The sequence below is a fragment of the Lampris incognitus genome, chromosome 19 (assembly GCF_029633865.1).
Source record: "Lampris incognitus isolate fLamInc1 chromosome 19, fLamInc1.hap2, whole genome shotgun sequence".
In the NCBI taxonomy this organism is placed as follows: Eukaryota; Metazoa; Chordata; class Actinopteri; order Lampriformes; family Lampridae; genus Lampris; species Lampris incognitus.
In genome coordinates, this window is record NC_079229.1 from 14,705,136 (window position 1) to 14,849,314 (window position 144,179).

A 144,179-nucleotide genomic window follows, 5' to 3' on the forward strand; every position below is an offset into this window, starting at 1 on the left:
CCTTTGGTATTTCTATCTATAGTATCAAATTATTTATGCACCACCCACTGGCGTATTGCTTAAAGTGTGCAGTTCTCTGAAGTTTTTTTTTTACAGCAAATAATTTCAATTGCAAAGGCAGGACATTTATTGTTTTCTAAATTATAGTATGGATTTGAATTTCTTGATGCCTGACCAAGGAAGATAGTCAATTTGAGGGCTTATCAAAGATTGGTGCCTTCTCTGGGTTTTGACAGACTAAACATGGGTTTGCAATAGTTGCACAAAGTCCCACGTGCTGTGGAGTGGGATTGAATGGTCGATTGGACATGAACTCCAATTTGAGGTACTGTCGGCATACTCTTAATTTCTCAGTTACATGAGTTTTGTTTGTAAGCGATTTCTACTGAGGTCTGTTGGGGAAAAATGTCAAGTCAAGTTTTCAGATGATTTTGTATTGATTCTTTTGTTTTTGTAATGCAAATGGTCTTAATGTGTGTGTAGACATAATGACCTATTTATGTATCTTGACAGAATTATTGTGTCTTCAGAGGGGAGGCGATCCGTAAAACAGGGACATTTTTATGTAAATGCTAAATCATAACTCTAATTCTGCTGGATGTTTAGATATTTCACAAAAAAACTGCTGTAGCAAATTTACTACTCCTGAAACGATTATTCGATTGATCAATTAGTCAATGAGCAGAAAACTGATTATAATTTCGGAAATATATTTATCATTTAGCCATTTATCAAATTAAAAATACCAAACCATTGCTGAATACAGCTTCACAAATGCTAGTATTTACTTGCCACTAACCCATATCATAAAACGATACCTTGGGGTTTTGTTTTGTTTTTTTGGCTGCTGCTCAGACTGAGTAAACACGTTTAAGAACTTACTGCGGACTCTGGAAACTTGTGATGGGCCTTTGCTGTTATTTTTGACATTTCATAGGCTAAACCATTGATCAATTTATTGGGGAAAAAATCATGGATAAATTAATAAACCATGAAAGCAATCATTACCTGCAGCCCTGAAATTAAAGGGATCTGTTGTGGAGATGTGGTGATGGGCCAAGTAGCCCAACGGTTAGACTGTTGGAGAGGAAAGGAACGAGTTCGTGTCCAGCAGCAGTTTGACATTTTTTTCAATCTCCGCTCTGTTGGAATAGTGAGCACGGTTTAGCTCCGCCCATCCTAAAACCAGAGGTTATGGGGCGCCCACGAGCAAGATATCTGTCCTTGCGCTGACCGAACCCACGATATGAAATGATAATTTATAGAGCCTTTACAGAGTACAAAGCTACTTTCGCGACATTTTAAGTCAAAACAAGTAGGGAACCCTGATTAGCTTGCAAAGAAAATACGGAAATTCTGAGGAAAATTCTCAAGACATTCCTCCCAAAACACTACAACCAACTGCTCACGAAACGAAGATGTTAACATGGTTGGAAATGTTCTGTTTCTACATTTTAAGGGCTCAAGATGACAACTCGACTCATCTTAAAACTCAAAATAACTTACAATAATCTTGTGTTGAGTTTCATTTTCAGTATTTTGTTTCGTTTGAGTTTTTACATTTACCAAATTACAGGTGGCATTTTGGAGTGAAGCTGAAATGGCAGCGCTGGTTCTGTGTGGCTGAAATGGGGGCTAATCGGTCAGTGACTCGGTGGTTTCTACTGTATTTCTGACTCTTGCACATCTGTTGGTTTCTTGTAACGTTGGCAGTCCTGAAATTTAAGTTTAACGTTTCTGTCTTTGTGAATGTCTGCTAACAAACTACTTAATCCATTTTCAAAATCGTATCGCTTCCAAAGACATACTGGTCCACAATCAGCGGCTAAGTCACATGACCCGATATTCTCCTCCCGGACCACCACGCGAGCAAACAGGAGTCAGACCTTACTTCCGTTACTGTACTTTTGAACGGAGCAGTGGTTTACGATAGAGCGGAGCAAATGGCAGTTTCATATGCGTTCATTATTTGGAAAACAAAGTGTTGAGTGCTTGATTAATTACAGATTGTAAAGAATGTCCTTTGAATCTGTTCAAAGTGCCCGAGAGGTTAAACCAAATGCGCCACACTTATTTAGTGAAATTAAACCAATTGTGTCTGCTGATGATCCTTCGCAGCATACCCCTGGGGACCTGCTGCACACATTATTCCTTCACTCTCCCCTCAGTTGTTGTCAATCATGCACAGTTCACAAGGACTTAATGGAAGCATATAACGAGCATATAACTAACATTTCTCTGATTTTTGTGCCCTGCAGTACAAGATGATAATGCTGTATTTTTGTACATTTCCCTTGGTTTCAGTGTATTTTTGATCAACTCAACACAAATTGTGAGCCCACCTGAATATTTTGCAATAAATATATTCTATTATGACAGAGTATGCATGCGTGTGGTCGGCACGGGGTTGTGTTTTACCATTTCCCTATCACTGGTAACTCGTTCATTGTTTATCTTACCACAAAAGGGAGCAGATGTTTGCTGTGGTTAAGTGAAATGAAATATCTTAATGTTCCAACTGAGAATTTGCCCCCTTTGTGAAACAAGTCAACCTATGCCTTCCCTTTTACATTATGACCTCTGTTCATCATCATCTGACTTTCACTGTGCACTCCAAACCTCCTCCCAGCCGCATGTCACAATTATGTGTTAAAAGCCAAATAATGGGAAAGACTTGAAAATAGATCAGGCTTTTGGTCCTTTACTGTTCGAGCTCGTAAAGATAAGAAATTAGCAGTTGCAGGACATACGTTACCTTAGTTTAATGACGTGTTGTGAATCTTGGATTGCGTTGATATCTCTGCAGGTGTATCAGTCTGTCCCTTCGACATCCACAAGAACTCCCATGCACACACACTTCTGTCATAATACTGCGGGGACATGTTGGATGTGGCCTTGGCAACACTTGCCTTGAACAGTTTGAGCGGGTGGGGTGGGGTGATAAAAATGGAGATTGACAAAGGTCAGACATATTTTGATCATCTATATCAGGGACACTGGCATATCTACTTTGTACAGCTGGCTGTCTTGAAATATTGTCTAGCATGTGACATCGACGGGTTCATTTAAAACGGAACTTCAGCCGAGGTAAGAGTAAGCCATGTCGAGTGACGTGTGAACGTCATAGGAGGGGGGTCATGCGCATATTCGCCCTCCACTCGAGGCGGGGATCAAATGTCTTTAGCCAAGACCTCTCCGAGACTTATATGAGGCTGGATGCCTGTCACATGCATATGCATGCTGCGCATCAAGCTGAGGCTCTCTGTCCTTAGTCCGTTCCCTGGTCACTTTAATTTAATTTTGAATCAAATCACTGGGTAAATAAGTTCAAGTCAAAGAATGGCAGCGGAGCACGTCAAACGGTTGGCAGCTTGTTTTGAAATGCAGCCCGGTTCCTTCCTACTCCCGTAACCAGCTGCTCAATCTGCACTCTGCACTAACAGGTGGCTCATAAAGGGTAGACAAAGGCCAGCTTTAAGTGACCCCCCCCCCCCACACACACACACACACACACACACACACTTACCCAGTCAACCCACTTTCTCTAGAAGGGCAAGCATGGACGGCAGGGGGCGGGCTTACGGAGTGACGTCACCTCACACCAACACTGTTGTGTTGTTTTCTGACTGCTGCTCAGACTTGACAGCGAAGACGGAGCTGCCGTGGACCGGGTCACGGACTCGGAGGAGTCTGTTCTGAATCTGAGGTGAGTCGGTTTACAGCGGTTCAACTCAAAGGGATCTCACAGGAGGAGGTCTCCTTTCAATGCTCCCTACATACTTTTGTGATATGTTGTAATATTTGTCGTACTGTTGGAGCTTTAGTCCCCATATGGTCCAACTTGGATTGGGTTGTATTTATTTGCCATAAAAAAGGGGGAGTTGGCAAACTCATTAGGTGGCGAAAGTCTGTTTTATCTTGTTTTTAAACTAAAAAAAAACTGCAGATGAGCGCAGACAATGTCAGAAAACTGTCAGAACTTGAAGAAATAAATTTGGGTGTCCTGTTGAGTCCCCCCCACCTCTGGAGCCTCATATATGCCACAGGTCCAGAACCTGCAATGAACAACACAAGATGTGAGAACAGCCTGATTCCCATTTAAGAAAGCAAACATAGAAGACTATATCTGGCTATGTGAACATCAGGGGCAGCACAGAGGTCATGCATTTCTAGTCCTCAATGGAAATCAAGGTGCATGATCAGCCAGTGATGTAACACCAGAAATACAGACAGGGAGAGCCGGAAATTAATGTTGCATACACCAACTTAGCAGCAGGCGTGAATATTTTTCCTCGCCTTTTTCTCTCAAAAGCGGTACGCCACAAACGTCTCTTTTTTTTATAACTATTATCACAGCTTTTAACACAGCTTCCTTGCGCCTGTCCTATCAGAAACATGGCCTCATTTAGACTGTTCTGACATTTTATTAGTGGCACTGCAGAGGGGTGAATTTAAGGAAATAAGTGCAGACATTCATGAACTCCAGTCTTGTGTAGCAATGGAACGCTAACATACAGTCTGTATAGTTTGTTAGCGATATTATTTTATTTTTGGCCATTTCATTGAACCACAGATGAATGTTCAGATTTTTAATAACAATGCATGACTGTAAACTGCTCAGGTGGTTCTTCAGTATGGATGAAATATCAGTTGAATTTGAAGTTTTAATACTCAAGCAGAGGTATTCTCATTTGCAATATATGGACAAATATGTAGCCTATACATTTGCATTTGGTGTAATGGGGGGTTGGCTTGTTCGACGTGGTCCCCTGGAACTGGTCCTTGACCCCTGTGTAAATTTGGCTGGTGTAAAGTTTCAGCACTATAACCGCGGTGGGGGGGGGGTGTTTGAATCACAAAATGTACAATGCTAACTGAAAACAATTTTGGACCCATTTGGGATTGTAAGAAATTCCAGTAGCAAGACAAGCAGGCTTTACTCTCTAATTTGACCTGCTTTCGCGTGGCTGTTACACCTCCAGTGTCACATGCTCCAGCTAAAGTTAACAAAACCACATGTTTCAGCTGAATTGTTGCAACACCGTTGAGACGCATTTCTGATCTCCATGTTTAAAGTGACAGCGGAAGATGATGCAATTATTTAAACGTATTGATGCAAGAGTGTGCGCCTAATAAGAAAGGTAAGATGTGCGTTGCTGATAAAACGACTAATTTTGGTTAAACTGTTAGGGTGGTTCTATCAAAGAAACGGGCGACGGTCAGGTTATTAAGCACCACCCACTCAAAAAAAACCCCGATGTGTCCAATCGATTTGCTATGGGAGGTTCCTCAGTGGGTGGGGATTTTGCCTTTGACGGCACATCATTCATGTGCGTCGAGCCAATCAAATGCCTTTGCGAGCGAAGGCGTGGCAGTCTGCGGGGAATGTGAAAGTTGAGTAAAGTGGCTCTGTGCACAGGAGTCAGACGGCACCGAGTGGAGGGAAAGATCAACACGGAACGTTCAACAGGGACAGTTGTGTTCAGACTTCTGCTATTGGAAGGACGCTTATCTCGCCGCAGAGTACAGGTGGTGTCAGCCCAGCTGAACTGGTAAGAGAAGATAAGAAAACGTAGACTTGTGTGCGCTGGCCGTGCGGATACGTCAAACTGAGGAAGGGCTTTCATCATTATGTCATGCCTCCTTAATATCTTTTTCAGGATCAGCGAGGGACATCGGCAGAAAGTGGTGAGCTCCTAAAACAAGCAAACAAACGGAAAAAAGATGTCACAGAACGGATCTCGTTGCCGGGGGAAGGTATTGACTCTGGACAACATGAACCCGTACGTGAAGCGGGTCGAATACGCCGTCCGCGGTCCGATCGTCCAGCGCGCCGTGGAAATTGAAAAGGAGCTGAAAGAGGTAAAAGTTTTTAAATGCTGCAGTCTGCACGAAACCCAACGCACAGACTCATGGTGAATGCAAATGTAGGTAAAGCCTACTGTCTTTATGCATGCTCATAGTAGACCCTAATATGTCAGTGGATTAAAAGCCAGGAAACAACGCACAAACATCTTTTAAGATAGGTGTGTGTGTGTGTGTGTGTGTGTGTGTGTGTGTGCGCGCGCGCGCGCGCTTGACTGGAACGGCAAGATGTTTTATTATACTGCTATATCGACAGGTAACCCATTCATCATTGTTTGCAAGTGCTATCCTAGAAATCATTCTAGTTTGTTCATTAAAGTGGTAGAAAATGCATAGCTTATGATTAGGAAACTTGGAATTAGTTGTCCCGCGACCCTAAGAGCAATATAAGCGGTTAAGATAATGAATGAATGAGTTGTAGACGTTTACTTTTTTTACACATTTGTAGACAAATGTCTTACTTCCTAAACGTCATAAGTTTTTGCTGATCGTGTGTGTGTGTGTGTGTGTGTGTGTGTGTGTGTGGTTTCAGGTCACAGACAACATATCAGCTGTTATTTAAACATATTTTTTTCTCCAAGGAATCCTCAGAACGGTTAGTGTGTCAGAAGCAGCAGGCCTGCTGTGACCTGCCTCTGCTCACAGTGCTTTGTTGTATCATTTAAATATGACGCATTCTTCTGTGGTAAAACTTTATTTGTTAATTTTCTAAAGAGGAGCCAACCACAGCATGAGCTATCTTGAAAGCTGTGTTGCAATCAACGCTGGACAGTGTTCCCTTCAAAGTTCTTGTTGGGGATGGACCCTAAGACGTGTATCTAATGGAGTTAAAGTCTTTTCACCAGCAAGGCGGTTTGGTCAACTGGAAGGGTTATTTCTACCCAGCTAGTATATTTGTCACTCATGCTGGTAGCCCAAGGAGGCTGCAGCAATACACTGGTGTTGTTACATAAGAGAGGATGCATTCTCTCCTCTCTTTTGTGTCTTTGAGTTTGTGCCTCCCCCCATTATACACACACACACACACACACACACACACACACACTTTATATACTCCACTCAGAAAGGGAAAAGTTCACCAGTCCAGCTCCCAGTCCCAGCCATGGGGCCCCGTAAAGTCGGAGCCCTTTCTCTGTTGGAATAGGTCATTGCAACTCCAGTTCCACACAAGGTACTGAAGTTCTTGGAAGTACATCTGCTTTTCTTCCATCTGTGATAACAAACTGGGAGCTTTCGGATTGAGGCAGAATGATAGCAGTACTACTAGATGATAAAGAATTTTATTGCATTTTACAGTACAATTTTATGGTCTTTCCATCATAATGGAAAATGAAAATTGAAAGCAACCATGGTTTAATATTTGACACATCTGCCATTACTATTCAACCCAGCACATGCTACTAAAGTGAACATGAACTTTATTCTTTAAGAATATGCTTTTAAGCAATCTCCTGATCGCATGGCTCATAAATGCAGCTTGTTGTGAAAGCCATTTTATTATCTTCACAATAAGCCTCAGATTTAACTCACTTCTCAGGGTAAACATAGTGAGCCAGAACAGCCCCCAGACATTTAATGAGTGGTTGGAGGTGCTGTAAGACCCTGGTTAGCTGAGAGAGGTTTGCCTGTCAGGTCTGTGTCAGTAGGGACTCAGTAAATTGTGTGTGTGTGTGTGTGCGAGAGTGCATGTGTGTGAGAGAGTGTGTGTGTATGCGTGCATGCGAGAGTGAGTGTGTGTGCATGCATGCAAGAGTGTGTGTGTGTGCGTGTGTGCTTGCATGCATGCATGCATGCGAGAGAGTGAGTGTGCATGCATGCATGCGAGAGAGTGAGTGTGCATGTGTGTGTGTGACAGTGTGAGTGTGAGAGAGAGGGTGTGTGAGTGTGTGTGCCCACTTTTACAATGATGGCCCTTATAAAGCCTTACCTCAGACATCTGGAATGACAGTGAGTGCTGCAGCAAGCTACATCAGGCTTAGATCTCAACCGCTGGCAACTTGACATTGTGGACTTTGACAACAAAGTTTGAAAAGAAAAACAGAAGAGCTTGGAAAAAAAAGTTTTTTTTGCGTTTGTTTTTTTTCCCCGCAAGATCACAGGAAAAAAGCATTATATTGCCTGAGAAGGCTAGAAAATTACTTAACTATTTATTTCACCTGTGCACTTGCGTTAATCATCTACTTATTAATGATGTCTGTAGATGATCCTTGGACATTAATATTTAATCTAATTACTTTTTGCACAGGGGATCAAAAGAGTTAAATTCTGACAGGAATTTATCTGATAAATCAATGCGGGCAAAGCAGAACATGGTATTTTTCACCTCCTCTCCGGTTATCTAGGACTGATCATTGCTGAATTGGTATGACGGCCTCTGTTTTTTGGATTACTGAAAAACTTATGGGGTTAAACAGTTCCAGGTTTAACCATGAACCTGAGTGACATGTATGTATATGAGCTGACTCCAGCTCTGGCAAACAACAGGATGTCCAGCCGAGTTCATGTGTCGGGGTCAGGCTGTCAGTGTCTGGTGCTGACTGAGCAGAAGATTGGGGGGGGGGGGGTGACACGGGGCCGCTCTCACACAGATAATAAAGCAGGCTCTTTGTTTTTCCGATCAGAACACGGCAGGGGTGTAACCTGGAGAGGAACTGCGCTGTATCCACCGAGTTCGACCTCACACAGACTTGCACAAACTCACACTAGTCCAAAACCCTTGACCTTGGGCCTTAATGTCAAAACACACGCACCCACATAAAAGCAAATATTGACTTGGTCCAAACTCTAGTGTGTTATGCCTGATAAAGTGGCTCCCAGAACAAGCTGAATTAAGGACGGGAGCGGGCAAACAGGACATCAGCAGAGTTTGCCGGACTTTTCACCAACAACACACACACACACGCGCGGATATTATCTGTTGCGAATTGGGGGAAGGAGATGCCTGTGATTTAGCTGTGGCAGGTTAAAACACCTTCCTGGAGAAGAGGTGGTTGAATGTGAGAAGGAAAAAGACTTGTGGACTTGGAACAAAAAGCCGGTGTGGCTGGTTAGCTGTGCGGCCCTTATCATTATCAGATTCATCCATCTGTACAAGACATACATGACCCACTTTGTGATTGCTTATCCACCATCTCCTTGTGTGAGATTGTTTTGCAGCCCTTGATAATGATAATAGGCAGCTGCTGGGAAATGGGACCACATGGCCAAGCTATAAAGCAGTCAAACTGTTATGTGATCACAGGCAACTCCTCTACCAGGCGACTTGTGTCACAGTTGATTAAGCCTGGTTGTTTGAAACCACCCGGATTGTTTTTCTTGGCAAGAGCTGCAAAACAAACAGGACTAGCATAGTTGAGTAATCTCTATAATAATTAAGTCAGATTTTTGTGAATTGCTGTTTTTTTGTTTGTTTGTTTTTTAACCACCTCATCGTTATCGAGCGGCTACAGCTGCAGCCGGGATACAAACATAAAACCGACGTGAAGTAGGGAAAGGTTGTGAAGGTTATTCATGAAGGTGTTATGTGCAGATTGTTCTCTACAAGGTGTCCTAGACTGACCTGAAAATGTAGATTTGATGAGTCAGACGCTACGCTTCCTCTTTCCTCCAAAGCCAACTATGCAGCGGGCTGGAAGCACCGTCAGGAGGACATCGGTACACAGGAGAGGAACACGAGTGACGCCTAAGCACAGCTGATATTTGCCAGGGAGAACAAGTGCATGGAGGAGAAAGGAGATCAGTTGAGATGAATAGTCAGTGGATAGATGGAGGAAAATACGGAAGGTGTGTTTTTTTTATTTGGCGGAGAAACAACTAGAATCGGACTGAGTCATCTTCACCATACGCTGTGGTTAAGTCAGTAGTGTGGCTTTGCTCTTACCGAAAAACAACAGAGCTTCTGTCTCTGTGAACCCTCCAACGTCATCCTCTGTTGTCCGCCTAAGCCTTTCTGTTCTAGTCAACCCAGTGCCAAGCTGACTCTGTGCCAGTATAATTGCAAAACACATGCTTACTAATGAGGGGGCAAGTGTGTGTGTGTGTGTGTGTGTGTGTGTGTGTGTGTGTGTGTGTGTGTGTGTGTGTGTGTGTGTGTGTGTGTTTCTGTGTTGAGAAAGTAAGGGGTTGATTTGCATGCTGACCCATCAGGTATCAGAATACCAGATGAGATGAAATGCAAGGTGAGTTGAGTTTAGCGAGTTGTCCTCCTTCAAAATGGCTGAAAAGTCATGCTTATGCATCTGAGCATCTCTGTCATGCAAGAGAACAGGCGGTCAAGGTTTGAATTGGACTGGCTGAAAAGATTTTCCCAGCAGTTTAGATGGAATGAGTCCTGGGTAGTATTTTAAAACTGGCAAGTGCTACACAACGCTACGTTATACGCTCCCCAGTTGCAAATATGTGAGTTGGTTGGAAGAAATTTGATAGTTTATTGCAGCTGTCAGGATTTATGATTTGGAATCTGGTTCATTGTGGTTGTGGTTGTAGACCATCTGTGTTTACTACTTGGTTGTCTCTTTGGAAACTGAAGATCACTTAATGCAGCTTCATAAGCTATCTCTCTCGCTGTCTCTCTCTGTGTTTTGACACAACTTTAGACTATAGTTTCTTTGTTGCTGAAATGCAAATAGCTTTAGGACCTACGCCCTCTCCCCTACGCCCTAATCCCCTACACCCTACTCCCCTACATCATCAGCTGGGTAATGATCTAAACGTCAATACAAGAGATTTTTACTCTTAATATATGCAACATTAGACAATTTATTGAAGTCTTTGTTTTTGCATGAAGTGCATTACATATGCATACATAGTTTCTCGTTGAACTTTGCTAAGTATTTTCCATGCATTTTGAGTTTGTATTGTATTATGGTAAAACCAAAAAAACTTCAGAGAGAGAGAGAGAGAGAGAGAGAGAGAGAGAGAGAGAGAGAGAGAGAGAGAGAGAGAGAGAGAGAGAGAGAGAGAGAGAGAGAGAGAGAGAGAGAGAGAGAGAGAGAGAGAGAGAGAGAGAGAGAGAGAGAGAGAGAGAGAGAGAGAGAGAGAGAGAGAGAGAGAGAGAGAGAGAGAGAGAGAGAGAGAGAGAGAGAGAGAGAGATTATGGGAAAAACAGACAGCCCAACTGTTGAAACAGATGAGGGAATTTTTTATTTGTTTTGCCACAGATCGGTTTTTCTGTGCAGTTTCAGAGGGAAACAGCTGTCTCTTCGCTCATATGCATCCCTCTCATACTCGCACAAATGAATGGGTGTTCAGACACCAGCTGACATCCTGTTTCATTAAAGCAGTGCACACAACCTTCTTTTTACGTCGTTCGCTGTGAACAGGAATCACTCAGAGCCAAAGACGGTCATTCTTCATCAAAGTATGAGATAACTTACTCTGTTTCCATCTCGTTTTTCCATTTCTCTCTCATCTCTTTTATCACTCTGTCTCCGTCTCTCTAGGGAGTCAAGAAGCCTTTCACAGAAGTCATCAAAGCGAACATTGGTGACGCCCACGCCATGGGTCAGAGACCGATCACATTTCTCAGACAGGTTGGGTCACAGCCGTTTCGCTTCTAATCAGCTTTGAATGCTTTTATTGCTTTATGACTGTTAAAAACACTCATCCAGTGCAGACGGCATCGAATTTCAGCATGATCTGCACTTGACAGGGCGCCAAGCATAGCTTCAACATAGCACATCGATGTTACGTGTGTGTAATGTTGGCTCTGTCTTCCTCCCTCAGGTCTTGGCCCTGTGCTGTTATCCGGAACTCCTCAAAGACGACAGGTTTCCAGAGGACGCTAAAAAAAGAGCACAACGCATTCTTGATGCATGCGGGGGACACAGTATAGGTCCGACGACACTCTTTCACCTTGTCACCCATGTCTTCCTAGCTGTCCTGGAAATTTGTTGTCTCACTGTCCAGGTGCCATGATGGCAAAACCACATCATTTCTTGTTCACGGTCAATTAATCCATGTCTAGTTAAAAAGAGTTGTGTTGTGCTTCACTCTCACCTCTTAATGAAACAGGCTGTTTAGGGGTTCATAAATATAATATTATTCATGTGCCGCTATTCTGATTGGCTGACGGTATTGCTGGCCCTACCCGCTTCCCTTGATTCACACAATGGCTGCTCAACCAGAGGCTACCTTGCTCTCTGCATGGTTTATGCAGAATCTGGGGGATTTTGGGCGGCATGGTGGCGCAGTGGTTTGTGTGGTCGCCTCACAGTAAGAAGGTCCTGGGTTCGAGCCCCGGGGTAGTCCAACCTTGGGGGTCATCCCAGGTCATCCTCTGTGTGGAGTTTGCATGTTCTCCCCGTGTCTGCATGGGCTTCCTCTGGGTGCTCCGGTTTCCTCTCACGGTCCAAAGACATGAAGTTCAGGTGAATCAGCCGTACTTAATTGTCCCTAGGTGTGAACGTGTGTGTGTGTGTGTGTGTGTGTGTGTGTGTGTGTGTGTGTGTGTGTGTGTGTGTGTGTGTGTGTGTGTGTGCTGTGATGGCCTGGCGGCTTGTCCAGGGTGTCTCTCTTCCTGCCGCCCAATGATTGCTGGGATAGGCTCCAGCATCCCCACAACCCTGAGTAAGGTTAGGCGGTTTGGATAATGAATTAATGATAATATATCGTTCATGAGCCGCTACTCTGATTGGCTGACGGTATTGCTTGCCCTGCCCCCTCCCTTGACTGACACAATGGTTGCTCAACCAGAGGCTACCTTGCTCTCTGCATGGTTTATGCAGAATCTGGGTTTAGTGTTCCCGGTGTGACATCACCTCAAGTGGCAATTCTGAATTCCGTGTTCAGTTGGGGCAATTTAGTCACATAAAAAAGCAGATGAAACAGAAGTGTTATTGAAAGTATAATTCTGGGGGTTTTTTTGTTTTGTTTTTTTTTACATCCTGTTTTGTTATTTGTGTTGTTTTTGCCATCATACATATCAGTTACAATATCATTTTACCATTGGCTTATATGGGACCACCGATGGACACAGCTTTACAACAGAGTCTGATGGCTGTCAGATATGTTTCAACAAGTATGATTCAACCCAACTGTCCAAACCACATATCTGGAAGTATAAACGAAAATTAAAGTTAAACTTCGTTAAATTTGAAAGGACCAATATTATCAATGGTTCATCAAATTGCTGAGCTGCCTCCTAGTTGTTTCCTGGTTCAAATTTCAGGAATGGCCAGCCTGTACTTACCATAGGTAGTAGTAATCATTGATAAACCACCCGGCCAGGGCAATTGAGAAGTCATAAATGATGGAAAGTCATGTTATGCAGTCGAACTAAGAGACTTGGGTTGTTGTTGAAAGGACAGGTTTACGGATCGTATAACATGGCCCCTTAAGACACCATTGTAAAATGGTTCCCAGTGATGGTCCCGTAACCGAGATCTCTATAATGAAGCCAGTGAGTAAAATATCAACTGATTTGTACGATGGCGAAATCTATGAAAATACAGAATTATGTTTTAAGTACTGCAAGAGCCTGCAAATAGTACTGCTCACTGATAGTAAAATTCAACCTCAAGAGCAGACATATCTTGTTTTCCATAGTACCCCCCGTTTAAATAACAAAGTCAGGGGGTAGATGGGGCAAATCCTATTTGAGTGTGTTTGCTGATGTTTTCCAGGGGCCTACAGTGCTAGCCAGGGCATCGAGTGCATCCGTCAGGATGTGGCTCACTACATAGAGAAGAGAGACGGTGGAATCCCCTCCAACCCTGACAACATCTACCTCTCCACAGGCGCCAGCGACGCCATAGTGGTATGAGTGCATTAGTACCTAGGGTCAGTAGTCATTTTTAGTGTAACCGATGGTGTCTTGCGTCCGTTGTGTTTAATGAACTGGCCTAGATCCAGGATATCTTTGGAGGCAATCTCTGTTTATTCTCTGACAAAGTTAAAAAAAAAAAAGAACCAAAATCCTCCGGTCAATAGCGACATATACTCTTGAACCCCAACACAAATTAAGTGACACAGGAATGTTAGCATGCTATATGGTAAGTTTAAGCTAGCAAGTAATTTACAGAAATACAGTGTCGCTTACCTCTCATGTACAACACAAAAGGTGCGAGATGAAGGCGGGAGGCATAGTTTATTGAGGGGGACCCACTGAAGTGACCATGGGGAAACAGGAATTGAACAAACGTTCCGCATGTCAGGTTAACAACAGCTAAGTAACTATACACAGATTTTGTGTAATTATAATACCACATATTACGATGGTATAAATGACTCTGTTACACGCACCCCCTAGAACTGCAAAAAATTCTGGGTTGTAAAGCAATCCACATTTCAAATACACTAGCTCTAAAGAAAACACAAACACAACAAAGTGGAATGAACCAGCTATATGAGCTTCCTTTCTAAAGGATAAGAGAATTAGAGACTTGCTTGGTGCCTAGCAAGAACTCTTCATACTCCATAGACAAAACAAAGTGGCTTATACACTACATACTCACGCCAAACAATGTGGGTAAATTGAAAAAAAAATTGGGCTTCACACAGCAGCATATACCATGACAACATAAAGAGTGGCCTAAGAACACACCCTAAAAATGTCAAATGACCCTGTCATTAGTACCGACTTAGGTTTGGCCTCTTGACTCAGTCTTCAGATGAGGGCACTTTCTGTCCTTCTCATTGGTGGCTAATTGGGAAATCACCTTCTAAACTGGATGTCTCAAACAACATTCTGTCAAGTTACACTAAAACAGCCCACAGTTTTTCCAAGGCGACACGTCTCCCTGTGTAATACATTCTTATCTCTCTCTCGTTTACCTCGGTTGTTTTTTTTTTACCAACTCCATCACTTCCTCCTCCCCGCTTCCTTTTTTCACATCTTTCTTTTCTTCAACTTCTTCAGTTCACTTAATACCTTTTTTTGCACCCCAATTTGACACGTCTAGTTCCTTATTCCCTTAAATCCAAACCATAAATAGGAGAGGGTGTAGTAGACTACCACGTGCAACCGTCCTCTGATACACACAGAGCCAGTCGGCCACTGGCGTATTAGTTCATGGCGCCACCAAAGCGTCCTCATTTAATACCTGTTCCCCTCTTTCTACTAGACCATGCTGAAGCTGCTGGTTACAGGTGAAGGCCCGACCCGCACAGGCATGATGATCTCCATCCCCCAGTACCCTCTGTACTCTGCAGCGCTGGCTGACCTGGGCGCCGTGCAGATCAATTACTACCTGGATGAAGACAAGTGCTGGAGTCTGGACGTGACAGAGCTCAGGAGAGCCCTCGCTGAAGCCAGGAAACACTGCAACCCGCGTGCCCTCTGCATCATTAACCCGGGAAACCCTACTGGTGCGTGTGGTGGTGGTGGTGGTGGGGGGGGTGTCTTTATGTTACATGAAATTGGTGGGTTCACAGTGTTTTAAAGTGCGAGGCTGGTATAGTGTGTGTGGGTGTGTGTGTTTGTGTCTGATTTTTGCATTATGATTTAAATGATCATGTTGATTGCCTCACCCTAATATTGTGATCAGGGTTATTAATCACCATCACTGGTCTAGTTTTGCAAATTTAGGCGGGTACAGTGAACAGTTTGGTCATATTAGGTGCAGCAACACTGTGATGGACTGGCGGCGTGCCCAGGGTGTCTCCCCAACTGCCACCCAATGACTGCTGGGATAGGCTCCAGCATCCCTGCGACCCGACTTTGGATAAGCGGTTTGGATAATGGATGGATGGATGGTGCAGCAACAACTGTGCAGCAAGGTTTAATAATTAGTTAATGTGACGGTGTCGCTGAGAGGACTAACCTCATCAGTTAACCGCCATCGGTGTATTTTCTTTCTTTTTTTTTATACCTGTTAAGGAAAGTGAGACTGCTCACTTGAGTGAGGCTGAGCTCAGGTTGGACGGTTTGGAGACAAAACAAGAGAGGCAAGATTGAGATGGTTTAGACATGTGTGGAGGAGAGATGCTGGGTATATTGGGAGAAGGATGCTGAATATGGAGCTGCCAGGGAAGAGGAAAAGAGGAAGGCCAAAGAGGAGGTTAATGGATGTGGTGAGGGAGGACATGCAGGTGGCTGGTGTGACAGAGGAAGATGCAGAGGACAGGAAGAGATGGAAATGGATGATCCGCTGTGGATGATCCCAGATGATCTGCTCCTAACGGGAGCAGCTGAAAGTAGTAGTAGTGGTCGTAGATGGAAAGTGAGAAAATTTTCTTCCAGCTTTGTTTGTTCAGTGCTGTAAGTCAAACTAGACCACTCATATTTCCACCAACACTGAGATACATTGGCTTTCATATCCTGAAGTCACATGGAGCAGTGGACGTAAATGGGCACATTTGTCCTGTGTGATGGTGAATGATCAAAAAGTGCCATTAGTTTGCATTGAGAAAAGCCATTAAAGATAGAAGTCTTGATAAAGGATTATAAGAAGCTGTACAACCCTAGTGTCCACAAGTACATGTGGAGCAATACCAGGTTTGATGAATGGATTAAATTCATTTTATCTTTTCTCAGAAGTAAAATTTGGACAGCACACTTAAAGATGTTGGGACTATGTTGGGATTTTTTGTATTTTATTTTTCATCAATTGCCTGCCTACCATTTGTTATTCTGATCCCAACAGCTGTGGTTGTTGTGTGTGACAGGTCAGGTCCAGAGCCGACGGTGCATTGAAGATGTGATCCGGTTTGCTAAAGAGGAGCGCCTCTTCCTCATGGCTGATGAGGTAAATTACCATCATTCCCACTTTTTAACAGCGTATTTTCCCCATCTCAATACTTTTCTCACTGTGGTTTTGGGGTGTTTTACACATCACCATAATGCGACAATATATCCCCACAATTCATATATAGATTGAATTAAGCAGAACAGACATTGATGCTTTCTATTGTCGGTTCACTTTTTTCCTTGTAGGGGAGGCTGTAAAAGTACTTATTTATGAAAGGTTAAGGGAAACAAGCTTGCCTACCTCCCATCCCCAATAGCGACTCTGAACAAACCAGTTGCTGTTCTTGAGCATCAGAATCAATTTAGATCCTAATAAATGGTTTCCAACACATGTTCTTCAGTATCTCCTTTCATTACAGACTCTGAGATCTGTCTTTCATCAAACTGTGATGTATCTTGATTTGTTTTCATTTCCAGTGCATAATGACATCGTCTTAGTAAGGTCTTGTGGTGATGTTGCCTTCCCGTTTCAGGTTTACCAGGATAATGTGTATGCAAAGGACTGTGAGTTTCACTCCTTTAAGAAGGTGCTGTTCGAGATGGGACCAGAGTACTGTGAGACTGTGGAGCTAGCCTCCTTCCATTCCACCTCCAAATGCTTCATGGGAGAGTGAGTTGCTGAGTTTCAGTGCACAAATACACGCACACGTAACACAGTGTGGGATATGAATGACATGCACACTCACATACAAATACGTGTACGCAAAACACAAGCAAAATGGAGGCTATGCAGGCCACTGAAAATTGCATAAGGTTTATGCCATAACAATGAATTTATGGGGCGTCCAGGTAGCGTAACAGTCTATTCCGTTGCCTACCAACGTGGGGCTCGCCGGTTCGAATCCCTGTTACCGCCGGCTTGGTTGGGCGTCCCTACAGACACAATTGGCCGTGTCTGCAGGTGGGAAGCCGGATGTGGGTATGTGTCCTATTCGCTGCACTAGCACCTCCTCTGGTTGGTCGGGGCGCCTGATCGGGGGGAAGGGGGAACTGGGGGGGAATAGTGTGATCCTCCCATGCGCTAAATTCCCCTGGTGAAACTCCTCACTGACAGGTGAAAAGAAGCAGCTGGCGACTCCACATGTATCGGAGGAAGCATGTGGTAGTCTGCAGCCCTCCCCGGATTGGCAGAGGGATTGGAGCAGCGACTGGTACACCTCGGAAGAGTGGGGTAATTGGCCAAGTACAATTGGGAAGATAAAGGGGGAAAATTCCGAGAAAAAAAAAAGAATTTATGTTAAGTGGCAACACACATTTGTGTTTACATGTGTATGTTTTAACTGTCAAATGAAGGGGAGAGGGGGCTATACTCCCTTGCCATCTCATAACCATCTGCATGTATTAGGTGTGGTTTCCGTGGGGGTTACATGGAGGTCATTAACCTGGACCCTGATGTGAAGGCCCAGCTCACAAAGCTGGTGTCTGTGCGACTGTGTCCCCCAGTCACTGGACAGGCCCTTTTGGACGTGATTGTTAACCACCCCCAGCCTGATGAACCCTCGTACGCTTCATTTATGGAGGTTTGAACACAACAAGCATGCAAACACCAAAACAAAGCATGTGTGCAAAAGTACTGATGCAGAAACAGAATCACTGCACATCAGGCATGCATTCATAGTCTCACATCATACACGTACACATTTCCGTAGCTGCAAGCCCTGACGCCATCTGCTCTCAATTGCTGGTAGTGACAGTTCAGAATCCAGGAAATTTGTCTTCTTCCAAAAGAACATTTTTATAGATTTTTTTACTTGGGTTCTTGTTGCATCTTTTTAATGACTTATAAAAATGTGACGCACTGAATTTTACTATCCTAGCCTTGTTTCATTATTGCATATATTTATTAGTGTTTTTTTTTTTAAAAAGGTGGGCAGCTTACTGCATTTGTTGACCACTTATTTTGACATTGACACAAGTGAACAAAAAGGGGGTAAACGGCTCACTGTGTATCAGCGGCTGTCCATACACCCTGCACAGCCCCTGCTGTCCTGCAGTATCAGTGAATATCTTGGGCAAGCAGATAGTGTAGTGTAGGAGCCATGTAGCACCTGAATTTGCTTGAGGTAAATGTAGGATGTGGTGACCTAAGCTACCGGTTATAAAATGAAGGTGTCATCATAACTTTGCCAAGGATGAGTGTGGTTAAAAACTGAATAAAGTCATAAAGTTTGTCTTGTTGTAGATTTGCGCTTTACAATGTGTATTACATGGCTTATGCATGGTGTTGTAACCCTTATCCCCCTTTGAATCCATTTCAACTAAATGTAGTGGATGGACTCTTCAGATTCTTATTTTTTCTCCGTTTTTTCTTTTTTATGGAGTTGTTCCTTATCCGATGAGATAAGGACAGGATGTTGTGTTGTTAAGCCCACTGAGGCAAATTTTTTAATTTGTGATATTTGGCTATACAAATAAAGTTGATTTAATTTTGATTCAGAAATTCGCTGAGCAGGCAGTCTTGCTTCTGAAGCCACATACTGCTCAGTTTCTTTCCAGTTCAAGGATGTCCTCAGGAATTAAGATTCTTACCTTGGTTTTGTCAGTAATTGGTCTCAGAGAAGCTACAAACATTTGAATTCTGTTTGTCCGCCTGCTTGTTTCCAGGAACACAACATAAACAGTTGTCAAATGCGTTTATAATTTTTCTCGCCCCCGTATAATGGTCAGGGCCATTCACTCACAATCCTGACTTGGTACCAGCACTGGTTTCAGACCATGTCAACCTAAAATGCCCCCCCCCCCCCCCATCATCTTCTTGCATCCTTAAGTCAGAAATGGTCTTGGGAGAGAGATCCCTCCTGTTGCTCTCCCTGAGGTTTCTTCCTATTTTTTCTCCCCGTTTAAGTGTTTGTTTTTTAGGGAGTTGTTCCTTATCCGATGTGAGGGTCTAAGGACAGGATGTTGTGTTGCTGTAAAGCCGCTTGAGGCAAATTTGTGATATTGGACTATACAAATAAAATTGAATTGACTTCCCATTTTCACCTCCTTTGGCAGAGGCGTTTCCCTCTTACACCAGAGGAGGGCGCTATCCCCACAGAAAGGTCTGCCACCGCAAACTTTGTGGGAAAGTGTCCCATGGTGTAGTTATTTACCGTAATTTAAATGATTGCTTTTTTTCCTATCCCTCACTTCTCCCCATTATATCACAATTATGGACTACCCATTCTTTTTACATTTGACACAAGTCATGCAGACATCTTGTTGCAGCATTGCTGATTGGAGCTCATCTGGCACTTTGAACTTTGTGTCCCTTGTATCCCCAGGAGCGTATGGCGGTGTTGGCAGCCTTGGCAGAGAAGGCCAAGTTAACAGAGCAAACCTTCAACACAGTGCCTGGGATCAGTTGTAACCCTGTCCAGGGGGCTATGTACACCTTTCCCCGCATCACCCTACCACAGAAGGCCATTGATCAGGCCAAGGTCCGGACTACGCATATTACTTTTCCATAAACCAGATTTATATTTTTCCTATTTAAAAAAAACGCAAAAACGGGGAGTCTTTGATGTTACCAAATGCCGAGGCCTTGGCTTCCTGTTGTGTCCACAGGAGAAAGGCCAAGCCCCAGACATGCTCTACTGTATGAAGCTGCTGGAAGAGACTGGCATCTGTCTGGTCCCAGGGAGTGGCTTTGGCCAGAGAGAAGGAACCTACCATTTCAGGTTAGCCCATGGTTCACCTTTCCTTTTATATACCTTGCCAAAATACAACCTGAAACTACAGGTGATAGTTATGAAACTTTGCACCCATCATAAAATCTGTACCCTCAAGTTTCACATTACCTACCGAACATCAATTCCTATGGGTAACTGGGTTTCTTGTACATTTTGATGAGAAATAGCTGCCTCCGTTACCAATATCTGATTGTTTGCATTAATGTTTTCTGCAAGTGATCAATGTATGGACGTTAGCAAACCAGTCCTTGGTGTTTGAACTGGGCCTGTTGTTGCACAAGCTTCCCACAAGACCCTGTGTAACAGCATAACCAACGCTTTCTCATCTCTTCATCTTTCTGCCTTTACCCAGGATGACCATCCTGCCTCCCACGGAGAAGCTGAAGGTCGTGTTGCAGAAGATCAAGGAGTTCCACCAACGGTTCACAGTGGAGTTTTCATAACACCTCCCCTTCCTTAAACCCTCAGTTCCACCTCTGATAGCCCATACCTCAGCTCTATAGTAAAGACTGAAATGTGCAACTTGCTACTCAGTGAGTGGCAACCTAATTTACAAAAGGGCCTTTCTGTGACTTTAACAGCAATTATGACCCATCTCACTTCCCAGGGGGCCAAGTCTGTAGATTTGAGTTTTTGATAACTGTGCAATCATTGCCACTTTGTGATCCAAAAAAAAAATAATCAAAGGGTTCATTTTCCTATCAAAATGTGATCTGTACCACTAAGTTAGAATCTGATTTTCTGTTCATGTGTGAATGAGATTGAGGGCTAATGGAAATGCACTTTATAGCGCTGGTACTACTTTACAGAATATACTATGTCAATATATCTAGCAGTGAAGGTGTCAATGTTTTAACCTTATGCGTCATAAACCGTGCCATTGTGGGGATTGTCTGCTCACCTGCCCACAGATCAACAGCTTAAAAAAGGACCATACCCGTGTTTTTGCACATTTACTACAAATGGCACATTTTAAATTATTTCCAACCATAGCATAGTGGGGGGGGGGGTTTTAATGCATTTTCCTACCTTTCAGTCAGCCATTGGTTTCCTTTCATTTCAGTGTGGCATAAAAATCAATTTGTAGACTTAAACCTGCTTGATATAGGCAGTCAGTGAAGATTTAGTCACCTTCATTTGTCAAAAAGTACGTTCTCATTGCAGAATAATGTACACTACCGTTCAAAAGTTTGGGATCACCCAAACAATTTTGTGTTTTCCATGAAAAGTCACACTTATTCACCACCATATGTTGTGAAATGAATAGAAAATAGAGTCAAGACATTGACAAGGTTAGAAATAATGATTTGTATTTGAAATAAGATTTTTTTTACATCAAACTTTGCTTTCGTCAAAGAATCCTCCATTTGCAGCAATTACAGCATTGCAGACCTTTGGCATTCTAACTGTTAATTTGTTGAGGTAATCTGGAGAAATTGCACCCCACGCTTCCAGAAGCAGCTCCCACAAGTTGGATTGGTTGGATGGGCACTTCTTTGAGCAGATTGAGTTTCTGGAGCATCACATTTGTGAGGTCAATTAAACGCTCAAAATGGCCAGAAAAAGAGAACTTTCATCTGAAACTCGACAGTCTATTCTTGTTCTTAGAAATGGCTATTCCATGCGAGAAATTGCAGATTTCCTACACCGGTGTGTACTACTCCCTTCAGAGGACAGCACAAACAGGCTCTAACCAGAGTAGAAAAAGAAGTGGGAGGCCGCGTTGCACAACTGAGCAAGAAGATAAGTACATTAGAGTCTCTAGTTTGAGAAACAGACGCCTCACAGGTCCCCAACTGGCATCTTCATTAAATAGTACCTGTTAGAGCCTGTTTGTGCTGTCCTCTGAAGGGAGTAGTACACACCGGTGTAGGAAATCTTCAATTTCTTAGCAATTTCTCGCATGGAATAGCCTTCATTTCTAAGAACAAGAATAGACTGTCGAGTTTCAGATGAAAGTTCTCTTTTTCTGGCCATTTTGAGCGTTTAATTGACCCCACAAATGTGATGCTCCAGAAACTCAATCTGCTCAAAGAAGTGCCCATCCAACCAATCCAACTTGTGGGAGCTGCTTCTGGAAGCGTGGGGTGCAATTTCTCCAGATTACCTCAACAAATTAACAGCTAGAATGCCAAAGGTCTGCAATGCTGTAATTGCTGCAAATGGAGGATTCTTTAACGAAAGCAAAGTTTGATGTAAAAAAAATCTTATTTCAAATAAAAATCATTATTTCTAACCTTGTCAATGTCTTGACTCTATTTTCTATTCATTTCACAACATATGGTGGTGAATAAGTGTGACTTTTCATGGAAAACACGAAATTGTTTGGGTGATCCCAAACTTTTGAACGGTAGTGTAGATGAAGGCCACGTAAGACTTGAAGTCAACCCGAATTTTGATCCAACTGCATAATCCTGCAAAGATAAATTGACTCACAAAATAAATTTATTGACCTCAAGCAAGTCGTCTCTGCAAGTTGGTTTTCATACCACTCTGAATGAATAGAAACCAATGGCTACCAAAAAGGTAGGAAAAATGTTTTGAGAATGGTTGGTTGGGAGTAATCTATACGCGATTTGTAGCGAATGGGTTAAAACATACCGTCCTTTAACTATCCATCCATTATCCAAGCTGCTTATCCCAATTGGGGTCACAGGATGCTGGAGCCTATCCCAGCAGTCATTGGGCAACAGGCGGGGAGACACCCTTTAACTACAGTTAGAATATTAACACCGTCCATAGTGGATAAGTGTCTGTCAGTAACATATCAGCTTACCAAAATAAGTACTGGTTGGGTAAACTTGTATCGTAGTTTGTAGCCATTTTAACTTTGTAATTTCTAATGTGAAAATAAAGTTTATTTTCACAGAAAATAATGTGCTGCTTATTCCATTATAAAGGGATTGTGCAAATAACTTTGGTCTTTATCCACTATCAAAAAAGTTCCTTTTCTAATTATTATCAAGCATAGTTTACCTTGGGGACATATTTGCCATTTTACAAAAGCATCAGCCTTGAATTTTAGTGCTGGCCTGAAAGGCCACCACCATTTTTAATGGTTTATTTAAAAAGACCTTCAATCAGTGCTTACATGCTTTTTAGAAATGCAAGAGAGCAGATTCCCTTGGTATCAACAGAAACTACAAAAAAAATGGACTGAACATTGTAATCGCTGTAACTCAGTAACGCTCTCATCCTTGCCTGTCTTACCTCGCAGCTTCCCAGCACACACTGCTACAATAAGAGTTATTGGTTCTAAGTTGAGAAAAGAAATTCTCAGAGTTCATCTTTCTTCTGTGATAGCTTTGTGGCGTGCTGTTCAACAAACTTACTTAAACCTTCTATTGTTCGGTCCCCACCCTCCAGTTTGATTGGCTTCTGCTTGCCGTTGCTGGGCGCAAAGTATATTGTGGGGAAACCCTCCACCTTGTAGCCGTCGTGAGGCACGTCGTTTGCAGTGGCGTCCATCTTGGCAATCACCAGGTTCTTCTCTCCCTTGTATTTCTTACCCAAAGCCAGGTAGTCTGGCTCCAGCTTCTTGCAGTGGCCACACCATGGGGCATAAAACTCGATCAGGACGTCATTTGTGGCATCCATCACAATATCGTCAAAGGTTTTCCCAACAACCACCTTCACTGGTCCTTTGTTGTTCTTGGGCACAGGCTGGGACTTGATAATTGGTTGGAGTTTGCCTGTAGATGGCCATGTATGACAAATTTACAAAAATTAGTTCATATTTAGAGTGATTGTGATAAAGAAAACCAAGCAAAAAAGTTGATGTTTACTAAAGAGAATTTTCATTTGAGTTCCTGCTCAGACATTTTTTTGGGGGGAGGGGATTTCCACCCCCCCCTTTCCTCCCCTATTGTATCCAGTCTTCTGAGCCATCTCTGTTGCTGCTCCACCTCCTCTGCTGATCTGGGGAGGGCTGCAAACTACCACGTCTCCTCTGATACATGTGGAGTCACTAGTTGCTTCTTTTCACCTGACAGCGAGGAGTTTCACCAGGTGGACATAGTGTGTGGGAGGATCACGCTATTGCCCCGACCGACTAGAGGACGCGCTAATGCAGCGACCAGGACACATACCCACATCCAGCTTCCCACCCGTAGACACAGTCAATTGTGTCTGTAGGGATGCCCAACCAAGCCGGAGGTAACACAGGGATTCGAACTGGCGATCCCCGTGTTCGTAGGCAAAGGACTAGACCGCCACACCATCTGGACACCCTGCTCAGGCACTTCGATTCAAAATTTACCTCACTAAACTGCCAAAAAAACAAAAACCTTACCTTTCTTGAAGGCCATGACAAAGTCTCTCAGCACCTCAGCATCCAACTCCTCCGGCTCCATGGCATACTTTTTGCCTCCATCATCAAAAATTCCCACATTGACCTCCTCGCCACTCTCACTCAAGCCCAGGCTCTTCAGCTCATCAGAGTAATCTTCCTCATCAGCAATGGCAAAGGTGTACTCTGGGAAGTCTTTGGCCACCTCTAGCACCTTGGACCTCCAGAACTGAGTAGCTACAAGTCAGACACAGGAGTGAAAAGATCTGTTAGGATGTAGACGAGGTGTTACTGGTTGTCAGAGGATCTGTAGAATTTGCATCGCAACACAATGTGAAGGTACTCATAGCTCAGAAATCTAAACGTTTTACCCCCCCCCCCAATCTTTCTTGCAAGGGAGTCCACAATTGAGATTAACAAATCTTTCTGAAGAGACCCAAACTAGGCAGCATTAACAAACAAGCGGTGAACAAGTTATGCGATAATTAAAAAGAAAAATGACAGAACCAGATATGGCTGTGTGCCAAGTCCAAATTCAATATAGCGAGAAATATCTTTGCAGCAGTCAGGAAAAACCCTCACCTTTCCTGTAGTCAAAGCTGAAATCGACTCCGTAATACACAACCACCAGTGGTCTTTTAGTATAGCGCTTGGCATCATTGCTCTGTTTCCTGTGGCCCACCAGAGGTACCACATGTTTTTTAAAGAAGTCTTGAACATCTGACACCAGTGTGGATTCCTTTGAAATTAATTAATGAATACAAGATTGTTGGAATCCATTTTTTCCAAGTAACTAGGCAAGAATACAATTTGAAACCATGAGCATCATTTGTTAGGCAAACGCATCAACAGTTTCAGAACTCTGCTTTCACATCAAATCCTTGTCACTCTTATTTGAATCATTTAGTTAAATCAATGGTTTATTACTCCTATTAAAAACAAGTACAATGGGGGGGGGGGGGCAATGAGACTTTTCATAAGATGCATGGATTTCATCCAGTGAGACTAATGTTGGGCAAAGCAATTACAAATCCCTTTACTAGGATTTAAGCTTTCACGATATACTGAAATAGTTAACTGATCAGGCTGAGCACCTGGCTACCGTAAGAAGAAAAAAAAAAAGTACCTTCAAAGTGAGTGTGTGTGATGCTGGCTCATACTTAGAGTGAAACTTCTCAGGCTGAACCATGACAAGCTGCCCAGGGGACGCCTTGAGCAGTTTGACCACGTCAGAGGTAAAGGAGTGAAGGAATTTGAAATCTTCCCTCAGCGAGTTACCTGCAAAACCCCAAGTAAGCAGTTGGTAAGTACATTGTTAGATCCAGCTGTTTGAAATTTGCAATATTTAATGAATTTTTTGAGGTCTCAATATTTCACTACCTATATGATTACAACTGTACTGAAAATTACCATGTGACAATTTGTTTCCCAAAATGACAACTTCTACAGTTGTTCCCTTCATTACTGCTACCTTGTGATCATCTCTAAAATGGTGTATAAATCAAGGGCAAAGTTAACATGCTTACTGAAATGCTTTTGAGCAACCCAGGTCAGAGTTGTACTTACAGGCCTCCATGTAGATCTCAAGGGCTGCATCCTGCTCACTGGAGAACAAGCCCACAATGATGGAGTCATCACCATCTTTGATGAGCTCCTGCACTTGTTTCACAGTCTGGACCTGCTTGGAGGGAGGCCCCGCCTGCTCAGTCATGAAGTCAACAATGCCTACAGAAAGAGACAGAATGATCAGGTTAAAAAATAAAAAGTAGAAATTGAACACACAAACATGTAAATGTTGCACACACACAAGAGCAGATTTTGTATGCATAAAATAACAGTGCTACTCCTAACACTTCCTGGTAGCCACCTCATGCATCCATAATAATACTGAAAAGACCTCTTCCAACAGGGCATGAGACGATAAGCAACCTACCATAATTTTCTCTGGGCCCATTGTATTCAAAAGCCTTGCCCTTCCTGAAGATCTTGAGGGAAGGATAGCCGGAAACCTCGAAACGTGTGGCGAGCTCAGTCTCCACTGTGGCGTCCACCTTAGCCAAAGGAATGGGAGGAGAGCGCTGGCTGAGCTCCTTAGCTGCCTTCTCATATTCTGGAGCCAAGCGTTTACAGTGTCCGCACCTGAAAGGGCAAACAGAGAAAACAGATGACAACACATTCAAGCAATCAAATTTGATTTATTTTAAGTACAGCCTCACCGACTAAGCCCAGCTAATGTCATATTATCATGAATATATGAATGATTTTATTAGTTGCCCTCGAGTCATCCACTTTCCATCCCCTGGAGCTGGGACTTATTTTAAGTGTAACCTTGTCAATGTCAGGTAATTTAAAAGAAAAACATTTCCATTTACCTGCCACTTAGTTAAACCCTACTCTACTTTAACAGTGTCTACTGCAGCTACCGGTACAATTATCATTCATTATACATTTCATCATGGAACTAACCATGGAGCGTAGAACTCCACCAGAATTATGTCCGCATTGTTAACAGTTTCATCGAAGTTGTCCTTGGTTAAAACCAGCGTGGCCTCCGGAGGGGGCTTCCAATCTGGCTGAGCCACTTCTTTCACTCGAGCCACAATGGCTGAAACAAGCAGTAAACACATTTTATATTGGGATTTATAACAGGTTGATTAACTGACTATCAAACTTATACATTATTAAAACTTCCTAGACATTCAGATTGGTTGCTGTAGCCCACACAAACTTAACAAAAAGCAACACAATAATTCATCTATGACAAAAAAGGGATGTCTTCTGTAGGAATTCCATCACTAGATATTCCACTAGTTGTTTTGCTTTGCTTGTGAAAGAACTGTAGGTTGTATGATTATAATGAAAGAACATGGGCCCTGTTTTATGGAGGTTTCTCCTACCTTTCTCCGTCCTCTCTCCATCATACTCCACAGGTTCTCCCTTTTTCAGGATCTTGATGGTGGGATAACCTGACACATCAAACCTGCTCCCCAGATTGCTAGCCTTGGTTGCATCCACCTTGGCCACAGGTATTGGGGGATCATTCTCTTTAAGAGTCTGGGCGATTTTTTCATACTCTGGGGCGAATTGTTTGCAGTGGCCACACCTAAGAAATGAGCAATACTACATTAAGACCCACAAATGATGAAAATAGTATGGACATGGAAAAATGCATACTAGTAAATGAACCATTTGTGTAGCATTCATAAACAAGGGATAGCTTAAACCGGCTGCTCTTTTTGTGATACCCTTCAATGACCTAATAAAAAGTACTTTTACTGTTAAATCAGCTTTCTTATCCCAGCCGAAGAAATTTAACTGAAACAGATTTTGGATAAAATGTGAGTAAATATTGATTGCACAGTTTTTCTTCTAGATTAAGGAGGTCAAATTACCATGGAGCATAAAACTCAACCAGGACCGTGTCCTTGCCCTCAATGAAAGTGTCAAAGTTGTTGTCGGTGAGGACCAGGACCCCGTTTTCTTCTTTCACCTCTGTCCCATCATCGTCATCATCCTCCTCCTCCTCATCATCACTGTCACTTTCACCATCTTCAGCCATGTCCGTATTTGGTAAATCTTACAAAGAGGACACACATGATTAATGTTTTAAGAAGCTGCAATATGCATACTGCATAGTAATAGCTAACAAGTGCTACAGTCATCTTACAGTCAGACTATTTCACAGCTCTGATGTCAAACTTATGTAGGACATGCAACTCATGTGCTTTGGAATGAAGAGTTTTGCCAAGCCAAGAGTTTTGCCAAGCAAGTTAAGCAATTAGCTAGTTAGCTAACATGCTAAAAAGGACCAACAGGATGTTCACCCAGTCGGCTGCAAGCCAATTATTTTCAGCAGACAACAACGCTTTGCGAGTTATGCCCGAAGCAGTCACACACATTCGCAGAACAGCCAACACTTACCATCGTCACATCTGGCCACAGTCGAAAAATGTGCAAGGCCAAGTAATACAATGAGCAGCAGCGCAATCTTCCTCATCGTCCGGGACTCCAGTGGCGATACAACGTAGTTGAGCAACGTGCAGGATTCTTATTCAACCTATAACCGATTTTAACTACTACCAATGATGAACGTCATCAAAAATACTGACGATAACCGAGGTTATTGCAACCGGATCAATATGGGTCTGCGGCGATGCCTACCCTCTCCCTGCAATTTCATACAAACACTCCTGGAAAAAGACACGCCGCCTTCTTGACTGACTTGACTGACTTGCCACGTTCTGATTGGCTTTCATCGGTAGCATTCCTCCAATCATCTTTCGCCACTCAATTCCTGAAGCTTGTACGTTGACGAATCCCATTGGACAATTTTGTAGGTTTTGTTAATCAGTTTCCCAGGGTGTCTGACCAAATGTTATATCCCTTGTAGAATATGTACCCCTTTGGTTAAGACGTTTCTGTTTAACGTGAGGAAATTAAACATGCTGATCGCTGAATTGGTTGTTTTGTATTTTTGGATTATCAACTCGATTTTACAAACAAAATAGCATAAAGTGAGTGGTCTCTTGAGTTAACAAACATTCTGTAAAGATCTGTAAACTTGTTAAGTAAAATAAATTAATCTATTCCTCTGCATGTCCAGGGTGTCTCCCCGCCTGCCGCCCAATGACTGCTGGAATAGGCTCCGGCATCCCCACGACCCTGAGAGCAGGATAAGCGGTTAAGATAATGGATGGATGGATGAAGCTACACATCAATTGACTTTAAGATATAATCCAAATTGTATTGTTATGAGAGGCCAATCAAACACACACAATGTAATAACATACATCAATACAGCAGATTAAAGGAGAATTTTATTTAACTTGAAATAGCTCCAAAAATAGATCCAAAAATAATTTGACTGTAAATAATTGGGACTATCAATGTCTGGACAAAGTGTATGTGTTGTATGTTCTTCGTAAGATGCTTCTGCACCAGCAACACCCTCTCCCATAACAATTACCATTGTGAAATTGTCTCTAACATCTCATCAAAATATTTCCATAACTTGATATTTTGAATTGCCACATATTCTGATGTCATTCTTGTAATTACAGTAGGCTGATAGCTTGGAAAGACTTTGAAAATCATTAAATGTTACTTTATTTGAATAATTGGTTACATTATAATCTAGTGCAGCATTTCAAGTGTCCACACACGTACATTTCATACAACATCCAAAGCAATAAAGGTGCATCCTATTTCAGTCCCTCAGCTAAGTACCCTGTGTCATGGTTACGGTGTCACAGTAGTTGACAAATATTTACAGACCAAACCAGTCAACATCAAATAGAAAAAAAAAATCCTTTTGCCCGCTTTACAAGATCACATCAGATGAAACTTCATTGTGTGGGCATTAGGGGAATGCAAATGACCTGAGCAGAGAAATAGCATATGTATGAGCATGAATGAGACACATAAAAAGTATTTCTGATAATACACATGTTCAAACCCCCCGGACGTATTGGAACTACAGTGTGACATTGTCAGATTTCCCTTTTAAGGCAATCCTATTGGTTTTTATATTATCAGGTTATATGTCCAATCTCTTTTATGAAATAAAAGGCTTGAAGCTGAGGGTGTGCCCAATGAAAAACTATTAGAATGAGGAAATACAGGACTATGACATGATAAGAAAGGATCATAAAATTAGATTTTTGTGGGCTTCCAGGTTTTTGGTCCTATCCTTGAATCAGCACTGTCAGGCTATCCTTTGCTCTGGGTTCAATAGATCATGTAATGGGTCCTGCAGATTCTCAAACTCCTCTCTCTGAGGTATCTCATGGACCATAACCTCCACCACTACTGCTGTACGTGAGTGCCTGGTGGCCTGTGCAACTGAAACAATGTCTGTCCTATGTAAATGACTGTTGGCTTGGCTTCTTGGGTTTTTGCAAGCCCTTGAACTCAACCAACCACTATCAGCAGTCTTAGTCAGGTGACTGATTTGATTTGTCAGAGCCATATTCTGAACCAACTGATTTGCTGACCACCCACTAGATTGATGGCCTCCTGTCCCAGCCCCAGTTAGGGACACTGGGAGGAAGAGGCAGGTTTGTCCCCCTAGGGATGTGCGAGGGTCACCATCTTCATGATGAGAGTCGTATTTTGTTTGGTTCCCTTCAGATCTGTCGCTAGTTTGCAGAGACCCTCCATCAGATATGACATCTTGGTCCTGGTAGAAACTATTTTGCCTATGGAGTCTTTGCTGCAGGCATTGGATGGTCTCAAATCCAACCTGGGACCTGGTGGTAATTGAATACAAATGTCTCGTTGAAATCAGGATATTTGAATGGTTATGTAGAATTTTCACAAGGTGTTGAATGTCCTCAACTGTAAGATTAAACAGCTCTAAGTTTTACTTTTATTACCTAAGCAGGTGAGACGCAGATGAGTGTTCTTCACTGTGAGAAAGACAAGTGTCGAAGCTGCCATTCAGCGTCATCTCCCCTTTCATGACCCAATTTATGCTTAGAGCAGAGCACTGCAAAAGACACACAATGCTCAAACAGCAGGTAATACATCTCCATTGTGTCCCTGTGTTGCATTCTTTGAAAGAGATAGCGGGTTAGTGTGTGTGTGTGTGTGTGTGTGTGTGTGTGTGTGTGTGTGTGTGTGTGTGTGTGTGTGTGTGTGTGTGTGTGTGTGTGTGGACTGCCTTGGTCACCTCTCTTACCAGGCTAGGGGGCCTCTGTATGGGGGAGACAGAAGAGGTGTGCTCCCTGTAGTGGTGGACCTTGGGTGGCAGGGTGTGGTGCAGGCTATCATTAAGAGTATTGAGTCTGAACAACAGCTCATCCACCAAGATCTCAAACTCCTCAAAATAGTAGTCCTGAGGACCAACAAATAAATTAAACATAACTGCTAACAACATCTTGCACATTACAAAATTATAAATTATATTAAGGGGTACAATGAAGTGGAAATCCTTTTTGAGTTGAAGGGCCCATAGCAGCAGTTTGCTCACCCTCCTTGCGATGCGGATATCTGTACGTGTCAGCCTTTTTTGGCCAAGGAGCGCAGAGAGCTTGTCTCTGATGTAGATGGCTATCTCTGACAGCGTAACGACGTCTCTCCTACGATTGGTTCTTTTAGCAGCTTTAACCACTGATGACACCACAACTACAGGCTGCAACCATAAAGAGATGAGCCAGGTCTGATATAGGACACAATGATGGCCAATGTTGTTATTACATTAGGACTGAATAAAAGGCACTACTTTCATTGCAAACAGGTTGTGGTCTTACTAACAGTGCAAGCAATGGACATATTTAAGGGATTTCACTTCCCTTGTTTATCCATCTCTTCATTCAAGCACCACTTTGTTCCTCCATTGATTGGTTTAGTCTTCCATTAGCTCAATCACATGCCATACTTAACGACTGAGTTGAAAGCATAAACGCTACAACCCAGAAGATCTGTATGCAAACAATTGCCCTTTTTGATACTTTCTGTTGTGGGCACAACGAAACTGCAATCATATATACTTTTGTTTTGATGATTACTGCCTTGTAGGGCTTTCTAGGGAAAATGATATGGCACATAGCATTTTATGCCTTTATCATAGCAGCCAAATGTGGATGAAAAAAAGGAAGATAGAGGCATGTTTTAATTTGGAGCAAAGTTGTTAAGGCTAACAAGCAGATATGGCGGAAAAAGCTCATAGAAGACATTTAGTAACAGATAATAAAATATCAACAGCTAAAATCCATGTTCAACAAAGGGTTTTTTTTTGCACAGCAGTGGGGAGGGTGGTAAAACAACAGCACTTGCAATTGTGTTTTGATTTGAATGGATTTCTGGGCTTTGGATGGCTCAAACAAAAGCACAGTTACCAGTGTTACCAAAGGTCTTAGTAAATTAAACAAAAACCACAGTCTCCTGGATGTTTACTAGCAGATATTACTGAAGAAGAAAATTGTAAAACTATAACTCTTTCTGTGTGTGTGTGTGTGTGTGTGTGTGTGTGTGTGTGTGTGTGTGTGTGTGCGTGCGTGTGTGCGTGCATGTGTGTGTGTGTTTTACTTCACATTTTTTTCACTCTTGTCCTTTGTGTTTTTTGAGATGTTATAATCAGATCCTATTCATTAAACTAGAAAGGTTTAATGTGAATTCCCTAAAAGTGTAAATGTTGAAAGTGAAGTAAATGACTATGGATATGTCCATACCACTGCCGTCCACAGCAGAGTGGAGGTGAGACAGAGAGCTCCATGGTAAATGGTTTCTGACAGGCTGGCAGGAGACTGTACAGGATCCTGCCCTGACAGAAAGAAGCCCCTGAGGCCTGTGAAGCCCCTGAGGCCCCGGTAGTGAGACAGCAGGGTCTGAAGAGAGACAGGAATGGACCTAAATGCCCAAGACCTTTGAATGAACAGCAGGTTGCCCAAGCAGGATAGCCCCACCACCAGGATAAGACATAAAACCTGGAGTATCACAGGGAGAAGAACATATGTACATATTTATTTACTTAATATGTATCTATCTATCTATCTATCTATCTATCTATCTATCTATCTATCTATCTATCTATCTATCTATCTATCTATCTATCTATCTATCTATCTATCCTTCCATCCATCCATCTAGCTATCTGAGTTTCTTCATTTTCTAGACAAAAAAAATAGCAATTTTACCAGTATTTTACCAGTTCTGACAAAAACGAGATGTGTTTGATGTCCCTTCGAACACATATCTTTATATATGGCTATGCATTTAGTTAGATTTTTGGAAAAAATTCCTTTAAGTTTAAAAACGAAAAATTGATGGATTTTCACAAATGTGGGGTGATCGTTGTCTCAAAACCACTCAGAAGGTAAATGGAGTGTCATAATTCCAGTCTTACAAACTGTCAAAAGCACTCTAATGTTGTTCGAGCAATACTTCGGCTTGTTTTTAAGACCTGTTTTCAATGTGAAGCTGGTGAACTAAAAAAGGTGGACAAAGAGCAAAGATGCTACAGAGTGTCTTTTTAACCTATACGAATGGCAGACAGGGCAGGGCGGAAGCCAGAAAAACCCTCATTTTAATATATTGTTTAATGATAAAACAAGTGTGAGTGGTCTTAATTTTACGCTGTAGTAAACATCAAAGTGAGACATACAGAAAGCTATGCAGTCTATTCTAACTGTAAAGGGGGTATTACCATGCACAGTGTCATACTATGTGTTTACCATTGGCCAAACGAGGCTGGAGAGTGACAGCTGGAATATTATAGCAGATGTAGCCGTCACCCTGTGGACTCTCAGCAAACCCACACACCTTATTGAAAGCAGGAAGAGCATCAGGCCACGTAAAGTACAGATATGCTGTGGACATAAACAGCAGGGTGTCATCAGCATCATCAGATAGATAGATAGATAGATAGATAGATAGATAGATTGATAATGTGGTTTAGTTTTCTCACCAATTATCGTAAGAGAAACAGGATGTAACAGGATATACGTTGCACCATTTTTCTAATGTAAATATTTGTGTTTCTTTCTTTGCCCTTCTCCCCAATCTCCCTATCTACTACTCAACCTCTCCTGCTCTCTCCTTCACACTCACTCACACACCCCTCCCTTCACCTTTATCTCCCCTTCCATTCTTTTCTGCTTTCTTCCTCCCATTTGCCCCCTCCTCCCATCTGCCCCCCTCTCGCTCCCACCTTTTGGCATGAGGCCAGGAGGCTGATGTCAACATGCTCTCTGTAGTTATGTCTGAGTAGCAGGTCCACAACCTCGAAGATAATAACGGAGTGACAGATGTAATAAATATAGTACACTAGGATTACTAGCAGCAGACTGACCTGTAGAAAGAGACAGACAGACATACAGACAGACGAGAGTATGGGAGAGAGGTTACAAAATAGTTTCTATACTCGTAAAGTGGAATCAACAGATTTCATAGTCAGCAGTAAACTGTGTTGTGCAGTATGCCCTTCAAATACCATTTCTGTGATAAATTTCAAAGGTGTGTTTGTTTAAGTGCAAGAAGTTAATTCAACCTTTCAGCTAGGTTACTCTGACCTTGTTCTGTGCCGTTTTGTGTGCGTGTGTATGTGTGTGCAACTTTTTCTGCCCGTGTGTGTTAATACAAGTGTGGCTGACCACGTATACTGTAACTGTTTCACCTCCAGACAATTGCAGGGTGTCCTCAAGTATCCCATCAGCCCTTGTTGCCCTGCTGAGCAGACCTGATGGCAGAGCTGCAGCAGAGTGATGAGGAGGAAGAGGAGCTGGAGCGGAAGGAAGAGATAACATTGCAAAATGTCTGTGAATGTTCTCATTCATCCAGGTCATAGTTATCCAAAGGAATTGAATCAAGTGCAACTGGACTTGGTTATATATCCATCAGACTAGCTTGGTCTAGTCAGAAAGGCACAAACTGATGAAGCCTCTTTGATGAGAGGCGAAACGTCTTCACAGATATATAACCAAGTCCAGTTGCACTTGATTCAATTCCTTTGGATAACATTGCAAACTTTGAAGTCTGTCATCGTTTTGTACTGGTTCTGTGTTGGTTCTCTTTTCCTGTTGTTATTTAGGAGCTAGTTTGTGCTGATTCATGTGATGAGAACCACATTGGCCCCACATGAGAAAATCACTGCTGAGTGACAAAAGAGCTGACCTAAGACATCCATTTGTCACAAGAAAAATATATTATAATAAACAAGGAATCAAAATTAATTAGGATGTGATTCAAATTGCTGCCCTGGATGGCAGTCCAGATGTGTTGCTGCCACTTGTTTTGTTCATACCTATCATTTCTGCCAATAAAGTAAAATCACTTTTTTATGTTAAAACTACTCCTTAATATCCAAAGAACTTCTGTAGGAGCCCATTTATTTGACTAATTCATATAAAAAATACAACATTCAAAGGGAGGCTCCAACACAAAACGATATGAAACTAACTTAGCATGATGTGTCAAATCATATTAGGTCTCTGGGGAAAGCAATTGTTGGAAAAAATTGTCACAAAAAAATCTGGATTTTGGTGGAGATGTGTGTCACTGTGTCATATAATGAGATGGTTGTGGTCGTATTTTAACATTAGGTAGGCAGCTACCAACAAATATAGGGTAGAAACAGTGTTGCAGCATCCCTCTAACAATCAACAGTCTTTGTGCTACGTTTTAATTTCCTCCCTGAAATCAGATCATTCATATTCTTATCAATTCATTTTCCATATTTCATCTGCTTTTGCTTATTAGCCACTGTGGATAATAAAATGTTCTCTAAAATACCGTATATTAGCAGCCTTGTTACAGACTGATTCATATTATTGTACACCTATATGTACTTTAGCACAATCTGACTTCTGAGTAAAGACATGTCCAGAGGCAGCGAGAGAGGAGGAAAAGTAGGAGTGTGGAGGTGAGAGTGGGAACTTTGAATGTTGACACTATGACTGGTAAAGGGAAAGAGCGGCTGATATGATGGAGAGAAGAGGGGTAGCTAAATTGTGTGAGCAAGAGACCAGGTAGAAGGGGAGTAAGGCCAGGAGTATCGGAGGTGGGTTCAAACTCTTCTACCATGATGCGAATGGGAGGAGAAATGGGGTAGGGGTAATTCTGAAGGAAGAATATGTCAAGAGTGTGCAGGAGGTGAAGAGAGTGTCAGACAGAGTGATGAGTATGAAGCTGGAAATTGAAGGTGTATTGCTGAATGTTATCAGCGCATATGCCCCGCAAGTTGGGTGTGAGATGGAAGAGAAAGAAGAATTCTTGAATGTGCTGGATGACGTGGTGGAGAGGGTACCCAAGGAGGAGAGAGTGGTGTTTGGAGCGGACTTCAATGGACATGTTGGTGAAGGGAACAGAGGTGATGAGGAGGTGATGGGTAGGTAGGGTGTCAAGGAGAGAAATGTGGAAGGACAGATGGTGGTGGATTTTGCGAAAAGGATGGAAATGGCTGTGGTGAATACATATTTCAAGAAGAGGGATGAACACAGGCTGACGTACAAGAGTGGAGGAAAGTGCACACAGGTGGACTATATCTTATGTAGAAGGCGTGATCTAAAAGGGATTGGAGACTGCAACATAATGACAGGGGAGAACGTAGCCAGGCAGCATTGGATGGTGGCCTGTAGGATGGTGGATGGTGGATGGCCTGTAGCATTGGATGGTCGCCTGTAGGACTCTGGAGACCAAGAAGAGGAAGCGAATGAAGGCAGAGCCGAAGATCGAATGGTGGAAGTTGAAGAAGGAAGACTGTTGTGTGGAGTTCAGGCAGGAGTTAAGACAGGCACTGGGTGGTAGTGAAGAGTTGCCGGATGGCTGGGCAACCACTGCAGAAATAGTGAGGGAGACAGCTAGGAAGGTACTTGGTGTGTCATCAGGACAGAGGACGGAAGACAAGGAGACTTGGTGGTGGAATGAGGAAGTATAGCAAAGTATACAGAGGAAAAGGTTGGCAAAGAAGAAGTGGGATAGTCAGCGATATGAAGAAAGTAGACAGGAGTACAAGGAGACGCAGCGTAACGCAAAGAGGAGAGGTGGCAAAGGCAAAGGAAAAGGCTTATGGTGAGTTGTATGACAGGTTAGACACTAAGGAAGGAGAAAAGGACTTGTACCGATTGGCCAGACAGAGGGACTGAGTTGCGAAGGATGTGCAGCAAGTTAGGGCTATCAAGGATAGAGATGGAAATGTGCTGACAAGCGAGGAGAGTGTGCTGAGAAGGTGGAGAAGGGGTACTTTGACGGACTGATGAATGAAGAAAATGAGAGAGAGAGAAGGTTGGATGATGTAGGGATAGTGAATCAGGAAGTGCAGTGGATTAACAAGGAGGAAGTGAGGGCAGCTATGAAGAGGATGAAGAGTGGAAAGGCAGTTGGCCCTGATGACATACCTGTGGAGGCATGGACATGTTTAGGAGAGATGGCAGTGGGGTTTTTAACTAGATTGTTTAACACAATCTTGGAAAGTGAGAGGATGCCTGAGGGGTGGAGAAGAAGCATACTGGTACCAATTTTCAAGAACAAGGGCGATGTGCAGAACTGCAGCAACTACAGAGGTATCAAGTTGATCAGCCACAGCATGAAGATATGGGAAAGAGTAATACAAGCTAGGTGATGATTAGCGAGCAGCAGTATGGTTTCATGCCAGGAAAGAGCACCACAGATGCGATGTTTGCTTTGAGAATGTTGATCGAGAAGTATAGAGAAGGCCAGAAGGAGTTGCATTGTGTCTTTGTAGATTTAGAGAAAGCATACGACAGGGTGCTGAGAGAGGAGGTGTGGTATTGTATGAGGAAGTCGGGAGTTGCAGAGAAGTATGTAGGAGTGGTGCAGGATATGTATGACGGAAGTGTGACAGTTGGGGTTGAGGTGTGTGGTTGGAATGACAGATGGATTCAAGGTGGAGGTGGGATTACATCAAGGATCCGCTCTGAGCCCTTTCTGGTTTGCAATGGTGATGGACCGGTTAACGGACAAGATAGGGCAGGAGTCTCCATGGACGATGTTGTTCACGGATGACATTGTGATCAGTAGCAAGAGTAGGGTGCAGGTTGAGGAGAGCCTGGAGAGGTTGAGGTATGCACTGGAGAGAAGAGCAATGAAAGTCAGTAGGAGCAAGACGGAATACCTATGCGTGATGAGAGGGAGGACAGTGGAATGGTCAGGATGCAAGGAGTGGAGGTGATGAAGGCATATGAGTTTAAATACTTGGGGTCAACTGTCCAAAGTAACGGGGAGTGCAGTAGAGAGGTGAAGAAGAGAGTGCAGGCAGGGTGGAGTGGGTGGAGAAGAGTGTCAGGAGTGATTTGCGACAGAAGGGTACCAGCAAGACTTAAAGGGAAGGTTTACACAAGATGCTTGTGAGACCAGCTATGTTATATGGTTTGGAGACAGTAGCACTGTAGAAAAGACAGGAGGTGGAGCTGGAGGTGGTAGAGTTGAAGATGCTAACATTTTCACTGGGAGTGACAAAGAAGGACAGGATTGGGAACGATTATATTAGAGGGACCGCTCAAGTTGGACGGTTTGGTGATAAAGCAAGAGAGGCAAGATTGAGATGGCTTGGATATGTGTGGAGGAGAGATGCTGGGTATATTGGGAGAAGGATGCTGAATATGGAGATGCCAGGGAAGACGAAAAGAGGAAGGCCAAAGAGGAGGTTTATGGATGTGGTGAGGGAAGACATGCAGGTGGCTGGTGTGACAGAGGAAGACGCAGAAGACAGGAAGAAATGGAAACGGATGATCCGCTGTGGCAACCCCTAATGGGAGCAGCGGAAAATAGTAGTAGTAGATACTGTTGTTAATATATTTCTGTTTTGGGTGCTCGTCTGCACAACTGGTGTTTTACCTGACAGACCATAATGATATAGTCCCATGCAAACACATTGTGATGGATCCTGGCTGACTGAACGGCAGCAGATGGCAGCAAGATACCGGTGGGGCTCTGCACAGTCAGCAGGGTCACACTGGTGAAAAGGTTTGCTGCAGGGGTGTACAAGGTGATCTGGACTTTCACTGCCACCGTCTGTCTGCTCAGCCAGCTGCCTGAATGCAGAGACCTCAGTCGGGACAATGCCTCATCCCTGTGGGCAGACAAAGGAGATGAGAGTGATATCAAAAGGTCTTAATAGATGATTCTTCAAGATGTTTTTATTTTTCAGCATTAAATAGTTCAAATAGGGGGCATCGTTTGCCAAGTCATTTTCATATAGGATTAACGCTTAATCTAAACCTGCTCAGGGGCATTCAACCCTCTCCTCTAAGAATATCTTACATTAAACAAATATGAAAAAAGTGTGTGGGTAAGAGAATTTAAAGGATTATCTGTGTGTGACTCTGACCTTGTTCGGCCGAGGCCAACAGTGGCGTTTGGTCCTGAGTAGCAGCCGAAATGGCTGCATACCTGTTGAGAGGCTGCCATGTTTAACACTACAGCAGAGTCCAAGTTACTGCAGGCTTCAGACCACAATACAGACAGACAGTCTGGGGTCATGTCCGCCATCGCACTAGGGATCTGAGTGGAAAAAACCCAATTTATTTAATGAACTTTCGAAAAAAACAAGGCTAATTGTTTCAACTATGCAACCAGAATAGAAAAAATGGTAAACAATTATGGCATCGTGTCAGCAAGTAAAACTCATGATATTTTCAGTCAGGTGACAATGTAGATTAAAATTTATTATCTTAAACTTATATTCCTTAACTCATTATTTTAGTGTTAAAGGGAATCAATTTACTGAAGTGTTTGTACCAAAAGTGACCTGAATACAACTGGTCTGGATTATTCCCTTGTTGCCTCAGCCAACACTAACAAATAGCAGCCTCTGCTGTTAAGGGTGGTTACTACATGTACATAATAGAATCAACAATAAAGTCACTGACTTCCATTCTACATGTAATTTGAATTCCTTATGATATATATGTCAGCTGGGTTACCCAGCACTGAGATGAGTTAGCCACTTCCACCTTCCAAAGGACCGGCTCCCCGATCAGTATGTGCGCTCTCTGAACGACGTGAGCCTGAGGAGAAAAACAAAAAGTGAAAAGGGAACAAAACTATATTGTCTGTCTACACACACAGTTGCTTGCACAAGGACCAGAGTCAAAAACTTTTTTTTTTTGTGGATTTTCTCCCCCAATTGTATCCGGCCAATTGCCCCACTCTTCCAAGCTGTCCTGGTCACTGTTTCACCCCCTCTGCCGATCCGGGGAGGGCTGCAGACTGCAACATGCCTCCCCTGATACATGTGGAGTCACCAGCTGCTTCTTTTCACCTGACAGTGAGGAGTTTTGCCAGGGGGACATTGCACGTGGGAGGATCATGCTATTCCTCCAACTCCCCCTCCCCCCTGAACAGGTAACCCGACTGACCAGAGGAGGCACTATTGCAGCAACTAGGACACATACCCACATCTGGCGTCCCACTCACAGACACGGCCAATTGTGTCTGTAGGGACAGTCGACCAAGCTGGAAGTAACATGGGGATTCGAACCGGCGATCCCTGTGTTGGTATGCAACAAAACAGACCGCCACGCTACCCAGACATCCAAAAATATGAATTTTAAGCCTTTGTCTGGACTAGGAAACATCTTTTGAGGCATGAAAACCACTTGCATGGGTTGATGCCTAGGGAGCTGTGACCTTGGTCTCACCTTACCTTGGTTGTGGTAGATGCCTTCTTGTACAGCACATCTAACAGACTGGTCTGAGTCCAGGTCCACCAATCATTGTGGTCTCCGATTGAAAGAAAGGAATTATGTGGGTCACTAGGTAAAGACAATAATTGTGCATGTTTAAGTGTTTGTGTGTAAGAGAGCGGGACAGAGTGAGAGACTGAGAAAGAGAGAGACTTTATGTTGTAATGTGTTACCTGGTGAACTGTACTCTAACATCTTTGTTGAGTTGGTATTGGTCAGTGGAGAAACTGCCATTGTTTATACAAAGCATAAGTAGCAGCATCGAAACAGAGATTGACCATTCCCTGTAAGACAGACAGAGACAAAATGTTTCACACAGTTTCAGCCCTAACACACAAATAAGACACATCAACACACACAAATGCAACTTCAAACACACACACACCTGAGTGTTTTATGGATGAGAGTCTCTTTTCTCTTCTTTGCACGAATCTTCCTCAGCTCTGCTGGACTGGGCGGGCGCACAAGACGCAGGTACCGGGCTCGCTTACGAGCTACCAGCAGCTGTCAATCATAAGTGATTAGTTCTTGTAGAATAGAATAGAATAGAATAGAATAGAATAGAATAGAATAGAATAGGGCGTCCAGGTAGCATAGTGGTCTATTCTGTTGCCTACCAACACGGGGATCGCCAGTTCGAATCCCCATGTTACCTCCGGCTTAGTCGGGCATCCCTACAGACACTATTGGCCGTCTCTGCAAGTGGGAAGCCGAATGTGGGTATGTGTCCTGGTCGCTGCATTAGCACCTCCTCTGGTTGGTCGGGGCGTCTTTTTGGGGGGGAGGAGGAACTGGGGGGAATAGCATCATCCTCCCATGTGCTACATTCCCCTGGTTTCACTGTCAGGTGAAAAGAAGTAGCTGGCAACTCTACATGTATCGAAGAGGCATGTGGTAGTCTGCAGCCCTCCCTGGATCGGCAGAGGGGGTGGAGCAGCGACCAGGACGGCTCGGAGGAGTAGGGTAATTGGACAGGTACAATTTGGGAGAAAAAGGGTGGGAAAAAAAAAGAAAAAAAGAAAGAAGAATAGAATAGTTGGGATATTACCTTTTCAAAGTGTAAATACTTCTCCTGAGGGTATCTTAATGGGCTGTGCTGGAGATTTGGTTGATAAGCACTGTCTTGGCTCAACAGTTTCAAAGCCTCGATATTACATCCCGGGGTAATAGAGAAATGGTAAAAGTCTCGCCTCTCTCTGTACCAAAAGGAAACCCCCGCTGCTACTATGAATATCTGTTGAAGAAGAAAAAACAACCTCTGATGTGTAGAGGGCTCATTGGCTTCCAAAAACAATGCTTGATAATTTTTCTAAGGATCAAGAGTCAAGTGTTTACTTGAACTCTTATTTTAACTTATAAATCTTGAATGTATTTTCCAGGTAATCAAAGTTTAGGATTAAAGTTTGTTCATCTATTTTGTGGTACAACATGTATGGTTTAACACTGGTTGGGTGCAATTTGGTGTCTAGTTTGAGATGTTTTGTCTCACTTACCAATGCCGGCTGGATGAGGAAGATACAGGAGAGCAGTGAGAAAAAGAGGGAGTGAGTCCATAGCAGAACCTTACCGCTGCAAAACCTGACACAGCAACACACGCACACACCCACACACACCCACACACACACACAACACACACACACACACACACACACTATGCTATAACATAAATAATGATGTGATGAAGAAAGATATATCTCACAATAAATGGAATGTTAGATGTAGTCAAGTATTATAGGCCCCACTGGCTTTAAACTGAGGCCTTTGTGCATTCTCATGATGATGGCATTACGTCTCCACTACCTTGTTCCGAACACAGCAGTTAGCACCAGACAGGCGATGGACAGCAGCAGACACAGCAGCCAGCCCAGGTAGTGACACCAGCGGGTTATTCCTCTGACTCTCCTCAGGCTGCATTTGGCTTGGGAACCACAGCTGCAGTCAGAGTACTCTTCCTGGTGGTGACATCTGTCACTACCATCACTGCTGCCAAGCATCCTGCTGGGGTTGTGGTGGCCATCCTCAAAACCACTGGAGTTTGAGGAGCCAATCACCTGGGTGACAGGATCGGTGTCTTCCTGAATCATGAGACTCATATTCGTTTGGGTTGCTGTGACCATCTGAGTCACTGGATCCTTGTCGCAGGGGATGATTTGGTTCTTATCTCTCCCACGAGTCAGTTGTTGATGCTGATGCATCAAATCTTTCTGAAGGACTAGATCCTTGCCTGCCACAGACACTGAAGTCCTGTTATCAGTCTTGATCACTGGACTCCCAACACTCCTACTGTTCAAGACATTTATTCTCCCTTGGTTTATCAGATCCTTTTCTTTCCCCAAAGTTATCAGATCTCCCGTGTCCCCTTGAGTGGTTAGACCTTGAAGTCCTAGGTCTGGACTGCCTTGATTTGACAAATCTTTCTCCCTCTGGGTAATTGGTTCTATCTGAATCATAGCTTCTTCATCTTTATCTGAGACCAGGTCTTGGCTCTACAAGAAACAATGGGAGATTGAGGTTGGAAAGAGATTTGACAGTGTGTGACAGAGAGACAAAAAGGTCATGAGATGATAGGGAGAATGAGGCAGTCACATGTGGAGAGACACAAACACAGAGCCATTTTGACAAATCTGCTCGAAGTACCTGCTGTTTTTTCCCCCATGCTTCCTGTGCCCACAGCTGAAGCCCATTCCAAGGCAGATGTGAATCTGAAAAAAAGGAGAGGAGAGCGAAAGAGAGATAGGAATGGAGGAAGGAAGAGGGCACCAAATGAACAAAAAAAAAAGAGGAACAAGGAGGTGAAAGAGGGAAAAAGGGAGAGATATTTGGGTAATACTCCTTGTAATGGTGAAGAAGATAGAATATCATCCTGCTATATGAAAGAAAAACTGCATGGACTTTACTTTCATGAATCAAGATGGCATTTCCATTACCCCAGCTTAATGTGTTGGAGAATTAAGGTTTACATTTGTTAATGCAAACTTCTCAGCATGGTCTGAACCCTACCGTCAGCAGAGTAAACGTCAGACTTCGTGCTTTGACCCACTTTGAACCCAGGCTCTACTTCACGCAAACAAAACAGAAAGGAAACCATTATAGCTGCTGGCAATACTACCAGCACACTCAATACTCCCGTCTTCAAGGAAACAGCAGACACATCAATGAATCCTAATTCGAAGGTCCACTGTAAAACAAAAGACCAGGAGCTATACTTCAGGGTTGAATAATGCAGTAATGTACACATAATGATACAGTACTTTGAAGGAGACTGTGTGTCAAGCAGCTAATATATACAAAATGTGTTGACTTTGAACTTTTTTTTAGCCTACTTGTTCCTCCATTTTTGAAATGACAAGTGCGTTGACACACATGTACCCCAGCAGTAGCAGGAGACAAATACTGAGGCGTTGAGTGTGTGTGAAGGAGCTAGGGGAGTGGTGGCTGTACACAGACACCCAGAGGTGGAAGTCAGCCAGGTAGTCCCATAGATGGAAATGCAGCAGCTGCATATACAAGTAGAGGAATACATGCAATTTTACACAAGGATAAGCTTATAAAGATTTGTACTCTGTGTGTGTGTACATCCACATGCATGCATATATACCTTGGCAAAACCTAAAGCTTGAGTGCAAACCCTGAGCTGTCTCTCGACACAACCGTCACTCTCGCCAACAGCCAGCCAGCACTGGCCAAGGAAAAGCCAGGATCGCACCTTCCCATGGCCTCGGCTAATCTACATACACATAAGGAAAAGTGTTCTGCCCTGACAGAGCCATGGCTGAAGTGCAAGCAGCAAGATGTGGCTGTGTACACATTAAAAAAATACACAAAAGGTACACAGTAAAGAGATGGTTCTACCTCAGACACTTCCACTCGTTGGAGGTACCATCTTGGAGAGGGTCCTGAGTTGTCATGCCAGAGAAGAATCCCCCACAGTTCACCTAAGCTGTCCGCTGCACTGAGGAGTCAGAGCGAGAATCATGAACTACATCTGGAAGTCTTTGATAATTTGGCATATTTGCAGTGATTTCTATTTGCCAATTGTGGTATAAATATGCTTTTTAGCAACTTATTGAATGTAAAACACTCTCTGGAGCTGAAGAAAATGCTAGAAGTTGTACCTGAGTATGAAAGTGTCTTGAGAGTTCCTCCTGAATATAGGGCATTCTGGGACTTGGAGTTCTCTGGTCTGTGAGACGCCATTCTCCCCATAGAGTACCATGTACACCTGATGAACATATATTTAAAACAAAAATCAAATCTGTGTAATATGTATCCAGACAGACAAAGAGTGGCCTTTGTAATTTGATTACTATAGATAGATAGATAGATAGATAGATAGATAGATAGATAGATAGATAGATAGATAGATAGATAGATAGATAGATAGATAGATAGATAGATAGATAGATAGATAGATAGATAGATAGATAGATAGATAGATAGATAGATAGATAGATAGATAGATAGATAGATAGAACCCAGCCACTGAGGATGCACAAGCCAGTGCATCCTTAGTGCCGGTCCCAAGCCCAGACAAATGGGGAGGGTTGCGTCAGGAAGGGCATCCGGCGTAAAATCTTTGCCAAATAAAATATGCGGATAATAAATAAGATTTCCATACCGGATCGGTCGAGGCCCGGGTTACCAACGACCGCCACTGGTACTGTTAACCAGCAGGGTGCCGGTGGAAACTATGCTACTGTTGGGCAAAGGAGAAGTAGAGGGGGAAAGCATGTCCAGAGGTAGCTAGAGAGGAGGAAGGGTAGGCATGTAGAGGTGAGAGTTGGAACTTTGAATGTTGGCACTATGACTGGTAAAGGGAGAGAGCTGGCTGACATGATGGAAAGAAGAAAGGTAGGCATACTGTGTGCGCAAGAGACCAGGTAGAAGGGGAGTAAGGCCAGGAGTATCGGAGGTGGGTTCAAACTCTTCTACCATGATGCGAATGGGAGGAGAAATGGGGTAGGGGTAATTCTGAAGGAAGAATATGTCAAGAGTGTGCAGGAGGTGAAGAGAGTGTCAGACAGAGTGATGAGTATGAAGCTGGAAATTGAAGGTGTATTGCTGAATGTTATCAGCGCATATGCCCCGCAAGTTGGGTGTGAGATGGAAGAGAAAGAAGAATTCTGGAGTGAGTTGGACAACGTGGTGGAGAGGGTACCCAAGGAGGAGAGAGTGGTGATTGGAGCGGACTTCAATGGACATGTTGGTGAAGGGAACAGAGGTGATGAGGAGGTGATGGGAAGGTATGGAGTCAAGGAGAGAAATGTGGAAGGACAGATGGTGGTGGATTTTGCGAAAAGGATGGAAATGGCTATGGTGAACACATATTTCAGGAAGAGGTAGGAACACAGGGAGACGTACAAGAGCGGAGGAAAGTGCACACAGGTGGACTATATCTTATGTAGAAGGCGCGATCTAAAAGGGATTGGAGACTGCAAGGTGGTGACAGGGGAGAACGTAGCTAGGCAGCATCGGATGGTGGTCTGTAGGATGACTTTGGAGACCAAGAAGAGGAAGCAAGTGAAGACACAGCCGAAGATCAAATGGTGGAAGTTGAAGAAGGAAGACTGTTGTGTGGAGTTCAGGTAGGAGTTAAGACAGGCACTGGGTGGTAGTGAAGAGTTGCCAGATGGCTGGGCAACCACTGCAGAAATAGTGAGGGAGACAGCTAGGAAGGTACTTGGTGTGTCATCAGGACAGAGGAATGACGACAAGGAGACTTGGGGGTGGAATGAGGAAGTACAGCAAAGTATACAGAGGAAAAGGTTGGCAAGGAAGAAGTGGGATAGTCAGTGATATGAAGAAAGTAGACAGGAGTACAAGGAGATACAGCGTAAAGCAAAGAGAGAGGTGACAAAGGCAAAGGAAAAGGCTTATGGTGAGTTGTATGACAGGTTAGACACTAAGGAAGGAGAAAAGGACTTGTATCGATTGGCTAGACAGAGGGACCGAGCTGCAAAGGATGTGCAGCAAGTTAGGGCGATCAAGGATAGAGATGGAAATGTGCTGACAAGCGAGGAGAGTGTGCTGAGAAGGTGGAAGAAGTACTTTGCGGGGCTGATGAATGAAGAAAATGAGAGAGAGAGAGAGAGAGAGAGAGAGAGAGAGAGAGAGAGAGAGAGAGAGAGAGAGAGAGAGAGAGAGAGAGAGAGAGAGAGAGGGTTGGATGATGTAGGGATAGTGAATCAGCAAATTCAGTGGATTAACAAGGAGGAAGTGAGGGCAGCTATGAAGAGGGTGAAGAGTAGGAAGGCAGTTGGTCCTGATGACATACCTGTGGAAGCATGGAGATGTTTAGGAGAGATGGCAGTGGAGTTTTTAACTAGATTGTTTAACACAATCTTGGAAAGTGAGAGGATGCCTGAGGGGTGGAGAAGAAGTATACTGGTACCGATTTTCAAGAACAGGGCGATGTGCAGAACTGTAACAACTACAGAGGTATCAAGTTGATCAGCCACAGCATGAAGATATGGGAAAGAGTAATACAAGCTAGGTTAAGAGGAGAGGTGATGATCAGTGAGCAGCAGTATGGTTTCATGCCACAAAAGAGCAGCACAGATGCGATGTTTGCTTTGAGAATGTTGATTGAGAAGTATAGAGAAGGCCAGAAAGAGTTGCATTGTGTATTTGTAGATTTAGAGAAAGCATACGACAGGGTGCCGAGAGAAGAGGTGTGGTATTGTATGAGGAAGTCAGGAGTTGCAGAGAAGTATGTAGGAGTGGTGCAGGATATGTATGAGGGAAGTATGACAATGGTGAGGTGTGCGGTTGGAATGACAGATGGGTTCAAGGAGGAGGTCGGATTACATCAAGGATCGGCTCTGAGCCCTTTCTTGTTTGCAATGGTGATGGACAGGTTGACGGACAAGATCAGGCAGGAGTCTCCATGGACGATGATGTTCGTGGATGACATTGTGATCTGTAGCGAGAGTAGGGTGCAGGTTGAGGAGAGCCTGGAGAGGTGGAGGTATGCACTGGAGAGAAGAGGAATGAAAGTCAGTAGGAGCAAGACGGAATACCTATGCGTAAATGAGAGGGAGGACAATGGGATGGTCAGGATGCAAGGAGTGGAGGTGACAAAGGCATTTGAGTTTAAATACTTGGGGTCAACTGTCCAAAGTAACGGGGAGTGCAGCAGAGAGGTGAAGAAGAGAGTGCAGGCAGGTTGGAGTGGGTGGAGAATAGTGTCAGGAGTGATTTGCGACAGAAGGGTACCAGCAAGAGTTAAAGGGAAGGTTTACACAAGATGCTTGTGAGACCAGCTATGTTATATGGTTTGGAGACAGTGGCACTGACGAAAAGACAGGAGGCGGAGCTGGAGGTGGTAGAGTTGAAGATGCTAAGATTTTCACTGGGAGTGACGAAGAAGGACAGGATTAGGAACGATTATATTAGAGGGACCGCTCAGGTTGGACGGTTTAGAGACAAAGCAAGAGAGGCAAGATTGAGATGGCTTGGAAATGTGTGGAGGAGAGATGCTGGTTATATTGGGAGAAGGATACTGAATATGAAGCTGCCAGGGAAGAGGAAAAGAGGAAGGCCAAAGAGGAGGTTTATGGATGTGGTGAGGGAAGACATGTGGGTGGCTAGTGTGACAGAGGAAGACGTAGAAGACAGGAAGAAATGGAAACAGATGATCCGCTGTGGCGACCCCTAACGGGAGCAGCCGAAAGTAGTAGCTAGATAGATAGATAGGTAGATAGACAGACCTCCCATCATAGCACAAAAATTAAACCTAAGCATACTCCATGGATCCATCCATGCATCAATCAATAAACCTTTATGATAGGAATAACAGCTGTTTAACCACAGGGTCACTGAACAGACAAACTTATTCTGACTCTTTTTTTTACTACAATTATTTATTACTTGCAGCACCACCCCATAAATGTGCTTGTATTAGCAAATTGGTCAAGCATGTCATACTATATGAAGCCAACATGATGTATGACATTGCTCACAGTTCAGCGGGGCAGACGCCTGCTGTAAACACCACTACAGAAACATAGGTTTGAAAATCCTATAGTAGCTTTTCTTTCAAATCGGTGCCCACACACATTATAAGTGATTGGTATAACCTATGATGGCCAACTTTCAGTTGAAAAACAAAGAGAAGGTCAAATAATTTCCAAAAAGATGTATTCTTAGCAATGGGGATATTAGTACTGGTAAGACTGTACAATGTCATGACAGTCTTACCCTGGCAGTCATGCTGGCAGCAGAGCAAAGCCCGGTGCGGATGGTGACAGTATAGAGGAAGGGGTCTGTTGGACAGTTGTCAGAAAGGTAATGGACCCTCCCATTCTTCTCAGAGACAACGTCAGCTCTCCTACACATCCCCAGTCCCAGGACATACAGGCAAACACACACCACCAGCACACCAACCACTGTCAGATCATTGGCCACGCTGAGGTGATAGAGAGAGAGAGAGACAGAGAGACAGAGAGAGAGACAGAGAGAGAGACAGAGCATGAGGGGAGCACCATGTTGAGACATCTCAATTTTGTGCTTTCTATCTAAACCTAAAACCAGCTCTACACCACTCCATCACCATGTGAGAGGATAATGAGCATGGATACAAAGGCTGTTGTTTTAATTTTAATTTCAATGCCACTTCTATCATCTGATCACTCAACGATGCATTGACATAAGGTCTGGACACACAGAAACTGGATTTTGCACATTGGTATCAGAACTTTAAAACTTGATGTAGAGTTACTGAGGCTTGCATTGGGAGTCTAATTCTACATTGAACTTGATCCAGTTAGAGAATGTATAGAATTCAAGTAAAGAGATGAAAGAAGAGTACAGAAAAGTTATGCAGACACAGATTTCAATAAATGAAGCCACAGGAGATCGCAGAAGCTTATTCAAGGCAAAATGTGGCTGTGGAGTGATGTGATCTAATAAAATCCGTTCCTTAGAATCATATCTCAGAAATCACATTGAAATAAAGTATAACCCTGAACACAGAAGTCAAAAGCTTTATATTCAAGAGTCATTAGTCAACACTACCTACTCAGTCACTTGTAATGACATTATTAAAAAACGGACAGTCAAATGAGCTTCTAATGCATTTTTCCTATGTTACCTATTACCCTGCCTTTCTAAGTGTGGGTATACTTGGATATTTTTTTTCATATGTAAAGGCATGATAGAAAATCCTAAAGCTGTAAAATCTTTAACATTTATATACTGTTTGTCTTTATGCATGCTCAATAATCCATCCATCCATCCATCCATTATCCAAGCCGCTTATCCAAAGTCAGGTCGTGGGATGCTGGAGCCTATCCCAGCAGTCATTGGGCGGAAGACACCCTAGACAGGCCGCCAGTCCATCACAGGACCCACACATTCACATGTAGGGACAATTTAATATGGCTGATTCACCTGACCTACATGTCTTTGGACTGTGGGAGGAAACCGGAGCAGCTGGAGAAAACCCACGCAGACATGGGGAGAACATGCAAATTCCACACAGAGGACGACCTGGGATGACCCCCAAGGTTGGACAACCTCAGAGTTCGAACCCAGGGCCTTCTTACTCTGAGGCGACTGCACTAACCACTATACCATCATACCACCCATGCTCAATAGTCCAGGTAAGAAAATCACAGAAAGTTGAATCAATTCATCTGGACACAACATTTATTGAGAAACGTTTCATAGGTCACTTACGTAGATGAGATTCAATGTTCTGTGATTTATGCAGTTTGTTTTGTGCTTTACAAAGATGTCTGTGCTTTTAGAGAACGTCCCGAGTGGAAGATTCACTGGAAGAACGGTGAGATATTTTGATCAGTATGAATATCCAAAACTGGAAGGAACATGATAGTGCGGAGTCACCTTAAGTACTGATCCAGCCCTGTCGTGTCATTATTGGTCTGGATGTGCTGCCGGATCACAGTCAGTGACCTCAACTGGTTGCAACTGAAAAAGAAAACAAATTACAAAGCATCTTACACACACTTCTTACTTGCAGCATGTGTGTGTTTATGTGCTTTCATGTGTGTGCCCTCACATTGCAATTTACTCAGTGCAACACTCAGTGCAATTTACCTGCAGTTGACTGCTGCACTTGTCTCTCCTTGCTGTGTTGCACAGCCTTGGTCTGTCCAGGTCCCCTGGTGTCCATCCCAAGACAAACACAGGCTCGCCTCAAATGTGAGACTGTAGCTGACCTGTTTACTCTGGTATTTGTGCCTGCTGGGCTTCCCATAGTCCGCATTTAACAGGGCCAGGTAGCCTACACCTGCAACTGGTATCATAGGTATTATCACAGGAATATAAGTGATGCTCTTGCTGAAAATTATCACTGCTAGCTAAATGTTATATTGATATATTCATGTTTAACCTCACATGCAAATGCACTTTGTAAAAGCAGCACAATAATTAGCACATAGGCACTTTAAATGTAATAGCACCAAACAGGGCACCTCAGGGTTCCAATAAGAAATGTATAGATGAGTAGGATATAATGTCTCCTGTATGTGGATTTTTTTGGACTTCGTAAGATTTTTAAATAATGTCTTATTTCACAGCTTCTTGTATGTTTTTAAAAGCTGCACTGAGACAAAATCCATTCAGCTGTGTTGACATGCCACTAAAGTATTGAATCTTGAATTCTGATAAATCCTCCCGTGTTGAACAACAATCTGTTAGCTGGTTCTCCAAAATGATAGCAACATATTTTCTGTGAAGTCAAACTAATAAACACAGAAGAGATTTGGAGCAGAAAAAGGAAAAGTGAGTCTGATACCACTGAGGTAGGATGGAGGCAGTGTGATGTGAATGGTATTAGCCTCCCATTGATATGTCCTTTGGAGATGGTACAAGCTTGGCGTGGGCCTCTCAAACATCCTGGTACAGGGACAGAAACCACTTCTTTGCAGGTCAAAAGTTCACAATACATCCAGTCATAATTACATTATGGCTTCACAGGATAAGAATACAACAGAGATTGCTTGTTTTGGGACACAGGTCAGATTAGATCCTTGTTGTTGTTGTTCGTTAACCTGTCTGCACTTCTTTTCTTTTTTTTGGATTTTTCCTCCTTTTTCTCCCCAATTGTACCCGTCCAATTACCCGACTCTTCTGAGCTCTGCCGATCTCTGCTCCACCCCCTCTGCCAATCCAGGGAGGGCTGCAGACTACAACATACCTCCTCTTATACATGTGGAGTCACCAGCTGCTTCTTTTCACCTGACAGTGAGGAGTTTCACCAGGGGGACGTAGTGTGTGGGAGGATCATGCTATTCCCCCAGTTCCCCCTCCCCTCCCGAACAGGCGCCCCAACTGAACAGAGGAGTTACTAGTGCAGCGACCAGGACACATACCGACATCCGGCTTCCCACCTGCAGACAGCCAGTTGTGTCTGTAGGGATGCCCGACCAAGCCGGAGGTAACACGGGGATTCGAACCGGTGATCCCCATGTTGGTAGGCAACAGAATAGACCGCTACGCTACCCGGACGCCCCTGTCCGCTCTTCTTTTAATTCACATTACACTAACAGACTTCATGAGCTGAATGATGCAGATAAGGTCTTGTAATGGAAAACAATGAATAATGTTAGAAAATACAGTTTTAAATAAGGAGGAATTGTCTGTATTTCCTCTCAGGCTCTTATTTGTTTACCAACCACCTTACTTTGAGGCAGTGGCATATCTGGCATGGAAAGCCTGGTGGGGCACAATCAACTTTGTATGGGCAGTATCCAACTCATCAGTGAAACTAAACACAAACCTACTTGCTCAATGGATCCAAACATAAAGGAACCTCATCAATGAACGAATCACAAATGCACACATTAACGCAACGCAGGAGTTAGCAGAAGTGGAGACAGCTATATGAGTGACATCATCAATAACGGCATTTGATCTCACACAATTGGTATATCACCTTGTTATCGCGTTACAAATCCAGAGTTATCAAGCAGTATATAATCATTGTGGTCTGCAACTGTACTGACACATCCAAAGCAACGTTTCAGAGCAGGGAAACCCATTGCTTTCCAGGCCTTAACCTACAGCTAAAATAAAACGCCTGTTAACAATGCAAAATGGACTCACCAGTGATGTTCATTGCTTGAAAAGAAAAGACACATGGCGATTTCTGATATTTGCTGTACCTGTTTTCAACATGATGTGACTTTGTCCCTTGTGGTTATGTTAGCAATTTAATCATTACAGCTTATGCTACTGATTTACTCATTGTGAGTTTATATTTTAAGTAAATATCACAAATATACATGTAAGATTAAATTAGCAGATGACTATGTAGTTGTGTCATTGATAGACGTTTTGTTGTTATACTACTGCAGTTATTTTCTGTTTACCGGAAGAACATATACATGTTAGCTATTTAGCAGCTATTCAAAGCAATTTACAATGAATATGTATGAATAACTAACTATAAAAGTCACTGTAAGAGTCTACCTGAATAGGAGCATGATGGGAAATGTCTTGGTGGGTGGCGGCATGAATGTTACACTGAGCTGGATGGCCTGTTGCAAGTACTGCTGGGTGATATTGAGGCTGTGGTAGTTTATCTGGCTCCTCAGGAAGATGTACTTATTCATGGAGCTGTTCTATAGCATAGAGAGGTGACTACATGTCATGTCACTGCATTTATTCATTTACCAAGTCCAGCTGAAAAGTTAAAGGACACTTAACAGACACTCAGCATGCAGGGTTTAAAAAATATACAATACCATTTAGGACAAAAAGCTCAATTCTATCAGCTATATGTACTTGCAAACTTATATGTTCAGATATCATTGTTACCCAATCTTCATTCAAAGTTGACAGCTGTTGATGTGAGTAAGGCTTGTCTATGCTAATAATAAAGTATATTACATGTACCCATCCAGAAACATACAGAATTCATTCATTAATTGACTGGTCACTATAATAGCATAACATAAGCATGAAAAATTGTAAGAGCGTGTTCCCAGCAAGGAGAAACGATGGAAAATAACTGCTGAAGTGAAATACATTTTGGAAGCTACATACATTTCTGGGAGGTTGTTGGAATTCAATATTAACTGGCTGAGGGAGAGAGACAAGTGGGATCTTTCTTCGTGTGCTGCATCTGTAGAAACTGAGGTCAACTATTGGACCATTCAACTGCAAGAAAGAGAGAAGGAGATAGAGGCTTATTACATGTAGTATTGACTAAAGTCAAAATGCAAAATCTCTAGAAATGAGCACCGCAAAGGAATTTGCCCCGTGTTTTCCAGGTAAAAATTCTCACATATGCTGCAAATGATTGCCTTTGGAAATTTTGTGTAAAATCACCCCCCCTCCTTTCTCCCCAATTGTACTTGGCCAATTACCCCACTCTTCTGAGCCGTCCTGATCTCTGCTCCACCCCCTCTGCTAATCCGGGGAGGGCTACAGACTACCACATGCCTCCTCTGATTCATGTGGGTTCGCCAGCTGCTTCTTTTCACCTGTCAGTGAGGAGTTTCACCAGGGGGATGTAGCACATGGGAGGATCACGCTATTCCTACCAGTTCCCCCTCCCCCCTGAACAGGTGCCCCAACTGACCAGAGGAGGCGCTACTGCAGCGACCAGGACACATACCCACATCCGGCTTCCCACCCACAGACATGGCCAATTGTGTGTAGGGATGCCTGACCAAGGTAACACAGGGATTTGAACCGGCGATCCCCGTGTTGGTAGGCAATGGAATAGACCGCCATGCCACCCGGACGCCCTGTAAAATCCCTTTTAAAGATAAGTTGAGGACAAGGTATCACACAGCAAGAGACATCAATTTGTGGGCTAACTGTACCTTCAACAAACTAGCTGGTGTTGGCTGGTTGCATATTAAGAAAGAGAAGACTAGGACAGCGCTACAATTTGAACTTTAAATGTTACCACACAGACATTTCAGCAGGGGCGTCAATTCACCAGAAGCCAAGGTATGGCAAAGTCAGATGACGTCACATCTGACATCATGTGACATCAAATCAAGTCCTTCAAATTCTCATTCCATCTCAACCATGTGGCTCTGTGTCGGTAGTTAGCTACAACCATTTATTTCATTTATAAAATCGTCACCCTAATACAGTCAGAGCCTTGATGATGACTGAAGATGGCTACTAAAAATAAAAAATGGTCACCGGTAAATGGACAAAACCCCACTAGAGAAAACCACACAAGTCAACAATTTATTTTTCCAGGATTATCAGTGTTTCAAAATTGCTTTGGAATAAGGCCTGTGGTTATAAATCTATGCCACTGGGAATTCCACCACGTAATATGACTTTCTGATTGGGGGGGTGGTTGCCAAAAAATAGATGAAAAAGTGAGCGAAAATACATGGCCTGCATGAACACTCTATTGTGCTCCTCCGCCTATTTCTGTTACAATTAAGATGTCCAATAACGCGTGCAGATTGTTTTAACATTTTAGCTACAGTTTGTTTACATGAGGCATGCTAATGGCAATTATTATGGAAGTATTTTCCTTTTGCGGTTGCACCCGCAATTAGGTTGCAATATTATTGTTTGCATTAAATAAAGAAAGAACAGTGTAATGTTAGTTTATTGCATCCTCTTGAACATTTTATAGGCGAATAATAGGCTACGTTTTACTTATCAACCTACATTAATTACATAAATAAAAACAAAAGGCCTACTAAAGGTATCCAATTAATTGATTCTGCGAGTTTCTTAAAACATCGTAAACATAGCTTCCTATCAAAATGGAACTACCGTAGCCTATGATCCTATAATCATAAAGAAATACAAACAAGAAATGTTCAAATACATCACGGTAATAAAGCTAGGTCAAAAGCTATGTTGCTATTTGCAAAGTACATTCTCCTTCACCAACTAAAATGGCTACATCAATAATAAACAACATATTATTCTCAGTAATAATATGTATAATTAATACATTATAATAACCAAATCAAAGATGTCCATTTTCAGGATTATGGCTCGCTCTTGGCTGTTTAAAAACTTTCAAGACAACGCAGATATCAGTGGCGTTGCAAGATGGGGGGGGGCAGCCACAGTTTCGCTCGCTCGATTAATTTTTCCAGGAGAGGAGAGAGATTCATGCATTGGAAATAAAAAACACAAAGAAACAAAAATTAAGACTTTCTCATCATTTCATTTCATGTTTTACTGGTCCCTTCTTTTGGGGGAAGCTTGGCTTCTATGAATAATCGTCCATTCAATTAGATTCAAAAAACTTTTTTTCTCGCTGAGGGTAAACTAACCACTAACAACAAATAAGGCCACAACCAACAGCCATGATAAAATTGGCTTACCACTGTTACCTGGCCTCTTTGAACATAATTTTGTGTACCTTATGTTTATAACATGGTATAAGCAAGCACCGGAATACATGAATTGTCAACATTTGGCACTGACACATTTTAGAACTTACTTGCGAAAGAGTCAACAAACGTTCAATCTTATACAGAATACATGTTTCAGACGAGTTGCAGTTTGCGGCTATGGACGCTAGGGGGGCAGCCAAACTACGCCCACGATTCCAACATAGACCCAGGTTATGATATCTAGAGCGAAATTCCTAGGTGGGATTACAGACATTAAAGCTTCTAAGAGTATTACATCTTAGGGTTATATCAGAAGTTCTGATGCAAGTATTTGTGCAAGAGACTCGACGCATTATAGTTATATACCAATGTATTTTTTCTTGCCACATTTATTCAAATTGGTGAAGAATTATACCTTGCAGAGCGCTCACAAGCTCCATTAAATAGACCAAAACCACAACATTTGACCCATACAACAGTCACATATTGAAATACTTTCAAATTTTTCATCTGGCATCGTGCACTGAACCATATCTATACTATCACAATTTCAGAAGAGTCTTGAAATGTGACACTTAACAGCACGAGTTCACTTACATCTTCAGACATATTGTGGGCTTGCAGGAATGAGGAGATGGAGAGATCGAGTCGAGTCAATTCTGTTTACTCGCCACACAAAACAACACCGATACAGCACAATCTCTCGTGACAACAAGCTAAAAACTGGGCTGCCGAAAACATGGTTCCACTTCCTGGGAAAACTCTCAACAGTGCCTACGTCAGCACTCTGAACGTCTGCCTTAAAGGAGCAGCAGCCCCTGGTGAATCTATCCTCAATTGTGTACCATCACACAGCCCCCCCCCCCCCGAATTCACCATCACAAAAAAATGCAAAACAATAATGTGACACGACAGCACCCAGTGCAACACAAACAGCCAACAGGCGAACGAACAGTCCCCAGCGAAACAGTCAACGTCTCAGGGGGTGGACCCGGCGGCCAAAACGGCTGCGCTAAATGGGTATGGGGGCAGGAGCCGGGGACAGAGCTGGAGCCTGGGCAGGGGCCGAGGCTGGGCTGGGGGCCCAACAAGGGGGGTGTCCACGCCGCGAGGGCAGGGCCAGTTCGACCAGCCCACCCAGGTCCAAATGGGCAGGCTTGAGACGGTCCACCGAGACCCGCTCCAGCTTGCCCCCCATGTCCACCACAAAGTTTTAGGCCCCGCTTCCAGAACGCGGAAGGGCCCGTCGTAGGGGGGCTGCAGGGGGGTATGGTGGCTGTCGTGGTGGATGAAAACGTACCTGGCCAATGGCAGATTCTTGGGGACGTAGGACTGAGGGAGGCAGTGGTGAGATGTAGGGATCGGAGCGAAAGCGTTGGCACCGTCCCGGGCCACAGCCCGATGAGAAGCTGCTGACCAGGGGGCCATGGCGTCCGGGAGAAACTCACCCGGGACACACAGCGGTTCGCCGTACACCAGCTCAGCAGACGAGAACTGGAGGTCTTCCTTGGGGGCGGAGCAAAGGCCGAGCATGACCCACGGGAGGCGATCGACCCAGTTGCTGTCCGTGAGGCTGGCACGAAGAGTGGCCTTCATAAACCGATGAAACCGCTCACAGAGTCCGTTGCCTTGCGGGTTGTACGCTGTGGTGCGTTGGAGCTTCACCCCCAGACCCTCTGCGACTGCAGTCCAGAGCTGTGACGTGAACTGCGAGCCCCTATCAGAGGTGAGGTCAGCCGGTGTGCCAAAACGGGCCACCCAGGACTCAATGAACACCCGGGCCACCTCAGTAGACGTGGTCGATGACAGGGGAAGAGCTTCCGGCCACCTGGTGGTCCTGTCCACCATGGTGAGAAGGTGAGTGAACCTGTGGGAGGGGGGCAGGGGGCCCACCAGGTCCACATTCACATGGTCAAAACGCCTCTCGGGCACTGGGAATGGCGCCAAGGGGACTTTGGTATGACGGTGTACTTTAGAATGCTGGCACGTCACGCAGGAGTCAGCCCAGGCCTTGACACCCTTCCTGAGGCCGGGCCAGACGAACTTGGCCCCCACCAGCTTAGTGGCCGCCTTCACACCCGGGTGAGAAAGGCCATGGATAACGTCAAAAACATGGCGCCGCCAGCCGGTGGGCACCATGGGGCGGGGCTGGCCCGTGGCAACGTCACAGAAGAGCGTGGCATTGGCACATCAAACACCACATCCTCCAACCGCAGCCCCGTAGCGGCCGTCCGATAGGCCTGGATGTCCGCGTCAGCGGCTTGGTCTGCAGTCATGGCAGCATAATCGAGTCCCAAGTGAACGGACCCTGCCACCCACCGCCCGGGAGAGGCAGTCAGCGACCAAGTTGTCCTTGCCAGCCACGTGCCAGATGTCCATGGTAAACTCCGAGATGGCAGAGAGCTGACGCTGTTGGCGCCTGGACCACGGCTCGGAGGTCTTGGCCATGCCAAATGTCAGCGGGTTGTGGTCAACGAAGGCAGTGTGAAACGGCGGCCTTCCAACAGGAACCTGAAGTGTTGGGTGGTGAGGAAGGGACCCAGGAGCTCCGGGTCAAAAGTGATGTACTTCCACTCGTTGTCTTTAAGCCATTTGCTAAAGAAGGCAAGGGGCTGCCAGGCGCCGCCCACCCACTGCTCACACACCACCCTAACCGCATAGTCAGAGGCGTCGGTCGTGAGGGCAATCGGGGCAGTGGGGGACGGGAGCGCCAGCAAAGCGGCATTGGCCAGCACAGCCTTGGCGTCGTCAAAAGCTTCGTCCATCCCCAGGGACCAGTCTAACTCGCCCTTGGCTTCCTTGCCCCGCAGGGCCTCGTACAAGGGCTGCATGCGGTGAGCTAGGTGGGGGATGAACCTGTTATAAAAGTTCACCATGCCCAGGAACTCCTGCAGGGACTTCACAGTGCGGGGGCGTGGAAAACCGGCGACGGCGTCCACTCTGGCAGGAAGCGGAACGGCTCCCTGCGGGGAGACGCGGTGGCCGAGGAAGTCGATGGACGACAGGCCAAACTGGCACTTGGCTGGGTTGACTATGAGTCCATGCGCACTGAGCCGCTCGAACAACTGCCGGAGCTGCGCCAGGTGCTCCTCCGCGGACGCGCTGGCCACGAGAATGTCATCCAAGTGAACAAACAAGAACGGCATATCCCGTAGCACAGAGTCCATCAGCCGCTGGAACGTCTGCGCTGCCCCCTTGAGACCGAAGGGCATCCGCAGAAACTCGAAGAGTCCAAATGGCGCGATGACCGCTGTCTTGGGCACGTCCAGAGGGTGGATCGGTACCTGGTGGTAGCCCCGCACCAAATCTACTTTGGAAAAGATGGTGGCCCCCGCCAGGTGGGCGGAGAAGTCCTGTATGTGCGGGACGGGGTCCCGTTCAGGGGTTGTGGCGTTGTTCATGTGACGAAAATCGCCGCCAACCGCTGTGAGCCAAGGCGTTCCATGGAGGCAAACTCCTCCCTGGCGATTGCGAGCTTAGCAGAGCCGAGGCGCCGAGCACGTGCGTAGACCGGGGGGCCGTCGGTGGCAATATGGTGCTCCACGCCATGTTTGGCCACCGCTGATGAGAACGTAGGTGTGTATCTACGGCGGCGAGCATGTTTGCTAGGCCGAGCGTCCCTGCACCTCCCAGTGTGCACGGGTATGTAGCGAAAGAGACAGCATTGATCAAGTGACAGTTCGTAACATCCAACAGCAGCCTCAAGGAGCACAGGAAATCCGCGCCCAGGAGGGGAACCGACACCGCGGCCATAACGGAAGTCCCAGCCGAAACGCCACCCGCCGAAACACACCTCCACATACCTGGTGCCGCAGGTACGTATGGGCGTGCCGTTCGCGGCATCCATCGGGGGGCCTTGTCCGCAGCCGATGCAGGCAGGATGCTACGCTGAGTGCCCGAATCGACCAGCAGCCGCCGGACAGATAAGGCGTCCTTGATAAACAACAGCTTGCTGTTCTCGCCGGCCCTGGCGTTTCCCTGGATGCTGAAGCTGCTTGGCGGGCGACACTGTTTGGCCCTGGCACCAAACCTGTTGCGGTAATAACACAGCCCGCTGTCACGCTGGCGGCGGGCAGCCACCGCAGCCGCGGTGCCCGCTGCGTCCTCCAGAGGTGGGGGCGAGGTCTGGGCGGGGAGCATTGCATGAACGAACTGCTGCCGGTTCGCGAGGAAAATCCTGTCTGCTTCCGCACCCAGAGCGCGGTAGTCTTTGGTGTAGGAGAGGAGGGGGGGGGCTGGCTAGCGCTGTGCGCACAGGCGCTGGGAGCTGCCGTAGAAAAATATGGGTGAAAATGAAGGAGGGATCCGCCGAGCCCAAAACGGCCAACATCTTCTCCAGCAGTTCGGAAGGTTTGCTATCGCCGAGTCCGTCGAGTGACAACAGGCGATCTGCCTTCTCCATCTCCGAGCTGTAAAAGGAATGCCTTGAGTGCGCCGTATTTTCCCACAGCCGCGGGGGCTTCCAGTAGCCCCGTAGCTCGGGCCGTCATCCGGGCATCCAACGCCGCCACCACATGGAAATACCTCGTAACGTCCCGTGTTATTCCTCTCAGCTCGAACTGGGCTTCAATATGCTGAAATCATGGCCGGGGACTGTGCTGCCAAAAATCGGGCAACTTCACCGTTGCTGCTGAGATGCTAGCGCTAACATGAGCAGTACCGTTAGCGTCACTCGGAGCCGGAGCGGTGTCGTCATCGCTTTGGGTCGACATGTTCGTTGTCAACGTGCGGAGTCACCAATGTTGGAGTGCAGGAATGAGGAGACGGAGAGATCAAGTCGAGTCAATTCCGTTTACTCGCCACACAAAACAACACAGATACAGTTACAATCTGTCGTAGCAACATGCTAACAACTGGGCTGCCGAAAACATGGTTCCACTTCCTGGGAAAACTCTCAGCAGTGCCTACGTCAGCACTCTGAACGTCAGCCTTAAAGGAGCAGCAGCCCCTGGTGAATCTGTCCTCAATTGTGTACCACCACAACCAGCATACAGAAATAAAAATAAATCACAGAAAACAAAACCAACTAATTAGGCTACTTCTTACGCACAGTGGTCCAAATCAGCAACACATGCTAGTAGTAGCCTACACACTGCTAGGCACGGCAGCAAACACAGAACAACACAGCAGTATAATAATAGACCACTTTTTCATCTTACCTGTTCGTAGCAATTCCAGTAAAGCAGTGAAACGTCACCCACCGAATAACTTGACATGGCAACAGTTAAATAATCCAATCTTTGCCAAATGAATATGGCTGAACAGTTCACAAATCATCTTTGCCAACTGAACTTGATCAAGGCAACAGTTAAAACAAGTTAGACTATTACTGTTGTCACAACGTGGTCATTCTGTTTCCATAACGAGGCATTCCGCGACTCGTTAGGGATTTTAAGAAGCTCTCCCTTTAAGAGTTTTCATTTAATTTCCAAGTCATCAATTCTGTATGCTACAATTATTAGCTAGCTACACAGTACACATGCTCTTCTTCCTCTGTTTCTGGCGCCCGCGTCAGTTAGCAACACACGTGACACACGCGCAGCGAGAGGGAGAGAGAGGAGAGAGAGAGAGAGAGAGAGAGAGAGAGAGAGAGAGAGAGAGAGAGAGAGAGAGAGAGAGAGAGAGCTACTCTCACTACTGAGTCAGTGACGGAGTTGAGCCGAGTGAGGTGCCGATTCACTCGATTTTATTCTACTTCGTGCAATGAATGATTTTGCTACAGTAATAGGATCATTTAAAACACGGAGAAATGTGTAATTGAAATATATTATTTCACACTGACCAGGCAGCCAAGGTATGGCGGCCATACAATTGCGTTTCAGGCAAGACGCCCTTTTTCAGCATGTATTCTGGTACAGTTCATGTATTCTATCAGTTTTTTTGTTGTTTTTTTTTTACTGGTTGCATATTGCAAACAACTTACTACTCAACACCAGACACATTGACAACATGAAAATGGAGGGGTACAAGAATTCACACCAGTGATTTACACAAAAGAAATGTGATGTATTTTTGTGCCACAAATCACATCCATTTTGAAGCTATCAGTCTATTTCTGTTTGGTGGAGATTTTCACTGTACAACATTATTTTCATGTTTGAAACCCTGAGTTTTAATTGTTAATCGCACTAACATACACCCCAAATACCCCCAAACCACCCAACTAGTTGAAAAACTGTGTTTTTCACTAGAATTGGCATTTAAAATTTGAAAATAAATCCCCCCCATTTTTGCCATCAACTTTCTAATTTTACTAGCCCCACCTCACCTGAGCTTGGGTGTTGGCCCAGAAATAAGGGTTCTGGCTGAAAACACTCAGCTGGCTGAGGACACATGGCTGCTGGTGTTGTCCATTCCCCGTCTCTTCACCATCAGGGCTGAACAGGAGCAGGCGCAGGTATCCCGGCAAGTAGAATGTGGTTAAACTACTGCTGACAATGGTGGAGGTCAGACCTTGGTTTTGGTAGGTGGTATGCAGGGCCATGATACTGGTGTTAATACTGTGCTCCTGAAGCCCACTGAAGAGAAAGTATCTCTGTTAATACAAAACAAAATTATAAGTGAGAGGGAGAGGAAGTGCATTTGTGTGCAACTGCATGTTTGTGTGTAGCAGTCACTGCCGTTTGTGTGTACGTGACACACAGGCACAGTGGCATGGTTGTAGCTAGTGCATGCTTCATCGATGTCTGCTTGCCATTTACTTCTTCCTCTAACTAAAATTGCAACTACTGACTACTCTAAGATCCTTGTATTTTTACCATGGATCTCAGAGCAGGAAGAGGTCTCAGAGAGCCTCCCCCCATCCCACTATGAGTGGACATGCCCTGGGACCCATCAATCCCTGTCCCATCTATGGGTCAAATAGTATGATGACAGGTGGGGCTCTCTATCATCGACAGAAAGCCCACCTGGAGCTGGTCACCCCTAAATAACCATGGCACATCAACCCACTGCTCATGGTTGCCATTGTTGTCCACTGTTGTCACTGCAGAAAAATCCCAAGCTAAAGGAATGGATTGGAACTGAACCAATCTGCACATTTAACATATCAGCATGGGTAGGAGCTTTGTGTGTGTGTGTGTGTGTGTGTGTGTGTCCATGTACACAAACATGTTTATTTTCTCTCACCAAAAGTAGGTCTGCAGCAGTCTGCAGACTGCTGGTTGCAAGTTGTGCCACTTGGTCTGTAAAATATGACTTTCCATATTGGTCAACCTTGGCATGTGTGATATTTTTGCCATTAGATGAATCAGGTGTGAGATAATCGGTCCCAGCTGCTGTCTGTGTTATGTCATCATTATTGAATGTTTCCAGGATGACGACATCAGTAGCGGCCGCAGCCTGCAGGCAATATGACAGCAGTGTGACCAGTGTGTTGACTGTCCCCTGATCAAGGTAGTGCAGGACTGGGACAGCGGGGTCAGCAAATCGCTCCGAAATGGCCTGAATGTAATCGGTCACTTGTTTGGCACTTGATAATGTTACCTAGATAAAGGAAACCCATTGGTCAACCAATTTATTCATCAAATTGTAATTTCAGCAACTAAAAAAATACCATGAAAGGAGAAAATACTGCTCATCTTCATGACAAACTCCGATCCATTCATTTATGGGGCTTGGCTCCTACTGTATGAATGTGTTCCCTTTCATGCACAATGAAGAAAATCAGTGATCATTCACCCATACACATATTTCCAAATGGCAGTATCACATGATACAGGACCGTTGAAAAGAGAGATTTGTTCACCCACCTGCTGAGGGACTTGTACGAGGTCTCTGAGAATACAGATGTGGTCAAACATTGATACCTGGGAATAAAAATAATACAACTGATTTACAGAATGTTGTAAAAGAGTAGATCAGTTTGAAATCCAAAGCCCCTGTGTGTGTGTGTGTGTGTGTGTGTGTGTGTGTGTGTGTGTGTGTGTGTGTGTGTGTGTGTGTGTGTGTGTGTGTATGTGTGTGTGTGTGTGTGTGTGTGTGTGTGTGTTTGAGAGACAGAGAGACACACACACACACACACACACACACACACACACACACACACACACACACACACACACACACACACACACACACACACATACAGAGCGAGAGAGACACATACAGAGAGAGAGACACACAGAGAGACAGAGACAGAGACACAGAGACACAGAGAGAAACACAGAGACACAGAGAGAGCGAGAGACAGACAGACAGACAGACAGACAGACAGACACAGATAGACAGACAGACAGAGAGACACAGATAGACAGACAGACAGAGAAAGAGAGAGTCAAACTCTAGCAACTTGGTGTTACCTAACAACACTAACATACACAGCATACAGAAGTTTATTAATCTTGGCAACACACTTCTCAAACAGATGTCTTATTTTTCCAAACCGATCCATATGTAATATTAAATGCTATGGATATGTCACATCTAAAACATGAATATAATTTCAACATGAATCTTAATATATTCACTGACACATTTAAGCACTACATTTGTGCACCTGGTCAGTGATCTCAAGCTCACACACAGTGGAGATGAGCACGCTGCGTGTTTTCATCTGCACGCGTGTGATGGCAACAGAGTCCAAGCTGAGCCTGTTGAGGATGCTGGAAAGGAGACTGATGTAGTTACAAATCTCCACACTGTTCCCTAACTGGACGAGAGCTGACAGGTTCCTCAGTCCTGACTCTGAACTAGAGAGAGAGAGAGAACGAGAGAGAGAGAGAGAAAGCGAGAGACAGAAAGAGAGAGACAGAAATAGACTGAGAACATATTGTAATACAAAATAATAATCTACACGGTGTAGTAGACCATATTAAAACAATATTTGCACGAGCTGACGTACTTGAACATTTCCTCGAGACAGAAAAAATCTCGTTGCATTCCCAGACACACAGGAGAAAGCTGTTTGTTTAGCATGGGTGGGTGGAGCAGCCTGCTACATGGGTGGGTTTAGGACTATGAAATAAATTGCAAATTGTTCAGACTATGTGAAAGTCAGTTTTGTGTACATGTTTGTCATTGACAACTTGTCTGACATTAGCTTTAACATTCTGACATGGTAAACCTTACCCCATCGTGTCCTCCACATTGGTTGAAACCAATGCTATGAATTATTTGAGAACACCACCTGGTTCATTAATCTGGTTCCATCCCGTAAAATCAAACATGCCTACTTTATCATTAGCCCCTCTAATAAAACACTATATATCATATGTGATATTGGAATTCCCAAAGTGGTGATGACACGGAGACATGGTGATGGATATGTCTTACAGTTCCAGATCTGCTTCGTGAGGAGAGGAGGTTGTTCTGAGGCATGGTTGGACTTGTACCGTGACAGGACAGGGTTTGGTGACAGCTCCAGATCCACTGCTTCTGATCTCTATGTATATGGTTACTATAACAGACATTCACAGTGAATCTGTTCGTTACATAACCATTCGCTTAACGTCCATTCTGCATCCATTTTAGGAGAAGCCTTTTGGAAAGATCTGTGATGATGGTGCATGTTTGTGTTTAAAGCTATCGTCCTGAAGATCATCATTTTTGTTCAGCTTATCAACACCTGCAGTGACACTGGTAACTAAATTGGTGGGTGGCTGCCCTCAAATCCAATGAGATCCACTCAAAACGAAATAGTCCCCACTGATGTTGAGTCAGTACTTTTCCCAGTGATGAAAGAAACCCCAAAACAAAACATGGTGGTACCTGGGTTTTAGTTACTTATGTTGTGGTATCTTTTGGTACGAGCTCGTTCTACCATTTGTGTGTAAGCCACAAGAACTATTTACTTCTTCAAACTCGCTGCTAACCAGCATTTTTCTTCTGCATCCAGCTACTATACACGGAAAACTTAAAATGCTGTGCACCATACTTTTCTTCCCAGTAGTCATACCTGACATTGCTGTTAATAACCATAAAAATTAGTAACTACAAAAGCAGTCATGATTTAGATATTCAAAGAGTAGCTACTGTCTTAAATACTATAGGAAGTTTCAACAGACATTATTATTCATGTAAATCTTAAGGATTTTAACTTTAAGCATGTGTGTGTGTGTGTGTGTGTGTGTGTGTGTGTGTGTGTGTGTGTGTGTGTGTGTGTGTGTGTACCTTTATAGTGGTCATCAGGGTCTCCAGACGGCAGGCTGAAATAGTATTGAAAGTCTCGCCCCTGATACAGGGTCCTACGGGGTTTGTCTCCAATACCGAAGCTGTACTCATACAGTAAATCCTTGAGATACACATGCACACACATGCACGTACATGCACACGCACGCACACATGCACGCACGTACGCACACACGCACACACACATACACTACAGTTTGATAAAGGTATTTACTCTTGGGGTTTTCCCAAGTGTTGGTTGTGTCAAGCAGATGGTTGTGATTTTGGTCTTATTCCTTAGAACAGGACCAATGCATCCCTTGCAAAGTTGTTCTTGCAGTTTAGATCTTTCTTTCTTTTTTTTTATAAAAACAGGCCCTGGTAGGGTAAATAATATTGAGTTAGTACATTAAACAGGGTTGAATAAGCTCCAAAAATGATTTGCCATTACTGTAGTGGGACACATGAGTATGACTTAGTAAGAAAGCATACTTGCGTGAAGGATCACTTGTTTACATTTATGCATACGTGTGTGTGTGTGTGCGTGTGTGATACCTCCTTTCCTGAGGTGCAGAAGATGCTGAAGTGTGTGTGCATCTCCATCCCTTTGCTAGGCTGCACCTGGCAGGTCACTCCTCTTGGAGCAGGGTTAGTTTTCAGGAAGAGCTGTGTTCGGCCCAGAAAGGAATTGTGGGATTCTAAATCCATTTAAAAAAAAACACACACACACACACACACACACACACACACACACACACACACACACACACACACACACACACACACACACACACACACACACACAACATGAAGGAAAAAATTAGTGCCCACCATATTAAGTATTATGGGGATGGGCAACTATTTCTAAAAAAGAACAACTGACAAGCTGACTTAGGACCATCCTTCAACAAACCAAGTGTGCCCACATCTACTGAAAAATGTTGAGATCAATATTCAACACTGAAATGGAAGGAAATGTAATTGCTTTATCATTGTTGTTAACACCTGAATAATTTACTAATCTTAATTAGTACAAGCAAAAAATCCCTCTATAATTTACATGATGATTAAAAGTGACCCTATTAATTAGAAAAGCAGCATACAAAACAAGGGAAAAAGGTGTAGCCATGTGAAATAGTGAAAATAATATCATAAGGGGATGCTGCCCATGAGACATGAATGGAAATGGAGACTTACTGGCAGTGACCTCCATCATGTATCTGCTCCCTGGCTTCAGACTGAAAGGCTTAAAACTGATGAGGGGGGAAGAGGTTCCTGGGTTGAGCGTAGAAAGAGAGAGAGAGGAAGACATAGACAGGCACGTGTATGAATATTTTTGCACATTTGTGTGTGTGTGTGTGTGTGTGTGTGTGTGTGTGTGTGTGTGTGTGTGTGTGTGTGTGTGTGTGTGTGTGTGTGTCACCTGTGTAAGTGTAAGACTCAAACACCCCTGTCTCTACCAGCTCACGTGGCAGGTCAAGTAGGGTCAGCTCTTGGAGCCCTACAGACGGTCTGGGGTCCACCAAGTTACTCCCTTCATTTTCTCCTGGTTCCAGATGTACCTCCGGCTCACCTTTTGGAACAAAACTTTCACCATCCAAACCTGAGAATACATACAAATCACTGCCTGGAAAACTCATAATCATTTCACATAAACCGTTACATACACATACACATACATATATGTGACGCACACAATATGTGGTCACATTTTGTATGCGTTTTATTAAATTCCATTCATGGGAGAATAATAATAATTTGGTTAATATTGATTCACTGTCCCTCCCAGCCAGTAGGGGTCCCTGACTTTGGAACGTACGCAGCATTGGAGTGAATGGTTGTTGCTCGGCGATCGCTAGGGTTCGTCATTCTACTGAGAGCAACGTGTGAAAAACAGCATACGTTTCTCTGTCAACTTATTTCTCCCGTATTACAGGTTAGTGGTGTGCGCAAACATACCAAATGTATTGAATGTGAATTTTGAACCTGTAAACAGGATAATGTGTTAGTCACATAAGTTTTATGCACGTATTAAGCGTATATTTGAAGGTAAACTGCAGTAAACTGCAGTAACGTCGGCAGCGCATGTGTATAATGGCGGAACCATTTTCTCCCTGGACAAATATCCCGATCATTTTTGAGAACCCAGTTAATGGGAAATGTTGTATTGTAATATGCATGTTCACGGTATTTTCATACATATCCTGTTTTAAAATGAAAGAAAAGTTAATGTTGGTTTGCTCTCTGAAATGTTTCATTTAGTATCAATGTAATAATGCATCCTGGCGAGCCGAGCACATTCTTGCAAGGGATTGCATCATCGCGATAGTCTACCCGAGCACGTTAGCAAGCCAATACATTTAAAGCCAATGGAATGCAATGGTTATATTACCAGTATAAAAGGTTCACAGTTTTGAATAACAGTAAAACTATGCAGCACACTGGTAACTGGTCATATTACATGACATTGAGTTATGCCACATCATATTGTTAATACATTATTATGATGCATTAGGTAATGCTGCCATAAATACAATTAGGTCAGGTTGTACTGTAGGGGGTGATCTAATACAGTGTTATAATGATGGTATTTATTGAAGTTTATACATATGTGTGGTATAGCAGAGTTAATGTGAGCTCACTGGGTTAAAGGGAAATGGGCGTATGTGTACTCTTATAGTATTTTGTGAAAATTGTGAATCCTTCATATTTTATACAAATTCATATTTTTATATAAATTTTAAACAAAGGAAAAAATAAAATACAAACAAGTGTTTGATTATGCATTTGATTTTGAATAAATTCTATTGAGAGCAACGTCTGAGAAGCAGCATATGTTTCTCTGTCAACTTATTTCTCCCGTATTACAGGGAATATAATCTGCTTGCATGACCGCAACCCGAGGCCTGCAACATATACATATACATATATACACATATACACATAAACACATGTATATATATACCTGTTGGTCTGCCTTCTGAAAATCCTGAGTCTCCCTCTTCTACGCCCAGGAAGGGAATATCATAATCAGCATCTATAAAAGACTCGGTTTTAATGCACAAGTCCCACACAATTAGACTTTGCACAGTGTGCAATTTTAAGACACCGCTCCTAACACTACAATCACGTTATTTAAATGCTTTGTTAGACATAACATACACTGTGCTTGTGCCAGAAATTCAGGTAGCTACTAGCTAGATAGATAGATAGACATTTTGAAGAGCTATAACTTGGTTCTGGGAAAACACAGCCAAATTATACCAGGGAAAAATATAACTCTTAGAGCTAATTTTTCCTCTAACAGAAAAATTTCCGCAGTGAAATTGATCTTTTCTAAATAGTTTTAATGTGTTTCACACTTGTGACCTTGAAACACTATCTGTGTGACAACTGCAACTATCAGCGGTCAAAAATCACAAGAACAGAGATACAAGATGTTTTAGATGTTAACAGTCAAAGATTTAACAACCGAATCTTCTGAATATTGTCCTAAAATATTAGAATAAAGCAAAACAATGATAACAGACACGCCAACCCAATCTTACCCAACGCCTTTGTTTTGTCTGTGCTGCTGAATGGAGAGGACCTGTGTGGATAGTAGGGCTCGGAGCTTGCCAAGACACCAACAACTTTTGAGGAGGACATCGGTGAAGCTGTGGTGTTTTCTGTTTGATCAGCCAGAGCTTTTCTGGCAGGCCCCTCATAGTTTGCTAACGTCCGTTTCCAAAGTCGGCCATTTCGGGATGGGTTCTCTGCTGCAGGAGATGGGGCGAGAAGGACAAAGTGAGGCGTTGCATGCTATATCAGTGTTGTAGTTTGTGGCCCAGTGTCTGTAGTCCCATTGGATTCAGATAACTTGTTTACGTTTGATGATGTCATCGCTACCACCCATCAGGTTCAGATGCTGCATCCGCCTCAGGGCCGTAGATGTAGCACCGTTCTTGCTCGGCTGTATCGGTACTGAGGTGTGGTTGCGGTGGGTGTCTTGTGAAGTTTGCAGGGAAACTGAAGGATCACTGACCCAGGTAAAAGATGTGTGCATGGTGTCTGGTGGCAAAAGGGAAGCCTCAAGAGGCAGATAAGGAGCAGCAGGGTCCTCAATGACATTGGAGGGAGCGCTGAGATCCACAAGCTGACAAAATGGGACTGGTGGTACAAAAAAACCCAACATTTTATTGCTTGCATGAATTTTGCATACACTAGGAAAAAATATTAAAAGATTAGAATAGGACCATATAACATGGGTTGCTGTAACTTCCACCCCAAGTCTTCATTTATTTCTGCTTCCATCTAAACACAAAGACTATCTTGATCACTATTTAAAAGACAAAGTGAGAATGACACAGACAACAGCTTTTTCTTTCATTCTTGTTGTTAATCAATAACCTTAAATAGAATAGAATAGAATGTAGAACCTCTATTATCCAAGCCGCTTATCTGAATTCGGGTCACGGGATGCTGAAGCCTATCCCAGCAGTCATTGGGCGGTAGGTGGGGAGACACCCTGGACAGGCCGCCAGGCCATCACAGGGCCAACACATTCACACCTAGAGACAATTTAGTATGGCTGATTCACCTGACCTACATGTCTTTGGACTGTGGGAGGAAACCGGAACACCCGGAGGATACCCACGCAGAACATGCAAACTCCATACAGAGGATGACCTGGGATGATCCCTAAGGTTGAACAACCCCGGGGTTCGAACCTAGGACCTTCTTGCTGGGAGGCAACTGCACTAACCACTGCGCCACTGTGCCGCCCAAATGTATGAATGTAGAACCTGAATTAACTTCTTTTTTTTTTTCAATACATATACAAACACAGAGGTTATCAAGCGCTCACACGTGTGGAATAAAAAGAATATTAAGTCTGTCAATCCCTGAAACCAAACTCCTAAAAGTGCTTTGCGGTTTATTTTTTGTTTTGTTTTGGGGGTTTTTTTGTGGTTTTTTTGCTACAGTCAGATATACATGAATAGTTTCACTGTCTTATCATTGTTTTACCTTCTATGATGGGTTTAGAGGAGGCATTAACCAGGAAGAGGCTCCAACTGTATTGGATATGTTTGGGGCCAACGCCGCAGCTCTGAAACTCAGCGCTGACAGAGAAGGCTTTATCCGAGTTGATGTGCTCTCCATGGCACTGGAGACAATACGCAGACACTTTCCTAGATTTCAGACACATTTGGGAGGAGATAACTGTTACATGTAGTGTCAGGGTATACTCTTTGATGGTAAGAGGGATTTTTTAAAATTTTATTCAGTCTAAAATTCAATTCCACTCATTTTTTACATAATTCACATCACATTTGATTGTTGAGTGTGAATAAAAAGTTAAGGTATGAACATATGGACTTCTTTCATTTAAAACAAAAAATAATATTAAGTCTTACATAAACAGGTTTGGGGTGATTGTCAGAAAAGTCTCTGTGGAAACTGAATACTCCCTGCTGTGGATGGTGAGCGTAAACCGGAACTGGTCAAAGTTGGGTTTCAAGGAACTGATAGGAAATGTGAGGATGGAGAGGGATGCTGGAACATACTGGTCAAAACAGGAGCTGATAATGGCACTAACTGGCTTACAACTCCAGCTGTAACTGAGAAGAAAAAAATAGAATACAGCGTAAGGAATTAAATCTAAAGGTGTTATTTTACACATTGTATTGTATTGTATTGCATTGATCTTGACCAGCACAACCTGTAATAGCACCTGCTCTGTGGTTGGCACTGGGCTGCACTGCTCTATCTATATGCTGTGCATAGTGTATACCATGTATAATTTTTTTTTGTTTTATTCTGTCATCAGAATCATTGGGTTTCCACCAATAATTTTACTGCACAATTAAGAGAGTATTTCCTCCTCTCCACCCTTTAAAGTTACCCGCTAAGGAAGCCATGGCTGAAATTTCATGTGCATAAGTTAAGTTGATAATTTCAGAGTTTTCAGGATATCTTATTGAATTGGGTAAAACTCCATCAAGGGTTTCAATGCAGCGTCTGTTTTCTGTACCTGAGGGGATTTGTGGGGAAGTCAGGGTCATAAGATAGCTGACCGTCGAGTGTTACGTTGGCGATCTTCTTGATATTAATGAAGCTGTTGGTGCCACCTTGGATGAAGGCCACAGGAGGGCTGGGAACCACCTCCACTCGCACCGTGTAGACACTGTACACCACGCTGCCCACAACTTGAACCTGCAGAGCACCACACCAGCTTTGGCCTGAAGTCATATTTACTTGTGTACATTCAGACACAGAACTTTTTCCCAGTGTAGAAATTCTTTAAAAGATATTGAATGTACATTGTCTTTCATGAATCTATAAAGAAATATATTACGATGATCGCTCTATCAATAAATATATAAACAATTACGTATGAGACACAGTAATAGTAAATTTGCATTTAAGGTAATGGTCATTAAAGGATATTTCTATTTTTTTTCAACCTTGGTCTTATTTTTTTATTTTTTTTGAATTGTGCATATCAGTGATGATATCATTTTACTCATAAGCTTCATTTTGGAGATGTTGGATACGGCACCACTGCTTACAACTGCGTCTGACATGACAACGGAACATGAGCCTTAAACCTGTCCTTTCAATAAAAAAAATAGTGTCTTGATTAGACTGTGAATGTGATTTCTCATTACCTATGGCTTCTCAATTACACTGGCGGTTAATTTATAGATAGGCTGAACATTCCTGCCTGTTGAACCAGGAAGTACTAGCTCAGCAATACAATTGACCATTGATAATATTGGACATTTTGAATGATGATTTTTAACTTGCCCTTTTGTTTTCACTTCTAAATATGTTATTTGGATAATTGGATTAACTTGATCTTGTTGAAACATGTCTGATGCTCATGTTCAATTGCTCCAAGATGTCATGATGAAGCTGAGTCTGGCAGTGATCCTGTATCCTGTAAAATGATATCATAACTGATGTGTTGGCAAAAACTATTAAAATGAGACCCAAGTTTGTAAAAAAAAAAAAAAAAATTCCATTAAAGTCTCCCCGATTCTTCTGCTTCCTACATGAATGACATAGTTTCCCTCAGCTACAGTACTCACCCTGGCTACGGCGGTATAGGTGTCGTAGTGCAAGAGGTGGCTTGGCAGTGTAATGCTCTGTCTGTGTGTTTCAATGTAGGGCAATGGGAAAGCCTGGCCTGTGGAGTTATACAGCGTCCAGGTATAATGAAGCCCCCATGACATGTCACAGTCAATGTCACTCTCATAGGTCACCCCTAGACGAACCACCTCATACCTCCACACCTATATGAAGATGAGCGGAGGAAAGGGAAAGGTGGGAGAGGAGAGATGAGGAAACAGAGGAGCAAGAGTGGGTTGTTTCTTCTGTCATGCTTTGCCATTAGGAATAAACAGTTTACCATCCAGTAAATATTACCTGTATCTTTGGAGGCCCGATGTTTTTAACAGGTGGTGGCTGGCAGGGGCGGTCTACCACAAAAATCTGACTGCTCAGAGAGGCAGAGCTGACCAGGTTAAACACAGTCACTTCCACAGTGAACTCTCCCACCCTGCAGTGACACACACACACACACACACACAACAAATTATTGTTAATTTATGTCTTTGCCTAAACTGTGAGTGTACTCACTGACCAGTGTAATGGATGAGGATGAAAAAAAGAATAGGCCATTGTAGAGTTTCTATAGTGGTCCTTTCAGCAGCCCCAGTGGCCTAATGGATAAGGCACTAGCCTCCTAAGCCCGGGATTGTGGTTTCAAGTCCCATCTGGGGTGAATGAGAGCAGAGTGGCGCAGCGGAAGTGTGCTGGGCCCACAACCCAGAGGTCAATGAATCGAAACCATCCTCTGCTAGATTTGTTTATTTTGGGCTGGCAGGATGGCCTAGAGGTAGAGGCTGAGCAGTAACCAAAATGCACCGACAGGAGTGCCATTTCAGCTGGGGGGTTGTGGATATTATATGTATGGTGCCCACCATCTCTGTCAAAGTGCCCTTAAGCAAGGCACTAAACTCCAAAAATTGTTCCAGGGTGCTGCACTTTTGCCGACCCCTGCACTCTGACCCCTCTGAAGAAATGCATGCGTGTGTGTGTGTGTGTGTGTGTGTACATACACACAGGGTGTTGTGATGCGTCTAGTGCAGCAGTGTGTAGTTGGAGGGAAGGTGCATGTGTTCTTCCAACCCGCTTGTGTCCTTCCTGCCCTTAGCTTGCTGCTGCTGGCTAGCCTTTGTGGCGAATAGGGAAGCATCCTAGCGTGTAAGCCTTCCCTTGCCAGTACATAGCCTCTCCTTCACCAAGACTCCTGCCAGGCCTCCCCGTGGCCACACATGGTAACTGGGGTCTTGCGGCCCCAGGCTAACTTGGCAGGGGATCTCGGAGCAGCAGTGGGCCCCAGAGATATGGTGTGCAGGCCCACCCTGGTGGACACGCCCTGGCACCTATCAACCACTGCCTCGCCGCCTTGTGGGTGAGTCTGGAAGACATAAGGCTAAGGGAGCTTACCCCAACAGAAAAGCAAGCTGTGGCGGCACGCTTCGAGGCGGTTTCCGAAAAACTGGATTTCCGGCAGCCCCCTGCAGTTGTGTGGAGGTGCCGGTCGTCTAGGGATCCCCCTTGCCATCGTAACCATCTCCTCTACAATCAAGTCATGTGGCGTTGGGAGAAGGGCACCCCCCATGCCACTTTAAAAACCATCTCTGCGCAGGTATCTTCTGCTATCTGAGTCCTCAAAGGACCCACAAATAGAAGAAGATGGTCATCATCGGGCACGATGGACAACCAGCAAGCAAGCAAGTGTGTGTGTGCGTATAGGTGGGATATGTGAAAAGATCAAATTTCAGTTGGCCTTGTATAAAACTGACAATAATTCTTCTCTTATTTTTCCATCACAATTTAACTCCAAATGAAGGCAGCAAAAGTCAACACATAACTTAAACATCTAAACATCTTACTTCACAAAGTCAATCTTCGTTTAATACTATTAAATATTGATTTTCTGTTAAATTCTTCTTCTTCTTTCAACTTATTCCCTGTTTCTCAGGGGTCGCCACAGTGGATTTTACAGTTTCCATCGGTAACCTGTGAGGGCACAGCACCAAAGGCGGTCGTTGTTAACCCGGACCTCGACGGTCCGGCATGGTCTTGTCTATCCGCACACTGATTTGGCAAAATTTTACATCAGATGCCCTTACTGACACAACTACTAACCCTATGGATGGGGGCACAGGTACAGCACTGGATACCATTCCAGTATTCATGGACTTGGGCCCATGCTCGTCGCTTTGTTAACAAATTATTGCCTGATAAAATAAATGAACATTTTTTTTACTTTATTATTTATCTTGGTAACATACAGAGTCTTGGACAATCATCAAAGAGCTGAAATCATGAGTTGCACTGATGGCTCTCCTACTGAAGAAATTGATGCAACAAAAATATTTGTGTCTGTGGATAGACTCATAAATTTCATTAGGCCCAATATGGATGTTGTCATCCAAAAGATCAACTATAGGCTTGTTGTGCTTTATGTCAAAATAATTTTTTATGTACATCTACATGTTAATGTAGCCCGAAATCACATACAACTTACATTTTTTCATTAACTCGCTTTTTTATGTGATCGTAATCTTCATTTGTGGTTTTTTTCCCCGCATTTGTTTTGCTTGTTTGTTCTGTTTTAATGGTTATCTTTTGTATTCTTGTTCCGACTGGGTTTTTGTATTTTCCTCACGTGTATAGTATCCCCCCCAAAAACAAGATGCTTCACCCCAGTGAATTTAAACCACATTTTTATTTAATCTTTTTTTCTGCTTGTGATAGGTGTCATTTGTTTTTTCCGGATGTAAAGCATTTTGGGCTGCTTTTCATGAAAAGTGCTATATAAATAAAGTTTATTATTATCATTAGTATTACTATTATTATTCCAGCTGTTTCACCTGTGGAAAATGTGGTGTTCTGTGTTCCAGCCCCGCCTGAAGGTTCCATCTCCAAAGTTCCAGAGGTAGGTGAGGTTGGTCCCGGCGTTGACCCGGCATCTCAACGCTGTCGTCCGGTTCAGCAGGACTGAGGCAGGGTGCACCAGCCTGTTGATTCGCACCGCTCGCTGGATGACCAGAGGAAATGGCTCAGAGAGGAAGGACCTCCGGCTGTTGGATGCTGTTACTGTTACACTGTACCTGGATTGAACAGAATGACCAGAATGGTTAGATAACAGAGAATCAATCCAATTTCCATTTTTGTTTCAATTCAGCATGGCATAACTGTCAACATATATTTTTGCCAAAGGAGTATTTAACTATAACATAAAACCTAAAACAATGGAAAGAAAAGATCAGACCTAAACAATATTCATATGGAATTAATAGTTATATACATAAAAATTATACCATTAGATTAGAGAATATGTAAGATAAAACAAATTTTAACACATTTAAACACATTTCTGGCATCACTGCATTGATCACATATAGATTCAGGAGATATTGAACGCATCGTCATATATATATATATATATATATATATATATATATATATACACTCACCGGCCACTTTATTAGGCAAACCTGTCCAACTGCTCGTTAACGCAAATTGCTAATCAGCCAATCACATGGCAGCAACTCAATGCATTTAGGCATGTAGACATGGTCAAGACGATCTGCTGCAGTTCAAACCGAGCATCAGAACGGGGAAGAAAGGTGATTTAAGTGACTTTGAACGTGGCATGGTTGTTGGTGCCAGACAGGCTGGTCTGAGTATTTCAGAAACTGCTGATCTACTGGGATTTTCACGCACAACCATCTCTAGGGTTTACAGAGAATGGTCCGAAAAAGAGAAAATATCCAGTGAGCGGCAGTTCTGTGGGCGAAAATGCCTTGTTGATGCCAGAGGTCGGAGGAGAATGGCCAGACTGGTTCGAGCTGATAGAAAGGCAACAGTAACTCAAATAACCACTCATTACAACCGAGGTATGCAGAAGAGCATATCTGAACGCACAACACGTCGAACCTTGAGGCAGATGGGCTACAGCAGCAGAAGACCACACCGGGTGCCACTCCTGTCAGCTAAGAACAGGAAACTGAGGCTACAATTCGCACAGGCTCACCAAAATTGGACAATAGAAGATTGGAAAAACGTTGCCTGGTCTGATGAGTCTCGATTTCTGCTGCGACATTCGGATGGTAGGGTCAGAATTTGGCGTCAACAACATGAAAGCATGGATCCATCCTGCCTTGTATCAACGGTTCAGGCTGCTGGTGGTGGTGTAATGGTGTGGGGGATATTTTCTTGGCACACTTTGGGCCCCTTAGTACCAATTGAGCATCGTGTCAACGCCACGGCCTACCTGAGTATTGTTGCTGACCATGTCCATCCCTTTATGACCACAGTGTTCCCATCTTCTGATGGCTACTTCCAGCAGGATAACGCGCCATGTCATAAAGCTCGAATCATCTCAGACTGGTTTCTTGAACATGACAATGAGTTCACTGTACTCAAATGGCCTCCACAGTCACCAGATCTCAATCCAATAGAGCACCTTTGGGATGTGGTGGACCGGGAGAGTCGCATCATAAATGTGCAGCCGACAAATCTGCAGCAACTGCGTGATGCTATCATGTCAATATGGACCAACCTCTCTGAGGAATGTTTCCAGTACCTTGTTGAATCTATGCCATGAAGGATTAAGGCAGTTCTGAAGGCAAAAGGGGGTCCAACCCGGTACTAGCAAGGTGTACCTAATAAAGTGGCCAGTGAGTGTATATATCAAGTTGCATTTTATATAGTGCTTTTCTAGCTGCAACAGCCACTCAAAGCGCTTTGCAATTAATTAGTTCACACACACGCACACACACACATAGTATATATATATACATACACATATACGTATATACTTACACAAAAAGTAAGGAAATTTGTGTTTGGTAGATTATTTCTTTGTTGTAACAATGCTTCTTGGCAATAAATCTTATACCGTTGGAAAGCCTGTTTATTTCCCTTTTAAACGGTGCCACATTTGTAAGGAACATTCATTTGTGGGATGAGCAGCAGAGCTGAGTATGTGGGTTGCGCCCATGAAAATTTTGCCAAATCTTCTCTGCCAATGCCCAACAGCTTATTTTGCTGTTGCTATTGACTCTTGTTTTGAGCTTCTGGTACCTCAGGTGCTGACAATCAGGTGCCTGATATAAGATTTATGTTGTGGTCCAGACGCAAGGCGCGTCTCCGCCTGAGTCTACCAGCAGGGCTCAATCAGCGCGCTCGTTGAGAGCGCAGCTACGCACCAGAGGCTCATCGGTGATCAGCGCACCTGAAGCCAATCTGCAGCCAGCTGTAACAGAGGACGCTGACGTGCAGTCGTTGCCAGATTGTGCCATCTAGTACGATAGTTACCCAGTAGATCGCTAGACTCTTTGGCTGTGTTTTCTCCTGCGATTCTTGTGATCCCTGAGTCTAATTCTGTGTCTCTCTCTCCCGTCCTCCCAGAACCCCCCGGTGCCGGTGCTTCTCGGGCTCCGTCTTTCTCGCGTCCCTTGTGTTCCTCGGACCCCTCCATTGTGCTCCCACGCTGCCTCCCGCAGAATCCCTACTCCTGGACTTGCGCTTCACCAACACGCACAAACACCCTCCAGTCATTTACATTCCTGCACACACGCACCACACTCGCCCTGCACACAGACGCGTAGTCTTTTATACACCCCACATCCAGGACTCTAGTTGCACCATACACATCCCGCATTTCCCTTCCCTGAACCGAAATAAACGTGCCTACGGGCTTGACCCTGCCGGACCCCTGCACTGGTTCCTTTCCGACCCACAACAATTTATTGCCAAGAAGCATTGTTACGACAAGGAAATGATCTACCAAACACAAATGTCTTTACTTTTTGTGCTAAGTTTATATATATAGCACATATTTTACATATAAAAAACCCCTAACAATTAAGTAATGTTGTAGTGTTGTTATTCTATGTTTAAGTATACTGAGAAAGCCATGAAACCAGAGTCAAATTCTATGTTAGTGCAAACATACATGGCCAATAAACATTATTCTGATGCCATTTTTCAAAAGAATGACCATTCTGAATGAAGTTTAAATACATTTGGACAAAATTAACTATTGTCTTTTAGTTCTTAAGAATAAACTGAAACTCTTTATATTGGTCCATTTACCAGAGAAGCATTACCACAGTTTGAGTTTCACTGTTTCCTATACCTGCCGGGAGTCCGGAATCTTGTGGTAATGGTGGTTGAGGTGGTTCTGATGTACCTGGAGTCTGTAAAACTCCAGAGGAACTTCAATCGTCCAGATACATTAGCCTTGACCAGGAAGGTTATGTCTGTGTTTGTGGGATAAGTCTGCTTTGCTGTATAGATCCTCACAGCTAGAAGACATCAGACAAAAAAAAAAAAATCTCCACACATCAGTATCTCCCCATCATCAAAAACATACCAATTACCTGGAAGGTATTAATCTATCATTATTAGATATAAGTCACAGGACAACAAGTATTTGTATCTGGGTGTTGGCCTGCTCTGCTCCTCTGACTAGAGAGCTCAACTGATGATCACTGCTAATTTCTGGTTGTATGGGTGATAAAGTGTTCCAAACTGGGATAAACACACAGGTAATGTTTTCGGGTCAAAAGCAAATTGTGGCAATGTTCATTTTAAAAGGTGACGAGAGAAACAAAATGTGAGAGATGGACATGGCAACCTATCAAAGAGGACTATTGCTTAGTGGGAGTCCTCCTCAATTCAAGGATAGATGAAGATGAGATACTGATACTGTTGAAAGCTCAGGTTTGCTCAGACAGTGACCAGAAATGTGAGATTCAGTTAGGGATAAAAGACAAATAATCCACTTTTCTAAAGTTAGCCTGCCAGCAGCTTGGGCAGGTGTTGCTTGTTGTCACTTTCAAGTAAAAACTATCTCAAGTAGAAGTATAGCAATACAATAGCTATAGTTATATCTCAAGTTGCACATATCTAGGAATTACAGCTAGGTCATGTTCCACTTTTCGAAGTTTCAAAAGAAACATAAGCTGTAATTTACAGTTTTAAAGGGATAAAGGGTAAACTTTCTGGAAATGTGTTGTGACGAGGAATTATTTCTCACCATTGACATCCAGGTTGTGTATCAGACTTTGACTGGTGGGTGGTGGCCAATCTGTATTGATGCTCTGTGGTGGCAACGGCTCACTGCTCCTCCTGACACATACACTTATACTCCTGTTTTTAGAGGAGACCATGTTGTCAGCTCTAAGCCAAACCTCTGCTATTCCACTATGGTCAAAAAGCAGAACCACTTCTGCCTCCTCTTCAGTGGTGTAACTGGTGTTTTGGTACAGCATACTTCCATTCACCAGTAGGGCCACAGTCATGTTTGAGCCTGCTGTGATGGTAAACCAAATGGAAGTTGGCTGTTTTACTTGGACCACACTTGGAACAGTCAACATTAACTCTCCAACTGGAATTTGGGCCAGGATGGTTATAGTGAACAAAGCCCAGCTGACTGGGTTAAAAGCCTTGACTGTAACCTGATAACATCCGGCTATTTGAAGAGACATGTTTGTGTTCCAGTCCTCAGTCGTTCTGTTGACCAAAATGTCACCGTTCAAAATGACAGTCCAAAGCGTTCCAGACTCCATACGGTTGGCATGGCTCATGACCTCCAGGTGGAGATCTGATTGGGTAGGAACTACTGTTCTCCAACTTCTCGAGGGCCACAGGCTCTGTATGTGATCATACACTACCAGTGCATGAGGTAGATCAGTGGAGAGCAGCACTGATGAAGGATCGGTCATGGAGGAAACATACACCGAGAGCTGATAATGCCCCGCAATGGTGGGGAGTTGGAAGGGAAGGTGGAGGTGTAGATGGCAGCTGGATGGGCTATGAATGAGGTGGACAGGGCTGAAGTGGAGCGGATCAGCAGCCAGGGGCTGTGTATGGATTTGGAAAAGGGATGGGTTACTACGGTCAACACCATCATGGCCGTGGCTTTGGTTATATATTATGTTAGTCATACAAAAGACATTCTTGTCAGGTGGGTTATTGTTACTGTGGTGTTGGCTGAGAGAGTGGTCATAGCTGTTGTCCTGTTTTCTGATGAAATAGTGGTTCTTGTGGTCATTATTGTCACTTTGACTGTTTTTAACAGAGCCAGAGGTGTGGCCATTACCGTGATTAGTTTTGCCACTGGTATTGTCACTGTCAGTGCTATCATTGCCATTTCTGCTGCGGTCATCATTACGGCCATAGATGTGTTCTTTGTCAGCCTTCAGTTTGAGGTTGAAGAGAAGCAGCTGTCTGATGGTGGTGAACAACTCCAGTTGAACAGAGATGTCCTGACCAACGCTCAGCTGGTACCCAGACAAACTCACCATGGTGAGGTCAGAGACAACAGGGCCTACAACAACCTGCAAATGTGCATGTACACACACACACACACACACACACACACACACACACACACACACACACACACACACACACACACACACACACACACACACACACCAATTAATGTAAAATGCGCTCACTGGGTATAGTTTCATTCCATGATGCATATTTTCACTGAATGAGGTTTCACTCACAACATGGATTGTCTTCTGGGTCCAGCCATGAGCATTAGAAGCATTCACTGACACCATATGAACTCCCTCTGTTTCAAAGGTCCACTTCTGGGAATAATGTATAATTTGGCCATTAAGAATTACATCATTGGAGGAATACGTTGTAAAAACTTTACACAGAAAATGCATAAATAAGAAAGAGAAAACGTTCTCAATATTTTTCTTATTTTTTATTTTCAATGTTTGAAGTAAACCTGTACAGCTTTAGTTTTTATTCTTAATTTGAGTTCAAATGGTCCTGACGTGGATATATCATTCTGTGAACCCATTTGGAGGCCTTGATTGACAGAAAACCATCACTCATTCTATCTTAACTTGAAGGGAAAAAAAGTGAGTTGGAAGTGTTTAATCGGACATTTCCAACAAACCTGCGTGCTCTTACCGCAGTGCTGCTCTGTGACCGTATGACCTCCCTCTCCTCCGTCTCTACCTTTCTCTGGGTCTTCCTCTGAGTAAACCACCGGAAGAGCTCCGCTATGAGACCTCCACTTGTAACCGCCTGCAGTGTGACAGAGTCTCCCAGGTACGCGGCCTCCACGTTGCCGCTTTCAGAGACCGTGTATTGAGAGGGGACGCAGGAGGGCGCTCCCTGGCGGCCGTGTAGCAGAGATATTACCAACCCCTCGGGGGAGGACCGCAGGACAGAGAGATTTAAAATGGAGGAGAGTTTGGAGACGGGGTTGGAGACGGTGACATCTGGAAAAAAAATAAGGAGAGAGAGGGCAAAAATAAGGACAAAGAAAAAGAAAGAAAGAGAGAAGCACGGAGAGATGAATGACAACTTGACTGGAAAAAGCCAACCTCAAAATACTTGATTACTTAATCTTTACCGAAAGACGTTTGTACTTCTTGACTTACTGATTTGGTATTTCCCAGCGGTTTCCAACAAACACTCATAAGACGTTGTGAAGAACCCGTCATCCAATACGGTGATACGATGTGAACTTTGACCTGTCGGTGTCCCCTCACTGAACTCTACCAAGACGTAAGAAAAGTTCCATCCATGCAAAGCCTGTATCCCTGAAATATTACAGGACCAACTATTCAGAAAAATGTATAAAATTGCCTTTATTAGCAGATATATATCAAACCAAAATACTTGACGTAGTTTTATGTTTTTAAAAAGTCTTTAATAAAACGCAATGTAGAGAATCAAACTGCAGCATAGATGAATACATAAAACTAACAATCATTATTTCATGATGAATTAGTACAGTAGACAATATTCCTGCCATCAATCAGTCAATAGTTTTTTTTTATATCTTTTACCTTGAACGTGGCCCCTTGCCCATACACACCTCCCCCAATTTACATACATGCACTTGGCTCCTACCACAGCAAGGATTCCCTATTCATCCTTTTTTTTAAATGTATTTTGCACGATGCATATTTACATTCTATGCATATTTCTCACGCTGTGTACATTTTAAGCATTTCTTTTTCCCGTGTAGAGTGAATTGTACTTCATTTATATACAAGGTGTACTATGAAGTTAAATTGATTGAAGTCTGCCAAGTCAAGGTAATTTACACTCAGAGTAATTGTAAAAAATGTTCTTCTTGGTTAAAACACGTACCATTTCATTTTTTTTCTGTTAGCAAAATGCTTAAAAAAATATACAGATCACAAATCAAATGCTACTTCAGAGGCTTAAAATGCCAATAAATAATAATCTTAAAAAAGTTGAATCCATTAATGACATTCCCTGCTCTAGTTGCTGACCTGTGGGCTTTCTGGGGTCCCCAGCGAGGCTTCCAGAGACTTCCATGATGAAAGGTACCCCAGCCTGTACTTTGTCTGTCAAGGAAGTCAAACTCACGTTGTGGAGAAAAGGTCCATGACTTCTGTAAACTGCCGAATCTCCTTGATGATCACCACGGGGTATGCATGGCACCCTCACACAACTTCCATGAGAATACAATACAATACAATACAAATATGTAATGGTGTTATTTATATACGACATTCAGCACCAACATCTCAGACCAAACCAAAACAAACCTCCCCCCTCCCTTTCGCGTTCATGGCTATTATTTCGTTCGGTGGGCGTCCGGGTAGCGTAGCGATCTATTCCGTTACCTACTAACACGCGATCGCCAGGTCGAATCCCCGCGTTACCTCGGGCTTGGTCGGGCGTCCCTACAAACACAATTGGCCGTGTCTGCGGGCGGGAAGTCGGATGTAGGTATTTGTCCTGGTCGCTGCACTAGCGCCTCCTCTGGTCGGTCGGGGCGCCCCCCGGATCGGCAGAGAGCGGGTGGAGCAGCGACCGGGACTGCTCAAAAAGAGCGGGGTAATTGGCCGGATACAATTGGAGAGAAAAAGGGGAAAACTTAATGTAATCGGTTATTTTGTTGCCCGGTGCGGGATTCGACACGGGTTGAACTGCACCACAAGGCGTCAACACTAACCGCTCGACTAAAGGGTCAGACCCATTAACTAGGGACTAATGTGTCTTAGTAGTTTACAGTCGTTACCCTCTCCCCGAAGCGCGCCCTCGCGCTTTGTCATTCCGCGCTCCGAAGAGACTTCTGAGGATCTGCACCCTTCCGGATCCCACCACTGCCACCAATGTAACCGGTTATTTTCTTGCCTGGTGCGGGACTCGATACGAGGTGTACTGCGCCACAAGGCGACGTCACTAACCGTTCGACTAAACGGTCAGACCCGTTAGCTAAGGACTAATGTGTCTTATTAGTAGTTTACATTAGGAAAAAAATGTTAAAAAAATATTTCGTTCGGTTGGAATACTGATTTTTACAGTACAGAGTTATTTATTAACATTAGTAACGTATTTGTCTTGGTAAGGAGCTATTTCTTCGATCTGCCGAGTGACCTATATCAATTTAACGTAATTATTAGCTTGCTAGCTATCCTGCTAACGCTACCTACCTGACGTGCACTAATATGAGCGCGGCTGGAGCGGCTTCCATAACAGAGGACAGAGAAACTCAGATTACAACACACACAAGGGAGTATGACGTCATTCCCTGCTCAGGACGCCATTACTCCACTATCTCTTTACAAATAGTTGTTTGCCGTTATGAGAAAGACTGTTTTGATAGTACAGTCAGCGTAGTCTACATGATCAATTCTGGGACATACATTATGAATTTAGATTTTGGACAGTGTTGTCAGATAACCATTAGGCCTTTGTTGGCTTGAGGAGATTGGGACACAAAGGTCATCTATTTTAAAGATATTAGAGTATGAAAAAAAGCCCTATACGTCCACACTTGAGCATATGAAGACACTGTAGTATTTAAACAAAGAGAAGAAGATTGGAAAGGAGGACGTCTCACCTCACTCCTGTGGCTCTTGTATGAGACCGAGTGACCATCATCAAACTAAGAAGCTCATCGGAACAGTGACATTTCTCTAAAGCCAATGCAGCGACCTGATACCTACAATGGTAAACATTGACATAAAAATGTAAAAAAAATATACAGAATGGATATTGACGGTGTTTTATGGCGCTGTTTTCCTGTGACGGGGTTTCAGTGTCTTGGATGCTAAGGCATTGTACATGTCGAGAGGGTCTAAAATCAAGTCAGGTCGAAGTTGATCACACCGGTCAGTCCCACCGGGCTTCACATCCCATTCTCCACATGATGGGTACATATAGAGCAAGTACCAATGGACGACACTGTCAGAAACACACACACACACACACGCACACACTCTCTCTCTCTCTCTCTCTCTCTCTCTCTCTCTCTCTCTCTCTCTCTCTCTCTCTCTCTCTCTCTCTCTCTCTCGCTCGGACACTCGGTGTGAATCGACGCGTATTGATCAACATTTCAAACCCTTGCTTGCAAAAAAGACACCAATACCCTCAGTCGTCTGTGTAAAGGTGTACCAGCGCTTCCACGGAGAGAAAATGTGAAAGCCTTCAGCAAGTTGGAACGCGGATAGCAAAATATCAATATTTTCAAGGTCTGTCTGTATTCAAAATGTTAAACGTTGCCAACTTAAAACGCAGCATATTTAATCGCTGAATTCACGTGCATTCAATGTAGGAGTCATAGATGATGAGATGCAAAAACAAAACAAAAAAATACAAGTAACGATCGACCGAAAGGTGGGCCTTGTGCTGAAAGTAACGGATGGTCATCAGAAAGAACACGATACGGCAAAGTTTACTATTGATATATACTTCAGTCAAGGGTTTCAAATGATCAGTTGTGCTCACTGATATGTGGAGATTTGTTTTACCCTTCATCACGGCAGCGCTGACAGCAGGTTACCGGGTCAAGGTCACTGACATCCACAGCCTCGTATAGACGGACAGACGCAGCTGAGCTGGCATTTACAAACCCCATGAACCACGGCGTGTCCTCGTGACCTGTTGGGAAACCACAAAACAAACAAAGGATCGAACAAATGGTGTACCATTTCAAGGCTGCGGCGCCTAACCGTTAAGTCAGCAGAGACGCCGACGACAGTAATAGCCGAATAATTAAAAAAAAAGAAGCATGCCTTTTCCATCAAACTCCGCAGCGGTTTCGCTGAAGAGGATGGCGACATTAAGGTACAGGACTGAAACGGGTTGCAAAGAAGTCAAATGCATGATTTGCTCGGGTCCCAGAGAAACAGGTTGCCAGGGTTATATGCACGATTTTAACTGAGGGATGTGAGGGAGGGAAAACGGGGTCCTTGTTCAAAGGAAAGGTAGGCGTGTTCTTATACCAGAGACGTTGCAGGTGGCACACACAGGGTACTGTATGCAAATAGGTTGTCAAAGTACACGTCCGGTTTCACTGAGGAGGGATGAATCCGTTAACACGCAATTAGACCCAAACACAATGCCTCAACCTTCTATGTGTATCCGTTCCTGTCTCGGAATTGCATTTACCACAGCCCATAGCACTGAAGCCCGCCATGCCCTGCGTAGGTGGTTGAAAAGCTGATAGGTCAAATACTGTCTTCCTTCAAATGAATGGTAGAAGAGCTCGTATGAAGTGCGTCGTGTTGGGGGTCGGGATGTAAAAGAATGAGTGCATGCTGTTATGTCTTTTCATATATTAGAAAACGGATAGGAACATTGTAAAATACACTACACATGCCGAGTGTCCGTCGAGCGCTGGGAAATTGGGCCCCAGCACGAGCTGTTCAGAATTTGACATTTGATTTAGATGGATGTTTCAATTTTTACATGGACTCGGAACACTGACCGTTTAGTCAGTCCGGTGTCTCAATTTCAGACGTCAGATGCTTTTATTAAAAAAAACGTTTAGACGTGCGTGCGCATGTCCACGAAACAACTCATAATAACATAATGTAGGTATGTCATCTTGATCTAAATCCTCACACCTGCTCCCCTGCTCACTCTCGGGCTCTCTCGCTCTCTCCGACTGACTCTCGCTCTCTCTCTCTGACTCTATCTCTCTCGCTCTCGCGCTCAAATCCCGAAAATAAAGATAAAAAGTAAAAGTAATTCTAATGAACTTTGATGGCTGTTCAAACTTATTTCTTAAGTATAAGCAGTACATTCCAACTAAGCACTTAAAGGATGAATATTTTGACTTTGCGCCGTGACTCAATATAGCTGGCTTATCACACAATCAATTATAATCAAGGGAGTGGAAATGTTAGCGGTGGAGCGAGGCTGACAGTGAATCATGAGGTCCACTAAACCAATATCTTCATTTTACTGCAGCCATATTCGTCTCGTGCCTTATTAAAAGTGAGCGAATGCGTCATTGACACATCGCGAGATATCGGGCTGGGATATGATTATTTATTCTCAATGTTAGCGCAGTGGGGTTCTTTTATTATTATTATTGAAACCTGCTATTTCATTTCTTTTGATTTTGTTTCGTTCCGAGTTTAACCTCCATGAAGAGATAATGGGCTCAACGTAGCACAGCTTCATCCTCGTGTTTTACTGGTCCATTCATATTCGTCATGCGACGACCTGTTTCTGAGAACTGGGCAACGTCTACTTACGCGGATCCATTGCGGTTTTTATAATGTAGATAACAGGTTATACGTGGCCTGTTACACATGAAAAAAGTATGAAGGTGTTCGGAATAGCACAGGACTCAATTACTCGAGGGCCTATATGTGTTAGTGTCGTTTTTTTTTAACACTAAGTTCTTTAACACAAGATATGGGTATAGGCCACCGTCCCTCAAAAGTTCTTAAAACCCATCCACGTGCACATTTTTGTATGTTTCAATGAGACAAACTATTTTGGCGCAATATTTTTTCGGTGTAAACCTGTCGGATTGAGAGGTCTAACCCGATTTCCTGATTTAACAGCAAAATGCATTTAACTGTATTGGCTAACCCTTCTGCAGAAACGTGCAGTGGTCTCCGTTACACGGGCTGATCTCACGCACAGGCGCGTGTGAACCCTATTGGGATCGGGGTTTCTCTGCATCAACTCCGGTGTGCCCTGTGAGCCTTTTGAGAGAGAGAGACGGAGAGGGGCAGAAGCGCCTTCGAAGAATGCGAATAACTCCGCCGTTCTACCTTAAAAGCTTCTTCCGGTTTTCCAGACATCCCCTTTAAGAGCGACGTTCACTCCTCCCTGCGGCCAGAGGGAGGCACTGGCAGACTGTGCCATCTCTGAAAGCCGCTCCTGTGCCAGTGAGAGGCACAACGGGGGGGAGATCGCACACATTTTGGCTGTCCTTTTTTTTATGCAACACGCATATATATCTTATTGTGTTCGCTTCATTTCTTGTTTCATCTCAAATTTAAACAGAACTACCAAATAGGGCAGAGCTCGCCACCGCGACGGAGCATTAAATGACCCGTTCAGACTTACCTGCCTAGTTCAGAGTTAAGAAACCGAGTTAATTCGTTACGCGTTGGCATCGTTTGACGGAAGCGTACAAGGTTTTCAACCCGCAAACGGTTTGCTCAACGAAACCTGTGGAAATTAATCTGTCAGGCCGGCGTTATCGCGACGGAAGCGACGCGCAAATGCAGCAAGCTCGTTTTTTGTTTTTGTTTTTTTACAGCCCATTCGGTGACCCTGACAGTCAAGGTATCGGTGGACCTGACTTGAGATGGAACGTGCAATGTGGTCGTGCACGGTTTGCATCTCCGACGGGCAAATCTGCAGTCGGCTGTAAACGACACAGCTGACAGTTTATGCTCAGGTGCAGAGGCTAAAACGAGCGCAAGCCAGACCAGAGCACACGTTCCTCACGTCTGAGCATAGGAAAAGGTTACAGGGATATTCAAGCAGACCCATACCACCTCATGATTGCTTTTCCACACACACAATAGAAAAGCATAACTGACAGTCTGGGAGAAACCTCGCTGATTTTCTCCTGCGGGACCTTCTTCTTCTGGCTCACCTTTCACCCTGCCTCTTCAGTTCCTCAAGCTGAATTTACACTTGTTAATTTATCAACTTTCCTAAGGTCAGCTTGGTCTCATCTCTCGCAACACGGCAGTTTGATCCCAAGGCTATCATTACTTTTATTTAAATCAAAATTTAAGGAAAAAGGACGGTACAAAGCGAAAGAAAGGGGGCTTGTTGGGTTGCTTTGTTGAATAATTATGGTGTTGTGGAGTTTACTCAACTTAAAAAAGAAAAATCCAAAGTGCTTCATTTTGCTTTCAGCCAAAAATCCTCCACACAACGAAACGTTTTTTTAGAAACCCTCCTGAATGAACTTCCTCTATTTTAGGCTGCTAAATAGGTCGACTACGAGGAACAGAAATAACCTGACCTTTCAACGATATTCCCTCTTGGACCAAATGCCATATTGGATGAAAACTTCTGGGTGGCATCTCTCCATATGTTTTCTACTAAACAATCAAAGCTTTTTTTCTGATAGCATATTTTAGCATTTGACGTGCTCTTTTTTTCTTGGGGTGAAAATGGTTTCAAGAACAAGTATGTAAGACACGGATTAGTCATCAGTGTGAGTCAAGTCCCATTAAATAAAGGAATATCAGTGTATTACGTTTTATTGTAAATTCAGCATAAATGAGAACAGACTCAACAGGTGAAGAAATAATGTTTTCTTGCCAAACTACAATTAAACACACACACACACACACACACACACACACACACACACACACACACACACACACACACACACACACCACTGCAAAAACACAGCTCATCAAAAGAATAGAAAGTGTTTTAAAAAAAAGCAAAAGTTACTGAAGGATGGTTTTGTTTAAGAATGCATGTTAAGTGTTGCTGAAACACGTATTTGTGTTTTTCTTATTTGTGTTTTAGTGCTGCACAACTCTTCTCTAACAACCCTTTTCAGGTGAGGTTTAAACTACCACGATTTAAACGATTAACTTTGTGTACTTTCCTTTCTCTCCTTCATGTTCTCTCCTTGCTCCTCTTCATCTCTCCTCTCCTTCTCCTCTTCTCAGTTACATGTTGGCAGGTTTTCCAGTCTGCCTGTTATAAATGTGTAGTATGCCCAAATATTTATTTCTCTTCAAATGTATTTCAAATAAGTTACCTCCAAAAAAGAAACTAATATAGGTGCTATGGAACATCAACAAAGGAGTCTTTCTCAATGGAAAAATCTAGTAATGTTTGTAAAATATTACCAGAATATTTCGTTGTTTTTTCTTTTTTGTCCCTTTTTCTTCTTCTTCTTCTTTTTTTTGTCTTTCATATCACACTGAAATAATACATTATGCGCCTGAGCTCTATTCCTTCCCAGCTAAATAAAATAGCTTAAACTCGAACTACATTTGGTACCTAAGTCCATTAGCGGTCTCCGTCATCTCTGTCCCTCTCTACAACGAAATATGTAAAACATGCTTTAATAATGTAAACTACTAATAAGACACGTTAGCCCCTAGCCAACGGGTCTGACCCTTTAGTCGAGCGGTTAGTGATGTCGCCTTGTGGTGCAGTACACCCCGTATCGAATCCCGCACCGGGCAAGTAAATAACCGGTTACAATAATAATAATCCACATTTAAACGCTTTCTTTGCCCCGGGAGGTTTAATGGGTGTGGGGGCGATCTTACCGACATAGCCACAGCCAGGCATGACGGCGAAACTGAGACGCTAAGCTAACCTCCACAACCTTGTCAGAACCGGAATAGAACCGGAAGTGGTCACGCCGGGCGGTAATAACAGCCACGCTCATAACTGCCGGTTGATTTTGTGGAGCGTAAATAAAGCGGTCGGTTGAATTGTCCACTGAATTTATCCATTGAGTTTAGGCCGCACGTATAAGGGCCAGATACAATCCCCTCCGCTCTGTCCTTTGTCCCATACTATGAATACCCAATATAAAGAAGTGGGTGGAAAAAAAAGTTGGCTGAAACCTTAGCTGGCAAAGGCCCAGACAGCCAAGTGTCCTATTATATTTCTAACGCATTCAGTTTAAGGGACTGAACGTGGAAAGAAAGAAAGAAAGAAAGAAAGGGAGCTCAATTCATCCGCTCGCAACAGCTTTTGACACATCAGGTCTATTACTAGTTATGTGCCCTGCAGTAAGTCTGTGGCTCTTTTCACATCGGCCTGACGTTTGACTTGCAGAGCCCTCGCTGACCAGCATATATATATATATATATATATATATATATATATATATATATAAGAATTTACTTGACTCACTTGATTATTTTGTTCTTTATTTGTTGTACACTTTCCCTACAGCTGAGTGTTTCTTTTAACAAAGTTTTATATATTATGTGTGTGTGTGTGTGTGTGTGTGTGTGTGTGTGTGTGTGTGTGTGTGTTTGTGTGTAAATGAGGGCTCTGCTATATGAGAATATATATAATGTGTGTGCGTGTGTGCGTGTGTGTGTGTATGGGTATGTGTGAGCGTGTGTGTGTGTGTGTGTGTATAGGCTACCTCTCAGTAACATTGTTGTGCTCATGTGGTCACTAACTAACTCATCAATAATCACTAATCAGCACCGACCTAAATACATCTGCACGTAAGAGATCCAAACCTCTCATTTCTTATCAGGTCTATAGGGTCGTATGCTGTCGTATATTGTGTACTACTGATGGTAAACGCACTTCGGGACCACCTTGTGATTTTTGGGCTACACAAATAAACTAGACTTATTTATGCATTTGCGCCATCAGAGATTCACGTTTGTTTTAGGTTTGTAAAGGGTTTTCCTTACTCGTTTCTGAAATAGGGAAAGAGAGAAAAAACTTTTGAGTTTATTGAAGATAGTAGTAATAGATTCAAGCCGGCTCACAGAGGAACATTTACGGTAAATAAAGCCTTTCACTGGAGGATCCCATATTGGGTGAAATAACAGATCGGACGCGGCGCCAATAAGACTTCATTAAATAGAATCAAATGGTTCTTATGAAGAGCAAAACCGCCCCCCCCACGAGAAAAGCGCGCGCGCACACACACACACACACACACACATTCATTTATGAAACATGAAAATGTTGTCCCATCTGTGTGGATGTCTTGCACACGTTGTCTTTGCTTTTCGTTAGTTTACACCAGAGGAGGGTGAAGTGTGTGTAGCCTGTGGGCCGGCCCTGCTGTCGTTGTGTTCGGGGCATTTATTCAGCTTCCACTGCCCCTGAGCCTGGCTCTATGGTATGAGGGGCCAAAGGTCAGCGCTTGGACGGGGTAGTTCACCATGCAGCAGCGCTACTTCTCAACAGGTCACCTAACAATGGCTTTTACGAGGACATGAAACCAAACGAAGAATGAAAAAAACACCATTTTCATGAATTCAGGCTACCATGCAGGCTTATCCCATACAACCGATGGTCTGGTAATGAGTGTTGTCACAGTCATCCTGCCTGTTTTAGTTAAGAGAAGGCTATGATGGCATGGTCTGTAATTTAGTCATCATGTGATGTGGTCAGCTAATATGGATTACATTAGATAGGCTGCTCTATGGGAGACGCGAGGGGTGGATGCGTTAATAGACTCTTAAATGTATCGATTTAAATTCGCAAGTATGCACTTTTTTCCTCTTAACACATTTTTCTGTGTTCTTTTCTTTTCTTTCTTTCTTTTTTTTTTGCAGAAATACAGAACATAAAGACATTCACCGATGTATGACAAGTATCAGATTCACCCTGCTTGGCTCGGTTTGATTCTATAACTTTATTTTATTTTGAGAGAAAATATCAAATTCACGCATATCGATGGGAGAGGCTGTCATCTCAAGGAGAGGAGATTAATTTTAACTTCGTTATTTATTATGGGTAAAATGTAGGTCATCCATGTCTGTCCCGCGTTGACGCTTCACAGCTCTTTAATCTTAACATAATAAGTCTGTTTACCCCCCCCCCCCCAAAAAAACAGTGGGCGGACCACTCCTGTCTTAAGAGTAAAGAGGAGAAGTCGACCGACTGTAACACAATCTATTTTTTTGCAACGTTGGAAGCGAAAAATGAAACTGCATTGGATCGCGTGTCGTTTGCGACGCTTTAATGGTTGAATGTTACATTTCCTTGTTTTCATTTTAACATTAGAGAGGCCAAACGTTCACTAAAAGACCCTGCGAGAATTATATCAACATTTTAAAGCTTTGATGTTGGGAATATAAACAATTCCCACTTGTCAAACATGATAAATAACGCATTGAATTGGGAGTGATTGGCTGCATGTCTCTGAGCAACTGCATCAATAACGCATTCAGAGGGGCTTTATGATAGTTTACCTGTTAGTTACTGATAATGGCTGCTTTATTTTATTTAGCATGCTAAATACTACACGCCCCAAATAGCAGCGGACTTACATGCAACCGGTGTATCCTCTCTCCATTTTCTCTCTCAAATAAAAAGCCTTAGCAATCGACTTGAGCTCCATGACCGACCACAAGACCTCCGCATGTTGCTTTTCCCCTTCCCCCGCTCTGCTCTGCTCTCTCCGAGCTGCCCGGGTCTCCCTGCGTGCCCGCGCCTCACGTCAGTCTCCTCCGCTCCCTCGCGCAGCAAGGAAGCCCTTCGCTGCACCGCAGATGGCGTTACGACTGCCTCTGACGGCTCGTACCGCAACCACAGGGACTTCACGCGGCCACCAAGCCCAATACAGCAGACCAATTTATCATCAACAATTACCTATATATTATTCAGGAAATGCAACTATTATTATTATTATTATTATTATCATCACATAGCCGGCCATAAACATTTTTAATTTCCCCCTCTTCTGCAATTGGCATCGTGAGTTTAACACCTCCAAAGTGATGCTCTTATATTCAAACTAGGGTTTAATATTCTATAATAATTCTCCACCAGTTAATTTCAAAAAGACGATGATGACCTAACCGTGGTCTATTAGACAATACAAAAACATGCTAAACGACACAGGTTACACAATGACAATGGGTTTAAATCAAATGCAAATGGGAAGAAGAAAAAAAAGGGCAACAGCAGCCATAGTGTCCATCGGGCTTGTGGTGGGGTTCAGAGTTCACCTTGTGCTTCTATCCACACCGTCCTCTCCCCTCCCTACTGCTCCGTATACACTCCTCCTGACCCGGCTCCTGTGTAGGGCTGCCGCTCACGCTCACACACACACACACACACACACACACACACACACACACACACACACACACACACACACACACACACACACACACACGGAATATTAATAATAATTATTATATGACAAATGAAAGCTTATGAATGTGCGCGCGTGGTAAATACGGCCATTTAAGTCCATGGACCTTTAACCTGCTTTTTGAACTCGGTAATGTCGAGACATGGCAGCGGCTGTAAACCTGCCCCTGAATTGCAATAACAGGGCAATTTAACATGTTTATGGAGGCGTGTTGTTAAATCTATTGTGGAAAAGAAAAATATTAATCTAGGGTTACTGATTTCCTTTAAACGTGATCTGCATTTTGTGTACAACCATGTTTACGTGTAACAATTAAAAAAAGTTTATTGCAAGTATATCAAAAAGTTTAGACGTGCTATTGTGTCTGAGCACTGTGAAAGGTGTTTGGAGCCTCGTGCACCGCAAGTGTTTCAAACTCTTAGCACGAGTACTGTTGGACACGTGCGCCACTTTTGCAGCTCGTGATTCATCCAGTACAGTTAGCAAGGTGTTGAAGCGCACTAATAACAGGGAAAGTCAGTCTTCATTAACCTGCTTATACCCGACACACATTTTCCTACTTCCGTTTTATTTTTTATTTTTTTTGTAACACAACTAGACAAAGGCCAGTTTGAGGAAGCTTATTTAGATTTTCCCGCAAATACCTATATTCCTCCCCTGTAGCCGATCTGGATATGGGAATTTACCACGTCCCCGTCCCCCCAATAACCGTGTTTACAGAAGCTCCATCGGACTAAAACAGACGCTTGTCAGGGATTGCTTATTTAATACCTAATTAAAGACCCCCCCCCCACACACACACACACACACACACTTTCGCAGTGTATTTTCGGAGTTATACCGTAGTACGAGCTCAATTAATTGTTGTAACTGTGCGTGAGCAGAATTCCGCACAAAGCTCAAATTGCCACGCAACATTTCTTCACATCGACGTTATTTGTGGCGCTTGCATGGTGCCCAAGATCTTCATTCACTCCCCCAGATACAGACACAGATACAGATACAGATACAGTCACCCACCAACACACGCCCATAATCACCGCAGAGGATAGCGTTTGACACGGAGGCGTGGATATGGTTAAATTCATTTTATGCACGCCGTCGTGACTTTCTTGTGACACATTAGAGGAGTGTGCTACACGGGTCACCTGCAACACTTCATATGCGGTTGCAAAGCTATCTGTGCGCCCTGCTGAACGGCACAACAAAGGATCAGTTTGCAATGTGCGGCGATACGTAACCGCGCGCGTCTCTGCAGACATGTCATGTCACGGAGACACGTTCGGCCACACTCGTTGTCTGACCGTCAGCATGATTCTGATAATCTGTGTTTGGGTTTTCTGGCGTTTCCATGATTCAGTAAATGAGACCTTAATTGGTTGATTGCGTTTTAAAGTGACAGTGGAAGAGAACAGATGATAACTTGAGTCGACTATCCTTGAACTTTGCATTTTCACCGATACAACGGAGGGGGGTGGGGGGGTTGTGCACGTTCGCAAATGGTTTTATCAGGCGCTGCCATTTCAGTGTTCCTGCTCTTTCTTAAAGCCACAGATCGATTCGGATAAATCCTCGTTGTTTTTCCCTCCAAATCATGCTACATGTTCGTGTGTGTGTGTGTGTGTGTGTGTGTGTGTGTGTGTGTGTGTGTGTGTGTGTGTGTGTGTGAGAGAGAGAGAGAGAGAGAGAGAGAGAGAGAGAGAGAGAGAGAGAGAGAGAGAGAGAGAGAGTCTTGAAGATCACACCATGAGCATTAGCTTATGCCGAACACGGTTGAGCAGTTGATTTTAAATGGTCGGCCTAGTTTTGAGTCAACGAAAACATATTTTTATTGAAAGGAAAACATCAACTAATGTCCCCCAAGTGCTGCCAAACCCTATAGCTAATATATATATATATATATATATGTGTGTGTGTGTGTATATGTTTAAGTATATATATATATATATATATATATATATATATATATATGTATGTATGTATGTATGTATGTATGTATGTATGTATGTATGCATGTATGTATGTATGTATAAAATCCATATTGGTATGTAATGTAGTTTTTTTACACCAAAACATTATTAGCTTTTGAATGATCTTTTGAGAATGGTTGGACGACTGGCAGATCCTTTACAGCTGAGAGATTAAACATAAAAACGTCCTGACAGCCCCCATGTATTTAATTGTCTCAAAGATCAATGCAAAGTGCTGACCCTAACGCGGCCTGTGTCTGTCAGCATTACCCATAACTTCGTTTTCCAGACTGGGATAGAGCAGCAAATATCATTTTAAGTGCATTGCAATGCTGCTCTGCAGAGACCCGTGCGCGCTGAGACACACACCAACACGAAGAGCAGATCCCTTTATAGCAAATTGGAGATTTTGTTTTCATTCAAAATGCAGTTAAACTCGTTTAATTCCTCTCTACGTACCCTATCTATTGTTATTCTATAGAAGTTACAGTCTGCTGGTTCCAAATCCGCACTGGAATTTAACCCTGAATTGCCGGCAGCAATATAATGGCCGCTTCTCTCTCCTCTCAGTATGGCCTCTTCTCTTCTGCAGCCGCGCCATGCTGAGAGACCAGACAGGCCGGCCGAGACAACCCCTCTACCCGCCGGCCTGCTTATCAGCCTACCATAGAAGCCCATTAATCAGGGAAACATCATTTCAAACATGGCGGATTGTGAGCTCGGAACTAACATGGTGGGCAAGTCCTGTCAAGAGCTCCTAAAACAAAACATGGTCTGGTAACGCAACAGAGCCTATATGGCACATACCAAATATAGGTTAGTCCACGAATATAGACAATAGATGGGTTTTTACTGTAAATATTTATGATCAGTCACATGATACAATGGGTATCTCCGGACAGTGCGAGTCTCATGACTGCATGCAGATACATAAGGTGATGACGTAAACTGGCAGGGGAAAAAAAACAAAAACTGAACAAGCGCCACTTTTCAGAAAGTGTTGCCATACTGAACTTTTTTGTTTCTGCGCTTCATGAGGTTTGTCACCCTCAAATGTAGGTGGTGTTTACGCAGAGTGGTATTGCACAACACGCCTGCATGTGGTTTTCCTGCGTGTGTTGTTTGTGTTACAGGCAAGCCTATATGCCACTCTGTCGTCTGACAGCCCTCGTGATGTCCTCCTGACGTCCTTCCCCATGATGGGAACTTGGCACTATTTTCCCACGGAGACTCTGCAGCTTTTCCTGCGCTGTTTCAATCTATCCCAGTCTACTCTGAGACGCAGCTTCGGTAGTAGCTTTGGCCGAACAGACAGTCGTAATAGGGCTCATTTTCTCGCCTTAGCGGCTGCAATATAGGTCAACCTCTATTGTATATATAGCTGGAAACTGTCTGAGTTTATCGGTTCAATATGTAAACTGAAACCTTCTCGGTTTATGACAGAATCTCGTTATATCATTACTGAGTTCGAATGTCTATACTCTCGCGAGAGTTGGAATCTACACGATAAAACGTTTGATAAATCCAAGGTGAAAACCAAAACAAAAAAAACCAACCAACTGATATTTCATGACAACGCTCACGACAGAGAGGATAAGCAGCAAAAAATATGGGACATGACAAATCCCATGTGTGCCCAGCTACAAGTCAGTTTCTTCATTATAAAAGCTATTTGGACCGCCCCCCCCACACACATACATACATTCCCAAAATTAGATGACGAGTGTCCAAGTCGAAGAAAGAGAGCGCAGCCCTATTTACACTCAATCGCGTTTAATGAATACTTTAGATTTCCATAAAAGAAAGGGAAAGTGCTTAAGAAGTTCACCATTCAAGTTTACATTTCGAGTGCATTTGTCCTATATTCACAACAAAGTCAATATACAAAAAAAAAGAAAATCCACAAAAATAAATATTCAGTTTCATATAAACAACCAGTGACTTCAAATTTCATGTCAAAAACCTGACCTCAAGTATTGTATCAAAAAGCTAAGTAAATGAGTGAATGGCGATGGGGGGATTTTAGGGAAAAGGGAAATGGAGCTGGTGGGGGGGGGGCAGCAGTCTTTAGCTGCTACATGATGCAATTGTTTACATTGATAGCGTCACAGTCAGAGCTATTTGTCTTAACGGTGGAGGCTCCCTCCCAATTCGCCATTACCACCATCTCCTTCCCTCCACGATGCATTGTGAATACTACGCATAAGAATAGGCTATAGTCCTTCAAGGGGGGTAACCCGTGTGTGTGTGTGTGTGTGTGTGTGTGTGTACGTGTGACTTGTGTTTGTGTGTGCCCTCATGAGCGCAGCTTTTTGGGTTCGTGGCTGCTGTTCCTCTTCGTCCCATGCAGTGTAGCCTATATGCTTTTGACACGCGGATTAGAGGTTGAGCTTCCCTGTTGCAACATAGCGGACCCGCCCGCCCCATGCGAAGGCCCTCCATTTTTATCCATTGCCACCGCGCAGGTCGTAGCCTAGACTGCACCGTGTAGACGTCGTTTCGAAGTTCAAAACAGCTCTTTTTGGAGTCGAGGAGCGAGAAAACGAGTTCAGTTTTGCAGCTTTTCAACGAGGCTGGAATCGGACCCAAGCCGCATGCGCTGTAAAGCGGGTCTCCGTGCCCCCTTAGAAGTGGTGTTATAACGGCCAAACGTCTATCACGTATGCTGTAGTCACACCGATTTACGTAGGGCGGATGTTTTTAACTTTTTTTTTTTTTACAGATTTTCCCATTGCATGTTTTCTACAATCCGCCAACTTGAATGCACTGGTGGTTACCGGTTAGCTTGTGAGAATGCTGACAACATTCGTGGGCTGTTGGTTTGTTGTGATGTGACACTGTATTTACTAAGCTGGGGCTCTCTTTGCGGCAGACAAGAGAAGCATGCCAATTAGAGCACTGCCTCTGAAAAAAAATTACATTGTATGTCCTTAAAATATCTACATTTCTGTGCAATATCAACCGCGTTTAATCCTCGTTTTGGCATATTTTGATGGAATCCCTATTCTGCAGCAAAGCGCACCGTACATGCTGTTGAACATGAGGGGTTCAAATGAGATGGGTCTGAACACGTTCACTGAGCGGCCATGTTTCTAAGGCTCTGTGACGTAGTTTTGACAATCACGTCAATATTTTATGCTGTTAGAAATGCCTCTTTGATGACCGTGATTGCAAACTGGGCGTGTTGCCGCCGTTGCTGTAAACCATGGGATTACATTAAATAATAAAAAAAAAATAGAAACAACAATTTTGGGAAAATCTTTGAAAGATTGGCTTCTTTGTCCAAGTCAAGAAAGACAGAAAAGGCGTCGATTTAAATAGAGGACGCACACAACAATGCGTTTATCCCATTTGGAAATTAAACAGCCACGCGCCCGTTCAGTTTCCTCGTGAGTATGCTATGGGGCAGTTAAAAAAAAAACACAGCGCAAATAGCCAATTCAAATAGTCATCAAATATACCCCATTTTGCATTGTGTCTAAGCAATGCATTGGACCAGGAGCAAATCCTCGTCTTTACCTCTCGGCTTTTTTTTCCTCTTTCCGCTGTCTCTGCAGACACCACTTCACCGGCTAACCCTAAAAAAAAAAGCTGAAACAAGACCCCCACGAGTGTCCCAAGTTCCAACACATTTATCCATATCACCTGTGCTTTAGGCTACAGTATCGTTCATATAGCCACCAGGCTGGATGTTGCAGGAGTGTTTTTGTTTTCTCCCCCCCCCCCGCCTTCTGAATCCAACAGCACCAAGCTACATTTCGTATACATTGTCTTTCTCTCTGTGTCACATTTCCCTTTTTTTCAACCTTGTTTAGTTTCTACACGCAAAGCACAACTGCACGTGGCGGATCAGTGTGTGTTGGACGAGCGGATTTGGAGCTATGGCCGTATAAAGACCTGAATCCAACAAACCCGTGAGAGCTAACCGTAGTGTGATATATGAAGGCCTGAGCTCTATTCTTTTGATTGTCTGTACATAAGGCCTGTGTTGTGTCTGGGCCTGATATAACACTGGCTGTGTCTGCAGCATACAGCATAGGCCACACACAACCAGAAGAGACTGGCGGCATAATAATAATAAAAATAAAAGATGGTCTGATTACCAGATCACAAACCATCCAGGTAACCAGCATTCAGTTCTTGTCGATGTGTGACAACAAGGCTCACCCATTACGCAGATATAGACAGTGATAAATAAGCCTGCTGTTGACAATAAGCTGGAATTTGAGATTTCCAAAGCCCAGTGTGGCAGTTTATGAGCCCATTCAATGTGAAAGTCAAAAAAGAAAACACAGCTTTGAAATTTACCGAGTGGCACATGGTAGCTAAGAGGAAACCCTGATCTTTTTTTGACAACGAAGTCAAACTTTCTCCAGAATAGCCCAATTATCACAAGTAACGCTGTGATTTTTTTTCTTCTTTTTTTTGTCTTCCATTTTTACGAGGCAAGAGAAACACAAACCACCGAAAACCCTGGCGGCATAGCTACAATCCAACAGGTCGAGTATAAAGGCGGAGGAGAAACAACTGAGTTCGGGGGGGGGGTCACGTAAACACACTTTTTTGAAACCCATACAGCCTATTGCTTAGGACGAATAGCTTATTTAAAGATACGATTTTTATCTGCATAAATCCTCGAGCAATTGTCTCGCAGTTCCTGGGAGTTTGTTGAGGCTCCAACTGGATCTTGCATGTATCGGAGAATGTCCTTAAAAAAGAAAACAACACGGAATGTAAATCCACTCTCACACACACAAGAGAGAAAAATCAAAAGTAAAACAAAAAAGAAGAAAAGTTTCAAGCCATATAGGTGCTTGCCTCTCGTTTTAAGACTTGCAGGCTATAAAGTATAGGCGGTTTTCCGGCAACGCAGCAACGTGCACAAGCTTCTTTTTCCCTTCCCTGTTTGCAGAGGGGTCGCCTCAGTATTTCCTGATTCTCGGAGCGGGTGGGGGAGGGAGAGGCTGGCCGCCAGGCTGCCACCTCCACACGGGGTGAGAGAGAGGGGGCGGCCCGGGGCCCCTCCGCGAATTCAGGGAGTACGCAGGGCACAAATCCCCGTCGCTGCCGACAACCAGCGACGGCGGAGACGGGAAATTTGACATGAAGTTGAACGACCTCTTTGCGGGCGATGTCACGCCGCAGACCGGGCGCTTGCGTCTGTCTCTGCTCGGTAAATCCTCAGTGTACCCCCCACAACTCCTCCCCGCGCCCGTGGGACGAGCAGGCGAGCCCTTGTCCGCCTTGGGATCACTCTGCTTCGTCTGCGCTCTCGAAATCTTGTTTTTGCCTCCCAGAACCAGGGTCCTGTAGTTTTTTCTGACCCTTGCGCCGTTTTTGTATTCCCCTTCCTCGGCACAAGGAGGGTCTTGAGTGGTCCTACATTCCTGAGAGCCAGAGGGAGACCCTGTATTCGCAGCAGTGCTCTCAATGGCTTTAGTAGCGCTGCTGAGGGGGTCTGTTTGTTTGATGTCACCGCCGAGATGGTGGTGTCCGTTGTTGTTGTTGCTGTTGTCGTCGCCATCCGTCTTGTCTCCTTTACACTGAAATCCAGATGCTTGGCTCGGGCTAAAGTATTCGTACTCATCGCAGCTCTCCTCCACTTTGACTTTAACATTTTGGATGTTAAAAGGAGGCGTCTTGACTGCGCCGCCTCCTCTGCCGCCGTCAGCGTGCAGGGGGCCTGCGGTAACAGAGGGCTCCTCCGCCTCGGTCTTCACCGCATGGAGCGGAGGAGAGGGCAATTTTATGTTGTTGGTGGATTTTCCCTCTCTCTTCAGATTCACAGATAATGCAAGTTGGTTGTCTTTACATTTGGTGGGGTCTTTGTCATTGTCGCAATGTGAACTCACTCCCGGGTGACACTTCTCTGCGTGACCCGGAATCCTGCGCGCAGAGGGGAACGTTTTATTCCGGTTCGGGCCGGATGGATTGAGGACTAGTACATCCACATGGTCAGCTCTCTTTGGGTCACCGTGCACCTCTGGCAGCGTTTCCCTGGTCGACTCACTCAGAAAGCTCTCTCTAACGATAGTGGAGTTGAATTCAAGGGGCTTTCCCGGTTTCAAGTCATTTTTCAGTTCACCAAATAATAAATCACATTTCTGGTGTTTCTTGTGCCCACTACAGTCTAGTACCCCAAAAGTGCCAGTATGTTCCGGTGCCCTGTGTTGTCTTTGTTGCTGCTGCTGATGATTGTAGTGGAAAGTGGGCTGCAGAACCAAAGGTGCCTTAGTGGTGAGAGTAGTTTTGGTGAGAGACGCCACCCTGGCCCGTCTGAAGCGGATGCTCTGAACCGAAACCTGGCTCGACACCGAGCTGGAGTCGGACTGGGTAGAGCTCTCCTCGTCCGAGCTGACCTCCGAACTTTCTGACTGGCTGTCATCCTCCTCTTCCTCTTCCTCCTCCTCCTCCTCCTCGTCCGAGCTCCCGGAGTTGCTGGTGGTGGAAAGGCTCGATCCAAAGTCGGAATCGTGGTTGGCCCGATCCGAGTACGTGCTGGACTCTGTGTCACTGCTGTAACTCTCTTGGAAATTAGGCTGGTGATGATGATGATGATGGTGGTGATGATGGTGATGATGATGAGGAGGTCTTGGGTGCAGGTAAAAATCGTGACCCAGGTGGAAAGTGTCCAAAGTCCCGTTCCCGGTTGATTTTGCCTTGCTGCAGCACTTGGGCTGCACCAGCAGCACCGGGGGTTGGTGTATGTGTCTACTCCTACTCCAGGAGTGCCGTGCACCGTCCTTACCGCCGCCGCCGCCGCCGCCCCCCTCGCGCCTCCTCTTCCTTTTGTGAAGGAGGTCGCCGCCTGCGCCGGAGAGCTTGGGCTGAGCAGCGATGGCGGACTGAAACACCACCGGCTGCCGGCTCGCCGCGCTCCTGAAAAACGAGCGTCTCTGGTTGAAAGTGACGCAGTTGCCCGCTATCTGAGCTGTTTCATAGTTTTTAAAGGATTTGTAACGTGACTTGCTCGCCGCGCGGTAATCCCGACCGCGGGATTTGTGGTAAAACTGAGGTAGTTTGGAGTCGGCGAGCGAAGGGAGTTCTCTCCCGCCGGCTTTGTTGTGAAGCGACAGAGTCTGCGGAGCGCTGCTGTGCAAACTGAACCAAACTTTCTCCCTCCACACACCGGCGAGCTGCGCGTCCCCCGGGGAGCTGGCCTTCACCTTCCTTTTGTTGGATTTCAACACACGCTCCGTCTTGCAGGAGATGTACAGAGCCTCCACGTCCTCCCGTGATATGAGGGTACACTTGGCGGCGTGGAAAGCGATTGAATTTATTGCTTTGAGCTTTCGCAGTTCTTCCAGATCACAGTGGTGCTTCTTCACGTTCAGGTGGTCCATGCGCTTGTGCACGGTGGTCCGAGGAATATTCTTCAGCAGGTCGGTAAAGACCTGAGACAAAGCAAACATTTGTTTGCCTTTGATGAGCAGGTATCCTAGTTTCACTCCCTGCATTTCCTCAAAGCCACACTCAAGGTCTCCCATGTTTTATTTATCCGCCTGGCTGTATTAATCCATCTATTTTTCTTACTTATAATGCCGTCTGCCAAACGAAAAAAAAAATAGAATAGCCAGCAATTTAATCAAAACTCAAGGCATCCTGATCACTCGGCCGTCAATGATGATGCCTTTAAAGGCGCCCAGGCTGCTGCTGCTGCTGCGTCATGAAATTGCAAACTTTGACATGTGGAGTTTAAACGAAGCTTGTGTTGAAAGGGTTGAATGGGCCGACAGCATCCACTCCTTGCCTCTGGCCCCGGTCCGGCATGGTGGAGGAATGCGACGGATGTGTCCACCAAGCCGGGCTGCTGCCGGTCTGCTGTCTCCTGTACCTGCCTCTGCCGGCTCCACTCCCCTCTGGTCGAGAGCAGGACGAGGGGTAGGTGTACGCCACTGCCACAGCGAGAGGGATGAAATAGCGAGAAGCGAAGAGAGAGAGAGAGAGAGAGAGAGAGAGAGAGAGAGAGAGAGAGAGAGAGAGAGAGAGAGAGAGAGAGAGAGAGAGAGAGAGAGAGAGAGAGAACGGGGGAGAGAGGATTGTGAGAGTGGGAGAAACCGACACGGGGGAGGGAGGGAGGAAGAGAGAGAGAGAGAGAGAGAGAGAGAGAGAGAGAGAGAGAGAGAGAGAGAGAGAGAGAGAGAGAGAGAGAGAGAGAGAGAGCGAGAGAATAAGAGCTACAATACAGCTGCTATTCTGGCTGCTGGGTAAGCCACAAATAAAATGACAGAGGGGAGGTGCACGAGCCTGGAGACACCTTCATCAATTAATGCCTTCGGAGTCGACGCTCATTGGACGCCGTTGACAGGTGATGCAATAAAAATGGATATTCCACCCCCTTTGTACCCCTCTCTCACTCCCTATACGATTACCATAGTTTACAGTTGTTTCCTCAGCCTCCGTTGTTGAACCAAATAATGTCGCTGTGACAAGTTCGTATTTCAGCAGCCAGCAAGAGCTTGCTGCTAAAAACCAGCCCGGCAAATAGCAGCTGGCTGTAGGTAACAGGCGGAGGATATGGTAGGGGATTGGCATATACAGGGTTAGCTGGAGTTTAGTCCATGTAGGCGATTGTCTTTTGTTTGAATGATGGAAGACTGTTTATTTTGACGGGTTGGTATAATGCGGTTAAACCTAGAAACACGTTTGCTTTTTCTACCTGGAGACCTTTTTTTGTGTTCTGGCCAAAATCTCAACGTACGTCCCTCTTGACTCTTGCTTTCCCCCTCCGTAAGATTTGGAATAGTAAAGGCAAAACCCATGTTACACAGGAAATCTGCCCAGCTTTAGTCATCCGCACAGTAATTTCTTATACCGTTTCGGATTCGGGCATTTCCCAACAACAATACCTTGAGCTTTCTTTATCCTACACTTCTCCTATAGGCCCATATGTTTCAGTTAGTGCGCTGTGTTTTGTTGGAAATATAGTCGGAGGTGAAAATGAGGTGTGCAGCAGGCTGCAGCCTTTCTTTTCTTTCTTTTCTTTTTTCTTGTTTGTTGTGAATTTAGGCTGGCGTTACAAATTGTATCCGTACAACAAATAGCGTCAAGTTAAAGGGGAAAAAACAACAAAAAAACAAAAACCTCCATATGTGCATCACTGTGCATTGGCCGGTCAGATTACTCATGAGGTCTCCGAGGGACCAGCCTCAGCCGGTAAATCCTCGCTATATTGTAGCCAGCAGAGCCGGTTTTCACCGTGGAAAAACATAGGCAACGTGACGAGTGATCAGACGGGGGGAGACGTATGCTTTCATGTGCAGGAAAAGTGCACAGTCAGGCTTGCTATTCAGAGAAATGTCTTGCACGCATATTGCAGCCTATCACGTGTTGCCATGTCCGAGGATATTAACAAGAAATTAAGGTGGGGCAACAATGCCGAAAATAACTTTTGAAAAATATCCATGTTGAAAATCAATGCATTGTAGGATTTATTGATTATTTCGAATATCGCAGGCTTATTGCAAACCTGTGGCCCAGCAATTTAATTCGCCGCAAATTAACATAGGTGTGCTTGCGGAGAAAACGCCTATGGGCACTAATATAACGTGAGATAAATGCCCATAATGTGGTTATAATGCGTGGAGAGAGAGAAAAAAATGTCGTTTTAGAAATGTCGCATTCATGCCTTTGTGGCATCTACGTATGTGGTCTTTGTACGTAACCTGAATTTGTGAGAATATGTTTTCTGCAAACATTTGACTACGAGAACGCACGCGCAGGTGGTCGCACGTGCACCCTGACGCGTGCGCGTGTACACACGCACACGCACGCACGCACGCACACACACACACACACACACACACACACACACACACACAGGAAACAGGGACCGAGCCCACCGCCCACGTTAGGAGATAAGGTAATGTATGGGGCATATCACTTGTTTAAATTACCGCATGGCTTCAACAACGTAACTCGGCAGCGTCACCCCCACACCCCAACCAAAACAAATCTATTCCCCACGTTGTGTTTTTTTTATGCTGTCATAAAAGTCCACAATGGATTCATTGAGGGGGTCATTGTAAAAAGAAAGCGGACAAGCCGAAAGAAAGGCTATGCATGTTGGTAATGGTTACCATTTTAAATGTATTGACGAATAGCTCCGCTGCACCCAAAACAAAAACAACAAAAAGGAAATACGAAATCTATACAATGGACCGGTCATAGATCACTGTTTATCATGGATGGGACCAAGAGTACAGAAATAACGAGAAAGAGGCTTCAGCAGATTAGAAATTGATAAGAATTATATCTTCACACACACACAAAAAAAATCATATCCCATCCCTCATTCAACTGAGAACACCTTTCACAGCACACACGTCTGGGCCGTAGCGCCGCGTTTTAACCAGCAAAATGTCCTTGTGACAGATTGTATATAACCTATATGGTCCATATTACACTGGGATTGTGCTGTTGTGTCCATCTCGCGGATCACATTTTGCGTCTGACGCACATTAAAAGCTGAACACGGCAGTGTTGCGCAGCGTTGTTGCTGCCCTCTGATAGGATCACAGTGTTACTAATACGTGAAGCCTGTTTATTCCACGCACGCAGCCCTAACTGAGAGGTGGATACCTGATCCCGCTCATAAGCCTACCGTAACAATTAGACTATTAGGCGCAAATTTACAGCCGCCGAGCTATTATGCGCTATAGTTTGTTTACATAGCCTGACGCTCTCATTCAGGCCGAGGTACAAGTTGAGGCACACCCTGGCCTGTATATATCCCCATTGAGAGGCGGAGTGGAGTCACAGGACCGACGGACGGACGGACCGGGGGGGCAAAACGGCGCGCGCGCGTACGTACGTGAGCAATTATCAACTAATAAATACGTGATGATCAGTTAGGGGGCTCAACTCCGGTCAGACTCAGTCTTTCAAAAATAAAAGTTCAAGCATTTTGTGTGTGTGTGTGTCTGCGCGCTTTGCGCGCGTGTGCGCGTGTGAAGTGGTATTGGCGGCCGGAATTCTCGGGGGAATTACGCTTCGAGAGACCATAGTCTACAATGTCCGGCCAAAGAAAAACAAAAGAAATAGGCGTCAGGTCAAAAGTTTCCTTTTCCAGTCCACATGTAAGAGTCCTGTAATCATATATATGCTAGTGTAGTCTTCAATCTTTAACTCAGCAAGTGATCAGTTGTCTTACAGTAAATCACATCTGATACGTTCATATTCCATTTTGGTCCAGTGTCAGCATTGCATCCCATGACCATTCATGCGGTTTGATTATCAAAACAAAGAAGAAAAAAAAACAAAGAAAAATTAACCACCAGTTTGCAAAGTCTGCATTTGTCCGTGAGATCCAGTACACACGAACACGGATCTGACAGAAACAGGTTTGCTGCTGGGAAACGGCAGTATCTGACACAATACTGTTGCCCCGCTGGCGTCACAAGGCTACCTATGCAGGGTTACAAGGAAAATCTGCAGGACAGGGGGTCCTTGAAGACTGGGTTGAGAAACGCGTAGATGCTGTTCATGAAGATCGATAATCGTATTTGCAGTTTGGAAGTTTTCAAACTGAAAAACACACTCACGGTGCACATCACGCGCACACACACTTGCACACACAGAGGCACTCCCTCACTCACTCAGTCACACACGCGCGCGCGCGCGCGCGCACACACACACACACACACACAGAGGCTGGTATTATTTGCTGAACAAACTAAGCAGTAAACGACAATTTACCAAGAGTAATTAGTCCAGCTATTTGTTTGCTTTTGGGAGTTTGCATTCCAAGGGAAATTTGCAAAAAATAAATAAATATATATATATATATTTTTTTTCTAGATAGATAAGGTCTAGATATTTTTATTTGGCGTTTATTCATTGATTATTTAATTGTTTATGTATATATCTATATGTTATTGTTAATTTCTTTATTTTTTCTTGTACTCCATTGGGGAAACCAGTATCTAGCATGGCTGTTTCTTCATATAAATGTGCCCAAACCCCACCGTTAAACAATTAGCCTGCAATTCTCCTAGACCTACATTTGTGGATGGAACCTATGTTTTATTTTATTTGATATTATGTAATTTATTAAAAAAACGTGAGACGGTCAATTTTACACTAACATCTAAAGCATGGTGTACAATAATCCCACACAAAATTGTTGGAGTTCATGTTTTATCTGCCAGGGGATTGAACAGCTCCATTATGAATGTGTGTGTGTGTGTGTGTGTGTGTGTGTGTGTGTGTGTGTGCATATAGGCATGTATATGTCTACATATATAAACACACACACACATATATATATACATACATACATACACACATATGTATACACACACTATGTGTGTGTGTGTGTGTGTGTGTGTGTGTGTGTGTGTGTGTGTCTGAAAGTGAAGTTTTTCCAGTCCTGTGGTTTAGGCATGATAATTGCTCCATGCTGACCCCATGACCATGCTCTGTGAATTATAGCTCTCACTGCAGGGACTATCCCAGGATTTGAATCGGGGCCTACGCTGCACCAGATATACTATGGTCACTATAGGAACAGAGAGAGAGAAAAAAACACACATTCTATATTTCTTTCATTTATTTCCAATAAATAAGATAAAACATTGTAACGGGTTTCCAGCGTGCCGGGGACATGCAGCCCATGCAAGAGGCAACTATTTAGTCCTTTTCCTCGGTCTGAATGTCGCCTGGCCCTTAAGGGAGGGACGCGACCCGTGCAGCCGCTGGGAGAGGATCTCGGCTACTTACAGCAGCCTGTATGCAGCCGTGGTATGCTAGTCAACAGGGGGGAGAAATATCGTAAACCACAAATTAGACTGGCGTCGTTCATTCCCACAGGCACACACTCGTCCCTCACATTGATAAATATGTTTATTATAAAGAGCACGTTCGCTGTGAGTGGAGTCCGAGGCTTCAGAGGACATGGACAAATGAGAGCCAAGGTAAGGACTTAATATAACGCTCTCTCTCTCACACACACACGCGCGCGCGCACACACACGCGCGCACACACGTACATACACAGTTTGCCAAAATGTGCATCTCCTTTTCATCTTTGGAAAAAAAAGTATCGCATCGTTTTTGGAATACGTCTTTTTAGAGAACAGAACATATAAAATTGTCGGTGAGTAATAGCGCTGCAAAGCTGATATTTCTATTGAATATACTCATTCAAAAGGAAGTAGGCAATTTCACACATGGGCAGTGAGGGCAAGACTCGGGCTTAAAGATTTAAAGCCTTAAAACCATCCTGCAACTTGAGGTGATGTAAGCCTAAACACTAATTATGATCACCACGTGTGGGAACCGTACTGCAGATCAGCAGGACTCGGGCGTATAACACATCGGAGAATTTCTCAAAAGTTTATCACTAGTGGGGGGGGGGGGATATACTTGAGGTGGAGCTATAGGGCTATAAAACCTCGCTTTGGTAAGCAAGTTTTTTAACCCATTGGAGTCTTCTTGAGGCCAACTCCCCAACGTGCTGCTTCTGCAAACCCAAGTCATTTGCTTTGCATTGAGTTTTATGGAGACACTTGGTCAAGGAGGCACAGGCACTTGTAAGAGAATAGACTTTTATGACACAAACTCATTGCCCCATGCCAAAACAATGAATTCCATTGCCCCCACCCCGCGCGCGCGCGCACACACACACACACGCACGCACACACAGCGAGAATGTGATTTTACATGCAATCCGAGCCTGAAGTGTGTGTGGATAGTGGTGGGGGAGGGCTCTACTTACCTTTCACCCTGCCATGTTGTGCCTGTTTGTATTTTCGTGTGCCCCTGTGTTACTCTTCTCAAAGGAAGCAGGGCTGGCTGTGCTCGTGGCCAGGCAACCAGAGAAATACCGTATATTTGAATCAAGTGGTAAAGTCTGACGAGCTGTTGGACAAAAATAAACAAATAAATAAACAGATCTCAGAGCGGACGTCTATATTTATCGGGTTTATCGTTGCAAATGTTTAACTTTGAGCGCTATAGGCTTTCAGGAGCGCAGAGCTCTGTCACGCCACAGAGCCCTTATACGTCGACAGAAGACCCAGTTGGAGTGACCGGACAACAACAACACTCCCTCTCTGCAGTGGTTCCGCACTGACTCGTTTTTCATAGTTTCATATAGTCCATGGTTACTTTGGTGTCGGAGCGGAACAACTACTATGATGGAATATGGATGATTGGTCATATCGCACAGCTGACCTGATTCTTTAAAGTCTCCTTGCAGGTATATAGCATTGGACCCAGTTGAGACGAAAACGACCCTTTGTTACAGGAGTTATGTTAAAAATAAGGTTTTTAACAGCCTTGCACCCATAACATTTGAGCGAAAGATACAGGTACGTATCGCAGCTTGTGTGGCGGATGACGCAATAGACCTACTGGCTACTTATGTCTCCACAGTCCAGACATCTCAACGTGTGACATGAAAGAGAGAGCGAGAGCGAGAGAGAGAGAGAGAGAGAGAGAGAGAGAGAGAGAGAGAGAGAGAGAGAGAGAGAGAGAGAGAGAGAGAGAGAGAGAGAGAGAGAGAGCGCTCTGCAGTCTTTCTGGCCCTCCTCGCTAATCACTAATTACACACCGTGTAATTATACGTTTCGGTTGTTGTTAGAACCAACATACATTTAATGGAATGGAGAACCCGAGCCAGGTTCCCCTTCCCTTTTGAACCTTCCGTTTAGTACCTCGGTGTGTGCGTTTTTGCGTTCATCATGAGTGTCTGCTTGTGTGTGTGTGTGTGTGTGTGTGTGTGTGTGTGTGTGTGTTGGAGAGGGGGGCTTAACAATCAAACTCCTATCCTGTCTTTCCTTCAGAGGGACGAAGTGGTAGCCATCACATGGCATCATCACATGATGCCATGTGATGGCTCAGGTCCTGGGCTGTTCCGGTGGCATCTGGACACTGCTTGGTGTCCTCCTCATCATATTCTTCATATATTTTATAATTCCATTATAATTCTGTTATCCTCTTTCAGTGTTGTATTCTGTAAATCGTGTTTTATTCTGTACACACAACATCCATTGCACGTCACGTCTGTGCGTCTTGGGGGAGAGATCCCTCCACTGTTGCTCTCCCTGAGGTTTCTTCCTATTCTTTCTCCCCGTTAGTTTTTTTTTTTTTTAGGGAGCTGTTCCTTATCCGATGCGAGGGTCTAATGACAGGATGTTGTGTTGCTGCAAGCCCCCTGAGGCAAATTTGTAATTTGTGATATCGGGGTATTCAAATAAAACGGGAAACGTTTAGCCAGCCTGGACGTGGAGCGATGAGCTTCGTTTCCTTGTGTGGAGTTTTGTCTGTCTGACTGTGTCTGTCTGTTTGTTGGTTAGCATTTACATTGTACGAACTATAACCTGCATATTTCTGCGGTGCAGAGTTGGCTTAAAGAAAAATCAAGGTTGTGACGCATATTAACAGTTCTTAGCTTGTCATCTGACATTTTTTTTCTTTGGTTCTATCAGCCCCATAAAGTCTGTAAAAGCATTCTTTCAAACGCGCTCTCTCTCTATGGAGTCCTTCAAGCATTCTTAAATCTTGGTGTTTTTTTTTCCTCTTGAGTTTTTGGTATTTTTAAAAACCTTTCCAAAACAAGTTTTTTTTCACAAAATAAAAAATTGACTTAATATGTTTTCAGCAGGGTAGTGTGTGTGCGCGCGCATGTGCATGCATATGTGTGCATGCATCATGTGTGTGTGCATATATATATATATGTGTGTGTGTGTGTGTGTGTGTGTGTGTGTGTGTGTGTGTGTGTGTGTGTGTGTGTATGTGTATGTAAGAAGGGGACTGCCTTTCCCGAGGCACTTGATGCATTTCTGCTATTTCTGCAGCATATCCCATTTACTGCACAAATCAACTTCAACACCTGACTTCCAAACTGCGTAGGTCTACTAACTGATTTGTTTTTATCCTATATGTAGCAACCTCAATCTCAATCATTTACTGTTTTCTTCATTCTTTAATTTCTTTGCATGCACACACAATGTCTCTACTGTTTGTAAAATGGACTCCTATGGCCCATGCAGTAGAAATATCTGAGACTTAGTGACTAGGTGATATTGGAAAGTTGTCAAAAACCTGTTGTTGTTGGGTCATATGAATCTAAATAAAGTGCAAACTACTACATCCCAAACCAAAATTGAGATGTTGTTTCATATATATACGTCCATCCCATCCATTTCCCTCGCTGCTGTTTATTTAGGACTAACTTTGCTACACGGAGGATAATATCATTGGTTAAGCATGTGAAACAGGCGACCTATTGTGCGAAATATAGAAACTGAAATCTTGGTAACCCTTAATCACTGGGCGAGGAATAGTCACTATGGTATAAACCCAATGTTATGGGCTTGTTAAAGGCTGGCTTCATGTTCCCATGAGAGCCTTTTTCCCTTGTGTATTTAATACGAACTATTTCATGTTATATGTGACATGGGAGGGGGCTGGAATAGCAAAAGGGTTTCTTTCCCAACAGACTTGTTGCCTTCCTATTCCTAAAACTGACCCGATCAATGGGTGAACAATCAAAGGCTCCAGTTTGCAGCATGCAGCATCTAATACAGAGAGCCTTTGGTTTGTAACAGGTTTGAATAGCTCAAGGCCACCGTATGAAATGGGTGTGTGATGAACATGAGCTGACATCAGCAACAGTCGTCAGAAGCGGGAAGCGTCGCCGCAACTTCACTCGCTCATATCTCAGAAAGAAAGAGCCCCTCTCTGAGAAGGTGGAAAAAGAAACATATAGACTGTGGCGCTGCACGCAGACCTTTGCTTAATCAAGTGCAAGTTGTAAAAATCATTTCCCATTTTTAGTGATTCAGTAGTTATATGGACCCCCTTCCACAACGGCTGCCCCCTCCCTCGCCTCCCTTTGTTCTCTTCTAATAGGTTTTTCCTGCCACACACAACCCCCCCCAACACACACACACACACACACACACACACACACACACCCCTCCTCCCTTTTAGTGCAGCACCCAGTGTGGACTGGAGCATTTGAGCAATTTGAAATTAAAGCAAATAATGGGCAGGCACTCCCAGGGACCTCTAGCGCACCATATTACACAGAGGATGCTCGTGTGCTCTTGCACATTATTGGTAAGTCATTACGTTTCTCTGGAAACCGCTCAGAGGAATCGGTGATGCAAGCAGCAGCTGAGTGCTTGGAACAGCCTATGTATGTTATTTGTATGTGTGTGTGTGTGCGTGCATATAGGAGCATCCCTAGAAACAGGAATGGGAAGCTATCAAAACAAAATTGAACACTGACAGGCCTACACAATTTTTCAAATGTAGGTCCTCCTCATCTCTGAATCAGGAATAAGACCTCCAGTACAGGCCTTAGCCACATCAGGCTCCCAGTATCCGGTTTAAGGACAATGTAGACAGAGCCCATGAAAACATTTCAGTTGAATTTAAATAACTGTGGAGGCATATTTCTTCATTTCAAGACCATCAACACCCAGCGATGTCTTTTGGACAGACTGTTATTGTTCCCTGAGCAATTAGATTTTGTCCACACACAGTCACAGAGTAGAAAGGCTAATCCCCCCCCCCCATGTTTTGAATGTTGGGAGTTGCAGGGATTCCCTTATGAGGTCACATTGCAACATGTTTGGAAATTCATTAGGCTACAACAGATAATACACTGATTGTACAGGTCAAAGCTTGACTACTGTAGAAATATTAACCGTTGTTTTTTCAATTCTGCCTGCTATTTTGAATATGAAATATTGCTTTATATGTAATTCAAACCACAGAGCCACAAACCACATAATTCCACTGCTAAGACACCAAAAACACTGAATTTAGAAAATATTCTCACTCTCAAATAAATTCACCAACCTCCCTTTTAAAAACAGACTTGGGGGATATTTCAGGGACAAACACATAAAAATGTTGTGAATATAGTTCCACCAACTGAGAAATTCTCATAATGAGCAACACTTGTGAGCAACAACCCCTTAATAAAGTATTCTGATTCTGATTATCTGGATTAACGTTTCTTGGAATTAATGCACATGTAGTTCCTTCTTTGTGAGGTCGCAGGCCCCTGCAAAACACACCACTGGGGTAAAACATAATATGAGACAAATAAGAATAAAGGTTGAGAATTGAATCATGTGAATACTTAGGGTTAGCCAAGCTAAACATTCTTAAGTCAGTAATTGGTGTTCTTTCTAGGCCATGTAATCCATAAAAAACATGCATTGCACATCGTACTGAAATCACAAACATTCTTAAAAGCGTGACGTTTATGAAAGTAGCCAAAGAATCAATCAAAACAAAGATTAAAAATAATTTAAAAAACAAACAAAAAACACGTTGCCTTGCAAACTGTATCTTTCAGGGCATTTGGCCGTTTGCGCGCAAACGCTCTTTCTAGGCCAATCTGAAAACACGTGGTCCGCTCCCATTTTGTGCAAATTTTAGTGAACTATCCCCACTTGTCCATCCCAATTTTCCGCTTTCATAGGTCTTTGCAAACTATTCACAAAGATGCAGACACGCACTGACACGCAGCTATTGGCGCAAAACGTGCTTTTAAGTTTCACCTGATTTCTCTCCGTTACCTTTTTCCTATTCGTACCTCGCGGTTGTTACCGTGTTGACAATCAACTGTATCAATAAACAGCAACAGCCTCATGGTGCTGCAAAGTTTCAAAGCATCTCGACCATGCGGAACCAAAATGGCACGGCGTACTCTCGGAACCAATCACGTCTCTCCATTGTTCCCTGTCAGAGGTACGCAGACACACGTACTTTGCGTGTTACGCACTTCCCTTTCACGACGAAGGTCCCCTTCTTCTCGCCCGGGCCGTGGAAGTGGATGTTTTGGTGAAAAAAAATACCGTGTCGAAAAGAAATGTAAACACGACTAAAACATGACATTTCGACCGAGTGGAACCTAAAACGGATCGGCGGGGGGGCTCGAGGGTTGTCTTCTATTAAATAAAAGGTTTCCGGTTCGGCTTTGTTATTAATTCGCATGCCCGCTTTCTTCGTATAGATGGTCTCCGGCGAGCGGTGTCTGGCAGCGGACGACGACTTCTTGGCGAATAAGATGAAGGAGATGATTGGAGGCTGCTGCGTTTGCTCAGACGAGAGAGGCTGGGCGGAAAACCCGCTAGTGTACTGCGACGGACATGGCTGCAACGTCGCCGTGCATCAAGGTAAAGGCAACGGTGTTAGCCAGGCTAGTTTGCCGCTGGCTAGCAAGCTAACGCTAATCCTCTTGCAAGGTTATGGTGACCAGTCAGACTGTGCCTGTTGTCACCTCTGTTTAGCTCAGTCCCACGCAGAGGTCAGTTTTAATTGACGTACTGAGGCCACCCAGTCGGTTTGATTGGTTGCCAAGCAATTGAACTAACCTCATCTATGTAACCATGAAATGAAATAATTGTATATTTGGCGGTTTTGTACTCCCAAGAAAACGAAGTACCGTATAGGAAACGACTTGCATCAATATTCAAGCATGGCTGTCCCCAGTGGGAATCGAACCCCTAAGTTTTGGCATTATCAGTGCCATGCTCAAGGTATATGCTGCCAAGTCGCTTCTTCTTTTTTTTTTTTTTACCAGCTAGCAGCCTTTTTTGGCACATTTCTGCACCTGGTTTATCCTGCATTACAAGGTGCACAGCGTTGCGACGTTTGCTTATCTTAGCTCCAGGAATGCAGTGTAGCTACTACGCCTGTCCACACTGCAGGCGTACCCACATGACGTGCAATGTTTACAATCCTAATAACTCGGCATACGTCCGTTATTTCCTCATTGAAAACTGTTTAATTACACCCCAGTCGTCTTGGACCCTTGCAAATGAATGCATCTTTTGCAACAATATATGGATGGATTTTCTGAGAATCAGATTGAGTGGTCTGTTAATGTTGATTCACCTCAACAACTACTTATTCAAGGGGATGTAGCCAGTGCCATAAAATTGCCTGCCATCTTTGTAGGTAAATCATTAGTAACGGCAAAAATTGATGCATTATTCATTGGAGGATATTTGGAATGGCAATATGTGTTACATTTCAACAACATGGCATATTATATAAAGTTAAACTGTGTTACGGGTTTATTTCATTAGAGAATTGAGGATATAAGGATATATTTAAAGTGCTGATGAGATGAACGCCCTAGATTGTCTAATAACATGGTCCTAAATTAAGCTTTATGTTGGTACTTGGTACTTAATGACCTGTTTATCTTGAGCATAGCAAGATAGTTCGGCATGATGATTGTTTTCATTGAACTATGATACACAAAATCAAACATACATCAGTTATTTTGATAACATACCCTCTCATTACACAGCTTCAGACACAATGCATTTTGCCTATCTCAACTTCACAATTTCTTTAGTTGAAATCAAAGACCTCCACTGTTCCTGGGTAACATCCGGGCGTTTTTGAAATCTGGATTATGGATTGCCATCCAAGTGGATTATGTAGTCTGGGCAGATATGGGATAAACTAAAATTTACAGATAGATGCAATATAGTACTCCAGTTTACATAGCCGGTTGCTGGTTACCCTGTACTGCTACCTAATTTTTCTTCAATAGAGCCCAGTGACCCTTGCAAACATCACAGTAACTTCAGGTTTATAACTCATGATCAACACGGGAGAATTGGTTACTGCTGAAACTGTAATATTATCCTACACATGTCTTCTGTTACCAGTGTGGTGCTAAAACTCAGGGAATTGAGTAATTTTTACTTTGTGCAAGTGACCTACATAGGAAGTAGGTCTCTAAACCCTCCCTGGCCCTCTCATGGAATCCAATGTTGTAGGATGTGTAATTTAGGGCTGAGCGATATGTCTTCAAATGAATATCATGATTATTTCAAACTTTTACCTCGATTACGATTAATGAACGATTATTTATTTTATTTGCTTTTTTTTTTTTACACTGCCCTCATTGTGTCCTGGTTACTACACTAGCGCCTCCTCAGGTTGATCGGGGGGGGGGGGACTGGGGGGAATAGCGTGATTCTCCCACGCACTATGTCCCCCTGGTGAAACTCCTCACTGTCAGGTGAAAAGAAGCAGCTTGCGATTCCTGACAAGGTTTGTACTGTAAATATGTTGAACTATAAAAGCTGGGATATTGTTTTTTTCTAATGAAGGAGGCCATATCTTATCTTTTTGATTTTAAATAATTTAATGAAACACACAGATGTGTGTTATTTATTTATTTATGGCTATTGAATATTTTGAACAGTTGAAATCAAAGCACACATTGCTTTAAATGAAAACATCTTTTGAAAAGGTCACATTTTAGTCTAAAAGTAAAAAGTCAGTTCCCTAAAAAAATAGAAAATGATATCCTGCATCTTTCGCAAACAAAATTAATTATTTTAAATAATGCCATGTGCAAAATTGTCAGCGCAACACTGCTGATTAAAAGTAAGAGAAGGGTTTGGACAGGGCACCTCCAATAGATCAGCTGGCTGTGTATCATTATTGCTCTTAGTGTTGTAGATGTGAATCTGATTCACGACCGCTGATGTATGTTATCTTCCTCTCAGCAATCTTGTCCTGTAGCTCTTGACTCTATGCACTAGTAGGTATTTTACTCTAGGTTCTTACTAAGAAACACTAGCATGTTAAGGTTTCAGACAGGATCTGAGGCATGTAACACAGGCATGTTTCCTGAACTGAAAACCCATGCAGATGGGGAGCTAGTGGCTGGTATGCAAAGGTTCTTTTTTGCCACCTTACTTAGAGAGGGAAAGTGTACATGATGCTTTCTCCACCATTCCAGTGGATTTTCCTCACTATCCAGCTCTGCTTCTACTGTTTGCTGAAGTGATACAGTGGGTGCCTCACTTCCTTTGAAAAACCTTTCTAATGACCTCCTTGGCTTCTTTGCTTCTGATGAAGATGTAGAAGGCTCTGTGGTACTTTCACTGTGGACGACAGCTGCTGACTCCATCTCTGTTTTCACTTTTTCCTGAATGGTGGGGAGATGGTGTGCAGAAATGTATGCCATTTTAAATCTGGGATCAACAAAACTGCCTGTGTCCAGTAGCTCTTCCATGATGAGGTCTGAGAACTACTCAAGGATGTGGGTTTTGATTGTTTTAGTCAGCTCCATGTCATCTTCCTCCTCAGCCAGCACTCATGAATGGAAGATGTGTAGGTAAGGCTTCACAAATGAAGCGGTGACACACTTCTCCTGACAGGGCATCTGTGATCGCCATCATTGGGGTGAGAGCTTTGTTGACAACCTCTAAGACATCCAGGTCAGCCCAAGATGGAACAAGGTGCCTTCTTTTCTTATCATCGGCAAGGACCTGTGCAATTGCTTTCTTTTGTTCAATGACCCTTGCAGTCATCATTTGCATTGACCCCCATCTGGTGGCACATGCGGTTTTCAACTTGTGCTGTGGCAGGTTCAACTCTTGTACCTTCACAAACGCCTTCTTTTTCCAACTATAGGAAAAAGCACTGATAATCCTTTTGTACACCGTCATTGCCTGCTGCACATGTTGGTCTTTCATTGCATTTTCTGAAATACACACACACATGAAAAGATGAATTATATTATTGAGGGTTTCACTTGTACCTGATGTGTTTACAAACTGCATAGCTTGAGCAAAATTAATAGACGAGGAGAAACATCTCTTAATTCTAAGCTAGTTGAATAATATCAGATTAATAACACATTTCTAGAGTTAATTTTTTTCTACTTTAATGATGACTCAATGTAGCATTTTGTTACATAGTAATGTGAAATTAAAATTGTAACATTGTAATATGAAGCACATTGTCACAGTATTTATTTAAAGTATGCTGAAGGATAGCTCTAGCTCAATTGTAGCATTTTGTCTGTTCAGCTGATGTGCTACCTACCAATTGCCAGGTGCACCCTGTGTCCAAAACGTTGCTCCTGTTTAGCTGTGTAGCTTTGACGATATTATCGCGGTTGTCTGTCATAGTGTCTATAAGGTTCTCTTCTGCGAGGTCCCATGCAGAAAGCATATTTCTCAGGCCCTTTGCAATCATTTCTGATGTATGATCATCTGGAAAAAAGGCATCTGTTGCGCAGGTTCCATTCATCGTCAGTGTAGTGCAACATAAGGCTCAAGCAAGGCTCCATCGTTCTACTTGACCAGAGATCAGATGTGGTTGCAAATCAAGTTCTAGTTCAGCAGCTACCTCCTCATGACATGGTTTGTATACATGTCAGGCACTGCAGTTTGGGAAAAATATTTTCACAATGGCACAGCGTATCTTTTGTCGAGGGTTTTTTATCCTTCCAATTTCCCCCCCTTTTCTCCCCAATTATATTTGGCCAATTACCCCACTCTTTTTGAGCCGTCCCGGTCACTGCTCCAACCCCTCTCTGCCGATCCGGGGGGCGCCCCAACCGACCAGAGGAGGCGATAGTGCAGCGACCAGGACAAATACCCACATCTGACTTCCCACCCGCAGACATGGCCAATTGTGTCTGTAGAGACGCCCCACCAAGTTGGAGGTAACATGGGGATTCAAACCGCCGACCCCCGTGTTGGTAGGCAACGGACTAGACCGCTATGCTACCCGGGTGCCCAGCTTGTCGAGGTTTTTAATGAGATGTTTAAACCCTATATGTTCCACAGTAGCTACGAGAGCCATATCCTTCGTGATGTAATATGCAGTGGCAGCAGTTATTTCTTTCCATTTTCTTGAATCTTTTGCATATTGTGTGGCATTTGTAAATGCTTGTTGGCAACAGCTGCTTTGTGGAAGCACTTCGGTGCTTGTCGATCTCTCTTTTGAGCCATGCACTGTTCAGTATATATATCTGGTAATGTGACTTGTGTCCCAAGTGATTAAACAAATTAGTGGTGTTACCTTTGTTTGCTGAAATTGTTTGCCTGCAGTATTTACATTTGGCTTCTTTTTGTTCGGTGTCATCTTCGCCGGAGCCAAAATGTGTCCAAACAACAGACATGGCATTCATTTTCAATATAAGCTGCTCAGGTTTATTTGTTAGTTTGGCCTTGCGTTCACGTCATCCGCGGAGGCACGTGACTGAACACAACGTTTTTTTTTTATTTTTACCCCGTTTTTTTTCTCCCAATGTACTTGGCCAATTACCCCACTCTTCCGAGACTGTCCCGGTCACTGCTCCACCCCCTCTGCTGATCCGGGGAGGGCTGCAGACTACCACATGCCTCCTCCGATACATGTGGAGGCGCAAGCCACTTCTTTTCACCTGACAGTGAGGAGTTTCACCAGGGGGACATAGTGCGTAGGAGGATCACGCTATTCCCCCCAGTTCCCCCTCCCACCCGAACAGGTGCCCCGATTGACCAGAGGAGGTGCTATTGTAGCGACCAGGACACATACCCACTTCCAGCTTTCCACCTGCAGACACGGCCAATTGTGTCAGTAGGGACGCCCGGCCAAGGCGGAGGCAACACGGGGATTCGAACCGGCAATCCCCGTGTTGGTAGGCAACGGAATAGACTGCCACGCTACCCCGACACCCTGTAGTATTTTTTTTAAGGGAACAGTTCATGTATGCACACATTGGTGAAAGTATGAATGAAGACATGAGTAAGATTAAGTCGGTGAGAGGTTCTAAATATCAGTTTCGATACGTTTTCGGTTAATTGCCCATCCCTCATGTAACTTGTACGTATAACTCCTCTCTAGGTCATTCATTACAACAGTAATCCTGGATATACTAAGTGTCTTATCCCTAGGTAAAAGCTACTATCCCAAAGATTGTTGTTTTTGTTTAACTTTCTGACACCTATTGTGATACTGGTAATTATATGGTTGTGTGACTGCTCCAAATCCCAGTGATCCATTTGAAATTAACAGTCATTAGTGCTGTTGTGTCAGTACATTCTCCATTGCCAAACCTGAGTTTTATTTATTAATGTTGTAACTGTCTTTTCTGACCTGCCATATCTGCATATTAGCTACAACAATTTCAGTTCTTCGAAATCATTGCTACCTGCTTTATTCTTCCAAATTAGGCTGCTATGGGAAAGACATTAACTATATGTTATAATCATTGTTTTTGATACAGCAGTGATAGCCAATATCAAAAAACGGCATCAGTTTACATGGGAATCTTAAGGACTGTAGCTTTTAAACACAGCTGCTTTGATCTCCAATGTGTCCTTTCTTTGACATCTTCTGTCCCTATTTGATTTAATGAGCTGGAAAATATGGCAGAGACAATTGTCCTAACATTATGATTTACTAAATCCATTCACGGATGTTGAGATATAGTTCAGCGGGCGATAATGCTATATTCTGAATATCCTTTATTTTTTTTATATTTTATAAAGCTTTTTTTAAGTTAACTTCAGAAATTGAAAGTAAGTTTTTGCATTTCTACCACTTCCCCTGAGTATTTTATATTTGGCAATGCATTATTGATGGCTGTTTTTTTTAATTTTTTTTACAGGGACTCAAAACATTTTCTATTGCTGGAAAAATTACAGCCATCAATTACAGGGTCGAAGTATCTTTCTCTCTCTGTCTATCCGTTTGCTTCTCTTGCTGACTGATTCATCCCACTCTCTCTTCTCCTCATTTTCGCCTCTTCTTTTTTTTGAGGGGGGGGGGTTTGCCTTTATTACATAGCGACAGTGAAAAGTCAAACAGGAAATGTGGGGGAGAGAGAGGGGTATGACATGCAACAAAGGTCGCCGGTTGGAATTGAAGCAGCAACAGTTGCGACCATATGGCCATGTGACATGCGCTGTAACCATTCGGCTCTTCTTATTTGTCCACATGTCGTGTTTATACATTGTCTTTAATCATCCATCATGTCTGAAGAAATGGTGTAAATCTGAAAATATATGAGATGGCAGTCACAGGGGTGTTATTTATTTTGTCTGTTCATGTGTGATTTTAGTTACTGTCTGCACTGGAATGCACATTTTACAATCATATGTGGTGGTTGTGATGGTTGATTATGCATTTTCTCTTTCTCCTCACTTATTTGCCCTCTGTCTCTGCAGCCTGCTATGGAATTGTGCAGGTGCCCACCGGTCCCTGGTTCTGCAGAAAATGTGAATCTCAGGAGAGAGCAGCCCGTGTGGTAAGTCAGTCCCTCCCCTAAAGATCATTTGTAAACTTTTGGCACAGAGCCATCATGGACCCAAATCTGTCAGGTGCTGGTCCTTATCCAAAAGCATACCATTAGACAGATTATTTGTGACTATAATTAGGAAATACTGGGTAAATCTTTCATCAACAACGCTCAGTGTTTCCAAAAGGTTGACAGTTAACTTGTGCTGGTGGTCGTCTGACTGGGGGTTAGGGGGGCATTGTAATTTAGACAAGCTGAATATTAGGGATGCTCTGATCAGGGTTTTTGGGGCCGATCACCAGAATCAGAATTGGCCGATACCGATTGCAGGGTGGGTGAGGGGGATGGGGATCTTCCATTTAAAGTGTTATATTTATTGTGTAGCATTACTTATTTATTTGCTATTTATAGCAATAAAAGTAACTATTCTTAACAGCATTGCAGAAATCTAATTAAGAGCTGAGAAAGTATCATAAATTGACAACTCTTTATTTATTGGAAGGCAACATATGCAACATAATTCTGTTATTAGGTCATGTAGATTATGAAGAAACTGAAACCAATATAATAGCCTATGCTCGGCTAAAGAGCGGTTTAGCAAATATTTTAGCCTTCCTATGGAATAAAAGCTAAATATGCTCAACACTATGCACTATGTTTCAAAGCATAAGAAAAGCATAAGAAACCATTATAACCTATATGAGACAATAAAAATCAATTCCAATAGAAAGAACAAAATACAGGGCCGTTCTAAATGTAGGCCTACTACAAATTTAGACAATATAAAACGGCCACAAAGAAAGACTATAGCCACAAACTGTATAAAGCATTCCTCAACATTTACATGTTTTTACAACCTGCCATGGCTACCATTCTTTAGCTTAGCCTACTTCTTAAGCACGACGGCAAGTTTTTTCTTATAAATATAAGCATCTCCGTATTTTTGGAAGTCAGGCTGTTCCTCTTCTCATCTACAACATTCGCTGCTGTGCTGAAAACTCGCTCGCTATCTACACTTGTGCATGGCATGCAGAGGTAGGCTTGTGCTGCTTCTGCGAGTGCGGGGAAGCGACTTTTATTGTCCTGCCAGAAATCAAGCGGCTGTCCGCTTCGTGGGATAAGTGGCTCTGACAAGTAGAGGTTCATCTGTGATGCGGTATGGTTGCTGGTGTCGCTGCCATGTTCCACATCTTCATCTAGTAATCCAGCATACATAGCCTGCAAAGAGCCAGCTTATGGTACTTTCTCTGGGGGTAGGAGCCGCTGGCCTCTGAACTGTTCTCATCATACTGCCATTCCTGGCCAGGGCGGGCAGCCAGGATACCTGAAAGCAGAACACGTAGTTTTGGCTTGAGTGCGTGCGGGGAAATATCAGTCTTTATACATTTTTATTAATAAAAAAAGCAACATTAGGTCTATTTTTGTGCATTTTCGTAGGTTAGGCTATTTGCATTTTTGTAGCTTATCTTATTAAATTGCACAACTCTTAGAAGCTTTTCTGCTTATTTTTAAAGCAAAGTTAGATTAATTTCAAGAAAATGACAGCATTCCTTTTACCAATAGCCTACTTATTTTTTTATTGGTCATTTGGCCTGCATAATAAATATTTACGTAGTAGGTCTATTTGTTTTCTCACCTCGGATCGAGAATTATAGCAACTGCATACAGGCGCTCAGATCCATTTTCACTGAATCGCTTCTGGATCACTTCCAACTAAGCGGCTTTTGACATTTTCAGGCCTTGGTCCGTCTCTGCTGTTTTTCCAAGGAAACGCGTAAGAGCTCTAATGGATGATATAACATCTGCAGCCGATGCAGTTGATGAGCTGATCTGTTGTATGAGCTCTTCGAATGGTTCGAGCACGGAAATCATATATAATATATTTTTTTTACCCCCTTTTTCTCCCCAATTACACTTGTTCAATTACCTCACTCTCCTAGCCATCCTGGTTGCTGCTCCACCACCTCTACCAATCTGGAGAGGGCTGCAGACTATCACATGCCTCCTCCGGTACATGTGGAGTCCCCAGTCGCTTTGTTTCACTTGACAGTGAGGAGTTTCGCCAGGGGGATGTAGTGCGTGGGAGGATCATGCTATTCCCCCCAGTTCCCCCTCCCCCCCGAGCAGCCACCCTGACCAACCAGAGGAGGTGCTAGTGCAATGACCAGGACACATACCCACATCCGGCTTCCCACCCGCAGACACGGCCAATTGTGTCTGTAGGGACGCCCGACCAAGCTGGAGGTAACGGGGATTCAAACCGGCGATGCCATGTTGGTAGGCAACGGAATAGACCACCACGCTACCCGGATGCCCCCGGAAATCATATTTTTGATTAATTTGCACTGATTGCTGGAGAACGTTGAAGGCAAGTCAGCTGCATAAGCAGATAGTGCCCATTTCTGTTCTAGTAGACTCTATAGAATATACAATGTACTATTCCACCTAGTAGATACATCTTGCTGTAGTCTTTTTGTAGGCTGGCCCAGTTGTTGCTGAATACTTTGGAGTTGGGAGTATGCTAACGGGGAATGTTTAATGTTATATCAAGAGGTGCTTCGCTGTGACAATACTCCCTCGGCCACAATGAGCTGGAGTGTATGCGCCATACAGGGTAGGCTGGGTAATAAGAATCAGATCAGAACACTTTATTTATCCCCTAGGGGAAATTGAGTTCTGTTACAGAGACTCACGCTCTAATAACTAGAAACTAACATGATACAAGATAAGAAAATAGAAACAGAAACAAACAGAAATAAAAGATAAATAAGAAATAGAAATAAGAACAAAATATCCGCATCCTTCATGGCCTTTGACATGTTCTTAGCGTAAATCTGCATCCTTCATGGCCTTTGCCATGTTCTTAGCTTTATTCCTTAGAATAGCTTGTACCTTTTCTCTCAGTAGTCCCCAGGATCGGAACATGTCACTGAATGCGACAGCCAGAGCCCCTGCTGTATGTGACCCTGTGAATTCTTGACAATGAGGAACAACGTTGTGTTGTTTGAAGTTTTGGTCAATAAAGTGCACGGTTAACCTTAACAGGGATATGGGACATGCACTCGAACTCCAGATGTCACTTGTAAAATTAATTGATGTGACGTTGGGCTTTCAGATGCTGTCAGTATGTGTATACACTGTTTGGTATAACTGCAGCAGGTATACGTCCGTGAAATATTTACACCCTGGAAGGATATAGCGTGGATCCAAGTAGGTAATAAGTCATCAGAACCCTTCATCTTCCACTACAGAAAGAGGCTGCTGATCAAGGCCAATGAATTCCATTATCTTGAGTGATATTTCTTTTGACTTCTTACTGTCACTGCGATAGGGTTCCTGGAGTGACAGAAGACTGACTTGCTAAATGGTTAACTTGCTTTACTGACTTTGCACTGGCTTGCCTTTCATACTCGCCATATTCTTTGAATTCTCAAATGTCTAATGAGGTTTGTGGTATTAAAATGTCATTGTTGCGTTCCACCATGAGGGATTTCTGCTTCTCACACATTGCATATAGCGATTTTATTGTCTTTTTCGGGCACCTTGTAGAACTGCCAGACCGGTGAAGCTATTTTAGCTAGCTTCTTTTGCTGCGCACAGAGAGAGAAATATCTCACGTATTTTGCATCATCTGATCGGCTCTTCTGATCGGCCTATATAAAGAGCGCTGATCAAACTATTTAGAATGAAAATCAGCCGATAATGATCGACGGCCGATTGATCGGAGCATTCCCATTAAATATGATGTAGATGATTAACTGTAGATCATATAGATATATAACCAGGGATTAAATTGGGCTGGGTCTGTCTGTGGCTCAGCACTGCCACATAGCATCTGAAACATCGGCACCAGTGCATCTTCCATCAACAATTAATTTATTCATACATTTTTTTACTCCTTTATTGTTAAAAGAATAGATATATTACATGCTGGTCAGTCAAATAAACAAAAATTAATGTTTTTTTTTTTGTTGGGGGGGGGGGATCCCTCCCTCCCTCCCTCCCTCCCTTTTTCGCCCCCATTGCACCTGGCCAATTACCCCACTCTTCCGAGCCATCCTGGTCACTGCTCCATCCCCTGTACTGAGCCGGGGAGCTGCAGACTACCACATGCCTCCTCTGATACATGTGGAGTCGCCAGCCTCTTTTTACCTGACAGTGAGGAGTTTCTCCAGGGGGTGATAGCACGTGGGAGGATCACGCCCCCCCCCCCCCAAACGGGCGCCCCGACTGACCAGAGGAGGTGCTAGTGCAACGACCAGGAAACATACTCACATCTGGCTTTCCATTTGCAGACACGGCCAACTGTGTCTGTAGGGACGCCCGACCAAGCTGAAGGTAACACAGGGATTCGAACCAGTGAGCCCCGTGTTGGTAGGCAACGGAATGGACTGCTATGCTATCCAGACGCCCCTAGAATGGTGTTTTGTCAAGAATACTCAACTCTAAAGGTCCTTATGCTATTTATAAAGTAGCACTAAACACCACCGTTACTGCTGCCGTCAAGCATGCACAACCATGCCAACCGTGCTCAATCAGGGCCCCACCACATATCAAATTCCAATTTATCTCCTGGACATATCAAAATACCCTGTGTTACCTCTGACCAAGCCGGAGGTAACACGGGGATTCGAACCAGCGATCCCTGTGTTGGTAGGCAACAGAATAGACCGCCGTGCCACCTGGATGCCCCATAATTCATGTTTTTTTTTTAGTTTAAAATTAAGTTGCGTCATCACTTTCGTGGGTTGTAAGAATAGGATGGTGTCGTGCGTTACAGGCATGCACGTGACAGAGAGCCATCAGACAGGAGTGAGTATACCACACAGATCATCTGATATTCCCACTAAACAATGTCTCCTTTATCAACATTGATATTTTAGCAAACTGCTGTAAACTTAATTAACTACAGACCAGTGACTCTGGCCATTCATTATCAAGTTTTTTTAGTTTTAAATCAAGGCAAACTCATCATATCGTAGACAGCTAAGTAACTTATTTTAGCTAGCTAGGTATGGCAGTAATGTCAGCACACTGGCTAAGCTACTTCTACTCTATGCAGCCAGGGCCATTTTGCTAGGCTTAATTTTGTGACTGTAAATTGATATGAACCATCCTGTTAATCAAGCTAGGCTTCGAAGCCAGTATGTGGCATCCAATTCAGGCAATATAGGCAATTATGTTTTCCTCTCCTTTCTTGAGGTCAAAATTTCACAGGATCATGGAGATAAGACAGGGTGGAGTTAAGAGGAGAAAATTAACTGATTTCTTTCAAAGGTAATGTGAAGTAAGTTAGATATCAAAAGAAAGCAATTTTCTGTAATAAGTATTTTAAGGAATAGTGTAACTTATCTTGTTTTGGTGACTGCAACCCAAGATAATTTGATCAGGGTTCACTCTACCATGGTTAAGCCTATTTAGTTCGGCATGTTCAATCTGATATCTGCCACATCCCTGTCTCTGTAGTGCTTCCACTTTGGTTCAACGTATTCCTTTGCATGAGCCCTCTTTTTGAAACGTGGCACTCCTCCACAAGCTATTGTGGCTTTAAAATGTATTGTTTTATATTTTGTAGGATTGACTCATCCAACCAAGCAGTAGAGAGAGTCGTTATAAGAATGAGTTGGGGGCGTCTGGGTAGCGTAGCAGTCTATCCCATTGCCTACCAACACGGGGATTGCTGGTTTGAATCCCTGTGTTACCTCCGGCTTGGTCGGGCCCATATGCCAACAGGAGGTAGAAGCAAATGAAATCACTGAGGAAGAAGATACAAAAACACAGCGTCTCACAGAACCATAAAATAGCAGAAGAAATAGTCAAAAAAAAAAAAAAAAACCAGGGCGAAAAAGCTTTGGAATCAAGAAAACAAATCAGGAAGAGCTTCTAGCCTCAATGCCACATGTCTTCAGAACAGCATATTACGTCGCTAAAAATAATAGATCATATACTGATCATCCTGAACTAATAGCGCTATAGAGGTTAAATGGTGAAAATGTGGGTCGAGTACTTCACACAAATGTGTGATGTACAGAAATCGTACATTTCATATATACAGAAATGAGGCAGGTGTTACTGGCAAGTATTTAGATCAACTCGACCCAAGGTCACTGTTATTGTGGAAGAAAGCAGTTCTCTAAGTAAAACATCTTGCCTTATTGTGTACCTTAGAACATATAGAATACAGAACACAGGCTCAGAACCATTGACCTTTAAGCTCAAGAATACCACCACAGTAGGAATTGCTGATGGACAGCTGAACTGTATTGAGGTACAGCCTTAATGATGTCCTCCTTAAAGACTGTCTGGTTCAATTTTGTTCAGATGGTGCCTCTTTAATGTTAGGCAAAAAGATGGGGGTGTACTCAAAGCTGAAAATTTAATTTCCCAATCTCATAGGCTGGCATGGCCTTAATCACAGGTTGGAGCTTTCTGTTGGGTATGCAGTGAAATGCTACACAGAGACCAACCACTTTACCAGTTTTTTAGACAAGTTATATTGTCTGTACAGTCAGTCAGACAGATTGGACGTGTCTTGTGGGTAAGGTGTGTTGCCTCATCCTACAGAACAGTGAATGCTGTTTGGACAATGTTTGGACTCTGTACAAGCACCTCACCACTGCAAGTGAAGATGTTGAAAGAAATTAAAGAGAGCGATGCATGTATGAAGGTCTAGAAGCAAAGTTGAGCAGAGTTTCTTTTGTGAAAAACTTGGGTCTTGTGAAGGATGGTCTTGAGGAGCTTAAAGACTTGTCTGAATCTCTGCAGTCCAGAGACGTCAGAGTCTCACAGTCAGTCAATTTGATAAAAGGCAGATAGATGTATTCTCTGCCATGGGAGATAGTCCAGTTAGTGGTCCATACTGCAAAGCTTCATGTGAGGGTATTCCAGTAGCTAACCGTGACTCTTAAACCTTGGCCCTCTGACCCCCCCCCCCTTCTCTCATCGGGAAAAGTAAACTACCAGCCGAGCTTACTGTGTCCTCTCCTGTATAGTATTGCAAAAGTTACCTATGACAATTACAGATCTGAAGCAAAAATTAAGATGCTAGTCCAGCTTTAGCAATGCAACGAACAAACACCATGGCGAGAGTGAGAGTTACCCTCAAAACAGAAAACAGCTAATTTCTAAAGCAAAATGCAAATCCTTCTTACAAATAATTGCATCATCACACAAGCTGTATGTGCATTTCAGCTGAATATGGTGACAGTGGGCCAGGGTTCAAAATGCATGTCAGCCATCCCCTCTTACCACACAAAACCAACAAAATGTCCTGTAAGCCTGCACATCATGACACTGCACACAGCCAAGCAACCACTAGCGACAAACACTTCAGAACGGGGGTGGCTAACCATGTGCCACGGAGAGCCATGTGTATGCAGGTTTTCATTCCAGCCGGACACCACACCAGGTGATTTCACTGATTAGAAACCCTTCAACCAAAGAGGAAGAATGTATCAGTGAAATCACCTGATGTGGAGTCGGGTTGGAATGAAAACCTGCATACACATGGCTCTCCATGGCACATGCTTAGCCACCGCTTACATTCAATGTGCATAATGACCGCTGACCAGTAATTCTGCATAGTGACAGTTTTCCCAAATAAACCTTAACGTATGTATACAAAACAGTGGCAGCAGTGGCTATAATAAAATCAGTTGTTATGGCGGCCTATTAGATTTTAAATTTCTTGCCCTTAAAGCTTTTGCTCCTTGGTTGATCCTGTCATCCAGGGGTATCGCATGTAAATGCTGGGGTTGAAATGTCTCTCAAAAGCCTTGGTTTTCTGCACCAAATTAAGCTCTTGCGTAGGTCTTCCTCTGCTGATTAGCTTCAACATTTTGTTAAAAGTTAATCTTGAAAACGGCATGGATAAAAAATTGCAATGATAAGCTCCTCACCAGTAGTAACATTACTCGTGGCTTCCATTGTGAACTAACAGGCTAACTAGCTAGCGAGTTTATTGGCATTTTTTTTCTTTGCTAGCTTGTGATTTATGTTACCCCACAGCGGGTAGAACTTGTCATAAAGTTAGCGATAACAAAGCCCACCCATTTAGAGGGAAGATATGATTGGTCAATTTTACTGTAATTTGAAATTACTGTCATTGAATTACGATTACTCGGACCTCTGTAAAAAGTATAGCTGGACCAGCAGTCACAGAGCTGAAAGTATAGCATTTTCTTCCTAGTAACTGCAGAGGCAGCAAAATTCTGATATGGAGACAAAGGGGCTTTCATTTAACCCATCACATTCCAACACAAATTGAATAGGCAGGTTTGAAGGGTTTATTTCCTCAGAAACATTTTGCATAGATGTTGATTGTCAAACTACGAATTGATAAAATAAAATTAGAACCGATGACTTTTTAAAATATGATCTTTTGGAATATCTTGGGCCCTCTCTGAGGGCTACGAGTGCCTTGACGGTTCCCCTCTGGGCTATTCAGATAGATTCTTCTAATGGTGTGCCTTTACAGAAGGACAACAGACCAAAGGTTATTGATCTTGGCAAGTTTTATGATGCATTATACACAAGCATGACAAGTAGGATGGTCACAAAGAGGAAGAATCATGCTTCCACAAAGTGAACGTGTTGGATCAAAGCACATGACCAAGCCCACTACCATTACTATGGTAGTGGGTAGTAGTATGGTGATGAGGAAGTTAAGAGAGCTTTGCAGTCAGCTAAAGATAGGGTTTTCTGGAGTCAAACAACTATAGGAATTGCAAGGAAAATCCGAATCTGCCAGTACATGGAGCCCTGATGAAGCTCAAACATGTAGTGGAAATTATTGCTTTTAGCAGTGCAGAGTGTGAAAGAGGTTTTTCAGAAATTAATAATGTTACACCATTGCACACACAACTCTGAATTGAATACATCAGTTCTTATGTTCATCAAAATGGTTGGCCCTCCGTCTTGAGTTTTGGAACCCAACAAAATAGTATGTGAAAAAGAGGGTGCTTACCAGAAGGTCTCCAGACCATTTAGCATGTAGAAAATGGAGTCTTATCACACAGGGTTCAACATATCAGCCTATTTGGGATCTGATAAACTATGAGGATATCCCAGCGTGTTGTGACCTAGTAACTAGCATCAGTCTATGTGGCATTCCGTAGAATGAATTTAACCACCTTTCCAGAAGGTGAAGCATATTTTCTCTAAATATAGGAAAAAAAGGTTTTATACAATATTGTTTGTGTAACATCGTAGATATACTAGGGTGAATATAATTGTGGTTGTAATAGGGGTAAACATTGTTAGCGGGTGAGAACATCGTAATCCCTTGAGGAAATCCAGTTGTTATATAGTGTATTGTTTTTGGTAATTTGTATTGTGTTATTCAGAATTCAGGGTTGAGATGGTCTAGCTGTTTATACAAACAAAATATTGACATACTAAATGTGAAGTCAAATAAAAAGAGTCACACTTGCAACATTGGGAATACGTTCTTTCAAAGAACTGAGAGATTGGCTATTGTAATTTACCTTGGTCGGATAAGGTGAGCACTCTCAAAAATAACTTTATGAATTATGAAATAGAAAATTGACTATGGCTTGGAATTGTTTTGTCAAGAATACTCAACTCTAAAGGTCCTTATGCTATTTATAAAGTAGCACTAAACACCGCCGTTACTGCTGCCGTCAAGCATGTACATCCATGCCAACCACGCTCAATCAGGGCCCCACCACATATCAAACCCCAATTTAACTCTTTTACGTATCAAAATTAATAACTATTGGGGTGTCCGGGTAGCGTAGCGATCTATTCTGTTGCCTACCAACACAGGGATTGCCAGTTTGAGTCCACGTGTTACCTCTGGCCTGGTCGGGCGTCCCTACAGACACAGTTGGCCGTGTCTGCGGTTGGGAAGCCGGATGTAGGTGTGTGTCCTGGTCACTGTACTAGCGCCTCCTCTGGTCAATTGGGGCGCCTGTTCAGGGGGAAGGGGGAACTGGGAGGAATAGCGTGATCCTCCCACGCGTTATGTCCCCCTGGCGAAACTCCTCACTGTCAGGTGAAAAGAAGCGGCTGGTGAGGCATGTGCTAGTCTGCAGCCCTCCCCGGATCGGCAGAGGGGGTGGAGCAGTGACTGGGACAGCTTGGAAGAGTGGGGTGATTGGCTGGATACAACTGAGAGAAAAAAGAGGAAAAAAATAAAAAGAAAAAAAAAGAAAAGAAAAGAGAAAAAAATAGCCATTTGCATATCAAAAATGGCCTCAGGTAGGGCAACCTGATTGGTCCATGGTTTGTTTACATTTGACTTTATGCACAGCCTCGACTGTTCTAGTGCAGACAGCATAGTTGTGCTGTGACTTACTTTTTTTTTTTACCCGCCCCCCCTTTTTTTTTCTCCCCAATTGTACTTGGCCGTTTACCCCACTCTTCCGAGCCGTTCCGGTGTCTGCTCCACCCCCCTCTGCTGATCCCGGGAGAGCTGCAGACTACCACATGCCTCCTCTGATACATGTTGAGTCGCCAGCCGCTTCTTTTCACCTGACAGTGAGGAGTTTCACCAGGGGGACGTAGTGTGTGGGAAGATCACGTTATTCCCCCCAGTTTCCCCTCTCCCCCGAACAGGCGCCCCGACCAACCAGAGGAGGTGCTAGTGCAGCGACCAGGAGACATTCACATCTGGCTTCCCACTTGCAGACACAGCCAATTGTGTCTGTAGGGACGCCCAACCGAGCCGGAGGTAACACAAGGATTCGAACCGGCGATCCCCGTGTTGGTAGGCAACGGAATAGACCACTACGCTATCCAGACACCCCTAGAATTGTGTTTTGTAAAGAATACTGAACTCTAAACGTCCTTATGCTATTTATAATGTATCACTAAACACCACCGTCACTGTTGCCGTCAAGCATGCACATCCATGCCAACCGCGATCAATCAGGGCCCCACCATATATCAAATTTCAATTTATCTCCTGGACACATCAAAATAAATAACTATTTGAATATCAAAAATGGCCTCAGGTAGGGCAACCTGAATGCTCCATGCTTTGTTTACATTTGACTTTTTGCGCTGCCTCAACTGTTCTACAGGCAGCCAAGTTGTGCTGCAACTTAACATTTTGACACATGCATGCAGTTTGGAAAAAGTGTTCGGTCTGTTTTTACTTGAAATGGAGGCACACTTGCATGCATTGATTTAGTATAATGAAGATGGCACAGCAGAAAATGTACACATTGTGCTAGCTTGCATGGTTGAAAACCCCTTACCCTGTTCATCGTTGAGAAATGTCACTCGCAGTTCACGCTGGATACAGGGTTGGATATTGAGTTTCTGCAAACAGTTTTTAATTTGTAATGGAAATGTGTGCATGCTTAGTGATAATACAAATCATTGGTAAAAGAGTAATTTTTAAAAATTTTTTATTTTGAGATACTTTATTGATCCCCGTGGGGAAATTACGCTCTGCGTTTAACCCATCCTAGCTGTGTAGCTAGGAGCAGTGGGCAGTTGCTGTGCAGCACCTGGGGACCAACTCCAGTTGGTCTTTCCATTGCTTCAGTCAGGCGCACAGACAGGAGTATAACCCTAACATGCATGTCTTTTTTTTTAATGGTTGGGGAAACCGGAGCACCCAGAGAAAACCCACCGCAGACAAGGGGAGAACATGCAAACTCCACACAAAAAACGACCTGGGATGTTAGTCTGAGTAACTTTAACAAGCTAGTTCTAGCAAATGTAAACACTAGCGGATGTTATACAATACACAGACAGCCAAGTTTGCCATTTTTACTATAGACTTAGAAAAATAACAAGATGTTAACTTACTCTTTTCCATACATCAAGTCTCTGTCTGGAATGTACAGTGAGAAGGGAGGGGTGAAGGGTCTGTGCAGTGCCAAATGGCATCTCATATTAATGTGATGTCAATTTGATGAAAATTTAAAAACTTTTTTTCATCTTCCTGGGCAGGTACACATCTTCAGCTGCCCAGCTAGGTCAAACCCATTTATGAGTCAAACCCATTTATGGGAAACGCAGGCGCTATTTTTGGTCTGTAAATAAGCGAATTATCTCAAAACATCATCCCATATTTTGACGTATTAAAATAATGAAATAGACCTTTCTCAGGTCCAAGAATATCCTGAATAGTGGCAAGCCACAATTTTGGCAGTCCTGTTCAGAGCCACCCATTATCGTTCTAGGAACTACTGGTTTTCCGTTCACATAATGTTTAATAATGGGCCTTCCAAACAAATGGTCTTACAATTGATTGTAAAAGATGGTAGCTTGCCTAATATGCTGGAGTATGCTGACTTTCATTAAGACAGGAATGATTTGATGGGATACTGATTAGGCCAACAGACCTCAGTCAGATAGTATTTAAAATATAGGTTCACTTTCTTTGAACTCAGACCTCATTGAAATATTGTTGGGCATCATTAAGAATCGCAGCAACAAATTCCAGATTGCTTCAGTATAGAGAAACTTAAAACGTCGTTGAATCTTCTCACTGGGCTTGAACACAGTTCAGTTGAGCAGTCATTTAAGCCTTGAAAAACCATAATACATATGCCTTTCGTGTGACATTAGTGCTGAAATGATAAGTTGATGAATAATTTTGTCATGCAACACATCGCTTATAATTTTGGTAATTAATTATCTGAATTGTTTATCATATAAAAATGCTAAACATTTGCTCGTTACACCTTCAGGAATGCTGAGATTTGCTTTCCTTTTGCCGATTCATAGCACTATAAAGTAATACTTTATGGATTTTTGGCTCCTGGTCAGACTAATTAAACAGTTTCAAGATATCCCTGCAGGCTTTGGACTTATTTTTGGACTAATTTTTTGTTAATAGTTTTTTTTTTAAATTTTAGATTCTTTTTGGTATTTAAGCCTTTTATGTGACAGTGAAAGGCACACAGGTATGACATGCAACAAAGGTCGCCGGCTGGATTCGAACCAGTGACTGTTTCAACCATGTGGTATGCGCTCTAACCATTCGGCTACAGGGGTGCCCAATAGTTTTGTAGTTATCTGTGAGATAGAACACATTCCTACAGTTCAAGGATCATTCACATATGAGAAAATTAAATTTCAAGCTACAACAAAATGGCCTAATGATTGAAACAAGTGGTGCTCAAGTGGGAGACAATGTTTTGAATTCCACACGAGCAACTGACTTGTGATGGTCTGGCATTGTGAGAAGGGAGGCCTTGCGTCGACCAGATAGCCTGGGCTCATGTCCTCGTGACAGCTAGCATCTGCCCCACTGTAATGTCTTTCACTATCGACCAGCTCCAGTGGGCTGTTCTGCAGCCGACCCTACATGCTGAACCTCACCTTGGAACGGGAAAAGTCAGATGGGGAATTTCTCTCACAAATAATATCGATGCCCAGAGAGAAAATCAAACCCAAAGCTGACACAGAAGATTGTGTGTTTTGTCAGACCTGTGCCTTACATTGTTTTAGGTTTCCCCATTAAGATCCTAAACGACGTTTCTTTTTATGTTCTCCATCAGGTTGGCCACTTCATTTCTACCCATCACCACTGAGTTCATGATAATGGTTTAGTTTTTACAGCATGCTTTTAAAATGTTGCTTCGCATTGCAAAAAACAATAATAAATAGCTGATAACATAAGCAGCAAAAATGCCGTGAAAATGGCAGAATGGGTTGCAGAAGAATGAACGAGTCCGTTGTAATGCATAATGAAACTGATAAAAGCAAATGACATTAAAAACCTGTGTAAAACAGTGTTTTAAGAAAGCTTTGACATAATAATACCTATTGTATCATCATACTGTCATAGTTTAAGCAGTACCCTGCTTCACACTCATACAGTTACACATCTTTGCAGCAACAAGCTACTGCGAAATTCAGCAGCAGTAGGGGCCTGGGTGCCTTGCTCGAGGGCACCTCACGGTAGTTGTTAAGGGAGCACAGTGTGTTACCAATTCACCAAACCATATTCTCTTAGCTTGTCAAGGACTTAAAAACATCATCAGGATCATACATGGCATTTTAAAGCACATCTCAAGCTTCCTGTTGGTACAGTTGAACAGGGTTGAACTGGCTCGCTGTTAAAAAATGAGTTGACAAGTCTGCCATACTTGGCCTTTAACTGTGAAAGTGATAGTAGATCATGTGTGCTTCGCTTAGAAACACATAGCTGTGTGAGTGTGTGTGCGTGCTTGTGTGTGTGTGAGAGAGTGCAAGTGTGCCCACTGATGTGTGCTTTATAGCCTATCTAGGTTTGGAGGGTTTGGAGGGAGTAGAATGGCCCTGGTCCCTTAGGCTGAGGAGAGCCACAGAGATAACTGCCTGAAGGCTTACAAACACACACACGCACACACACACACACGCTCAGAGAAGAAGGAAACAAGAAAACAGCCTTATGTGACAGATAGTAAGGTTGTTTTACAGCTAAGGATGTGGCCTTGTGCCAAAGTTTGGCAAGTCTTGCCATCTCCACTTACATGTTTCAGCACATGCCCACATACTTGTTTCGTATTTTTGCAGCGCATGAGTTGCCATAAAATGATCTTGTGTATGAACAGATAAAATGCACATTGTCTTTCTCATCTGCTGTGTTTTTTCTGTTTGCAGAGGTGTGAGCTGTGCCCCCACAAAGACGGAGCCCTTAAGAGGACCGACAATGGAGGTAGAATCTCTCCTATCCACACACAGAACATATACACGCTGATTTGTGGTCGGCTTCTTGCATATTTTTGTCATTAATTGCGCGTCATGGGCAAGTTTAAGGGGTGTGAGCATGCTGAGAGCATTATGTTGCCATTGGTTTTGTGTCTATTTGTGTGTCTTGCTTTGTGCATGTGTGTGTATGTGTGCACGTTTGCTTCTCTGCGTTCCTTGCCAATCCATGTTTTATGAGTGCATGTGTGTTTATGAGGGGGCGGGCCAGGCTGGGTATAGTGCGTGGCCTGTGAGGAGTCTCCTCTCTGGGTTCAACAGGAGGTCAGCCTGGTGGAGACTGTAAATATTCTGTGTGTGTGTGTGTGTGTGTGTGTGTGTGTGTGTGTGTGTGTGTGTGTGTGTGTGTGTGTGTGTGTGTGTGTGTGTGTGTGTGTGTGTGTGTGTGTGTGTGTGTGTGTTTGAGTGAGTCAGTCAGAGAGAGAGGCACAGCTGTGGGATTGTGTCCAGGCCTGCAGGGAGGCATAAGGACAACACTAACACACAGTTTTACTACTTTCTCTTTCTTTTTACCCTCTCAATGACCTCTCGCTCTCTCTCTCCAACTTTACTTTTATGTCACCCCCCCCCCTCTCTCTCTCTCTTTCTCTCTCTCTCTCTCTCTCTCTCTCTCTCGCTCTCTTTCTCTCTAACCGATCGGGGAAATCGCTGTTATTTCAGGTGGGCGAGTAATAAAGCATGGCAAACAGAGATAAGTCTTAAACAGAGACTTGCTGCTACATCCCAAAACTGTGTTTCCAACCGTAGAGAGCGAGGGAGTGGTAGAGATAGCCTTTTATCCGAGCATACTTAAAAGGGCTCTCTCTTGGGTTGTTGTTGGTTGGTGTGCCGCGGTGCTCTTCTTCGAGAGGGACTGATTATATATGAAAAGATCGACGTATTCTGCCACATAATGAATTGCTTCAGCAGCCCTACATTACTTTATTATATCTAATAGTCCTCATTATAAACAGAAAGCACACTGATTGTGAGTGAGTGAGCGAGAGAGAAAGAGAGATCATCCTGTAAATATTCTCCTGTTTGTTCTTACAGGATTTAACTTTTCATGTCCTTCATTGCGTATCATACTGAAAGACACAAGTACCGGAAAGGTCAGGTTAGATTAGATTAGGGGAAATGTAAAAGTTCCCCTTGGGGTAAGGGGAACTAAAGTTAATCTGGTTTGGGTGATGTTATTGTTTCAACATGGGTTTAACATGGAGGACCATGAAAACCCATTATTGAAAGGTGTTTGCCTTTTCTCTTGCCTGTCTTTCATTTTGTGATTAAAGGTCCTAAACTGTGCTGCGGATGAATCGACAGCTCAATAAGGGAGAATTGCTGTCCCAACACTTTCCCCTTTAGACTGATAAGTTCTCAGAAAAGGGGGATACTATGTTAGGTGTTTGGGGGTAGAAGTGTGAGTGCTTAGCTTTTATAGTCTTGTTTTATAGGCCTCTTCCAGATTCTTGGAGGGACTTCAAAACAACAACATGCCCCCATTTCACACCCTCTCCCTCCCCTCCGTACCGCCCTCTGCCCTCCCTCTCTCCCTGTCCCACTCACCAGGTCAAAGGCAGGTCAGGGGTTCAACTGTAAGTTTAAGCCTGTTTTTGTTTCTGCCCTGGGCAAAAACAGACACCTCCAGTGTGGCAGGAGGCTTCCACATCCATTTGACCCCCAATTCACCTCCATCAGCTCCTCCTCAATTCCTTGTCAACTGTGCTGCCACTCTGACATTCTGCTACCCCCAGTTTGCCTGTTTGTCATCACTGACAGGCAGCTGTGTGTGTGTGTGTGTGTGTGTGTGTGTGTGTGTGTGCGCGCGCATGTGTGTCTCCTGGGTCGGAGGAGTTAAGCGCATGTGTGTTACTGCGACTAATCATTTCATTTTCCTTTATTTTGATAAATCCAAAAGGCCAACCTAAAGTTGTGAGGTTTTTTTTAAAAAAATTTCATGCAGAAGGCATTTTTTGGAGTCAAATTATGTTTCATCTGATTACTTCCTCAGATCTAAAATAAGATGCCTTATTTTGCGTCCTTCGCTGATGATGCATGCACATTTCTCTCTGCAGTGTTGTTTGTAGATGTAGTCATTTTGTTTTGTAGCACGTGCAGTGGGGAAATAGCTGTTGTGCCAAGGTGGAGTACGAAACTCAGAGGAGCTACCTCAGAATCTGTGTCAACATTATTAAAACTATCATTTACACCTCAGAAAACCGTTATCATTATTATATAACACTATTTTTTCAATCCCAGATCAAGAAATAGCAGATTAGCTGTTAGTCAGATGTCATTGGCTAGCTTTATCTTGCTGCATAAAAGCAAGCACCAGGGCGTCCGAGTAGCGTGGCGGTCTATTCTGTCGCCTACCAACACGGGAATCGCCAGATCGAATCCCCGGGTTACCTCTGGCTTGGTCGGGCACCCCTACAGACACAATTGGCTGTGTCTGCGGGTGGGAAGCCGGATGTGGGTATGTGTCCTGGTCGCTGCACTAGCGCCTCCTCTGGTCGGTCGGGGTGCCTGTTCGGCGGGGGAGGGGGAACTGGGGGGAATAGCGTGATCCTCACATGTGCTACGTCCCCCTGGCGATACTCCTCACTGTCAGGTGAAAAGAAGTAGCTGGTGACTCCACATGTATCGGAGGAGGCATGTGGTAGTCTGCAGCCCAAGAGTGGGGTAATTGGCTAGATATAATTGGGGAGAATAAGGGGGGAATATAAAAAAACAAAAACAAAAAACTAAGCACCAAAACTAGCCAGGTGACCTACCATGAATAACACTTCATATTTGGATGTGGTTGTCACTGCTTAATGCAGATTTTTTTTCCCTAAGAGCTATAGTAACTCACAGCGTACACAAAATTTTTGTAACTTTTCTTAAATGGAGATTTCAGTTGTATGTTCATAATGACATTTTCTCCAAAACAGCACCAGGTTATAGGACCTTCTTTCACTCTTACTCAAACAAATTTCAAAATGAAAAAGTGCTCCAGGTTACTGGACAGAGCTTTTTAGTACAAACAAAATCCAACTGCAAATGAATTGCAGTATATCCCACCTTATCAAACATGATTTACTTTGCCACAGTAAATGACGTTTTAGCGTGTTTTGTGTGTGTGTGTGTGTGTGTGTGTGTGTGTGTGTGTGTGTGTGTGTGTGTGTGTGTGTGTGTGTGTGTGTGTGTGTGTGTGTGTGTGTGTGGTTGTGACGTTACCAGCGGTGCCGCTGTGTGTGTGCCGTGAACCATCATGGAGTGCATATGTGTAAATTTGACTGGCACAGAATCAGATATATCTGACTGACCTGGGTTTGTCATTGGTCATGGCGGATCAAAGTGAAAATTGGCTGATTCCGGTCACCGGCTGATCAATCGGTGCATCTCTATTTATGTGTATGCGTATGTGTGCGTGCGTGCATTTGGATTGTGCTCTTTTTTTTTTTTGCTTGACACTGATGGTCCTCCACTCTGTTTCGGCAGGCTGGGCACATGTGGTTTGTGCCCTTTACATACCTGAGGTGGAGTTTGCCAATGTTTCAACGATGGAGCCCATCGTACTACAGTCTGTACCTCACGAGCGCTATAACAAGGTACCACACACACACCAGAAGGAAGAATCCAGGCATGCACACCGAACAGAAACGTGCCCATACATATTTACTTCTACTTACTTTTCCTTACCGTAGACATGTTACATCTGTGAGGACCAGGGTAGAGAGAGTAAAGCGGCCACCGGTGCCTGTATGACCTGCAACAAGCATGGCTGCAGGCAGGCCTTCCATGTCACATGGTGAGACCCATTCAATATACAATTTCTAATATAAAAGCTCAAGTCACTGAATGGAGTCCAGTCTCTGTTTCGCTGCACTGACGTTATTGTTCCGTTGGAAAGACAGTAGGTTTGTGTAACGATTCATTACTACAGGAGCGTTGTGACACCACACTTAATTAATGTGTATGGCACTGAAGATTTTAAAGTGTCTTGGTATTGAAAGTATTGGAGGTATTACACTGATTAAATTCTTTGCTCATAAAAGACAGTTTGTGGGCATCCGGGTAGCGTAGTGGTCTATTCCGTTGCCTACCAACGCAGGGATCGCCATTTCAAACCTCCGTGTTACCTCCGGCTTGGTTGAGCGTCCGTACAGACACAATTGGCAGTGTCTGTACGGACACTGTACGGATGTGGGTATGTGTCCTGGTCGCTGCACTAGTGACTCCTCTGGTCGGTCGGGGCACCTATTCATGGGGGAGGGGGAACTGGGGGATTAGCGTGATCCTCCCACGCGCTATGTCCCCCTGATGAAACTCCTCACTGTCAGGTGAAAAGATGCGGTTGGCGACTCCACATGTATCAGAGGAGGTGTGTGGTAGTCTGCAGCCCTCCCCAAATCAGCAGAGAGGGTGGAGCAGCGACCGGGATGGCTCGGAAGAGTCAGGTAATTGGCCAAGTACAACTGAGGAGAAAGGGGGGGGGGGGCAAAAAAATAAAAATTATTTGTCGGCAACATAAAGTGGTGAACAAAACTGTAAATTTGAAAGAGTATTACAATAGTGCAAGCATGTTAGAATTTATTTAGTCGTCAGCTTGTGCCGTTGACCTGTATGTGTGTCTGGGACAGCTTTATATTTTAGGTGTCAATCAACAGGTGCTTTCCTGTGCTTTTTAGCATTGTGCTGTGACACGACTGCTTATCATTAGCAAGTGTCATGATGTGTTAATCTTGTGGTCATGTGAAAGCCTGTAAGACTGAGCTGCCTAGATTTTGATTCTATTTTTTTTCTTCCCACACTTTGCTTTCCTTTGTGTCACCGCTCACCAATGCTGCTGCAGTGCCCAGTTTGCTGGGTTATTATGTGAAGAACAGGGATCAGATGCAGACAACGTCAAGTACTGCGGCTACTGCAAATACCACCACAGCAAACTGGTAGGTCTCCTTTGCATTCCCAATATATTTGATATAAGCACAGCACTTACTTTAATATACCAAATAACACACAATACCGAAACACTAAACGTTTATTTACTATGAACTATTAATTAGGGACTGAGACTTGGACTTAACTTTAAAAGACTAAACTGTGTAGCAGTCTAAGCATCAGCTTTGTGTTGATGCAGTTGCCCACCGGGGACCGTGGTTCGCGCCTCAGTCTCGTCAGATGCGACTATGGCCGGACTCGATGAAGAAACAGTAATTGGCAACGCTGTCTTTGAGAGGGGGGCAGGGTCGGCTTGTGTTCGTCACATGACGAACACAAGCCGTGTGTGTCGGAAAAAGCAGTGGTTCGGCCTGGAGTCGCCTTGTCACGAAAGTGGCGAGGCGTCTCCTTCGAGACTGCCGGCCGGAGAGATGCAGTTGGCAAACGCATGCAGTACGAGGGTGGGTGTCTGAACTAAAATAGGGATCGATTGGCCACTAAATTGGGAGAAAAAGGGAAAAATCATAAATAGATTTTAAAAAAAAGAAGACTAAACTGATAATATTCTACAATTATAGCATGTTAATTTATTATGCTATACTATATAATATATGCAGATCTCTCAATAGGTTTTTTTTTTTATCAGAGCAATCGTATTCTGTCTTTTTTGGTGACTGAACATTGATTTTATTTCTCCTTGTGTTGTGAGAAGCTCAAACCACTCTGGCTGAATATATTGAGAGGTTGTGGCAACTCTGATTGTCGGTTGCCTGTGATTATGCGTACATGTGAGTGAATGTGTGTGTGTTTTTGAAAGCTTGTTTATAAGTACAAATACGAATGGCTATGAAGAAATATCAACACACACACACACACACACACACACACACACACACACACACACACCTGTAGTTGAGACAGAGTGGGCAGTGCTTTTTATTTCTTGAATCAGTTCATTCACACGGTAACCAGTAATCCATTTACAGGCAGTAATCGGTTAAGTCGAGTTTATTTGCATAGCTCCAGGTCACTCTTTCTGTCTCAGAGGGCTTTATATTCGCAAAGTAAAAAATAGGTAGATGCAGTAAGCGACGATGGACTTCACCCTCTATGCTTAGTCTCTTTATTTGGTTAAATGGTTTGATTAAAGGGCTTGCATGGTTTAAAAATAACTTTATTTCTCACAAACACATATACATGGCTTCGTAAAATCATTGGTATTTGAAAAGTTGGCTCTTCCAGGCGGCACGGTGGCGCAGTGGTTAGCGCGGTTGCCTTACAGCAAGAAGGTCCTCGGTTCGAACCCCGGAGTTGTCCAACCTTAGGGGTTATCCCAGGTCGTCCTCTGTGTGGAGTTTGCATGTTCTCCCCGTGTCAGCGTGGGTTTCTTCCGGGTGCTCCGGTTTCCTCCCACAGTCCAAAGACATGTAGGTCAGGTGAATCGGCCATACTAAAATTGTCCCTAGGTGTGAATGTGTCGGCCCTGTGATAGACTGGTGGCCTGTCCAGGGTGTCTCCCCACCTGCCGCCCAATAACTGCTGGGATAGGCTCCGGCATCCCGTGACCCCAATTGGGATAAGCGGCTTGGATAATGGATGGATGGCTGTATGGCTCTTCCAATGCTTCTACTTGTCTCTGCAAAACTTGCCATTGACAGTCCTTAAGCAAGTACATTAAATCATTTTCTCCACCTTTCTTTGTATTTTTATCCTATCCTTTTCTATGCATTATTACAGGACATCATAACATGATTGTTTATGCTTGCCATTTCCTCCGACAGTGAGCCGTTAGACAAACTCATCTACACAGTACAGTACTGTACTGTAAAGTGGGCATCGGCACTCCGGTCACCTCACGGACATTGACATGGCATATGGTGGATGTAATTGATTACAATTAGTGATGGGCAAAACTCACAAAATTGTTAAAACTTTTAAACAACACATAATAATGCATTTTTCCATTTAAATGACAAGGTTGTGAGGTGGTGGTGGTGGAAAAAAAACTATTACAGAGCGCAAATCGAGGCAAAGCAGTAGACGCGCTCATGCCTGACTGCAGATAAACCTCAGAACAAACAAGCATTGAGAACATAAAAAGGCCTAATAAGGTCCCGGCTTTACAGAATCTATATAAAATGAAGCTACACACAGAAATAAGCAAAATTTATGAAGGCTCCTTCCCAGTAACCCATGCAAGAAGGAAAAATCAAAGAGCCTGGCTTTCCTTCAATTGACAGCTAAAACGAGATTATGCACTCGGGTTGACAGCCGTCATCTGTTATAGCTGCTGTCAACGTAGACTCATTTCAGTCATCCAAGTATTCAGGAGAGGTTCACACTGGTGAATAGATTTAAACTTCTCCTGGATGTCGAATGTTTTAATCTGACATGATTTAGCATCGCTCTGGTGCTGTGGCTGCACGTTAACTC

The 144,179-nt window shown here is 43.7% G+C and overlaps 5 protein-coding genes and 1 long non-coding RNA gene across 9 annotated transcripts in view; 2 read left to right on the plus strand and 4 right to left on the minus strand.

Moving 5' to 3' along the window:
* Positions 1 to 3,652: 3,652 nt before the first annotated feature.
* On the plus strand, positions 3,653 to 21,437 carry si:ch211-217a12.1 (alanine aminotransferase 2-like). Of its 2 annotated transcripts, XM_056299311.1 has the most exons (13): positions 3,653 to 3,706; positions 5,420 to 5,552; positions 5,661 to 5,862; positions 11,307 to 11,396; positions 11,590 to 11,698; positions 13,488 to 13,621; positions 14,928 to 15,171; positions 16,471 to 16,550; positions 17,026 to 17,162; positions 17,898 to 18,072; positions 19,816 to 19,971; positions 20,099 to 20,211; positions 20,576 to 21,437. In XM_056299311.1, the coding sequence occupies exons 3-13, from the start codon at positions 5,725 to 5,727 to the stop codon at positions 20,664 to 20,666; spliced, it is 1,467 nt and encodes a 488-aa protein (XP_056155286.1). In that variant the 5' UTR covers positions 3,653 to 3,706; positions 5,420 to 5,552; positions 5,661 to 5,724; the 3' UTR covers positions 20,667 to 21,437. The 2 variants fall into 2 exon arrangements, with proteins under 2 accessions (XP_056155286.1, XP_056155287.1); XM_056299312.1 differs by lacking the exon at positions 5,420 to 5,552 and having other exon boundaries at positions 3,674 to 3,706.
* A 1,796-nt stretch (positions 21,438 to 23,233) lies between these two features.
* On the minus strand, positions 23,234 to 28,720 carry pdia4 (protein disulfide isomerase family A, member 4). The gene is made up of 10 exons (XM_056299547.1): positions 28,433 to 28,720; positions 27,904 to 28,087; positions 27,409 to 27,614; positions 26,978 to 27,116; positions 26,445 to 26,650; positions 26,078 to 26,236; positions 25,638 to 25,789; positions 25,094 to 25,250; positions 24,515 to 24,748; positions 23,234 to 23,915 (listed from the first exon to the last, which is right to left on the minus strand). Exons 1-10 carry the CDS (start codon positions 28,506 to 28,508, stop codon positions 23,500 to 23,502), a joined length of 1,929 nt encoding a protein of 642 aa, XP_056155522.1. The 5' UTR covers positions 28,509 to 28,720; the 3' UTR covers positions 23,234 to 23,499.
* Positions 28,721 to 29,319: 599 nt separating this feature from the next.
* LOC130129599 (polycystic kidney disease 1 like 1) lies at positions 29,320 to 86,562 on the minus strand. The gene is made up of 55 exons (XM_056299193.1): positions 86,535 to 86,562; positions 85,927 to 86,024; positions 85,350 to 85,365; positions 83,405 to 83,473; positions 82,065 to 82,378; positions 80,164 to 81,409; positions 79,261 to 79,429; positions 75,986 to 76,225; positions 73,467 to 73,599; positions 73,130 to 73,333; positions 72,070 to 72,251; positions 71,453 to 71,656; positions 71,064 to 71,227; positions 69,924 to 70,205; positions 69,605 to 69,814; positions 69,419 to 69,455; positions 69,022 to 69,137; positions 67,480 to 67,659; positions 67,254 to 67,331; positions 66,612 to 66,754; positions 66,060 to 66,180; positions 65,223 to 65,346; positions 64,447 to 64,639; positions 63,701 to 63,757; positions 63,078 to 63,434; positions 62,218 to 62,484; positions 53,665 to 53,778; positions 53,089 to 53,240; positions 51,413 to 51,513; positions 50,713 to 50,911; positions 50,500 to 50,583; positions 48,853 to 49,060; positions 44,769 to 44,875; positions 44,506 to 44,605; positions 44,252 to 44,380; positions 43,977 to 44,150; positions 43,694 to 43,831; positions 43,291 to 43,407; positions 42,454 to 43,139; positions 42,147 to 42,231; positions 41,702 to 41,887; positions 41,039 to 41,157; positions 40,827 to 40,937; positions 40,614 to 40,722; positions 39,892 to 39,975; positions 39,297 to 39,469; positions 38,804 to 39,038; positions 34,626 to 34,730; positions 34,161 to 34,301; positions 33,685 to 33,819; positions 32,683 to 32,937; positions 31,482 to 31,643; positions 31,191 to 31,346; positions 30,886 to 30,998; positions 29,320 to 30,759 (listed from the first exon to the last, which is right to left on the minus strand). Exons 1-55 carry the CDS (start codon positions 86,560 to 86,562, stop codon positions 30,216 to 30,218), a joined length of 10,254 nt encoding a protein of 3,417 aa, XP_056155168.1. The 3' UTR covers positions 29,320 to 30,215.
* Positions 86,563 to 101,080: 14,518 nt separating this feature from the next.
* Positions 101,081 to 103,645, minus strand: skida1 (SKI/DACH domain containing 1). Its single transcript, XM_056299897.1, has one exon. The coding sequence runs from the start codon at positions 103,643 to 103,645 to the stop codon at positions 101,081 to 101,083; it is 2,565 nt and encodes an 854-aa protein (XP_056155872.1).
* A 5,075-nt stretch (positions 103,646 to 108,720) lies between these two features.
* Positions 108,721 to 115,024, minus strand: LOC130129990 (uncharacterized). Of its 2 annotated transcripts, none has more exons than XR_008812087.1 (3): positions 114,890 to 115,024; positions 109,875 to 110,017; positions 108,721 to 108,904 (listed from the first exon to the last, which is right to left on the minus strand). It is a non-coding gene; the product is annotated as an uncharacterized LOC130129990 (long non-coding RNA). The 2 variants fall into 2 exon arrangements; XR_008812086.1 differs by lacking the exon at positions 114,890 to 115,024 and adding an exon at positions 114,700 to 114,793.
* Positions 114,927 to 144,179, plus strand: part of mllt10 (MLLT10 histone lysine methyltransferase DOT1L cofactor) — a 67,665-nt gene continuing 38,412 nt past the window's right edge. The window contains exons 1-6 of one of the 2 annotated variants that reach the window (XM_056299272.1): positions 114,927 to 115,299; positions 122,101 to 122,180; positions 136,740 to 136,794; positions 140,307 to 140,416; positions 140,513 to 140,616; positions 141,661 to 141,754. In XM_056299272.1, the coding sequence (XP_056155247.1) occupies positions 115,137 to 115,299; positions 122,101 to 122,180; positions 136,740 to 136,794; positions 140,307 to 140,416; positions 140,513 to 140,616; positions 141,661 to 141,754 (606 nt within the window). In that variant the 5' untranslated portion in view covers positions 114,927 to 115,136. The remainder of the gene's footprint in view (positions 115,300 to 122,100; positions 122,181 to 136,739; positions 136,795 to 140,306; positions 140,417 to 140,512; positions 140,617 to 141,660; positions 141,755 to 144,179) is intronic. The other variant, XM_056299271.1, reaches the window with a different exon arrangement.

Bases quoted from the DNA above. Each gene is read 5' to 3' on its own strand.
- si:ch211-217a12.1 (XM_056299311.1), top strand. From the start codon at position 5,725: ATGTCACAGAACGGATCTCGTTGCCGGGGGAAGGTATTGACTCTGGAC. The intron at 11,397-11,589 runs GTTGGGTCACAG...TTCCTCCCTCAG, and splicing joins CGATCACATTTCTCAGACAG to GTCTTGGCCCTGTGCTGTTA. The intron at 20,212-20,575 runs GTTAGCCCATGG...GCCTTTACCCAG, and splicing joins GAAGGAACCTACCATTTCAG to GATGACCATCCTGCCTCCCA.
- pdia4 (XM_056299547.1), bottom strand. From the start codon at position 28,508: ATGAGGAAGATTGCGCTGCTGCTCATTGTATTACTTGGCCTTGCACAT. The intron at 27,117-27,408 runs GTAGGAGAAACC...TGCTTGTTTCAG, and splicing joins TGGAGAGAGGACGGAGAAAG to CCATTGTGGCTCGAGTGAAA. The intron at 24,749-25,093 runs GTGAGGGTTTTT...TCTGACTTGTAG, and splicing joins CAGCTTTGACTACAGGAAAG to CTACTCAGTTCTGGAGGTCC.
- skida1 (XM_056299897.1), bottom strand. From the start codon at position 103,645: ATGGGAGACCTTGAGTGTGGCTTTGAGGAAATGCAGGGAGTGAAACTA.
- LOC130129599 (XM_056299193.1), bottom strand. From the start codon at position 86,562: ATGGCGGGCTTCAGTGCTATGGGCTGTG. The intron at 69,815-69,923 runs GTAAACAAGTTA...CATCTCCTGCAG, and splicing joins TAGCGATGACATCATCAAAC to CAGAGAACCCATCCCGAAAT. The intron at 43,408-43,693 runs GTGGGTCAAAGC...CATTTGGTGCCC, and splicing joins AAGTAGAGCCTGGGTTCAAA to TCTTCCTTCCTCCATTCCTA.